Source organism: Pelophylax lessonae (genome assembly GCF_965119305.1).
Source record: "Pelophylax lessonae genome assembly, chromosome: 2".
Lineage (NCBI taxonomy): Eukaryota > Metazoa > Chordata > Amphibia > Anura > Ranidae > Pelophylax > Pelophylax lessonae.
In genome coordinates, this window is record NC_138769.1 from 40803194 (window position 1) to 40947372 (window position 144179).

General features: G+C 45.0%; 2 protein-coding genes across 2 annotated transcripts in view; both read right to left on the bottom strand.

The window, feature by feature from the left end:
• Positions 1-50224: 50224 nt before the first annotated feature.
• LOC309547940 (uncharacterized protein) lies at positions 50225-97793 on the bottom strand (the record flags this gene model as incomplete). Its single annotated transcript, XM_082247938.1, has 6 exons — positions 50225-50428; positions 67812-67846; positions 74822-74953; positions 81692-82027; positions 94635-94722; positions 97740-97793. 6 exons carry the CDS (start codon positions 97791-97793, stop codon positions 50225-50227), a joined length of 849 nt encoding a protein of 282 aa, XP_082104064.1.
• Positions 97794-141521: 43728 nt separating this feature from the next.
• The window catches only part of LOC309546611 (uncharacterized protein), a gene marked incomplete at its 3' end in the record, with an annotated part of 85479 nt that continues 82821 nt past the window's right edge, over positions 141522-144179 (bottom strand). Inside the window, exon 5 of the mRNA XM_082246350.1 lies at positions 141522-141608. Within this exon, the coding sequence (XP_082102476.1) occupies positions 141522-141608 (87 nt within the window). The remainder of the gene's footprint in view (positions 141609-144179) is intronic.

Genomic DNA, 144179 nt, shown 5'->3' on the forward strand with positions numbered 1-144179 from the left:
CATGTGGAGAAGCTGTCCAAGCAGTGGGTTGGTCCTATCTACGGCCCCCAGGGCCTCCTGACCAAAGTCAGCATCAGCAGTGCCTGTGTGAAGTCTGTGCCAGCAAGAAATCCCCACAGCTCCCAGTCTGCTGAATGAACGATCAATCTCTGGGAACACGTGAGAAATCTTTAGATCTTTATCCTATCTGTAAACTGAACTCAGAACACTATGCTGCCATCTAGTGGCCATTACTAGAACTGCAATAGAATTGTTTTCACATGTTTTAGGAATGTTTCTCCCTTCCTCATATTGCTGTTTTGTACTGCAAACCCCTGTTCACATGATCTCCTGTGTAATCTACGTTCCACATTGTTAAGTAAAGTAGAAATTGCACATCACCACTGGTCTGATCATTTGGCTGATACCGTTACATAACACTAGCACCCCTCCTTCACCAAAGTCCCAGTCTTGGCTCCAGAGCTCTTCCTCACTTGAGGCCCCCACCAGCCATACCTTATGCCTTTTTGTATATGTGTATGTTTTTATTCATATTTGTATTTCTTTTTTTTAATTTACCTTTCACAGAAGTCTTTAGGCTGGTCACGTGACACGCACTGTTATTTTTCTATTCGATCTTCTCCAGCCATTGGTCAGCATGGAGTGTCAGGTGAACATGTGGAGATGGGCGCTTTTTGCACCTGAGAATCTGCTGCTGAAATTCAATTAAATGCAGCACTACATTCCACTCCCAACCCTAGAGTACCACAATGTGCTTCCCATTCTGTAGCGATGGTGGATGGTGCAAGGCCCCAACCCCTTACCACTCCTCTCACTAATTAGCGCAAAGCAATCCTTTTTTTCCCACATCTCATTGTCTACTAGCTGGCAAACTGTCTCTAATTCCCACTACTGCTCTGATTACCCAGCAAAACCAGGGAGACAAGCTGTGTTGCAGCACAACCTGGCGGGGGCGTTGTGACCCGGGGCAGGTATGTGCCCATTGTGTGCCTGATGTCAGGATATTGCTGAGTAGACATGTGCACAACGAAAATGTTTGTTTCAGATGCACCCATTCATTGAAGAAGTTTGTTTGGTCATACTCGTTATGTTGACCCGATTTGTTTTTGGATTGCGTTTTGTATGTTCGGCATTAATTTCGTATTTTCGTTGGTCCGTGTGGATTCGAAAAATGTTGCACTTTTTCTGGAAGATTGCTATATATTCGATATAATATCGAATTGGACGTATTCGAATTGGAAGGATTTGATATTTTCGGAAGCTAGTCCGACCCAGAAAATGGCAAGAGCTGATTAGACATTATCCGAATCCAAATTATCAAACATTTGAAAATGTAAATAATTTCTGCATGGGCCAGAACAACTATAGCATCATGTGACGTCATCCGAATGAAACAAATGAAACAAACGCATTTGTTAATTTCGATATAATTTTTTTTTTTTTTATTTGATGACATTCGTTACTATGTCCATTTGGAAATTTGTGTACATCTGAATCTCTGAAAATGAAATTTTCATCCGAAAAACAAACAGAAACGAAACAAAACTCACATGTCTATTGCTGAGTGGTTTAATGTGGTAGTCTGATCACTGGGGAGTTGAGACTGAGGAAATGTTTCTTCCTGCCTTCATCAGACGTTATCTCAGCCTAGGCAAAGTCACTAGACTAGACTATAGCTCAAGGATTACAGAACTCAAAATGGGTAGAGCTCAAGGATGGCTTTTAATGCTAAAGTGGAACTTTTTGAAAAATGATACTGTTTCTATACTTTGGGACAAGCCAGGAATATATTCATGCAGGCTTTTAAAGTTTTTGAAAGCTCTATGTTAAATTATTAAGGATCTATGCCTTTGTAGCACTGCCCCCTTGAGGACTGCTGGATAACACACTCTTGGGTCCACCTGGGTACCGCTAGCAACACTGACATTCACAGATCAACACTCTACTTCTTTGACTTAGTCAACGATTAGTCCAGGGATATTTAGTTCTTTTTTTTTGTGTTTTATTTTAAATAGGGATGGGAGAAGGGAAGAGTGGGATACTCCATATTGAACTATTCACAACGGATGAGGACTCCTGTCTGAAGGTGCAGCCAGGCTGCAGATTTACCTTGCCACTAGATGAATTTAGGTAAATTCTCTATTCAGACTACTTCGTTTGGTAGATTATCTAGATTGATAGATTGTCTACTCCGCATTCACTCCACAGACTGACACCCGTCCTCTGACTATCCTACACCGGGGTGGCCCCCCTCAGGTCAGGCCCCTAGATCCCCTTTACTCACGATACTGTTTTTCGAGGGTCTCCAGTGTTTCTACCCCTCCAGTCAGTTCTCCTGGACCTCTGTGTTAAGTTCCTTTCCTCTGGTCGGCAAGCCGACTGCCTGTGACCACAGGCCACTGCTACAGAGGAGGAGGCAGCTGCCACCCTCCCTCCGGGATTCTGCTCACGCAGCACATGTGCTCCTGCCTTTTTTACAGTATCCCATAATGCACTGAGACAGCCAGTCTCTACCAATCACTGGGACTGTATCAAGGCCTATGTACTCATTGGTCAGGTTTCCTCCCACTGTCCAACATGCCTCCCTATCGGTCCAGTGTGACACTATCTAGACCCAATGAATCACACACTGAGCACAATGAGCAGACCTAACTCACAGATCCTGCTCTCTGGTAGGGAGAAATCAATATAGATTTCCCTGCTGCTCCTCTGATAGGCAGACAGAGCCAAAACTATACTCTCTCACTAGCACCTACCTAGGAGGGCGCTACACCTTTTTCCCAGTTTCAACTGCCACGTTGCAAAGTTCATTTTTAATGTAAAGCTGGTTAAGCTGTCTACGAATAGCAGCTGTAATCTGATTTACTGCCTATCAGGATTGAGAAGGAAATTCTCATGGAGAAAGAGGAAGTAATCCAATATTTTTAAACTCTGCAACCGTTTGCTGCTTGGTTGGCTATTAGCTAAAGTTCCTGTTCTACAATAGCCTACATTTTCAGTTATTGCTTGTATTCTACAAGGAAGGACAGGCAGACATAATTCCAGAGACAATTTGAACACGTCTTCTTTTTTTTTTTTTTGATTTGCCTCTCTGACCCTTATACTCAGTATGTCCCTGTTGACTACATTGTCCATGTGGGTAAGTAGAACTCTATTTACATGCAGTGCCAACCCACTGGTAGTATTGGGTCCTCTGCTCTTTCTCTGACCCTCGTTAAATCCTCATTCCCGTTGACACCACTAGAATACCTGGGCCGGGAAATCCCAGCAGTCACACAGAGATGGCACACATTGACCTTTTATGAAAAAAAAGTGCATTGTATTGGCAGATCAGACATAAAAGGTAACACAGCAGATCATTAAGGGCTCTTTCACACGGGCTTTCCGTGTGAGAGCTCCGCTGCGGGACTTTTTTTTTTCACGGAGCGGATGACATTTCTGTCATCCACTCCGTAGGTCCGCATATCATCCCATCTGTTTGCGGATGATATGCGGACCTAATGTAAGTCTATGGGGATTGCGGATGTCAGCGGATGACACCGCTGACATCCGATTTTCCTTCCTTTCCGTTTTTTGAACGGAACAAAAATAGGGTTCTGTTCCGTTCGAAAAAACGGAACAGAACTGAAAGGAAGGAAATCAGATGTCAGCGGATGGTATTCCGCTGACATCCGCAATGCCATAGACTTACATTATGTCCGCAAATCATCCGCAAAAAAATAGAATGATTTGCAGACATACGGAAAGCACATGTGAAAGGGCCCTAAGTGTTTACATATGAAAACAATGCAATAAACCCAGCTACATTGAAGGCTAGACTCAGTGGGGGAGATTTACTAAAACTGGAGTGTGCAAAATCTGGGGCATAGAAACCAATTAGCTTCCATGTTTTATTATCAAAGCTTAAAGTGCTTGTAAAGGCAGAAGGTTTCCTTTATATTAATGCATTTTATGCATTAGGATAAAAAACCATCTGTGAGTAGCAGCCCCCAATAGCCCTCCTAATACTTACCTGATCCCATCTGGATCCAGCGATGTTGCAGCAGTGTCTAAGCTTCCCATGACTCCCCTCCTCATTGGCTGAGACAGCAGCGCAGCACAATTGGCTCTCGCTGCTATCAATCAATGACAGTCAGCCAATGAGAAAAGAAATGGGGCAGGGCTGGGGCAGGGCTCCGTGCCTGAATGGACACCGGTAGCTGTGACTGGGCTAGGGTGCCCCCATAGCAAGCTGCTTGCTATGGGGGCACTCGTCAGGAAGGTGGGGCCAGGAGCTCCAGCCCGGGACCCGAGAAGAGGTGGATCTGGACTTCTTTGTGCAAAACCAACTGCACAGAGCAGGTAAGTTTAACATGTTTGTTATTTTTACAGAAGAAAAAAAAAAGATTGTAAGACTTTCCAATCACTTTAACTTAACAACTTTCAGACCAGAGGATTTTCCCCCTTAATGACCAGGCCCTATTTTGCGATTCGGGACTGCGTTACTTTAACGGATAATTGCGCCGTCGTGTTAGATGAACACAGAGACATGCGATCCTATATAGCAGGATCACATAGCCTCTGTGATCATCCAAGGGAGAAGGACGAACGGCTGTGTTTATCTCAGCCGACCGTCCTTCTCTGTCAGTGGGGAGAGATCAAGAGTGTCGGGCAGCAATCGGAGCCGCCTGAAACACGCACCAGCTTCCCCGCTGACGATCGGAGGTGGGAGCGGGCGGACGGCGCACGCTCGCCCCCCAGCTCTTCCCAGACAAATGATGTACTGATACGTGGTTTTGCCTGGGAGAGCGAGCTTGCCGATGTATATATAAAGTATACGGTCGGCAAGTGGTTAATAAGCTGAAGTTAGAAGCTGATTGGCTACCATGCAAAGCTGCAGCATATTCTGAGCGCTCCATTTTTATTAAATCTTCCCCTGTGTGTACAGCAGTACTAAGAGCATAAATGATAGCTCTCAGTCTGAGGGATTATGCCCCAAGGGACTGAGGAGGACTACTATTAGGTATAACAGGCTGGGTAAATTGTGGGCTAAGGTCTGTGAGTTTATTACACTAACAGCAACCTACATAGTTCTGCCCTCGGGTATGTAGTAATTCTGAGCAGTTCTCAAAGTAAGCTTCTGCCACCATTGTTGGGGCCCTTCAACATTGGAGTGTAAAAGCAGTGAAGTTTTCTCCAGTATTGGGGTAGGCCCCTTGGTGCAGAATGACAGGAATAAGTCAGTAATATGGCAAACTCCTCCTTCCCCCTTCGAGACTACATCCCCCAGACTGCCCTGGGCACTCGTATTCCAATTATAGTTAGGCAAACTAATGGACACTGCAGTCTTGCGGAAAAAAATTAAGTTCTGCATCGCAATAATAATGCCCAGTATTACATACTGAGAAACCAGATCTTACCAGGACGTCATAAACTGTAAAAAAACAAACTGACAGTTTTTAACCATTCTATACTCCATACAGGACTAAGGAAAAACGTTTTGGCTATCGCTAATTTTCATAGTGGAACTGTAATTTCCTCTCAGTATGATCACTTGGACTGTTTGCACCTCCTTCTCAAAGCAGCGTGTAAGAATGTAAGAGATTTGTCCCCACTTTCTCAATGCAGTTTAGAAAATAAAGTTCTGTTCTCTTATTGGTGGAAAGTTTTGCCCAATCAGGAGAATGGTTTATGGGTGAATGGTAATTTAGCATAGCAAACAAGGCTGGCCATGTAAGTTCACAGCAATATTCCCTGTTCTGGGGGAAGAGCTGAGGACCACACTCTCCTAGGCTCTTCAACAAGACTCTTGTAGAGGAAGGTTGTTAATCAGAAAAGATGAATGTGACGGCTTCCGGCTGTCAATAATTGCTAAGAAAGCACTTGCTGATTGCACCTGCTGTGTCCTTACCGACCATTGATGTCACCCAGCCCATTCATTTACATGGCCAGGAATCCCTGACCACATAAGCAAATTAGAGGGGAATGGATCGTGCTACACATGGCCATATCTAGACAATGATGTCACCAATATATAACTGTCAATGGTTGCTAAGGAAGCTGTAATTGTTTTGAGTGGGTGGGTAGGGGTGCATTTGTTCCTTTAGACTAGCAGTAATAGGGTATGTTGGCTTACTGGCCATGTGTGGATATACTTTACCCTTTAGACATCAATTAGAGTGGGACCTGCAGTTAGTGACACATGCTGGTGTAGCACCCTACAGGTAGGTGCTAGGTAAAATATAGTGGGCTTTGTCTGCCTAACAGCAGAGCCATGTTTTCTTTTGTGAGGAGGTAGGTTGTCATGGCTGCCAAGTGTGTCTGCTGTGAGGGGAGTCTCTTTACTGGCCCTGTGAGAGGCTTCTCATTGGGCAGTGAAGGAGACCCAATCAGGGGACACATCCAGGCTTATAACTACCCCAGGAGGCAGATTGTGCTGCAAAGGATTCTGGGAGTGGGTATAAGTTTGGGGGTGGCACACGACACAATGTCTTTGGCGGGAGCAGAGTCCCAGGATGGAGAGTGCAGCTGTCTTTCCTCCTGTCTGAGGAAGGTGGATATCGCAGGGTGTCGCATGAGAATCCAGAGAGTGCTGAGTTGAGCTGAGGGGATCCGGTGTGCTGAGAGCCTGCGGAGAGAGAGGGGGGTCCAGTCCAAGGAAAAGCCTACACAGGTTGTGAGTACTGTGGATTGCCCCTGGGGGTCTGCCTGGAGTCAGAGGGGACCACTCCGGAAGAGGTTCTGGGATCCAGTGCCAGCTAGCTGTAAAGGGGGTACCTAGGTTGAGGACCCTGAAGTTGTAAAGGGGGTACATAGTCAGTGAGCCCCGAAGAGTTCAAGGAGTAAAGGGGGCACCTGCAGTCTGGGCCCTAAATTGTATTGCGTGTGCCAGTTACAGTGATAGTTATTTGGAGTTCTACAAAATACTACCTCAAGCTGTGCCAGGCGGGGGAAAATATTCAGAGACTTCCACAGTGTCAGGAGTTCTACAGTTCTCAGTCTTGGATCTACTGGACTATAGGTCGGGGATTCAACACTTTTTCTGCTATACAGAGTGTTCTCAGAGTCAGTGAGCGTTGGCCAGCGCCAGCTGGCGTCAAGGAAACGCCAACAGGCATTTTCAGGATCGAAGTCCCAATTGTAATTAGGATTTAGCTCACATGGGCTGGAGAGGATTCCAGTACTAATGGCAGACTCACATCAGGCCACAGGCCTAGAAACCTTGCTACACTGGCAAATATACAACCAGGTGTTCCCTGTTCAGACCTGATGTTGAAATGGAAGCCAATGCTGAAAAATGACCAGGGGGATTACAATAAGCCATATTCTTTGGGAATTCCCACTTTTCACCATGCCTATCAATCACTGTGACACCGTGGCACACACTGTGCAGTGCACTTTCTTTAGCTCATGGGAACTTGTTCCTACCATGAAAGGGCTACTTGGTTGTGTCCCCCCCCCCCCCCCCAATATACCAAGAGTTCCCAGTCCTTCTCTGAAGTAATACTATTACTGTTAAAGTGAGTTCCTGATCTGCTGATCAAGATGTTACATGGCTTTACATATGATGAATCTTCAGTAAAAGTTCCTAAACATTTAGATAAATGAGTGCCCACTGTTTCCCACAGTGGTAGTGAAAGAATCTATGGTGTGAAAAGTAATGGTTGAGAGACAATGGAAGACTAGGTGAGGTAGAAAAATAAAAGTCTACAGATAGCTTTATGGTTCTAGGCAGGGCTTTTTTTCTCAGAAAATAGGTGCAGGAACTCAACCATGACCCCCAAAACCCCCCTCCCCCCCACGCACACCCTCTAAAACAATCAACTAGTGGGTGTGGTCGAATTTCACTAACAGTGCGAGGGTCTTTAAGGACAATAAATTCCAGGAGTGCATTATGTTCAGAGAGCAGAAATTGTGGAGGGACGGGGGAGTTACACAAGTTGCAGAGTTTGGGGGTGCGCTACGTACATAGTGTAGCGTTCAGGAGTGTGCTGCATACAGAGTGCAGAGATCAGCCCTCTACCACAGCTGCTTACGGCTCCTTTCACACGGCCGCTCCGTGTGTCCGCAAATCATCCAATCCGTTTGCGGATGATTTGCGGACATAATGTAAGTGAATGGCACTGCGGGTGTCAGCGGAATACCATCCGCTGACACCCGATTTTCCTCCATTCAGTTCTGTTCCATTTTTACAAATGGAACAGAACCCATTTTTTCTTCCGTGTAAAACACGGAAAGGAAGGAAAATCGGATGTCAGCGGTGTTATCCGCTGACATCCGCAGTGCCATAGACATACATTATGTCCGCATATCATCCGCAAACGGATGGGATGATATGCGGGCACACGGAGCGGATGACAGAAATGTCATCCGCTCCGTGGAAGAAAAAAAAAAAAGTCCCGCAGCGGACCTTTCACACGGAGCGGCCGTGTGAAAGGAGCCTACCTCTGCATCCTCCATCTAAATTTCTCACTTTCACCACTGCTCCCATCTTCTTCCCCTTCTCTAAACACTCAACCATCTTCCACATGTCTTACTTTTATTACTGTATTAAACTGAAGCACCAAGCCAGCTCCAGTACTCACCTGCACACTGTAGGTAGCTCAGACTCTCTTGCTTGAAGTTCCACCAAGTTCCAGCTGAAAAAAAGACCTGTCTAAATGAATGTAATATATTGTAGCGTATCAGCTCCCATATGTGGTAGTTGCATTAGTCACCTTTGAGGCTTTTTAAGCTGCTGATCCTGCTAGCAACGCATTTTCTATTCTTGGATGACCAAAATCGCACACTATACTACATTTTTGGAGGGAGCCATGGTTGTCATTCTTTGTTGCTCCACCCCTATTTGGACTAATAAACTGTCCTCTAAGCCTCATCCCCATTACATAAGGGAGGCAATCTTTTGTTATTTGTAGAAGGTAACTGGAAAAACTAATAACATTGATATACAGTATACGTTTAGTGTTCAGGAAGTTAAAATTACAGTGAAATTTTGGCAAAATGAATTGCCTTTGCAACCGCCTTTTCTTCTTATCAAGAAGTTTTACCATTCCCATAAAAGCATATAGGAAAGCAAAACCAGCTTGAATTAAGTCAACTGCAGGTACAATGCACCTGGTAATGAATCCTGAATGATCTCAGAAGCATCCTGCACTTATTACAAACTGATGCCATCAACAAAAGTCCAAAACCCTTCATTACAGTGCCTAAAATGATTATTATTATAATACAGGATTTATATAGTGCCAACAGTTTGCACAGCGCTTTACATTCTAAAGGGAGACAGTACAGGTACAATACAATAAAATACAAGAGGGATAAGAAGGCCCTGCTCATAAGAGCTTACAATTTAAAAGGCTGGGGCAAGTGGTACAAAGGTTAAAACTGTGGGGGGGGGGGGTGAGCTAAAGGAGGAGATTAAAGTTCAGTTAGTTGGAGGAGTGATAGGTTTCCCTAAAAAAATAAATTCTCAGGGATCGCCTAAAGGCAGCCAGAATGGGAGATAGCTGGACAGATTAAGGTAGAGAGTTCCAAAGGAAGGGAGAGGCTCTGCAGAAGTCCTGGAGACAAGCAGGAGAGGAAGAGACAAGGGAGCTTGACAGCAGAAGGTCCTGGGAGGTGCAGAGAGAGACAAGATTGATGATGTAGCTTGGGGCAGAGTTGTGGATGGTTTGTATTTTGTTGTTAGTATTTAGAATTGGTTATGTTTCTGTACTTGCAGAAAATGCTCTGAAGATAAAGTGAAAAAAAAAAAAAAGAAACGGATGAAGGACACCACATCTAAAGGCTGATAAGCTGCAATATATTATACAGCACTTTTTGTTTTTGGGTTTGGATAGCCTTTAAAAGTGCAGCTGCTAGACTGGAAAGAAAAACCTACTTTTTCTCAAAATACAAATTAACTCCATAGGTGGGGGTAAAAGAAAATTCAGGAATGGCTGAAACTTCACAAATTATTACTATTGCATGTGTGTAGGTAGGGGGCAGCACGGTTTGGCAGTAATAACATACACAGTCCAAGTGTGAACAAAGAACTTGTATTGAAATAATGCAAAGACAGTTCACAATAGTGGCAATATTGGCTCTGAGGAAGAGGGGCCTCGCTCGAAACGCGTAGCATGGCGTGGATGCCATCATGCCATCCAGCAGTATAGAAGTGTCCTGGAGGCGATTGGCCTCTATTTCCTACATGCATGTATACATCTTAAGTTTGTGAGTGTAATGCTACCTATTTAGATTTTAATAAACTTTTTTAGTGGTAATGCACAAGGTTGGTGTGCCCTTCTCTTGTTGTTGTCTTACAGTTCAAAATATACCTGGTGGGAAGACAGCCCAATCGGGAACACTCACAGGTCCAACAATGTGTAGAAAGCAGGTTTCAGCCGAACTGACAACGTCTGTTAGGAGGGGCAAAATGCGGCCTGGCCATATCTTGCCCAAGCAGAAAGATGTCCAGAGAAGTTGCAAGCCCTATGCTTTCCCTCCTGTTAGTGCTGTCCCTTCCAGACAGGGTACCTGCCCCTACTTTTCCCACTCGCAAAAGCGTGCCAAGCCTGGGAGCCATGGCCGTACATACTGTAGGCTCTGCCTGATGCAAGATGGCTGCTAGAGTGACATGGCCTGACAACATCCAACTGGCTAGCTTCCCCAGTGACACTGGAAGCTATAGAAGAGCCGTGTTCCCTTTAACTTCCTCTCCAACTGGATTGCTGTTGTAGATGAGCGCCATCTACAGTGGAGAAAGTAGACTGCACCTGCCTACACTTGCGTTCCCTTGTGGGGCCCAAAACTTGTGGGATATATCATATTTATAACATCATCTCCACTTTAAGATGCCTACAGAGATTAGAGGAGCCCTTCTCAACCTATTTAACAGAGGAGCTTTTGAAATAACATTCTGGTCTCAAAGTAACCCCTGCTAATAATTGCTATAACTATATCTGCAGCTCAGAAGTACATTAGTGCTATGGTCAATGGGAGGAATGTTCCTTGTATTGTTAGTCAGCGAGTAAGAATTCCCCTTACATTGGTGGTCATTGGGAAGAATCCTCCTTACATTGGTGGTCAGTGAGTGAAAATTACCCTTACATTGGTGGTCAGTAAGAAGAATGCTTTTTATATTGGTGGTTAGTGGGAAGAATGCTCCTTACTTTGGTGGTCAGTGGGAAGAAGGAGGAGGACACACCCAAAGAGCTCTCTGTGAGATCCAGCCCTTTTCAAGCCTGGGCCTTGCTTGCTAGCTTGGCCCAGGAACAATGCCTGATCCTGGGGGAGGCCCTGGGAGGGATCCCCCTGATGACACGGGGCCTAGTGAGGAGGAGGTGGAGGACCTGTCTGTGGGTCCAGGCCCCGATGAGAATGCGGATGTCTTCAGCCAGAAGGTTATCAATCGTTTTAGGGCGATTGGGAGAGCGGAAGAAAAACTTAAAGTTTTGAAGGCTGAACACAAATCCTTCAAAACCAAGTATTTCCAGGCCTGGAGTAAAAATCGCACAGCCATGAAGCCTGAGTTACAGGAATTGGAAGAAAGGGTAAAGGAACAAACTTTATTATTGGAAAGGCTGAAAGACAAAAGTGGAGCATTTAAAGAAAAATTTGACAATGAGAGGCGATTTACCAGCCAAGCATCAGCAAGTTCTGTGGATCAGCAGCCTCAGTTAATGGATGACCAGGCTCCATCTGCCTCTGCACCTCTCCCCCCATGCCAGAACTGGGAATCACCAGCGGCAACCAGCCAGGGGGTTGAGAGTGGACATGGATCCCTGACATTTATCCAGGAGATGGAGTCACCCCTGAAAGCAGACAGGTTTGTATTTTCTGATGATCCATCAGAAATCCCTGAGGATGGGCAGAGGAGATACAGGCCAGCAAAGCCAGTAATGGTGGAGAAATCCCAGTACACCATGCTGCCATCCAACATGTCTGCCCCATCTGCTGTAGTGGATGGTGTCCCAGGTGAGAAAGAGCTCTGCATACAGCTACCTATTGGAGTTACCGCTGTGGAGAAACCGAGTGCAGACATGCAAGCCCCGGACCATCAGACGAATGTGGATGGACCTGCATTAAACACCCCAGGCATGGATTTTGCTGGTCTGGCTGAGACCAGTAGTCCCACGGCAAGCAAAATGGCTGCCAGCTCCAAAGAGCCTGCTTCATGTTCACCTGAGCCTCCCAGTCTTCCAGTGCTGATTGCTGATGGGGGAGGGGATCAACATAGTTCTGGAAGTGGAATGGAAGTAGCAATGGAAATATCCTGCAATGCTTTACCTGCTGCTGTGTTAAAACAGAATGCTATTTCCACAGCTGAAAACCCTGTCCTAGTGGAAGAGAAGATGACAGCTGGAGTTCTTACCAATGCAGCAGCAACTATGGATTCTGCTGTGAAGACAACAGCAATAATAAGTATCCCAGCAAGTATAAAAAATGACAATGTTAAAGCAATGAATGTGGTGGGTGGTGGTGAAGGGGTTAGTAATGCTGGGAAAAATAAAAATGACATTTCTCCTCCTGCTCAGCAGAGGAAAGATTCGATTGCACAGATCAATCCCGAATCTGTGCAATCGTTATCTGCTAAGTGTGTGTCAGATAATTTAAAAAAAACTGATGGATTTTCTGCTGGGAGGAATGTTGGAAGCTATGCTTCAACTTTGGGGAGTCACACCAGGGTGGGTGGTGGGAATTCTGTTATTAGTCAAAATTCAGGGAGGTTTGGTGGGTATAGGAGGAGGAATGTGGTACAGTTGAGGTGGGTGGGGGATGGAACTCCGCCAGTAAGGGGGAGGGTGGCTGAGTTGATTTTGGAAATGGGGTTTAAAGCTTGTGATATTTTTGCTTTAATTTGCCCGGTGGGGAGTTATGAATTTGATTTGTCGTTTGTAAAACCTGAAAGTTTGGATCTCTTCTGGGAGAGATTTAGGAGGTGCAAGGGCCTTCAGCAGTGGAGTGGTTTGGTGCCAAAAGTGATCTCAAGGCAGCCTCTGATAAAATCAGTGACCATTTTGGTGCGTAACGAATCCATACCAGAGGCTGATTTATTAGTATGGCTACGCCGATATGGCGAGGTCCTCACTCCACTGCGGAAGGTCCTTGATGAGCATGGGATATGGACAGGGGCCTGGACAGTGTCGCTAAAATTGGGGGTGCTGGGCGATGTAGTTCAGCACCTTCCCTGCTCAGCTTTTCTGGGTAGGGATAGGCTGACCATTTTCTACCAAGGTCAGCCTAAGGTGTGCAATAAATGTGGTGATAAAGGCCACTTTGCATCGTCCTGCACCCACAAGAAGTGCTCACTGTGCCAGGATTTAGGCCATTTGGCCAGAGAATGCACCCAGATTCGGTGCAATTTGTGCCAGCAGCTGGGTCATCCATATAGCCAGTGCCCAGAGGCACTGCATAACTTGCCAGGATTGGAGACTGAGCTGCAGAGGCTTGATAAAGAAGATGAAGCAGCTGAAGTTAGAGAGGAAATTGTTGTTGCCCCTCCTGTGTCTGTTGTGTCAGATTCTGTTTCCCCTAGTGATGTGGTCCCTGAGTCTGTGTCTGTTGTGTCAGATTCTGTTTCCCCTAGTGATGTGGTCCCTGAGTCTGTCCCTCCTGTTGTTCCTACATCTACTGTGCGTAGATCCTCCAGACTAGCGGAAGCTGCTGGGGGGGCGGGTATAGTGGATCTTCCCCCTCGGCCTACTCCACCTCCAGTCCCTGTCTCTCGACACCGCAAACGCGGCCAAGAGGGTGCAGGGGTGCTGGATGGTGGTGGGGTCGATGGGGTTGAGGGAGGGGTGTCCATGTCCCATGTCTCACCCTCTGTTGTGGAGGATTCGGATGATGAGGGGTGGGAGAGGACAAAGAGGAAGAAAAAGAAGAAGAGGAAGACCAGTAAAGCGGTCACTTCTTCCTTACAGTTAGAGCCAGGAGGGGTTCCTCTTGGCAACACATTTTCGGTTTTATCAGGGGAGGAGTTAGTATCCGATTTATCTACTTTATCATCTATGGATGAGGGGGAGTCACATAGTGTAAAGAGAGCTGTTTCGGGTGATGAGAGTGTGGTGGAGGTTAAGAAACGACTACCCCAATCATCCTGATGGCAGTGCCCGCTCTGATAAAGGTGGCGACCATTAATGTCGCCAGCGTGAAATCTGCAAGAGCTCGTGATATTGCCTTATTTTTGCTCAGTGAGTTTGATGCTGAGATTTTATTTTTGCAAGAGACCTGGCTCAATACTTTGGCCGATGTCCATCTAGCAAAAAGGGAGTGGAGATGCGGTCCCTCCTTTTGGTCTCTTGCGGCTGAGCCTTGCAGCGGAGTTGCGGTTCTTTTTAAAACCGATATGGTAACGTGCCGGCGGATAATTGAGGTAGAAATGGGGAGATGCATGGTCTTAGACGTCTCTGTTAGGGGGCAGGACCTGCGCCTGATCAATATCTATGGACCGCAGTCAAAATGGGACAGGAAATGCCTCTTCACAAAGATCAAGCCCTTCCTTTTTACATCCCAGCAGGTTGTCTTTGGAGGTGACTTTAACACCATAATTAGGCCTGAAGACAGGAGGGTCTCCATAGACAGGCTGGGTTATGATAGCGTTTTTCTTAGAGATATGGTTAGACAAGCAGGCCTGGTAGATGTGCACATTAAGCACTGCCCTGGCAGCACGGGATTCACGTTTCAGAGAGGGAATAGTCAGAGTAGGATAGATAGGTTTTTTTTAAAGGAGAACTCTGCTTTCTCGGCTCCTGAGTTGAGGGCGGTGGAGTTCTCTGACCACTGTATGCTGTCTGTGACTCTGAATGCCTCGGACACTCCACCCAGGGGAAGGGGTACCTGGAAACTGAATTCGGCTCTCCTGGAAGATGTAGAGGTAAGACAATCCTTTGAGGATTTTTTTCAGGCACAGGTTTCTATTCTGGACTTTTGCAGCAGTAAGTCAGAGTGGTGGGAGCTTGTGAAACAAAGGGCGATTGGACTTTTCAAGGCCATAAGTAAGAAGAAGCAGCTTGGTATGTATATTGCCTACCAGCATTTGCGGAGGAAGCTTGATCGTCTTGTCTCGTATGGAGGAGATCCAGGGGAGATCTCGGAGGTAAAGCTTCTTCTTAGGAAGTGTCAATACGACCGGCATGCCTCCTTGGTTCTGGAGAGAGATTATGGGAAATATCACTCGCCTGATCCTTACCAGAACTGTAAGCAAGGCATAGCAGTTAAGACGGTCATAGGTCTGAGGGATAGTACGGGTTCCCTGGTGAAGTCCAGATCAGGGATCCTGGAGATCTTCAGGTCATATTACGCAGACCTTCTGGGAAGAAAGGACCTTAGTCGGGACAGGATGGAAAGCTTTCTGGATTCTACTCCAGGATTGGGAAATGATACATTGCCTTTGATGGATTTGACAGAACCAATTTCAGCGGATGAGGTAGTTCGTGCTATAGAGAAGCTGGCTACCAAAAAGTCGCCTGGGCCAGATGGGTTGACAGCTGAATTTTACAAGTGTTTTAAGTCCATTCTGGCTCCCTTTTTAACGGAGGTTTATAACAGCTGTTTAGATGAGGGTTCTCTCCCTCCCTCCATGAGGCAATCCGCTGTGATTCTTCTGTCAAAAGGTAAAGACCCCTCAATAATTGAGAACTGGCGCCCCATCAGTCTTCTCAATGTTGATAGAAAGATCTTGGCGAAGATTCTTTTTTGGCGCTTGTCGTCAGTAGCAGGCGATTTGTTGTCCAATCATCAGCACTGCTCGGTCCAGGGCAGAAGTACCTTTTCAGCAATTTTAGCTGTCCGGGAGGCTTTGGAGCGATGCAGGGCTGCTGGATGGAGAAAGTACTTGCTGGCATTGGATCAGGCGAAGGCTTTTGATCGAGTCAATCATGAGTACCTGTATTTGCTACTTGGTAGATACGGCCTGCAGGGGAGGTTTATTGATTGGCTGAAAACATTATATAAAGGGGCTGAGAGCTTCCCACTTGTTAATGGTTGGGTTGGACGGCCTTTTGAGGTTGGCTCTGGGGTGCGCCAGGGGTGTCCTTTGAGCCCCCTGCTATATGTATTCGCAATCGATCCCTTCATAAGAAGGTTAGAGAGTGGATCGTTGTGTGGGGTGCCTTTGGGCATTGCTGGTGTGCCGCCTTTGAAGGTCGTGGCCTATGCCGATGATGTGTCTGTTATTATCTCTGGGATGGAGGAGGCGCAGGAGGTGGTCTCTGTGATAGAGCAGTACACTGAGGCTTCTGGCTCTAAAATCAATCATGAAAAGAGTGAAGTTTTCTGGATGGGTGAGGAGGGTGAAAGCTTCGAACTTCCGGATGCCTTCCCAGAGCCCCAGCAGGAAATTAAAGTGTTGGGCATCAAATTTGGTCCTGGTGACTATGGTCATCGAAATTGGGAAAGCAGGTTGTTGAATGCCAATGCCAAGGTGGCAAGCTGGAAGAAATGGAAACTTTCCTTGAGGGAAAGGGTTGACTTGATTAAAACTTACCTGATCCCAATCTTTTTATATGTCAGCTTTGTCTGTATCTTGCCGGAATCTCTCTATGCAAGGGTGTACAGCTGCTTTTTCCAACTGTTATGGGGAAATAGGCTGAACCTGATCAAACGCAATGTAACTTACCTGTCCAGGCGGGAGGGTGGTCTAGGAATGGTCAACCCTATAGTTTTCTTTTCTCTGCTTTTTTTAAAGTATAATCTTGGTAATATGTTAGCAGAGACCCCGCCGGGATGGGTGGGTATTTTTCAATCTTGGTTTAGGCCTTTTCTGCGATGCTGGGAAGATGGCGGGCCAGTGAAAAGTCTGAGAGTCCGACATGGCAAGCTTCCGGCTTATGTTGCCCCGTGTCTGAAAATACTTAGGCAGTGGCAGGTGACAGTGGGGGATATCAAGTCCCTCCCCAGAAAGCTTCTGGAGAAGAGGATTTTGGGCTCTGCTTTCAGTGTGTCGCTGACCTTAAGGGATTGCCCAGGCCCCGTAATGAGGGAGGGGTTGCGTTTAATTAACTTAGGAAGAATCCCTTTGAAGTTTAGGGATCAAGCCTGGCTCGCTTTCCATGGAAGGCTCTATGTGAGAGGGAACCTGAAGCATCGCCCTGTGGATGATCGGGATTGTCCTAGAGCGGAGTGTGTTGGTAAAGTGGAGTCTATGGACCACTTTTTGCTCCAGTGTCCCTTTAACATAGAGGTGTATAAAAGGGTGGGGAGGGCTCTAGGCATCCCCTTTCTCTATCGCATGAGTTATGCGGAGTGGGTGTACGGGGCATTCCCGACTCGCTGGGATTTTGATTTGGATACACTTTTTCTAGTTAGTATAGTTGTCCGTTACTTCACGTGGAATGCACGGTGCCAGATTACCCTGCGGAAGAAAGTCCTCCCTGTCGAGGTGGTGGTGTACGATATTCTTGGTGAGGTTGGGAAGATTCGGGGTCTTGAGAAGGGCAGGGAGCCTCGAGCGGTCTGGATAAGGGCGTGGAGGAATATCAGACCTGCTTTTGGTGAACTGTCCATCTCTGGGTGAAAAGATTTTTTCCTATGCTATTTCTTTCACGCCCTTAGCTTTTGTTGGTTAATATCTTCATTTTTGAAGAAGGGCTGCATGCATAATGGGGGTGGTTTTGTTTCTTGACCTCGCAGGTTTGATGTCTGGTGTGGTGGTGTGAGTCTTATTAAGATTATTTTTTCCCGGTAATGATGTGTTTCATGATGTGAGTTTTGTTTTTGCTGTAAAGGCAGTCTTTATTTGAGAGCAGAATTTGCTATGTATTTTTTTTTCCCCTTTTCATGTAAATATGTATATATTTATTTATGTATATTAATTTTATGCTTATTGATTGCAAGACTTTTAATAAACAAAATTGGGAAGAATCCTCCTTACATTGGTGGTCAGTGAGTGAAAATTACCCTTACATTGGTGGTCAGTAAGAAGAATGCTTTTTATATTGGTGGTTAGTGGGAAGAATGCTCCTTACTTTGGTGGTCAGTGAGAAGAATGCCCCTTACATTGGTGGTTAGTGGGAAGAATGCTCCTTACATTGGTGCAGTAGGAAGAATGCTCCTTACTTTGTTGGTCAGTGGGAATAATGCTCCTTACATTGGTGGTCAGTGAGTGAAAATGACCCTTACATTTGTGGTCAGTGAGAAGAAGGATTTTTATATTGGGGGTCAGTGGGAAGAATGCTCCTTACATTGGTGGTTAGTGGGAAGAATCCTCCTTACATTGGTGGTCAATGGGAAGAATGCTCCTTACATTGGTGGTCAATGGGAAGAATGCTCCTTACATTGGTGGACAGTAGGAAGAATGCTCCTTACTTTGTTGGTCAGTGGGAAGAATTCTCCTTACATTGGTGGTCAGTGAGAAGAATGCTTTTTATATTGGTGGTTAGTGGGAAGAATGCTCCTTACTTTGGTGGTCAGTGAGAAGAATGCTTCTTACATTGGTGCAGTAGGAAGAATGCTCCTTACTTTGGTGGTCAGTGAGAAGAATACCCCTTACATTGGTTGTCAATAGGAATAATGCTCCTTACATTGGTGGTCGGTGGGAAGAATGTTCCTTACATTGGTGGTCGGTGGGAAGAATTCTCTTTACATTGGTGGTCAGTGAGTAAAAATGACCCTTACATTGGTGGTCAGCGAGAAGAATGCTCTTTATATTGGTGGTTAGTGGGAAGAATGCTCCTTACATTGGGGGTCAGTAGGAAGAATGCTCCTTGCTTTGGTTGTCAATGGGAATAAAGCTCCTTACATTTTTTAGGCAGTGGCAAGAATGTTTCTTACATTAGTGGTAAGTGGGAAGAATCCATGTCTTTCAGATAGCCAAAAAGATCATTGGTATCAGTAGGAACTTATCTGAGAAGCAGAAGTTTCTCCTTGCTCAAGGAGCAATTTCAGGGAGTATTGATAGGTTTAAAACACTCTTGGACATGCATCTTAGTGAACACAATATATAGGGATATGGGAAATGATTATCAACATTGACACACAAACACCTACTCTGGTTGAACTGGATGGACTATAGTCTTTTTTCAACCTTACCTACTATGAAACTATAAGAAGCCCCTAGCAACCTCTGGAGGAACTTTAGGGTTCTACAGAACCTGGGCTTAGATAGGCAGCATTAGAGAACATTATTGGCGCTTTTCCCCTGCATGGAACCAAATGGTTTGGCTGGCTTTTGTGCTTTTCCACTGCTGGTACCGCATGGTACGGTGTAGGAACGGTTCGGTACGGTACGGCGGCGCTTTTCCACTGCATGGAACCGAACGGTACGGCTCTCACCTTGATTGTGGTTCCAAAAGGTACCATACCCGGTACCATATTCCACAATCCTTTGCATGCAGTCACTACTAGCCACTGATTGGTCAGAGAATCGTTGTTATCCCACCCACTTAACTTTAGTACTACTTTAGTGGAAAAGTAAACCATACCGTACCGTACCGAACCGTTCCAACACTGTACCATGTGGTACCAGCAGTGGAAAAGCAAACCGGGCCAAGCAGGGCCAAGCAGGGCCGAGTAGAGCCGAGCCGGTACTTGCAGTGGAAAAGTGCCATTTGTAAATCCAACCATTGACAGGGTACTCCATACTCCTGAAGGCCTTTCCCGATAACTGAGGGAGGATGGAATAGAGCTTTCAGTAAATCAACCCAGCTTTGTTTTATAAAGGGACAAAGATAAAAACGAGTGGCTAAAAATACACACAACCTCTGAGCGTTTTTCATTCCCTTTGGTGAGAATAGATGATTTCATAATATTAAAATCCTCTAGTTAGAATCTAATTTGTTGATATTTTTCTGCTGTTTGTATTGGAAACGGGTTTTGGAAAATTCAACCATGAAATGAGGATATTTTAAGACTTTAGCAAATTCCCATCAAGCTGTTTGAGACAGAGGATTAACTGGGGAATCCATAGAGTAAATAAAAGATTAGAAAATTGTTTTATTTATTTTATAATAGCCTTCCCTTGAGAGAGCGTATTAATACAAAGTGACAGACAGACAAACACACACTCTTTTTTTTTAAACTGAAATATAATTAACATATATGTAAACTCAATCAATTCATTGTAATATAAGCATTGACATAGTCATGTGATTTCTCATATTCAAAAATTTGGAAATCTGCAGATTTCGTTATATTAATCCCTGGAGATTCTAACATGAAGGTCCTTGTTCAGACACTTCCTGTTACAAGGTGACAACGCTCTCCTAATTGTACTCCTGCGTTGTCACTCTGTCACACGGGCTTCTAATGGGGACAACAAATGGCTGTTTCCAAACACATTATGGAGGCATGGTCCACTGTTATCACCATCAGGACACACGCCTTGAGACATCATGGCAACCATTGGTGGAATTTATGTAGACAGGAAGTGACTACAGAAGAACAGCAGCACTGAGATGCAAAAAAAGTTAATTAGTTAGGGGTCTACATCTACTGTTGATGGATGCTGTACAGTCAGGACCGGGACATCTAGAGCCCAGGGTGAACATGCCAATCTGCACCCCAACCCCCCAAGATGTATGAGCATTATGTGTCACCAGAAATCCCCCTCCCTCCAAAAAAAATTTGAGCACGAATCTGCATGCTTAACCCCTAAGAACACATTCCCCCTCCTCCCAGTACAAATCCAACCCCATGCTGAAATCCCCCATTTCAGCACAAATCATCGCCCCCGCATCCCCCAAATCCCCCCAGCTCAAATGCTTCCCTGCCCAAAAAAATGTAAAAATATCAGCACTCCTAGCACAAATCCTCTACCTCTAAAATTGCCCCTCCTAGTACACACCCCCTCCACACTTCAAATCCCCCCCCTCCCAGTACCAATTCCCCTCAAATCCCCCCACCTAGCAAAAATGTCCCTCAAATCCCCCCACCTAGCACAAATCTTCTCTCCCCCCCCCCCCCCATTGCCCTCCCAACACAAATCTCCCTAAATCATCATTCTTAGCACCCCCCAAATTTCCTCTCCTAGATCAATACTTACCCCCTGTGGCTCCCCATATTCCCCCTTCCAACACAAACCCCCAACCTCACATGATACCACAGTGCCCAGGGCCCCTCTTGCCCACCGCTTGTCCCAACCCTGTGTATAGTAAGCAACCTAATGCACCATCACCCACCACAACCTGCTACTGTCTTTAAAGACCCCCAAATATTGTATTTTTTTTGACAAGACAATTACTGGCATTTTGAAAGTTGGTATTTGCCTTGGGCTACGCATACCTCCAGCTTCCTATGTGATAGTACTTGGCCTGTTTAGCCATTAAACACTTGTATTGTGGGAAGTCAAGGGGACTATCCAAAGGCTCTGGTTTTAAAGGGGGGTTCAAGCAACCAAATGGTGCAGTGGTAAAGAACAGTAAAAGAAAAGGAGCCTAATGGCCAACTCTGTATACTGGATATAGTTTGAAGAGTGCCCCTCTTTTTACTATTTATATGGGAAATAGAAGGTTTATTTGACTGAAAACATCCATCCAAAAAATATTTCATGATTTAGAAGAAAAAGTAATTATAAGGTGTTAGGAGGACAGCAAAACCAGCATAGGTCCCAACAGTCCCTCTTATCCTCTGTCCCTAATTCCTCCTTAGATACTTTTTTCTGTCTATCTTTCTGTGAAAATAAAATAAAACAAAATTAAATAAAATTAAATTAAGAGGCTAATGGGGGTCCTCTATTGCCTCGAAAACACATCTTTTTTACTTGAAGGTGATTCTGTAACTCTCATAAAAAAGCCAATTTCACTGTTAAAAACACCAAAAGTCACCGTAAAGTGGAACTTTACCCATAACAAATTGATAAGAAATAATGTTCTTAGAAGGAACATACATTCCAAAATTATAATTATGCTACCAAAATGAGTGTGTGTTGTAAATTGCCAGCATTGCTCCTGTTTCTTCTTGGTGGAGGCTGCCATTTTGCTGAAGCCCAGAGCCCCTGAGCAGCTGTAAATTGTTGGGCTGTCAGCAGATCAGCCTCTACTGGCTCTGATTTTCAGCTGCCAAAAGTGAAGGGCAACTGAGCATGTGCAGAGCAGGGTGAGACAGTGTATTGCTTTTTTTTTTTGTAAAGGATAGATACTTATTTTTAATGTTTTACATAACTATACCTGCAAAAGGGGCCAGCCTGATGTGAGCTAGCAGGACTTCACTTTCTGATTGAAGTTCAACTTTAATTTCACTTTCTTCGTTGACTCCAATGTATTTGCCCAAAAACAGCAAAATTCAGCTAAAAAAAAAAAAACTCCTGTTGTTTTCAAAATTTAAAGGAATCGAAGATTCTCAATTCCGCTCGCCTACTTGTCCAAATCCATGTGCAAATTTGCACATTTCTAGTAAAATTCAATATACAGGTGTATCTCATAAAATTAGAATATCATCAAACAGTTAATTTATGGGTCCGGCAGGGGGGGATATTTTGTTTGCTTGTTTGTTTCTTTTCTCCCTCTTTTGCTCTTTTTCCTTCTTTATTTCTTTACCTATTATTGTTCATATTGTTATTCTTTTCCTTTTCCTTCTTACCCTTCTACTTTTTGCTCTTTCTCTCTTTCGGGGGTCTGGATATGGGAGAGGTGATATAAGCTCTGGGCTGTAGGGCTTAGCTTTGGAACCCGGAGTATGGGTCTGTGCCTTACTGGCCACTTGAGTGGTGGCCACCAGTTTATTACCTCGTTACTGAGCAGGCCATATCTATTGGTAATGTTTTCATACTGGTTCTTTGGGTGGGGGGGGGGGGGGGCACGTAGGGTGATTGGGGCTGGAGGGAGGCTGCAACCCGCCACAGACACAGTTTGAACCCATTTGGGATGCCTGGGGTTGGGGGCGGGGCCTCTGCACACCCATCCGCTAACCGGTTTAGTTGGTCTTATGGACCCAGAACGTGCCTCCTTTGATGCAGTACAGTTACAGGACCTTATGTATTACACTGTTGCACTATTTGATACCGATGAGACAATGTTTTGTATGCTTGCACACACTGCTGTGTGGTGCTTTTCTGTATGTTACCCCCTTTCTTCTGTTTCACTGTTTTGTAAAAACTTAATAAAAAACTATTAAAAACCAAAAAGTTAATTTATTTCAGTAATTCAATTCAAAAAGTTAAACTCATATATTTTATATAGATGTATTACACACAGAGTGATATATTTCAAGCATTTCTTTGTTTCAATTTTGATGATTATGGCTTACAGCTAATGACACCCCAAAATTCAGTATCTCAGAAAATTAGAATATTACATAAGACCAATAAAAATCTTTTAAAAAAGGACTTTAAATAAAGAAATGTTGGCTTACTGAAAAGTACGTCTATGTACAGTATAGTATGCACTCAATACTTGGTTTGGGCTCCTTTTGCATAAATTACTGCATCAATGCAACTTGGCATGGAGGCGATCAGCCTGTGGCACTGCTGAGGTGTTATGGAAGCCCAGGTTGCTTTTATAGTGGCTTTCAGCTCATCTTCATTGTTGAGTCTGGTGTCTCTCATCTTCCTCTTGACAATACCCCACAATACCCTCTATGGGGTTTAGGTCAGGTGAGTTTGCTGGCCAATCAAGCACAGTGATACCATGATCATTACACCAGGTATTGTACTTTGGCAGTGTGGGGCGGTGCCAAGTCCCGCTGGAAAATGAAATCAGCATCTCCATAAAGCTGGTCAGCAGAGGGAAGCATGAAGTGCTCTAGAATTTGCTAGTAGAGGGCTGCCCTGACTTTGGACTTGATAAAACAGTGGACCAACACCAGCAGATGACACGGCTCCCCAAATCATCACTGACTGTGGAAACTTCACACTGGACCTCATGCAACTTGGATTCTGTGCCTCTCCACTCTTCCTCCAGACTCTGTGACCTTGATTTCCAAAAGAAATGCAAAATTTTCCACAGTCAGTGATGATTTGGGGAGCCCATCAGTGCTGCCTATCATTGCCCATCAGTGCCGCCTATCAGTGCCAGCAAACTCGCTGTTTGATTGATTGGTTGATTGATTGAGAATCTGTGGGGTATTGTCAAGAGGAAGATGAGAAACACCAGACCCAACAATGCAGTTGAGCTGAAGGCCGCTATCAAAGCAACCTGGGCTTCCATAACACCTCAGCAATGCCACAGGCTGATCGCCTCCATGCCACGCCGCACTGATGCAGTAATTTATGCAAAAGGTGCCCCAACCAAGTATTGAGTGCATACTATACTGTACATAGATATACTTTTCAGTAAGACAACATTTCTGTATTAAAAATCCTTTTTTTTTTTGGTCTTATGTACTATTACATTTTTTTGAGATACAGAATTTTGGGTTGTCACTCGCTGTAAGCCATACACAACAAAATTAAAAGTAAGAAATGATTGAAATATTACTCTGTGTGTAATGCAACTACCTGTATATAAAATACGAGTTTCACTTTTTGAATTGAATTAATGAAATTAACTTTTTGCTGATATTCTAATTTTATGAGAGGCACCTGTATATTGCTAGAGTCTACAAAACCTAAACATACCAGAGCAATGTAAACAATTTCCAAGACGTTTTATTTTTGCAGTATGTTTCACAGGAGGAAAGCTTGGAATTGATATCTTCTAACACAGCAAATTGGGGTTTTGCTCATGACCAGTCTTCCTACAGGAAGTGCCGCATCCCTTTGAAATACACGATTGGGGAGGGTTCCCCTGATTTGGGACTTTTTAGGCACAAAAATTAACCAAAAAATATTTAAATGTTCAATAAACTGTAACTTTTTGAACATTTAAATATTATTTGGTTAATTTTTGTGCCTAAAAAGTCCCAAATCAGGGGAACCCTCCCCAATCATGTATCTTCTAACACAGGGGTGTCAAACTCAATTTCATCATGGGCCGCATCAGCATTATGGTTGCCCTCAAAGGCCCAGTTATATCTCTAAGATTATATGTCCAGAGCACTCCTTACACCCTTAAATGAGATGTCAAATCCACCCGACCATCAGAAGTCAAGAGTCACCCATACTTCCTTACATCACAATGCACCCCCTTACCTTGTGCTGCAGCCAGGAAGTAAATACGGGTGGATCTGGGAAGAAGAAAGTGCAGGGTCTGGAGGAGAATCAGAGGAGGACTGGAGTCAGCTTCCAGAGTCTGCTGAATGCTGAGACCAGGGGAGGCAAAGGCAAGGTGGTGTTGTGGCTGCACAGAGAGGTGCAGGATCTGTAGGAGGAGTAATACCCTCCTCTCTGCTGTAGACTGCTGAGAAGGGGTGGGGGGGTCAAAGACAAGCCTTCCTGTAGCTGTACAGAGGAGTGCAGGATCTGGCAAAGGAGTTCTGTCCTCTCTGCTGCCAACTACTGAGACAAGGTGGGGGCAGAAACAAGGGGGGTGTTGCAGCTGCAGGAGAGGTGCGAGGGCCACATGGAATGGCCTGGGGGGCCGCATTTGGCCTGTGGGCCTTGTGTTTGACACCTGTGTTCTAACATCTTTAAGTCACAGTTCACACATAAGCGAAGCGCGAACCCTGCCAATCCACTGCGGGTTCCCATATCGCATTCAGCTCGCAGGCAGTTCACACTGCCATATGTGAAACACTGGGGATGTCAAAGGCAGAGTTAACGTCACCCCCAGATCAGTTCGCATATCGCAGTGCAAACTGTCAGTTTGGACAGGAATCGGATCACATAGGTGTGAACACCCATGCAATCCCATTCTAGTGCGGACCCAAAAAAGTGTCCTGTGCGAGTTGTGTCCGAATCTGATGGAAATTCCGCCATACAATCTGTATGGCTGAATTCACATTACACAGACATCGCATGTGATTTGCAGAGCAGTGCGCTCCGAATCACATGCAATGTCTGACATCGCACAGATGTGGACCGGCACTAAGAGAACAGAGAATAGAAAAGGACAATTACTGACAACTTGAAGAGTAATTCTGGAACTCAGAAAACAAAAGCAAATATTTTAACATCTGTTACATTTCGGAAGGTTGATGAAATCTAAACAGTGAATACGCAAGAAATGAAACCAATAGGTGGTAAGTAAAAAGGAAAATTATTTTTTCCCCCGATGGTCATATAAAGTGATAATCATTTTGTCCTCCTTTGAAGTAGATGCAAATCCAAACTGAGTGAACTTTGGTTTGCTAAAGCGCTCTGTGTTGTGAAAAAGTCCCTTTTTTAAATAAAATACTTGTTTTTACCATTTGTTACATCTTAGGCTCCTTTCACACTTCTGCTACTTGGGATCTGACATGAGACTCCAATGTATTTCTATGAGAGATATTCCTAATAGAACACAACTAACACAACAGAAATTGCTACAACTTCAGAAAAGTTGGTCTGACTTTTGATGCTACTTTGGTCCAAAGAATGTAATGTCAGATCAATATCAGAGATGCACGAATGTAAAAGGAGACTCAGTGATGTTGATCTTCTGCAGCCTCTTTGCAGTCACTTCCTGATTGCATACAATCCAGCGATGGTGGCATGGCATTTCTTGTGTGTTTCTTGATAATGAGTGAATTATGCCAGTTTAATGCATATTGAAACGGTTACCTAACCTCTTCTGGACTGGAAGGATTTACCACCTTAATGACCAGGCCATTTTTTGCGATTCAGCACTGCGTTAATTTAACGGACAATGGCACGGTCATGCGACACTGTACTTAAATAAAATTGATGTCCTTATTTTCCCACAAATAGAGCTTTCTTTTGGTGGTATTTGATCACCTGTGCGATTTTTATTTTTTGCGCTATAAACAAAAAAAGAGCGACAATTCTGAAAAAAAAATATATATATTTTTCACATTCTGCTAAAAAAAAAATTAAAAATCAAATTTTTTTAACATTTTAGGCCAATTTGTTTTCTGCTACATATTTTTGGTAAAAAAAATTGCAATAAGCGTATTTTGATTGGTTTGTGCAAAAGTTATAGCGTCTACTAACTAACGGGAAGATTTATGTCATTTTTATTGTTTTTTTTTTTTTTTTACTAGTAATGGTGGCATTCTGCGATTTTTAGCAGGACTGCGACATTGCAGCCGACAGATCGGATCCCTAACTGACATTTTTGACACTTTTGGGGGGACCAGTGACATTACTACAGTAATCAGTGCTAAAAATATGCATTGTTACTGTAATAATGACACTGGCAGGGAAGGGGTTAACATTGTGGGTGATTAAGGGGTTAAATGTGAGCCTAGGGGTGTGCTTCTAACTGTGGGGGGCGGGGCTTGTGAAATGACCATAGAGACATGTGATCCTATATAGAAGGATCACAGGAGCTCTATGATCATTCTAGAGAGAAGAACGGTCAGATGTGTTTACAATAGCTGACCATTCTTCTCTCTCAGCTGGGAGCGATCGCGGGTGTCAGATGGCAATCGGAACCGCCTGCCCCGTGCATCGGCTTCTCCGCTGCCGACTGGGGGGGGGGGGGAGTGTGCCGCCGCTGGAGGGCACTTGCCCCCTAGCTCCCTGCTCGCGACCAACGTAGGTCTACGTCGGTTTGCCTGGAGGAGCCACACTGCCGCAGTAAATACACAGAGTTTGGTCTGCAAACGGTTAAAGTGATATTAAAGGTATTTTTTTAAATTTTGTTTTAAAATACGAAAGAGGTAATACTTATGTTCTGCGCAACTGGTGCCCCCCTGGGAAGCCGCATGGGAAGGGGGCATCAATGCAGATGCACTTGTGAGCTGGGTTGTGTGCATCCATAGATAAACACAGTGTGGCTGATTTTCCGTGAGACCAGAAGGAGAGAGCAGCACTGCTGCAGACAAGATATCACTGGATTGTGAGAGGAGCAAGGTAAGTGTTCAGGTGGGGTTTCAGAACAAGTAGTGGGACTTTTTTTACCTTAATGCAATAAATGCATTAAAGTAAAAAAACGTTCTCACTTTAGAACCACTTTACCCTCTTCCATACCAAAGTGGATTAAGTGGTTCTAAAGTGTAGGAGCAGAGTGCCAATACTGGCATTCCGCTCCTACATTTAAAAATCGTAATTTTTTTGCTAGAAAATTACTCAGAACCCAAAACAATATATATGTATATATATATATTTTTTTTAGCAGAGACCCTAGGGAATAAAATGGCGGTCATTGCAGCTTTTTATGTCACACAGTATTTGCGCAGCAATTTTTCAAACGCATTTTTTTGGAGAAAAAAAAACAGTTTTATGAATTAAGAAAGAAAAAACAAGGCACTAAAGTTAGCCCAATTTTTTTGTATAATGTGAAAGACAATGTTACCCTGAGTAAATAAATACCTAAGATGTCACTCTTTAAAATTGTGCACACTTGTGGAATGGCGCCAAACTTCAGTATTCAAAAATCTCCGTAGGCAACACTTTTACATTTTTTACAGGTTACCAGCTTATGGTTACAGAGGCAGTCTTGGGCTAGAAATGTTGCTCTTGCTCTAACTTTGCAGCGATACCTCACATGTATAGATTGAACGCCGTTTACATATGTGACTGCAACGTATGTATGCGTTCGCTTCTGCGTGCGAGCACTTTTTTTTTTTTTACAATTTCCCTTTCATTTTTTTTTTATCACTTTTATTCCTATTACAAAGAATGTAAACATCCCTTGTAATTGGAATATTGCATGACAGGTCCTCTGGGGTCAAAAAGACCTCAGATCTGTCCTACAGGCTGAAAAGTCTGAAATAAAACAAAAAAACCATCTCAGCTATGCAGGCGAGATCACGGCAGTATTGACAACTGCCAGACAGGAGGTGATGTCGTAACGTTCATGGAATCGCATGCATCATTCAGATATCCCCTCTTAAAGCCCAGGACATCATGTGACGTCCAGCGGTAAGGAAGTGGTTAAAGCCTTAGTTTACCTGTATCACCCTCTAGTGTGCTACTAGATTAGTACAAACGACTTTATGTATGACTCATGGTTAGTTTGTGAGCCAGAAATTGGGTCACGGTTATTGCAGGTCAGGCAGGATGGCTCCACAGAGGCAGGTCTCTAGCATCTCCCCCTGGATTTGGAAGATTAGAGAAACTTCTAGAAGTTAGTGGCCCGAGGCCAGGAGGGCTGATCTGCATACTTAAAGGGAACTAGGCCAATCCCCTGGAAAAATGTCCTGAGTCAGCATTAAATATGGTGGAGCCATGCTAGCAAGGGAGTCGGGTGGAAGATGGAGTGCTGAGTAGATAGTGTCGGTGGCTTAGGAGGGGGCCCCTATGTCTGGGGGGCCTCTGCCTCCAGGCTTGGCTTGGGCTGGCTTGGGGAGATCCTATCAGCATCGTGGTTTGAGAGGAATCTTGCCTAAGGAGCAGCAGAGAACAAAGAGGACAGTGTGAGTACATCCGAAAACACCCAGGGATTCACAAGGGGATAGACTAATACATGTAGCAAGCAAAGAAGAGGGGGAGGCGCTACTAAGTGTAGTATTGAATAGAAACATTTAATGCACAGGATTAAAAACACTTACAAGAGTGAAGAATAGTATAAGCCCATAATGATAGGTGTAGTCTGATGTCTCTGGCGGTCCTGTGGGCTTCACAATCCCCAAAACGCCAAAGGAGGTAACTTCTGGGTGTCCTGCAAAGTACCTCCATGCTAACCAGCATGGAACGTGGCAGCAGATATGACGTCACCGATGCGGGGTGGAAGTCCGGATCACTGATGCACACACTGGAAAAAGTGAGGCTATGCGCTCAGAGCTCACAGCTCCGTCTACTGGCCTACTGTACCCTGGAGGGCAGTAGTTTAGATACAGAAAAAATAACATATGCTGCTGCCATGGAAATACAATGGCCAGCAGACTAGCAAGCTACATAATGCATCAAAACAAATACGGAACTCAGTAAGACTGAATAATAATGCAATAAACTGGGCATAGATATAAAAAACATCCAAAAATACCCAAAGATTTGAAGAATAAAGGAACTATAAAAAATAAATAAATGCAATATTGGGAATGCATGAAATACAGTGGGTACGGAAAGTATTCAGACCCCCTTAAATTTTTCACTCTTTGTTATATTGCAGCCATTTGCTAAAATCATTTAAGTTCATTCTTCTTCCTCATGAATGTACACACAGCTCCCCATACTGACAGAAAAACACAGAATTGTTGACATTGTTGCAGATTTATTAAAAAAGAAAAACTGAAATATCACATGGTCCTAAGTATTCAGACCATTTGCTGTGACACTCATATATTTAACTCAGGTGCTTTCCATTTCTTCTGATCATCCTTGAGATGGTTCTACACCTTCATTTGAGTCCAGCTGTGTTTGATTATACTGATTGGACTTGATTAGGAAAGCCACACACCTGTCTATATAAGACCTTCCAGATCACAATGCATGTCAGAGCAAATGAGAATCATGAGGTCAAAGGAACTGCCTGAAGAGCTCAGAGACAGAATTGTGGCAAGGCACAGATCTGGCCAAGGTTACAAAAAGATTTCTGCTGCACTTAAGGTTCCTAAGAGCACAGTGGCCTCCATAATCCTCAAATGGAAGACGTTTGGGATGACCAGAACCCTTCCTAGAGCTCTCCGTCCGGCCAAACTGAGCTATCGGGGGAGAAGAGCCTTGGTGAGAGAGGTAAAGAAGAACCCAAAGATCACTGTGGCTGAGCTCTAGAGATGCAGTCAGGAGATGGGAGAAAGTTGTAGAAAGTCAACCATCACTGCAGCCCTCCACCAGTCGGGGCTTTATGGCAGAGTGGCCCGACGGAAGCCTCTCCTCAGTGTAAGACACGTGAAAGCCCGCATGGAGTTTGCTAAAAAAACACCTGAAGGACTCCAAGATGGTGAGAAATAAGATTCTCTGGTCTGAGGAGACCAAAATAGAACTTTTTGGCCTTAATTCTAAGCGGTATGTGTGGAGAAAACCAGGCACTGCTCATCACCTGTCCAATACAGTCCCAACAGTGAAGCATGGTGGTGGCAGCATCATGCTGTGGGGGTGTTTTTCAGCTGCAGGGACAGGACGACTGGTTGCAATCGAGGGAAAGATGTATGCGGCCAAGTACAGGGATATCCTGGACAAAAACCTTCTCCAGAGTGCTCTGAACCTCAGACTGGGCCGAAGGTTTACCTTCCAACAAGACAATGACCCTAAGCACACAGCTAAAATAACGAAGGAGTGGCTTCACAAAAACTCCGTGACTGTTCTTGAATGGCCCAGCCAGAGCCCTGACTTAAACCCAATTGAGCTTCTCTGGAGAGACCTAAAAATGGCTGTCCACCAACGTTTACCATCCAACCTGACAGAACTGGAGAGGATCTGCAAGGAGGAATGGCAGAGGATCCCCAAATCCAGGTGTGAAAGACTTGTTGCATCTTTCCCAAAAAGACTCCTGGCTGTATTAGATGAAAAGGGGGCTTCTACTAAATACTGAGCAAAGGGTCTGAATACTTAGGACCATGTGATATTTCAGTTTTTCTTTTTTAATAAATCTGCAACAATGTCAACAATTCTGTGTTTTTCTGTCAGTATGGGGTGCTATGTGTACATTCATGAGGAAGAAGAATGAACCTAAATGATTTTAGCAAATGGCTGCAATATAACAAAGAGTGAAAAATTTAAGGGGGTCTGAATACTTTCCGTACCCACTGTATACAGTTATAAAAAATACATATAAAACAAGGATGAAGAGAACAACATACATAATCATATTCATCTCTGAATCCATAATATAAGACTGATAATGGTATCCGTAAGCTGGAATCACATGTTATACTAATGGCTAAGGTTACTTAATATACAGTAGAAAACAACCACCACCCCCAACCAGGAGAGGGAAACGATATCCAAAAACTGTATATATGTAAACGACTGTAAGGGTCCACTGTGAAGAAATAAAAATATATAGAATATATAAAAAATATTTATATGATTGTGTATAAAAAGCAGCTAGATTGGTATTAGTAAAAACACTTAAAATGATTGGGAAGACAAAAATATTGGAAATACAGCAAGGAGTGTACCTCCAGATTGCGAAGCCCACAGGACCACCACAGAAATCAGACCACACCTATCATTACGGGCTTATACTTTTCTTCACTTTTGTAAGTGTTTTTAATTCTGTGCATTTCTATTTAACACTACACTTAGTGCCCCCCCTCTCCCCTTCTTTGCTTTGTACTTGTTTCCAGAGCCTTCAGACACACTCGGAGGATGGCTGCCTAGCTCTAAGTGTTTATTCATATCTGCCTGGACAGCAGACTTTATTACACCTGACCTTATACAAACAGTCCATTTTCACTAGAGACTTTTGAACTTTTGGAGCGCCAGACTCTGACTTTATTTCATTAATCTTAACACATGTAGCAAGCTTTCAGGAGGACAGCACTGTGCTTATCCCTTCCTATTTCTTGCCCTGGGAGATCTATGGAGCAGCGAATAGGGCTGGGAGCAGTTTCTGCAGTGGAGTTGGAGATAGGAAGGCGGCAGCTATCCTCAGAGTCTAGCCAGCTCTGTATCTGAGAATGAAGAAGGGGGGGGGGTGGGCAAAGGGAAGCGTCACCTAAGTGTAGTAATAAGCAATTTATTGTCGCACAATAAAAACTCACAGAATGTAAGTGTAAAATGGGCTCATAGCGGTGGCGGCTGGTGCTCCATTGGTCGGGGGGGGGGCAGCAGACGGACCTGAACACGGACCACACCAGCTCCAGCCCGCACCACACCGCACACCCTGCCCCCCAGTTGCCAGCTCACTCACCCCGTGCTGCCCCTGGACTGACATGTGGAGGCGGCGGCTTCCCCTCAGTCTCCTCTGTGTCCCCCTTCGTTGGTCAGGCTTCCCCTGCATCTCCTCCCTCCTCCTCCTCCAATAGGATGGCTTCTGCTTTCGGCCAATCGGGAAATGTGTCTCAGGAGCCGCTTCCTGATTGGACAGGAGGGGAATCCATGTGACAATAGTGAATATTCATTCGCTATTGTCACACAACTGGGTGGGTTCAGGGCGAAGTGCTCTGTGCCCCGAGCCCACCCTTTTTTGATGCCTATAAGAGCCTCTGGCTCTAATCACATGCTTCAAAAAAGAAAAAAACCCCATTGGAATCCATGCATTTGGCACCCTGCATGTAGATTAGGGGGCCGGACGCCTGAATGGGGAGGATGGCACCCCTGCGCCCCTAATGGACGGGCCACCACTGGCTCATAGGATGGGATGAGCAGGAGAAGCCGTTCCAATCCATCTCTCTCTCTAATCACGCTGTCCACGGAGCTGCATGATGCTGAATCCAGCTCCTTCGGTTGTCCCGTGGCCACCAGGAAGCAAACCAGCGTGGACCGCAGGTAGATGTGACGTCACCGGAAGACGAAGTGCGGAAACAGCCAGCCATGCAAACAAGAGCAGGCTACGCACTCGGAGCTACAGCTCCTTATACAAGCCTGGCGTGAAACAGTTCTAACACTGGTATATATATTTACCCAAGATCCACAAGAGTCTTGTTAATCCCCCTGGTCGTCCCATAGCGGCGGCTATGGATAGTGTCACTAGTGGGTTCTTCAAATATGTTGACTTTTTTGTCTACAGCCCCTAGCCCGAAATCTCCCATCATACATCCGTGATGGAGTACACCTGCTAGATATGTTGGCACCCTACACTTGGGAACCCACATACTGGTGGTTGTCGCTTGATGTCACCTCACTTTATTTTGGAAGCTCTTTTATTTTGTTTGAAACATAACTATTTTGAATTTAATGGGACTTTCTATCTACAGACCAATGGCACAGCTATGGGGGCCAATTTTGCCCCTAGCTATGCAAATCTTTCTATGGGTTTTTGGGAGTTGCTGTACATCACCCACAACAACCCCTTTGCCACTAATGTGGTCTACTATGGTAGGTACTTATATAGATGACATAGTGATCATTTGGGATGGCCCACCAAAGACCATAGATAATTTTGTACATCATTGCAGTAACAACACATTAGGTCTATCTTTCACGCATGTCCTGGCCAAAGATTCTTTGGCCTTTTTAGATCTTGAATTATGCCATGATGATAATAAAATCTTTGCCAAGAATTATGTGAACCTACAGCGGGTATTTCTTAAATTCATTTTTGGAGTTGTCACCATCCAAGGTGATTATAGAATATTCCCCGCAGCCAGTAGTGTCGTTTGCACTTATGACGATGACTACAATACTCAGGGACTACTGCTTGCCAAAAAATTTCAAGAAAAAGGTTTCCCTTCTCCTCTCGTCAAGGAGGCTTTTGCATACCATCAGGATTTGAAAATCAGTCGTCCTAAACCAAGGATCAGGATCCATTTCAGCCTATGAGGTTCACTACCCAATTCCATGCCCAAAAAAAGAAAATGGAGGCCATTTTGTCCAAACATTGGCCCATATTGCTGGAAGATCCCTCCCTACAACCTACCCTTACTAGGAAGCCTAAAGTATCCTATAGGAGAGCTAGGAACATAAAAAGCAAAATAGCCCGGAGTAGTATAAAATCCAAAAGTACACATTGCTCCTTAACTTTGATACCTCTGATTGGCATGTATAAATACAAAAAGCCCCTTTGCTTGACCTGTAAATTTGCTGAACATGGTAAAAAAATGTTTGTACATAATGGGAAAACTTATCAGAATAACGATTTCCTTAATTGTTCAACCAACTATGTGGTATACTGTTTGTCTTGATTGTTTAGGAAATGGTTTGACAGCACTCCAGTGTCAGAGGATAAAAAGTCTTTATTTCTCCAAAAACATGACAGCACATGATTGCAATGAATAAGCGAACCTGATTCGTGAAATGCGTCTGCTGTTTGAGGCATCTGTTCATTGTGCTGTCATGTTTTTGGAGAAATAAAGACTTTTTATCCGCTGACACTGGAGTGCTGTCAAACCATTTCCTATACAATCGCTACTTCCATGGTTAATGGACTAGACGTGCACCCAGCACAGATTGGATACTTATCTCTCAACTGGAGCAGCATCAACCCATTTGTGATAATACACTGTTTGTCTTGCCCATGTGGGTTGCTCTATATAGGTAGAACTATATATACCAGTGTTAGAACTGTTTCATGCTAGGCCTGTAGAAGGAGCTGTAGCTCCGAGCACGTAGCCTGCTCTTGTTTGCCTGCCCAACTGTTTCCTCTCTTCGTCTTCCAGTGACGTCACATCCGCCTGCAGTCCACGCTGGTTTGCTTCCTGGTGGCCACGGGACAACCGAAGGAGCTGGATTCAGCATCATGCAGCTCTGTGGACAGTGTGAATAGAGGGATGGATCGGAACGACTTCTCCTGCTCATCCCATCCTATGAGCCTATTTTACACTTACATTATGTGAGTTTTTATTATTGTGCGACAATAAATTGCTTTGTATTACTACACTTAGGTGGCGCTTCCTTTTGCCCCGCTCTTCTTTATTTTTTAAAAGAGACTGAGAGTTTCTAGTCCCTAAAGTAGAACTTCCCCTTCCCAGTCAACATTGATTATTTTTATTCCTCATTCTGCTAGCATTCGTAAAAAAGATAGGAAAGTATATCATATTTACTCGTTTTAAGTATTTTTTTTTTACATTTCTTTAGTTACTTCCTGGTTTTCTGCCTAGGAAAATTATATCATACATCCCAGGAGTCTTCAGGAGGGAGGAGAGGAGGAGGGATTTTGTCAGCTAAGCCCACTCTCCTGCATTCATACTTGAGCTAAGGGCAGGAAGTAAATGCTAGATGAATCATCTGCCCTTACTCAAGATGGCCACAGCCAGAAATCCCTGGGGGTGTTTTTCAAAGTGATTTTTTCAACAAAATAAAGCATGGAGACACGGGTGGATGGGGGAGTTTACTTTGAATAATAAAAAAGAATAAATAGCGTTTTTGGTTTGTGGTGCTCAGATGCAGTGAAGGTCCGCTTTAAGGGGCTTTTTCTTTTGATCACCAAAGACTGTCTGTGTCCAGGAAGGAAGACAGCGCAGGATCTTGTACACAGGGAGGAAGTTGTCCCCGTTTATTGTTTCAGTCAAGCTGGGCATCCCATAACCACTATTCAAGTTATCACCCTTAATAAAATAATAAAACCAAAATCAGAGACTGTTCCTTGTGTCAAACCAGTTATCAGCAGCCCCTGCGGGGGTAGTGCTGCATAAAAAAATCAGCACAATGGACAGGGAGATGTGTCCCTTGTGCTGCTGTGTTCTCTTTTCCATGAAATCTCCCTCCTCCGATGCTCCTCCACCCTTGCCTTCTTAATCTTTCAGTGTGGCTGGGTTAATAGAATGTAGGGGGTAAAGGTAGTAAAGTCCCTTGTGCTCATGTTTTATTTATTTGTTTTAGGTTTTAGACTTTAACCAATTGCAGGGCACTTTCTCCACCTTCCTGCCCAAGCCAATTTTCAGCTTTCAGCGATGTCACACTTTCAATAACAATTGCGCGGTCATGCAATGCTGTACCCAAATTAATTTCTTATCGTTTTTCCCACACAAATAGAGCTTTCTTTTGGTGGTGATTAATCACCACTGGGTTTTTAGTTTTTGCTAAAAAAATGAAAAAAGACCAAAAATGTTGAAAAAAAAAAAAAATAACAAGTTTTTCTTAGTTTCTGTCAGAAAATTTTGCAAACAGGTAATTTTTCTCCAGCACTGAGGGGCACTGATGGGCACTGATAGGCTACACTGATGGGCACTGATGAGGCAGCACTGAACGGCACAGATGAGGTTGCACTGATGGAGAGGAACTAATATGTAGCACTGATGGGCACTGATAGGTGGCACCGATATGCAGCACTGATGAGCACTAATAGGGGGTACTGATAGGAATTAATAGGTGTCACTGATGGGCACCAAATGGCAGCACTAACTGGCATCACTAATGGGCACAGAATGGCCTCACTGATGGGCACAAATCGGCATCACTGATGGGCACAGATTGGTGTCACTGATGGACACAGACTGCCATCACTGCTGGACACTGTTGGGGCTGCACTGATCATCGGGTCTCCTCTGTGAGGAGATGCCATTGATCGGCTCTCCTCTCCCCACACTCCGTCAGTGTGAGGTGAGGAGAGCAGATGAATGGCACTTTATTGTTTAAATGTGATCGGCGGTGATTGGACACAGCCGATCACGTGGGTAAAGAGCCACGTCATCAGCTCTTTTCCGAGAACAGGGTCGCGCTGTATCATAGGGACATAGCACACCCACAATCGCGGTAAGACTGGGCAATGTCATATGGCGTTGGCCCAGAACAAGAGGGGATCCCGCCCGCCGTCATTTGTCTATACAGCGGGCGGAAGGCAGTTAAAGTCTTCATCATAAGGTTGTGTAACAGGATCAAAATATAGTAGAACTGAAAGACAGGAACAGAGCATGACATCCTTATAGCTAAAAGTGCCTGAACGGGGGCCTTCATGGCAGAATCACTAGGTATTATTTTAATAATGACTTTTGGAATAACGTTGACATGTTAAACCCACATGTGATTTAAGTGAATGGGATTAGGTGTAGTTAAACACGTTACTCATTTTTATCGAAAAATGTCTATTCAACACAAGTATAGAGATAAAAAGGGCAGGGCGGAAATGCTATTATATTTTATTGCAGCACCTCCCTGCTTCTTCTTTTTTGCAATCAAAATTTCACATGTCATATATTCTTCTTTTTTTATTGCTATACTATATATAATATTAACCCCTTAAGGACCAACCAGTGCAGCTCTACACCCATATCTGTATCTACATAGCTACAAGAGCATAGATAAATGCAAGTTTATCTGTTTTTATAGTACATGTATATACTATATACATCAAGTGAACACCCTTCCAAATTCTGAGTTCAAGTGTCTCCTTCGAAGGGTAATGTTAATACTACTGCATACAAAGAAACATTAAACTAACCATTCTCAACTAGGGTTCCTCCAGAGGTTGCTAGTAGTTCCTTGAGCTGTGGCTGGTTGACCTCTAATTTGATGGTGCCTACATAGTTCTTGGGCCATCATCAATGACAGTAGAGTCAGTAGAATTCCTCCAATAATCTTTCTAGTGAGGGGCATTCTGACCCTGACTACAAAGGGGCTTTCTTACCCCTGATCACCAATAAAGTGCATTTTTAACAGTGACCCCTGTAACTTGGTTTAGCAGGGGTTCTCTGAAACCTGAAAATTATTTTAAGGGTTCCTCTGGGGAAAAAAAGTTGAGAAAGACTGTGTTAAACAATTGTGCACTTCCAACCTTGTGGTAACAGTCTGGAGAAGGTCCTTTTCTGTTCCAATATGACTGTTCCCCTCTGTACAAAGCCAACTTCAAAAAGACATGGGTTGATGGGTTTGGTGTGGAGGAACTCAAGTGGCCTACACAGAGTCCTACTCAACCTTACTGATCACCTTTGGGATCAGTTGGAATGGTGATTGTGAGCCAGGTCTCCTCATTCAACATCAGTACCTGAATTCACAAATGCTCTTTTTACTGAATGGGCTCAATTCCCACTGACACATCTTGTGCAAAGCCTTCCCAGAAGAGGCTGTAATAGACTTCAGAAGCCAGTAGCTGGCAACAAAGAACATGGAGTCTCCATCTCTCAAATAAGGAAACAGTATTTAGCAGTGTTTGTATTATACAGTATAGGGATATGCTCCTACTGACACCAGCTACTGGGGACTTCTTCATCCCACTGACACAAATGCTGGGGTTCTCCATCCCACTGAGCACCAGTGTTGAGCAGATTCTTTACACCACTGACACAAATGATAGTATATTCTTGCGAAGGGAGTCACTTTGGCCAGGGGGTTTGTGGAACCCAGCTTACCTTAGAGAGGGTGGGAAACTCCTGTTTCAGCTCCCCAGGCCCCTCTTATGTTTATGTCACCCTGTGTCTATTAGGGGCACAGGGTGACCAAGAAAGTGATGGACAATTAATGGACGCTGAGAGCGTAGTTTGGATTACTTCAAATGGGACAGAGATATTTATGATCAATATTAAGGAATCTATGGGCCCTGGGTTTTAAGAGAATTCTACTCTTTGGGAGGTGGTCTCCTGCTATAGTCTGTTTATTAAGGTGTTATTCTGTTAAGTATGCCTCTCTCATTGCTATTTGTGTTCATTAGGACCAATTGTCTCTGTCTGCTAACACACTATTGTGGCATGTACTTTGTTGTGACCTTCAGGCTGGGAAGTCTGACCTAGAGATCTCTGTTTAATCACAACATTGTCTGGGTGGCTAGTTGCTTAATGCTTATAGTAAATGTTGGTCGTTCCTTAATGATGTTAATTATCCTGTAAACAATGTCCTTTGCATATGATAATGTTATTAGGCTCATCTGACCTGGTGCACTATATATTCTGTGTGAGTTGTCAATAAAGTGTTCCAATTCTCATACAAGCTATTTGTCAGCTGGTCTTGTATGGTCCGCTAAAATATCTGGTTCCTATGTCCAGACTGGAGGAAGCTGTATACTGACGGAAGTACCGAAGCTAGGTGCTAGACCAATCTGTTACATTTGGTGGCAGCAGTGGGATGCTTTCTGTAGTCTGGGACATCCAAATTTCGACCGCGATCCATGATCAGGATAGCAGACTTCCATTGTCCCAGCGGAGATATGGACCTGGCATCAGAGTTCAAGAGGGTGCTGTGGATCGCCCTTTCAGCATACTCCAGGACTTTGTCTGCGGATCAATACCTGGTGCTCAGGCAGCAGATTCGGGCGGAGCTGTGGACTGGAGCCCTCCAGGTTGCTGGTATATACCAGGGCAAGTGCTTTCCAACCCCAGGGCAATGGGCCAGTGACCAACGGGAGTTACGGATGGCATTCCTAGGAGAGCAGCCCTAGGAGAAATGGGTGTCCAAGTTGGACATGCTGGTCAAGCAGGAGATAGAGCTGGACAATCATTATAGGGCTCTGTAATGGCACACAGAGCAGGAATATTTAGGGGAGACAACAGAATGCTCTCCAGAGGGATATGACTTTGACGGCCCTGGATTGCTGTGGGAGAGCCTTACAGATGTTTTTGTGTTTGGCGATGAAGGGGAACCTACTCTTGAGGACCTGCGAGAATACAGAGAGGCTATGCTCTGTCTTGCAGGGGTCTCAGAGTTTAAAACCTGATCTGGAATATTTGCTAAGGAAAGAACAGCACCTGGAAAGGGTATACAGGAAACTGCTAGAACACATTCAGCAGCATGCCCCAGAATAGGCAGCGGAAGCTCCAGGGATTTCCCTCCACAAAGCTCAAGCATTGACAACCGGAAAGAGGGTTCAAGACCTCTACCCTACACTCGCAGAAGTTCCTGAGGCCCAGCGTAAGAAGCTGGCGGTCACTCCCCAGCAGCAGTTCAAAGACGTGGGAAAAGAGGTGGTTTTCTTCCCTCAAGCAAAAAGAACAAAAAAAGGGCGCACCGACCTAGCGCATTATCCTCAATAAAAGGCTTTATTTATGTAACATTAAAAAATGGCTACTCACAGACGTAGATAAACATAAGGCGTGTCAAGCTGATTTGCTCAATTGTCCGTGTTTAGTCCATATAATCGTCCATGACCGATGAGATGACTGACGCGTTTCGAGGCATAGCCTCTTCCTCAGAGCCCATGGAATTAATTGATTTTTCATTGGTGGTTGTAACATTTACTGAACTTTAAACTGAAGTGCTGACAAGGGGAGCTCTGCTAGAATCTGCCCTGCACCGGTAACATCTTCTGCGTTCTAGGGACAAGGGAAGGTGAACCTCTATCCCCAGACACCAGTTCCATAGACTAGGGATCTAAAAGACTTTTCTACAGAGGAGGAACAACCCAGCGAACCTTCAGCAGAAGCACTGGCAGCAGGGCAGAGAACTACAGACCTCTGCCCACCACCCGTGGCAGTTCAGGAGGCCCAGGGTGAGAAGGTGATTCTTCTTCCCCAGTGGAAGTCAGAGCTGCAAGGAGGGGAGGAAGCCATTCCCCCCCCCCCCAGCGGCAGATCCACAGTTTAGGAGAAGAGGTGGTTGTCCTCCCTCCCCAACAGTTGGCCAGAGCAGAGGAAACCGTCTTCCCTCGGCAGCAAGGATCCGTGCACCTGGGAGACAGTGACAGAGAAATGTAGTCCCAGCAGCCAGATATGGAGCAACCAGCTCATCTCCCCAACGACAGCGACACAGTTTGGGAGAGAAGCTGGTGGTCACTCCCCAACAGCAGAGTAGGGACTCAGGAGCGAAGGAAGTCATCCTCACTCCACAGCGGGAGTCCGGGAGTCTTGAAGATGGAGCAACCAGCTCCTCTCCCCAGTGGCAGATACACAGTTTGGGAGAGATTGTGGTCGTAATTCCTCCCCAGTGGCAGATCCACAGTCTGGGAGTGGAGGAACCCGGCCCCCCTCTCCAACAATTAGCCGGAGCGGATGATGCAAGGTCCCCAGCCGAAGTGCTAATAGGCAGAGCAACGCTGGCCTCTGCCCTCAACTAACAAAAGATGGATTTACTGTGGTAGTGGTTGGGACTGCCGTCTCCCCTGACAAAACCCCAGAAAAAACACTGGGGGATTTTCATCTAGCAAAAGTGGACGGGACTACGGTCTCCAACTTTATACCCCAGGGATGCTTGGCAGTTAAGCCTAGGTCCCCAACAGCATGACAGAGTGAGTCTATGAGAGAGGCAGTGGTTGGCTGGGTGAGTAATGCTCTGTTCGGGACAATTGGTTTGAGGTACTGTGTGGGTACTGGCATTGGGGAACTGGAACTACAGACTAACTTCAAAGTCAACCCGTCTTGGGTCTCCTGTGTTAGTCTCCTGCCGAAAGGTGTGATTTGTGCGGGGGGCTCGTGGAACCAAGCTTACCTTAGAGAGGTCAGGAAAATCCTGTTTTAGCTCCCCAGGCCCCTCTTATGTGTAAGTCACCCTGTGTCTAGTAGGAAAGTGATAGACAATTATTGGACGCTTAGAGCGTGGTTTGGATTACTTCAAATGGGACAGAAATATTTTTGATCAATATCCCTTAGGAAAACTATGGGCCCTGGGTTTTAAGAGAACATTACTCTTTGGGAGGTGGTCTTTTGCTATAGTCTGTTTATTAAGGTGTTATGTGGTATTCTGTTAAGTATGCCTCGCCCAATGTTAATTGTGTTATTATTAATAAAATAATTATTTTATTAATGACTTTTGGAACAACGTTTGTAATGTTAAACCCACATGGGATTTAAGTGAATGGGATTAGGTGTAATTTAACAAGTTACCCAATTGTATTGAAAAATGTGTATTCAACACAAGTATAGAGATAAAATGGGCAGGGCGGAATTGCTATCATTTTTTATTGCAGCACCTCACCACTTCTTCTTTTTTTGCAATCAAAATTTCACATGTCATATATTCTTCTTTTTTTATTGCTATGTTACATACAATATTAACCCCTTATCTGTGTCTACAAAAGCATAGATAAATGCAAGTTTTTCTGTTTATAGTACATGTGTATACTATATACGTTATGTGAACACCCTTCCAAATTCTGAGTTCAAGTGTCTCCTTTTAAGGGTAATGGTAATACTACCACACATACATACAAGGAAACATTAAACCAACCATCCTCAACTAGGGTTCCTCCAGAGGTTGCTAATGGTTCCTTGAGATGTGGTTGGTTGACCTCCAATTTGACGGTGTCTACATAATTCTAGCAACGGCACCAATGGTAGTAGATTTAGTAGAATGCCCCCAATAATCTTTCTAATGAGGGGCATTTTGACTCCAACTATAAAGGGGCTTTTTTACCCCTGATCACCAATATAGGGTGTATTTTTAACAATGACCCCTGTGACCTGGTTTAGCAGGGGTTCCCCGAAATCTGAAAATTATTTCAAGAGTTCCTTGGGGAGTTTCCTGGGGAAAAAAGTTGAGAAAGACTTTGTTAATCAATTGTGTACTTCCAACCTTGTGGTAAGAGTCTGGAGAAGGCCTTTTCTGTTCCAGTATGACTGTGCCCCTCTGTACAAATCCAACTTCAAAAAGACATGGGTTGATGGGTTCGGTAAGAAGGAACTCAAGAAGCCTATACAGAGTCCTCCTTAACCTTACTGATCACCTTTGGGATCAATTGGAACGGTGATTGTGAGCAAGGTCTCCACATCCATCAGTAAAACTATCAAAAACACATTTTTTATCGATTTAGGCCTTAATTATCTACCGTGGCAGGTTTGCTTCAAAGCAAACTAGCTACTTCTGTTTACAACAGTTCCCTGTCATCCTCACTAGACAAGCTCCCCCCCTCACTACACACAGAAACAGACCCTGACTCCTATAACCTTGGCAAACAGATGACACTAGAAGTCTCAAAAACGTAGGCATGCTCTTGAGCGCCTGTGGCAAAAGAGTAAGTCTCAGAAAGACTTCGACCAATATAAAGCTGCCCTCCAAAAATACAATTCCTGCCTTCTCACTACCAAGCAGACCTATTTTTTTTTTTTTTTTTTTTTAAGAGAGCTATTTTATCACTTTCATTAACACCTTCTCATTCATCCAAAACAACTATTCTCTACTTTCAACTCTCTACTTCGTCCTTCATTGTCTTCACGCACTAACTCACTCACTGCCCAGGAGATGGCCAATCACTTCAAAAATAAGATTGATACAATTCCTGATGGGCTCCATTCTGTACACATATCTCCACCTAACATCCTATGTCCACAGTTACACTCAACACTTCTCTCATTCAAACCCATTACTATAGATGAGGTTGCTGTACCTTTTCTCGTAAGCCCACCTAACCACCTGCCCCCTGGACCCTGTTCCCTCTCAAATGCTACGGTTACCCTCTGTCTCTATGCTACACTCTCTAATTCACATCTTCAATATCTCACTCTCTCTTCTGTCATCTTCCCTCTCTAAAACATGCACTAGTCCTTGGACCCCACTAATCTTAACCACCTACGCCCCATCTCTTTGCTCTTTTCCTCCAAACTTCTTGAATGTCTGGTCTTCAACTGATTGACTAACCACCATATTGAGAACAACCTTCTTGATCCTTCTCTGTATTTTGCCCTCAACACTCCACAGAAACTGCTCTCCTAAAACTCACAAGCAATCTACCAAAGGCTAAAACCAATGGACACTATTCTGGACTCCTACTCCTGGACCTCTCTGCTGCCTTTGACATGGTGGACCACTCTCTCCTCCTCATAAAACTCCACCAATTTAGTCTCCGTGACTTGTACTCTTCACTGGTTCTCATCCTACCTATCAAACACCTTCAGTGTCACTTCACTTCAATTCTACTTCCTCCTCTCCCCTTCCTTTATCTGTCAGGGTTCCCCAAGGTTCTGCTCTTGGTCCTCTCCTATTCTTGATCTATACCTTCTCCCTGGGTCAGTGGAACGCCTCTGATGGCTTCCAGTACCATTTCTACACTCACGACACCCAAATCTATCTCTCTACTCCTTAGCTCACTCCATCAGTCTCCACACGCATCACCAACATACTAACAGACATATTAATCTGGATGTCACACCACTTCCTCAAACTCAATCTACCCAAAACCGAGCGCATAATATTTCCTCCCCCATCTGCCGCTTCCCCAGACTTGTCTGTCAAGATCAACAGTTCAACTCTCCGCCTGTCCCCGCATACCATGGTACTAGGTGCAATCCTGGACTCTGAACTATCCTTTTCAGCCCTAAATCCAATCAATGTCAAAAGTCTGCTGCCTCAACCTCCCCAACACCTCTAAAGTACACCCCTTCTTAACCAATGACACCACAAAGCTCCTAATTCACTCCCTGGTTATCTTTCGCCTGGACTACTGCAATCTCCTCCTCATTGGCTTACCTTTACATAGGCTTTATCCCCTTTAGTCCATCATGAATTCTGCTGCCAGACTCACCATCTTACCCACCGCTCAGTGTCTGCTACCCCACTCTGTCGATCCCTCCACTGGCTTCTGCTCACCCAACAAATTAAATTCAAAATACTAATAACTTACAAAGCCATCCACAACCCCAGCTACATCACCAACCTAGTCTCAAAATATCAACCAAATCATTATTTTCGTTCCTCCCAAGACCTCCTGCTCTCTAGCTCCCTTGTTACCTCCTCCCATGCTTGCCTCTAGGACTTCTCCCGAAACTCTCCCATCCTCTGGAACTCTCTACCCCAATCTGTATGACTATCTACTGCTCTATACCTAGACAATCCCTGAAAACCTTTCTTTTCAGAGAGGAGCACCCTGCCCCCATCTAACAACTATATTTTAACCACTTTACCACTAGAGGATTTTGCTGTCTTACGTCTGAGCCACTTTTTGTGATTCGGCACTGTGCGACTTTAACTGACAATTGCGCGGTCGTGCGACGCCATACCCAAACGAAATTTACGTCCTTTTTTTCCCACAAACAGAGCTTTCATTTGGTGGTATTTGATCACCTGTGCGATTTTTACTTTTTGCGCTATAAACAAAAAAAGAGCGTCAATTTTGAAAAAACAACAATATTTTTCACATTTTTTTATATGAAATTCCCCCCCCCCCCCCAAAAAATGTAAAAATCAAAATTTTTTTAACATTTTTGGCCAATTTGTTTTCTGCTACCTATGTTTGGTAAAAAAAATCACAATAAGCATATTTTGATTGGTTTGCGCAAAAGTTATTGCGTTTACTAACTAAGGGAAAGATTTCTGTCATTTTTGGTGTTTTTTTTTTTTTTTTTAACGAGTAATGGCGGCGATCTGCGATTTTTTTTGCGGGACTGCGACATTGTGGCGGACAGATCGGACCCCTGACTGACATTTTTGACACTTTTGGGGGTACCAGTGACATTACTACAGTAATCAGTGCTATACATATGCACTGTTACTGTAAAAATGACACTGGCAGGGAAGGGGTTAATTTTATTGGAGAGGGAGGGGTTAATGTATGCCTGGTGCTTACTAACGTGTGTGGGGGGAGGTGACTGTGTGACACAAGGACAGATCACATGTTCAGCTATGCTGAACCCTGCAATCTGGCCCTGCCTGTCACATAGGAGATCCGCCCGCTTGTGTTTACACAAGCAGGCGGATCTCCACACTCGATTCCCCGACGATCGGGGAAGATCCTCCCCTGGCCCGACTCCCGCTGTGACTGAACACAGCGGGAGCGAGCCTCCTGCGGCGCGCGCGCGCCGCAGAGAAAGGGGAGTGTCTGGCGACGTAGGTCTACGTCGCCAGACGATAACCAACCACTTTGCCGCAGTAGTGCTCGAGTGAGCAGACGGCAAGTGGTTAACTTTCTCCATCAGCTCACCCCTCATAGTTGTTACCTTTTGTATCTCTTAATCCTCCCTCTTAGATTGTAACCTCCTACAAGCAGGGCCCTCTGAATCCTGCTGTAATAAATTGTATTGTACATTGTAAAGCGCTTTGTAAACTGTTTGCGCTCTAAAAATCCTGTATGGTAATAATAAAATCAATAAAGGAGTGGACATTCTGTAGCTGAGTGATCTGTCTTAGACAGTTGATGAGTCTATGGTGGAATATATGAATCTTGGTCAAAGTAAAGGTCTTTGGTTATGGTTAGAAGCAATAACTAATGACAAACTTTGTGTGCTTGCTGGCTTTGGTTTATCAATGGGCCTCAGTCTCTTTCTTTAGCTTCTGAGAACAAAAAGGCATCTAAACAGAACTCATTTGTGGCTTTTTAGGTATTTTTTTTCCACGTCAGAGTCAAAAATAGATTTTCTTTTTTCAGGTGTAATCAAAAGAGGAAGCTGAACAAACAAAAGCTATCACTCAAGGGGCGTAGAAGTGCTATGTGTTAGAGAAGAGACGCTGTGTGTGAGAAGATTGTGACCACTTCAGCTTTCAGCGTAATTTTTTTTTTTTTAGAATGGCCTTGTATGCACACAAAAATACAAACAAGATATAGACAACCATGGAGATACATACAAGCCACCCTAGAATTCAAGGAATACATATTGTATTGAGCATAGAGAAGAGGAAATGCATGATTGCAATAAACAAAGGCCAATTACCAGCTAATTTTTTTAAGTGAAAAAAAAAAAAGAAACATATCTTGCTTCCGTAAAGCAGAGTTTCACCCAAAAGTGGAAGTTCCTGCTTTAAGAACTCCTCACCCCCTTACATGCCATATTTGGCATGTCATTTTTTTTTTTTGGGGGGGGGGGGGGAGTGGGTACCTAGTTTTGACAGGTACCCAGATCCCACTTCCGCCCGGGATGCCTAGGCCACTTTAGCGGAAGTTCTCCTTTCCCCCTCCTTCCCTGCAATCTTCTGGGTCACGTCACCGGTCTCAGAAGATTTCCCAGCCATTAAGGAGGAGCAGCACAATTCACGCATGCGCAGTTCTCACCCAGCTGTGCAGCCGCAAGCTGTCACAGCCGGGTGCCCACACTTGTGATGCATGCACCGTAGAGAGGCGAGGGAGAGAACCTAGGGTTCGGGCGGACGCATTGCTGGATCGTGGGACAGGTGAATGTGTGTTTAATATAAGTCATCAGCTACACTTTTTGTAGCTGCTGACTTTTAATAAACATAAAAACGACTGAAACTCTGCTATAAGTGTTGTGTAATGAGCTTTTGTTTAAGTCAGAACTGCTTCTCTTCCCATAGAAGTCTACAGGATTCCATCAATGTTTTAGCTATTGAAAAGAATTATAAAGTGTTAGTGTGGTGGTATTTGATACCTTATCGTCTCTCTCGTGCGATCTTGGGATATCCTACAGCTTGCTTTAGGGCTGCCTTTCTCAACATTCTTACCCCAGAGGAACTCTTTAAATAATTTTCAGATCGCTACATGCTAAAACAGAAGCGATTTTGTTGGACAAACTGACCCCATACGAACGGCTCTGGAGGCCCTGGATTGACAATTGCCTGCCGCCAGGCCTTGACGATAGCCTTGTACTCACTTGATTTAGCGTCCTTATTACCGGCCCTATATTCCCACCTGGGCCCCAATGGGGGTTCGAGACTCTCTCCGGGCACCTGCTATTACCTCCCCCCCCCGACCCTCTCCTACTCACCCTGATTTCCTCCCAGCCCCGCCAGCCCCCCCCCCACCCGGCCTCTGGCACAACTACTCTGGATATGTATCTTTGTTGTGGCTGAGACCCCTTCTTCAGGTCTGGTTGGGGGTCAATCCATGCATTGTGACCTAGGCCACACCTACATTTAGTGCTTGCCCTCTATTCTCAGACGGGGCGCCGGGACGACCCCCTATACGTATCACATTGTTACCTGTTACTTGTTTGTTATATGCTGCCGTTATGTATTTCTATGCGACTTGTACTATCACGGCATGTACCTAATCTTAAAAAAAAAAAAAAACAAATAATTTTCAGATCTCAGGGAACCCCTGGTAAGATTAGTCCATCACGGGTCATTTAGAAAATGTCCCTTACATTGGCGTTGGTAAGTCTGAATAATGCTACCCTTGCCAGAATGACACCCTTGCAGTAATGCCGCTGGCTCTTCCAAGCGACTTTGGACCTGAAACTATGCAGGCCCCATCAGATGTAAAGACAGTTAGCCACAGTTCAAGAAGCCTCTGGCCAACCCTGGAGGAACCTTAGGGTTTCACGGAACCCTAGTTGAGAAAGGCTGCTTTAGGGATTGCTCGGTGGCTGGCATGTTTAGACATATCTGATGGGACTGCCCATAAAGTCACTGTTTCTGGTCTTGCACTTACCAACCTATTTACACTGTCTTGGTCAAACCCCTATGTAAACACCTGGTAGAAGCAATTTTAGATAAAACAACAGGTGAATGTTCCAGGTCAGAATTCTGTCCACTTTCTTATATTTTCACTACAGCAAAACAGACCATCGTAGTTCTTAGAGAAAGCTGACTTTTGGGAAGCTTAAATCCTGTATTAACTTGTGCATGAGAAATGGCAGCCATATTAGATGATAAAAATTTGGGAGCCCTGGATCTCACACTATATGTTGGCGGACATTGACCACACTCTACTATCTATTGTCCCAAACAACAGACCTCACTAGTTCTGAATATTAGGTCTTACCTGAACCTGGGAATCTGCCTAGATGAGCATTGCTCCCCCCCGTGCCCCCCCTTTCAAATTCTTCCTACATCATACCCCATCCTTTTTTCCCCTCTTTTTTCTCTCTTAAACATAGTTTTGGGGGTCCTCAGACTTCTTTATCTTCACAACCTCAAGTAACATTAAAGTACACCCAAAACATGCTTTGGGAAATTTAACTTTTCATTTGGTTGACAAAATCCCTCAAAGGACCAAACGTGACCTTCATGAATGGTCCATTTTGACTCCAATGCAATTTTAATTTTTAAAAATCTAATGGAATTTGAACTCCTTATATGTGGGTCAGATCAGAAGTCAGCACAAATTTGAATCTCAACACTAAAAGAAAGCCATTATTGCCATAGGTATTCCTTCATCCCTATGGTATATTAACGCAAACTAATATCTTTACATCAAAGTAATACATTTCTCTTGTGAAAAAAAAAAAGTTTGATAAACAATCTTTTTAAAGTAAAATAATACATAAATTACTTCAAAATGACCTTGAAGATTACAATGTATAGGGGGGAGGTTTGGGACTTTGAATGAGGCGCACAGTGGGAGTGCTGTGCGACTCCAACCAGGTTCAATAGATAAAAAGAAGAGAAGGTTGGGACTTAGAGTGAAAGAAGTGACCAGGCTGGCAGGAAACAATTGGCATATTTATTAGTACATACAGTTCAATATGACATATACAATGTTGACAAAAAATTACATAGTAGGAGAGCTAATAAGTGATCCCACAGTCCAATTGCATAGAGATCAACAGAGTGGGATTCCATACATGATAGAGTATTGGGAAGTATACACAGCATCACAGACTGGAATTCCAAGTAGTAATAAAATAGTAGTAGGATTTAAAACATCATGATCTCAACGCGTTTCGTGGCCCAAATCGCCACTTCATCAGGAGCAGATGTAAAAATCTAAAAAGAAACATATAAGGAAATTGGCACAGTGCTGATAATATGAATTGGAGAAAGGGGGAGAGGGAGAAGGGGCAGAACCCCATACATACCCACACTTGTAACAGGCTCAGATGGTAATTGGAAAGGAGAGTGGATATGACCCCATGACCTACTACTATTTTATTACTACTTGGAATTCCAGTCTGTGATGCTGTGTATACTCCCCAATACTATATCATGTATGGAATCCCACTCTGTTGATCTCTATGCAATTGGACTGGGGGATCACTTATTAGCTCTCCTAATATCAACTTTTTGAAGATTACAAATACGCTGTCAACAATAAAGAATAGTAAAAGAAGTAAAATATACAAGAGGTGCAAGAGGCTAGATCACATGTTCTGGTGAACTCAAGAAATACATGTCTATAAGTTTGTCTATCTTATTTGAAGTGATTTTCTGAAAAAAAAAAAAAAACAGAACTTTAGATTAGGACTAATCTTCAGTCACCTCCTTGCTGTTCTGCAATGTTCCATTGGTCAAAGTTTCTTCTTTGGGAGAGAACACAGTAGTCAATTCATCTTCACAAGTGTTTAGATCATCACAGATCATCTCAAAGGATTCTGTAGGTGGATCAATGTCTAGGTGTCTTTTGTTGGAGATCTTACAAGTGGTCCTTGAGGCAGGTACAAATTTAGTCTGAAATACAAATATTTTGTTTAGTTTTAGCAAATTTTTATTCACTGGAATTACTGAACATTGCAAAATGTGTCCTTTGTATTCACCATTCTCATGAATATGAGATTCTACAAGATAATTTTACTTTGAACACAATATAGCCCATTATATGCCATCACAGGCCCAGGACAGTGTGAACTTTGCTTTGTGTAAACCCAAGTCTGCATGAATTCTTCTCACTGAATGAAAAAAATACTCAGATATCGCCATACTAACACAAGCAATGTTAGTGCGGTGCAGGGGAGGACTGGGCCAGGGGGCAGGGGGGCAATTTCCCCATGGGCCACTCTGATGCCCCATAAAAAGGCTGCACTGCTTCTACCAAGGACATGCCTAAAGGATTCCTGGTGAAGAGAAGTTAAGTCTTTGCCGCTGACCTACTTAGTGTAGGTTGAAGACAAGGACAGAGTGCAAGCCTCCCCCCAGCATAGATGTTGTAAACTGTGTCTGAGCAGAGGTCAGTTCCATGCCCTACTGGAGACTCTCCTCCCCCAGCCAACCCCAACCAAGCTGTCCCAGCTCCCCCCAACTGCCTCCTGCTGGCCAGGCTGGGAACCCAAAATCGGTCGGTGAGTAGAGAGTACCTGAAGCGGAGCTTCACCCTGAAACGGGGGTCAGGAGGAGGCCGGGAAGAGGGGAAGCGGGAGGGGGGGTCAAGTCACTGCACCATGGCCTCTGGTTTGTACTTGCTATTGTGCTATTACTAGCTGTGCTATTGTATTCTCACAGGTGGGATCCCCCCCCCCCCCCCAGAACATACTCATTGGCACTGGCAGTCCATGCTGGTCTGATGGTGGTTTTCCAGTATTCCCATTAAACAGAAGCCGGTCGTGAGACCAGCTTCTATAGAACAGACAGCTGTACACACTGGCCGAAAGTTGACCAGTTCTTGCTGAAACAACCGATTTCAATCTTGGGGCCATGTGTACAAACCTCAACCACTTAAGCCCCGGAAGATTTTACCCCCTTCCTGACCAGGGCCTATTTTGCGATTCGGCACTGCGTGAATTTAACGGACAATTGCGCGGTCGTGCGACGCTGTACCCAAATGAAATTGATGTCCTTTTTTTCCCACAAACAGAGCTTTCTTTTGGTGGTATTTGATCACCTGTGCGATTTTTTTGATCATGCGCTATAAACAAAAAAAGAGCGACAATTTTGCAAAAATAACAATATTTTTCACAGTTTTTTATATGAAATCCCCCCCCCCCCCCAAAAAAAAATGTAAAAATCAAAATGTTTTAACATTTTAGGCCAATTTGTTTTATGCTACATATGTTTGGTAAAAAAAATTGCAATAAGCGTATTTTGATTGGTTTGCGCAAAAGTTATTGCGTTTACTAAGGGAAAGATTTTTGTCATTTTTATTGTTTTTTTTTTAACGAGTAATGGCGGCGATTTGCGTTTTTTTTGCGGGACTGCAACATTGCGGCGGACAGATCGGACCCCTGACTGACATTTTTGACACTTTTGGGGTTACCAGTGACATTACTACAGTAATCAGTGCTATATATATGCACTGTTACTGTAAAAATGACACTGGCAGGGAAGGGGCTAACTTTATTAGAGCAGGAGGGGCTAAGTGTGTCCCTAGGGGCGTGCTTCTAACTGTACAGGGATGTGGCTGTTTGTGTAACAACAGAGATATATGATCCTGCATAGCAGGACCGTATGATCTCTGTTCTTACACAGGGGAATGGGGAATGACAGGCAGCTTTGTTTATATTAGCCACCTGCCTTTCTCCCTTTACAGTGGACGATCGCGAGTGACCGGCGGACATCGGGTCCACCGGTCACATGCGCGGGGGGGTCCGTGAACGAGCGGGGGCGGGAGCGTGCCTAAGGCGGCGCGCGCTCACCCCCTAGAGCCTCACAGGCTAGCGACGTATCCCTACGTCACTTTGCCTGTGAGGGGCTGACTGCCGCAGTAAATATACTGTGGGCGGTCGGCAAGTGGTTAATGCCTTAAAATGGATGTAAACCTAATTCATGAAATTTGACCTGGGCACATGTATCTGTAGTGTTTACCTATCTCTCTTCAAAGCCCTAAGTCCTGTGGCTTTCTCCTGCTCTGTTCTTTTGTTATCATCATGACAACTGCTAACAAGTTCTCCTTCAACTGAGATAAAACCAGGTTGAATTTTGTGTCGGGGTGGGTGGTATAAATAGATTAGCAGAGAGCTGGTCTATTGACAGCACAGCTCTTCCTATGTGTAGGGGGGGGGGGGGGGTTAGGCCATTCCTCCAATCAGTGGTCTCACAGTATATGGACAAACTTCCGTCTCACAGGTGAATCAGAAAGAGAAAATTCTTAACAGGTGGTGCCCTTTCTAAACTGTCTAGAAAGCTGAAGACAGCTGTCAGGGAATTGCTGTGAGACACCTGGTGCATAGATATGCGCATGCGCAGGGTATTATCCTGAAGAATGGCTAACAGGAGCACGCATGCATGAGAGAATTTGCGAACGTGCACAAGCACAATTATTCTTGGCACCAGACGGGCTATTTAAAGGCAGTCCATTCCCATTTTCTTTGCTGACAGATCTTCAGCTGTGCCCTGTATCCTGATTGTTCCTGCATGTTCTCCCCGTTGCTGACCTGGGATCTTCTTGACCTGACTTTGGATTCCGCTTCTGCCTTTCTGCCTACCTTTCACCAGGCTCCATTTCTGACTTTGACTCTGCACATGACTTGGTACCTCCCTGCCCGCCTGTTGACGACCCCGGCTATTCCTGAGACTCCGTTCCTGCCTCTGATCTTGGCCCTTGGTACTACTCCAGTGCTTGCCTGGCCGTCTGCTGCACTAGCTCTGTATACCGCTATGTGCCAGCCTCTGGAATCCTGACAAGCTGCCTATCCAGAACTATCAGCATAAGCAGAGTGCCCCTTTGGTCTGGACCAGTCCTCCAAACATAACTGCTGTTCCTGCTTCTCTGGTTCCATGGTCTCCTTGGAGTCGCATTCACTGCTGCAGGTTCTTCCCCCTGTCCCTCGGCACCCTCTGTCTCATCCTCAGTGGGGCCAAGGCAGGAGATATAAGAGAGGCCGACCTCATCAATTCTCCTATCAGGTACGTGACAAAAGCACATATACAGTACAAGTAAAACTTATGTAGGAGGATTTGCTTCATCTCTGTGTATCATCTGAGGCTGCTCACTTCACTGGGTATATGTGAGGGTTTACAACCACTTTAAGTAAGGCATATGGTTTCCCATACCTGTTCAATTCAGAGCTAGGAGGCATACATACTGATTCTGTGCTGCACTGCACTGCACTGCACTGCACTTATGTAATCACTGGAGTTCACAGCAGGCAGCCAATTCACACACTATATTGTCAAAAGTATTGGGATGCCTGCCTTTACACGCATATGAACATTAATGGCATCCCAGTCTTAGTCAATAGGGTTCAATGTTGAGTTGGCCCACCCTTTGCAGCTTTAACAGCTTCAACACTTCTGGGAGGTTTAGGAGTGTGTCTATGGGAATGTTTGACCATTCGTCTAAAAACACATTTGTAAGGTCAGGCACTGATGTTGGACAAGAAGGCCTGGCTCACAGTCTCTGCTCTAATTTGTCCAAAAGGTTCTATCGGATTGAGGTCAGGACTCTGTGCAGGCCAGTCAAGTTCCTCCACCCCAAACTCGCTCAGCCATGTCTTTTTTGACTTCCCTTTGTGCACTGGTCCAAATCATTTGGTGGAGAGGGGATTATGGTGTGGGGTTATTTTTCAGGGGTTGGACTTGGCCCCTTAGTTCCAGTGAAGGGAACTCTTAAGGTGTCAGCATACCAAGACGTTTTGAACAATTTCATGCTCCCAACTTTGTGGGAAGAGTTTGGGGATGGCCCCTTCCTGTTCCAACATGACTGCACACCAGTGCACAAAGCAAGGTCCATAAAGACATGGATGAGTGAGTTTGGGGTGGAGGAACTTGTTTGGCTTGCACACAGGGCCAGATTAACGTAGGGGCTATTGGAGCTGCAGCTTCAGGCCCCTACCTTTTATATAGGCCCCGGGTTGGCCATATTCACTGTTACCGCTCTTCTGTCACTTGTAAACACAGAAGTCTGGCTTCTATGCTCGCTTCCCCAGGCAGCTCCCTCAGAACCTCCCCACACAGCGCGAATGCCGAACAAGGAGGGACAGTTGCCGATGCATGGATGTGTTTATGGGCTTCAGAGACAGCATCCCATGTTGAATTAGGCATGCATGGCTGCACCCTTCCTTCTCTGGGTGCATGGCAAGGCACGGCCCTTAAGGCCCTTCAAAATCCTCAGCACCAAGCCCATGATGCTCTTAATCCGGCCCTGCTTGCACAGAGTCCTGACCTCAACCTGACAGAACACCTTTGGGATGAATTAGAGCTGTGACTGCGAGCCAGAACTTCTCGCCCGACATCAGTGCCTGACCTCATAAATGCGCTCCTGGAAGAATGGTCAAACATTTCCATAGACACACTCCTAAACCTTGTGGACAGCCTTCCCAGAAGAGCTGAAGCTGTTATAGCTGCAAAGGGTGGGCCAACTCAATATTGAATCCTACGGACTAAGACTGGGATGCCATTAAAGTTCATGTGCGTGTAAAGGCAGGCGTCCCAATACTTTTGACAATATAGTGTATGTTTCGCTAAGCCATGCAATGCCAGGCAGCCAATTGCAGGGAGCAGAGCAGACATCTACTGTGCAGATCTGGAGACTTGTGAACTATGCTCTGTAGTTAAATGTAGCTGAACTAAAACCCTGCAATCAGAAATATAGAAAAATGAATAAACTAAACTAATAATATACTAAAACCAGAGTTGAATAAAAGTCTGCGACGGAAGCTCGTGGCAGGAAAAGGTTTCCTAAGAACCAATAAAAAAACACATCAAGAGCATTGCTCAGGAGGGGACAGTGGCTACCCACAAAGTAAAAATAAAAGGCAGCACTACTAGTAAGCATTTTCTTTTTAACCACTAGATAACGATAGATTACGTGTAATTGATGAAGAGCTGCGTTTGTTTTAGGTCAAACGTATAACAATCATGTGTATCTCAGCTGATGTAAGTGTTCCATCTACTGCTAATAGCTTTGCATATTACTACCATTCTACTGTAGTGATGAAGAGGTTAGCAAGAGGAACTACAGCACCCATTAGTGTACCCTCCATCTGATACACCCAAATGTGTCAATGTAATGGTGCCCACCTACTAGAAAGGTAAGTATCCATCTTTCTCTTTTGCAGGAGGCTCCAAGTTTCAGTAACTAAAGTTAGTGACAAATACAAAAAGGGTACCCCCAATGGTTTGGGACTATGTATGCCACTAAAACACTGAAAAAAAGATACAAGCGTATATAAGTTACAATTTTTATTACATAAGAAATCAAAAAATTACATACACATACATGTATATATCCAGCAGACAACTGGATATATGTGGAATTTAAAGCTTGCATGCAAGGACAGACCAGTATCCGTACAGAAGACTCCTAGGCACCATTGGTGGAAAGAACCGGACAGGACCCTACGCGTTTCGGGTATGGAAATCCTTCTTCAGGGGTCAACCAGAGTTCAATGCACTAACTGTACCAAGAGGAGTCTTTTTGTGAGGGTAATTGGGCTGTCAATTAAAACGGTGTTTAGCCGAAAAAGAGGTGTCTGGTCTCACTTAGACATAGTTCACTGAGAAGGAGAACAGTATGAACAATGGCTGGTGAATGGCAGGACCGTGGGCACCACAATGATCCACTGTTGGTCCTAAACAGTCCCTGTGGGTATATGGGCCGATATGGTATCCCTGTTGTAGGTGAGTATTGCTCGTGGCTAGAGGTAAACGAAGTATATAGGAGTATCAGTCCAAGGACGTGGAATGTTCCTGCGTCCTGTCTGTGTGGGAGAAGACAGCCTCTGCTATCTAACAAAGTTAGTGACAAGGTCACTTTAGGACCACAAAACATACACTAATCTGTTTATTTTAAACAACATGTGTCAAACACAAGGCCCGCGGGCCGAATCTGGCCCTCCATGCTATTTCATGTGGCCTTCGCACAGTTTTCGATTTGACCAATTCAAAATTTATCATTTTGAATCGAAAAAAATCAATAAATTGGAAGAGAATTCGATATAGACATAAAACGAATTCCGAATATGAATCCCGAATAGGAATTGAACGAATCAACAGATTTTACCGAAACAAAATAACTAGATTAAGGCCCCGTTCACATAGGGGCGATCCGACTTGGGGGGGCGACCTCCGAGGTCGCGGTGCGAGCAGCGCGCACCGACCTCAGAGCGGCCGCCACGGACTTCATAACATTGAAGTCTATGGCGGTCGCCTCCGGGTCGCCCCAAAGAAGCTCCGGACCCTTTTTCTAAGTCGGAGCGACTTGTGTCGCTCCTATTAGAGCGGGTCCGCAGCTTCCCTATGGAAGGCGACCTACGGCGACCTGTGAGGCGACCAGGTCGCCTCACAGGTCGCCTTAGTGTGAACGGGGACTAAGAAATCTAAACGAAAAAAAAAACAACATTTTTCGTTATGCACATATCTATTGATAACTGCTCTGAGTCCACATGGAAAAAGGCGCTATAACAACATGCAAAATAATGCACAGCGCAGCGCAATAAATAGGATAAAAAATAAGAATACTTTTGTATAAAACTATTATGGAGCGTCTCAGACACCAATAGAAGCAAAGCCCGAAAGTTTCTTGTTGAACAGATACAGTTCCATATAATAAGTGAGGGAAGAAACTAGAAAAAAAATCCACTTCAGGTGATGATCCCTTCACCCACAGGACAATTATTGCGCTCGCCTCACTCCAGTGACCCCTGTATTACCAGCAGGTCATAAACTCTTTTGTCCCAGGATAGGGAAATTTATGAGGTGTAGCAGTGGAAAGCTGTCAAACCCTCAACTCAATCTCAGCCTCTTTGAAAAGTAACTCCCTGTGTGACCGGACAAACAGTACCTCCTGTCCTCTCAGCAAGATATTGTAAGAGATACACACCACTGCTGAAAGTCAGCTCAATTCCATTTGCATAGAAACAAAAAGGATCTAAGTGCTCACTGTTAGTTAAAGATTATGAGGTTTAATAAAATATGCACTCACAAAGCGATCCTCTTGAATGACAGCAACACAAACAATCCATACACTGCAGCGCCAATCCTCTGTCAGATAGCAGTTGGTGACATCATCTACTGTGGCTCCTCCACCCGTACGTGTTACGTCCTACGGGACTTTGTCAGCGGGGTGGAGCCATATCATCACCCCTTCACTGATATACGCTACAGGCTGCCATGGAAACTACTCAAAACACTGTGGCGAGTTCCTGCGGCAGGCACAGATATCACTACAGCCAAAAGAGACCTCTAGTGGCCGAATGCAAAATAAAAACATACTAGTACACCCAGGGACACCCGAGGCAACAATTAGAGATGTCCCTAACTATTCGCCGGCGAACAGTTCCCGGCGAACATCGCTTGTTCGCGTTCGCCGCGGTGTGCGAACATTTGCGATGTTCGGTCCGCCCCCTATACATCATCATTGAGCAAACTTTGACCCTGTACCTCACAGTCAGCAGACACATTACAGCCAATCAGCATACCCTCCCTCCCAGACCCTCCCACCTCCTATAAAAAAGCAAGGACAGCATCCATCTTAGATTCATTCTGAAGCTGCAGTGTTAGTTAGAGCAGGGAGAGTGCTGCTGCTGCTGAATTAATAGGGAGATCATTAGCTAGGCCAGTGTTCTGTGTCCACTCCTGCTGTAAGGACAGCGTCCTGACAGCACCCCAAAAAAGCCCTTTTTAGGGCTGGTACATCAGTCTGCTTTTATTTATTTTTTTATATATATATATACAGACTGTACTGTGTGCAAACCACTCATATCGGGTGGCACAGTACCTTGCAGATAAAAAAGTCATTTTATTTTTACCCTTTAATATAATTGCAGTTGCATGCCAGTGTGTGTCAGGCCCACTGACTGAACTGTGCCCACTGCCAGTGCCCACCACTCATATAGGGTGGCACAGCACCTTGCAGATAAAAAAATAATTTAATTTTTCCTCTGTAATATAATTACAGTTGCCTGCCAGTGAGTGTCAGGCCCACAGACCGTACTGTGCCCACTGCCCACCACTCATATAGGGTGGCACAGCACCTTACAGATAAAAAATTAATTTAATTTTTCCTCTGTAATATAATTGCAGTTGCCTGCCAGTGAGTGTCAGGTCCACAGACTGTACTGTGCTCACTGCCCACCACTCATATAGGGTGGCACTGCACTTTGCAGATAAAAAATGTATTTAACTTTTCCTCTGTAATATAATTGCAGTTACCTGCCAGTGAGTGTCAGGCCCACAGACTGCACTGTGCCCACTGCCCACAACTCATATAGGGTGGCACAGCACCTTGCAGATAAAAAAGTAATTTCATTTTTTCTCTGTAATATAATTGTAGTTGCCTGCCAGCGAGTGTCAGGTCCACAGGCAAATGTATAGTGCACTATAAATTTACCAGGAAATCTTCCAGAGGAGTCTTTGCAGCACAAATCAGAGATCTGGAGGAAACCTGATTACACTATATGCTGTTGTTGCCCAGTCCATGAAAGTGGTTAGGCATAGGCGTCTGGTGAGTCTGAATTTCAGATACTTCTCCCGGCACTGTGTGGTGGTGGCAAGCAAGGGTGGTCCCCATAAGTCGCACCTGTGCTCCTTCATGTTTGCACTTTCATTGCTCTATGCACTTTATACCTATGGACCTTATGGACTCCTATTGATGTGATTTCATGCTTTTATGTATTTATGATTTTATGCTAATATTTATCACATCTGATTCATATATTTTGGTATATGTTATCATCCTATTTATTTGGTAAGAGGTTATCACCATCCTTGCGCTACTGAAATTCAAATGAAAAAGCCAGTTCCTGTTTTTTCTGGATGAATTTTATTTTTTATTATATTTACTCATTTAAGTAGCAGCAATTTGTGTTATTTGTGTTATTCTGTCAGGTTTGTGTTACCTGTATTTCCTAAAGCGCAGTGGATTACAACATCGTCTATTAATTTAGTACAAGTAGTGATATTTATATATTTAATTTTTCCTCTGTAATATAATTGCAGTTGCCTGCCAGTGAGTGTCAGGTCCACAGACTGTACTGTGCCCACTGCCCACCACTCATATAGGATGGCACAGCACCTTGCAGATAAAAAAAGTCATTTCATTTTTTCTCTGTAATATAATTGCAGTTGCCTGCCAGTGAGTGTCAGGCCCACAGACTGTACTGTGCCCACAGCAAATGGACTGTTTGCGGTTGTTTGCGGTGCGTTAAACGGGGAGTTTGGTCTGTCAGAGTTTGGTCTGTCACTGTGAAGCGGGCGTAACCCTTACACTACCTGATCGATACAACATCATACCTGATCGTATTCACACACTGGATGTTTTAAAGCACGTTATTCCAAACAATTTAGGAATGTTAGGTGATTTATGCCCTTTATGGATTAAAACCCGACTCTGCGTCATCTACGTCATTTTCCATGGGAGTTTTGCCATGGTTCCCCCCCTGGCATGCCACAGTCCAGGTGTTAGTCCCCTTGAAACAACTTTTCCATCACTATTGTGGCCAGAAAGAATCGCTGTGGGTTTTAAAATTTGCCTGCCTATTGAAATCTATGGCGGTTCGCCCGTTCGCGAACATTTGCGGAAGTTCGCCGTTCGCGAACATCTCTAGCAACAATGCCTTATACCAGTACTACCAGCGTATATACCCACTATACAAATCTTTATTGTAATAAAAAAAAAAACACTCCTGAGAACTTGCTCAAAGGGCAAACATATCATTAAGATATATAAAATATATACATGTAATCCATAAGTATGTACACCCACGGCTATCCCTTACATAATACATTGTTCATTTCATATCTAGAAAACATCTTTATAGGGCTCAGTCTCCCAGCAAAATATATAATCCCTATTGCAGAATTCTTAAAGAAATTTCTAAAAAAAAATTCTGAATAAAGAATTAAGAGACAAATCATATGCACAATCATCTATCAGATATGAAACAAATAAGATCAAATTCAACATTTAATCCCGAGGGTGCAAGCACCCCAGTCTCATAGACCCAAAAGGACTCTCTTTGACTGAGCTGTCTCATGAAATTGCCCCTTCTCCAGTGTCTATTAACTCTCTCAATCTCCCAGAATCTTAGACCTCTGGGGTCCCTGTTGTGATGATACCTAAAGTGTTTCGAAGCACTATGAGTTTTGAGATCTTTTTTGATGTTATGAACATGTTCCCCTATACGTATATGAAGTGCCCTGGAGGTCCTGCCCACATATTGGAGGCCACAGTCACACTCCAACATGTAGCCCACTCCCTGGGTGCTACAAGTAATGAGATCTTTAATCTGATCATTTTTATTAGTTACAGAAGCAGAAAATTCTTTATGTTTTTTAAGTTCGCATTTAGAATGTTTACAGGCTGCGCAATGTCCACATGCGTAGAATCCTGATAGAAAGGAAAACAGCCTGTTTTCCCTCTGCACAGGGGGATCTACGACACCTGGGGCAATCCTTTCTCTTAAAGTAGGGGCCTTTCTATATATACACTGAGGATGGGCAGGTAGAACAGAGCCCAAAACCCCATTCCTCAGCAGAATTCTCCAGTATTTTGAAATGATTCCCTCGATCTTCTTATGCTGGATGTTATAATCTATTCTATTCTATTGATATGAAATTTTCCCCACATGTCAGTAACAACCCATGCAATCCATACATACAAAGAGACTGAAACAAATACATTCAGAAATTAATTTATGTGTAATAAAATGGAATGACACAGGGAAAAAGTATTAAACACATGAAGAAAGGGAGGCACAAAAAGGCAAGGAAAGCCAAGACACCAGTTGAAATCTATCAGTAATCAGAAAGCAACCCTGTCCCTTGTCAGTGCATACTAATATCAGCTGGTTCAGTCTCAACTGATTGCCTGTATGAGAAGCCTGTGGTGAAATCAAAAAAAACATTTTTTTTGTACCAGCATCCCTTTGAGATCAAAGAGTAAGAGGGGGACAATACCCAAGACCAACCTCCCAGTATGGTCAATGGGGATGGGGGAAGGGAATGGACTAAAGTGGGGACTTTCTCGGTACTGTATTGATCAAGTAGTCAAAGAGTAAAATACAAGTTTTTATTTAAATATAAGATTTAAAAACAATGAAAAAACATATAATACATAAAGGTACTGTATCAGAGCTTATTGAACGATCATATGAGCACGAATGCGGTTTTGTTAATCGAAAAGTGGATTTTCAAACTTCCAGATGTGTGTACTTCGACATGTTTCGTGGTGAACCACTTCTTCAGGAGTATTTTTACACACTATGCTCTTTCTGGCAATGATAAACAATCAATGAATACAAGTATATATAGTACAATATACAGGATGGTAAAGTATATGAACATAATAAATGCAAAGATATGGGAGGGCTATCTTACCTAAAGTTCAAGGCTCGAATGGATCACAGACCTGCATGCACAACCACTAAATCCTCTCACCGGCGGACAAGGGAGACACTAAATTTAAACCGGTTGAATATATATTCTTGTTATTATTATATCAGAGTTTGGTTAGTGTTGGTAAGTTCAATTCAATAAGAGTGCTATCAAATCAGTAGGAAAAAAGTATAGTAAACAGCCGCTTCCAAAAAGGCTGGCTGGAGATGGAAACAGGATGGTGAAAAGGTGAATGACATGAAGGGCTGGGAGGGATGAAAAGGGATGGAGTGAGGGTGAGTGAGGGTGGGAAACAGGGATGGGATGAGAGTGGGGAACAAGGGGGGAGACCATACTGGGAGGTTGGTCTTGGGTATTGCCCCCCTCTTACTCAACTGATTGCCTATAAAAAGGTGTCTCATTACCAAGGTGTCACACAAGAAACATCTTATAATGGTGAAAGCAAAGAGCTCTCTCAAGACTTTCGTAACCTTATTGTTGCAAAACATACTGATGGCATTGGTTACAGAAAGATTTCTAAACTTCTAAATGCTCAAGTGAGCTCTGTCGGGGCCATAATCTGGAAGTGAAATCATCATTTTATTATACACCTGACCACGACCAGGTGCTCCTCAGAAGATTTCTGACAGAGGAGTGAAAAGAATTATCAGAAGAGTTGTCCAAGAGCCAAGGACCACTTGTGGCAAGTTTCCGAAAGACCTGGAAATAGCAAGTACAATTGTTTCAAAGAAAACAAAAGTAACTCACTCAACCGCCCTGACCTGAATACACGCTCACCATGCAAGACTCTATTGCTGAAGAAAAGCACGTTGAAGCTCATTTAAAGTTTGCTGCACAGCAATTGGATAAGCCTGTGAAATACTGGGAGAATATAGTCTGGTCAGATGAGACCAAAATTTAACTCTTTTGATGCCATAATACACACCATGTTTGGAGGTCAAATGGCACGGCACATCACCCCAAAAACACCCCCATACCAACAGTGAAGTTTGGTGGTGAGAACATCATGGTGTGGGGCTGTTTTTCAGCACACGATACTGGCAAACTTCATATCACTGAAGGGAGGATGAATGAATGGAAAAATGTACCAAGACATTCGTGATCAAAATCTGCTGCCATCTTCGAGAATGATGGAGATGAAACGAGGGTGGATATTTCAACAAGGCATCTCAAAGATCCCAAACACAAAGATTAAGGGAACTTTCAAATGGTTTCCAAGAAAGAAAATAAAGCTGCTAGAATGTCCCAGCCAATCACCTGACTTTAATCTGATAGAAAATCTATGGAAAGAACTAAAGTTCATAGAAGAGGCCCACGAACCTTCAAGAATTGAAGACTGTTTGTGTGTAAGAATGGGCCAAATTTCTAAGAAGAATTAAATACATTTCAGTTAGAGTGTTCAATACTTTTTCCCTGGGTCATTCCATTCTTTACACATAACTTCATTACTGAACTTATTTGTTTTGGATTCTTTGTATGTATAAGTTGTAGGGTTGTAACCGACATGTGGTTAAAAATATATAATTTCAAAAGCACCTTTGGAAATATATTTACCCAGAAAAATGGTGATGTGCTGAATACTTTTTTTACCCGCTATATATATATATATATATATATATATATATATATATATATATATATATATACACTGTATATATACAGTATCTCACAAAAGTGAGTACACCCCTCACATTTTTTGTAAATTTTTTCTTATGTCTTTTCATTAGACAACACTGAAGAAATGACACTTTGCTACAATGTAAAGTAGTGAGTGTACAGCTTGTATAACAGTGTAAATTTGCTGTCTCCTCAAAATAACTCAACACATAGCCATTAATGTCTAAACTGCAGGCAACAAAAGAGAGTACACCCATAAGTGAAAATGTCCAAATTAGGCCCAAAGTGTCAATATTTTGTGTGGCCACCATTATTTTCCAGCACTGCTTTAACCCTCTTGGGCATGGAGTTCACCAGAGCTTCACAGGTTGCCACTGCAGTGCTCTTCCACTCCTCCATGATGACAACCACAGAGCTGGTGGATGTTAAAGACCTTGCACTTCTTCAACTTCCGTTTGAGGATGCCCGACAGATGCTCGGCTAGGGTTGCTAGGATTTAGGTCTGGAGACATGCTTGGCCAGTCTTTAGCAAGGCAGTGGTCGTCTTGGAGGTGTGTTTGGGGTCATTACCATGTTGGAATACTGTCCTGCAGCCCAGTCTCCGAAGGGAGGGGATCATTCTCTGCTTCAATATGTCACAGTACATGTTGGACTTCAATGTTCCCTCAATGAACTGTAGCTCCCCAGTTCCAGCAGCACTCATGCAGCCCCAGACCATGACACTCCCGCCACCATGCTTGACTGTAGACAAGGCACACTTGTCTTTGTACTCCTCACCTGGTTGCCGCTACACACGCTTGACACCATCTGAACCAAATAAGTCTATCCTGGTCTCATCAGACCACAGGACATGGTTCCAGTAATCCATGTCCTTAGTCTGTTTGTCTTCGGCAAACTGTTTGCGGGCTTTCTTGTGCATCATCTTTAGAAGAGGCTTCCTTCTGGGACGACAACCATGCAGACCAAATTTTGATGTAGTGTGCAGCGTATGGTCTGAGCACTGACATGCTGAACCCCCCACCCCTTCATCGTCTGCAGCAATATTGGCAGTGCTCATACGTCTATTTCCCAAAGACAACCTATGGATATAATACTGAGCACGTGCACTCACCTTATTTGGTCGACCACGGTGAGGCCTGTTCTGAGTGGAACCTGTCCTGTTAAACCGCTGCATGGTCTTCGCCACTGTGCTGCAGCTCAGTTTCAGGGTCTTGGCAATCTTCTTATAGCCTAGGCCAAATTTATGTAGAGCAACAATTCTTTTTTTCAGATCCTCAGAGAGTTCTTTGCCATGAGGTGCCATGTTGAACTTCCAGTGATCAGTATGAGAGAGTGAGAGTGATAACACCAAATTTAACACCTGATCCCCATTCACACCTGAGACCTTGTAACACTAACTAGTCACATGACACCGGGGAGAGAAAATGGCTAATTGGGCCCAATTTGGACATTTTCGGTTAAGGGTGTACTCATTTTTGTTGCCAGCGGTTAAGATATGAATGGCTGTGTGTCGAGTTATTTTAAGGGGACAGCAAATTTACACTGTTATACAAGCTGTACACTCACTACTTTACATTGTAACAAGGTGTCATTTCTTCAGTGTTGTTCAGTTATAATAAAATATTTACAAAAATGTAAGGGCTGTACTCACATTTGTGAGATACAGTATATATATATATATATATATATATATATATACACAGTAAAACCTGGGATTTAGAGTAACTTGGTTTGAGAGCGTTTTGCAGGACAAGCAACATTTTTGTTATAAATTTTGACTTGATAAATAAGAGAGAGGTGACTCTAAGTGTAGCAATATGGTTATATTTAATGAAGGTACGATATTTAGTAACTCATATGGTTGATGAATAAAACAGGCACATCTAAGTACAGTATGTAGGCATAGGGGGTAAAGATGTCCACATAGACCATCCTCTGCACAGCCATCAATGTCATCCCTTCCACACTGTGCTCCACGAGCGCTTCAAGCCTCGCTTTCAGTTCACTCTACTGCAGAGTAGTCTTCCTGGTAATGAGTGCAGGCTGATGGCGGTGCGGAGGACAGTCTATGTGGGCAGCTCTCAGTGTTGCCAACCGTCCGTATATTTACGGACAGCCCGTAAAATCAGGGCACTTTTCTCCTGCCCGTAAATGCCCGTAGCAGGAGAAAAGTGCCCGTGACAAATGGCTGCGATCGGCTGGGTTCGGAACTGCGCATGTGCAGTTCCGGAAATGCCCGAGATGATCCGATCTGACATTTCCTGGAATCTGGATTCAGCCGAGCGAGCGGGCGGGCGGGCGGTACCCTGGCCAGGGGGGTGGGTCTGGCTGCTGTGAGAAGCTCTGCGGCACGCCTACTCGTGATAAGGCGCGCCGGATTCAGCCGAGCAAGCGAGCGAGCGGGCGGTACCCTGGCCAGGGGGGTGGGTCTGGCTCCTGTCAGAAGCTCCTGTGCACGCCTACTTGTGATAAGGCGCACCGCCGCCACGGCTCGAGTTGACTGCGGATTACTGATGATGTCATGGCGCATTTCCCGCCCGCCACACCACCGCCAGGCGCCAGAATTTAAAAAAGCAGGAGCCCCAAGTTGCAGAGTTGAGCAGAAAGCAGAATATGGAGCCTTGTGTCGTGGTGCCGGAGTGTTGACTGTGCTGCAGGACGGAGTCGACGGACAGCATCACATCCATCCACAGTCACAGAGGGAGTCATCATGGACACCAGCTCAGGCAGGCACAGGTCGGTCAGATAAAGTCTTCGCTGTTCAGCCAGGTCCATCCCATCTACACAAACTAAATCTATCTGCTGCATTATGTGTTAACACAGGCAGCTGAACTTCAACTGCCTGTGTTAACACATAATGCAGCAGATAGATTTAGTTTGTGTAGATGGGATGGACCTGGGTTAATGTATATTTCAGTCATTTATTTTACTAAAAAGAATGTTTGCTCTGCCTCTGGCAATGTCAGAGCTGAAGACAATGTATTGTATTAGAAAGGAGCTTTTAAGCTACAATGTAAAACCATTTTCCAGCAATCATTAGGCTTTTAAATTGGGAAAGTGGTTTAACAATGCCCAGAGAATAACTTTAATTTAAAAGCCTAATGCTTGCTGAAAAATTATTTTACATTGTAGCTTAAAGAGGAAGTAAAGTCCCCCAAAAAAACGAGGAAAAAAAAAGCCCTGTAAAGAGAAAGGCATAATGAGCTATTATGCATCGCATACTAGCTCATTATGAAGTACTTACCTTAAAACGAAGCCCCCACCGTGCCGCCACCTCAGCAACAGGACGGCAACATGTCCGGCCATCCTGCTTCCGGGTTAGCGTCCTCTGGCCATCTGATTGGCCGGAGGTGCGATTACATCACTCCCGCGCCTGCGCGCGGGAGCCGCCATTCACGGCACTGAGCTCTGAAGGAACGGCATGGGTGGCCATTCCTTGAGAGCGCCTGCGCCGATGATGTCATCGGCAGTTTGCACTGTAAATATCTCCTAAATGGTGCACCCGCTTACATCAGAGTTCCCCCCTTAAATCAACTTAACTTAAACACAGTGCTAATAGCACTATCTACATGTTTATAGTTTAATTATTCATATTTGCACGGTTTAGCACTGAAAATGGCTATTTTATGTACATTTTTGCAGTGCCAGTAAAAAATTGGTGCCGTCCGTAAAAATTTGGCGTTCTGCCAGTAAATTTCACTCCGGGGGGTTGGCAACACTGGCAGCTCTTCCCCCAATGCCTGCATCCTTAGATGTGGCTCTTTCAATCATCAATCATGTAAGTTGCTAAATGTTGAACCTTCATTAAATGTAACAATATTGCTACACTTAGAGGCGCCTCTCTTCTCTTCTATACACTGTAACTCCTGCTGGATTTTGCTTCTAATCCCCTTGTGGAGGCACCATTTGTGGATGGAAATTTTATGGTAACACAACCTATCACATTGCTATAATCTTTTTATATGGACTTTAAACTGAAGGACTTATGAATGAATGGTTGCAGAATGAATCATTTGAGTGGGGAAATTATCTGTTATAATATATATATATATTGTATATATATATATATATATATATATATATATATATATATATATATATATATATATATATATATATAGATTTTATTTTTAATTGATTGAGAATTGAATTGGCCTAATTCAATTCTCATATCTTACATTTTTAATCTCTTGATTTAACTAATAAGTGCAAAGTAATTACCACTTACCTTGCCTAATGTCCTCTTGCATAGTGTGTGATTTGCTGCAAAATAATACAACATGTAAGGATCAGCTTTCGAGAGCTCTCAAAGAAATCAGTCAACTTGTTAAAGTATTGTTTAGGGCAGTGATGGCGAACCTTTTTGAGCCCGAGTGCCCAAACTGCAACAGGTACAAGAGGAGGGGGAGGACAGAACTCCACTCACCCCACCATATATCTGATCTTTGGGAGGAGATCACATATGGCTTGCTACAATAATGGCCCCTTTAGGAGTCCCCACCTTCCCTGGCAGGTGCAGCACCTGCTCCCCTCTCACCTGTGCACTTCACAATCCCCATCCTCCAGGGGCAGGAGTGACATCCAGCACTGCTCAGACTGCTCAGGGGTTGTGAGAGAGAAGGGGGACTGAGAGAAAGAGGGGTGTAAGAGAGAGCGGGGGAATCAGAGAGAGAGGGGTGTAAGAGAGAGGGGGGGATCAGAGAGAGAGGGGTGTAAGAGAGAGGGGGGGGATCAGAGAGAGAGGGGTGTAAGAGAGAGAGGGGGGACTGAGAGAGAGAGGGGTGTAAGAGAGAGGGGGGAATCAGAGAGAGAGGGGTGTAAGAGAGAGAGGGGGGACTGAGAGAGAGAGGGGTGTAAGAGAGAGGGGTGTAAGAGAGAGAAGGGGACTGAGAGATGGGGGGGTTGAGAGAGAGAAGGGGGCTGAGAGAGATGGAGGGGCTGAGAGAGAGAGGAGAGTGAGAAGGGACATGAGAGAGAAAGACCCTTAGATCTGTCCCTATTTGCAGTAGCTGCTCTGCCCCCCCCCCTCCCCCCCCAGTCTCTGTCTGCAAGTAGGTCTGTGTATGATCATGTCTGGTACCTTCCATGCCAGTCTCCATGTGCTCTCTGCCCTGTTCCTTCTGACTGCTCCCTTGTAGCCTGTGCCTCGTGCCCTTCCTCGTCTTCCAGGCCCCAAGTCAGCCTGTTCTCCTGGCCTCACTGTTGGTGTTTTAGCAGAAGGGAGGTTTGAGGAGTTCAAGCTCTGGAGAGCACAGGGGATGCTGAACCCCGCTGCTCGCCTCTATGGTTGTCAAGGAGGTAGTGAAGCTTTTTTTCTCCCTCACGGGCTCTCCAGCCTAGCTCTTCATCTACCCCGTGGAGGCTGCGGGACCGCTCACTCACCCGCCTTGGGCAGATAGATTCCCACACCTCGCCCTCACCGCTGTTTGCTGTCACTCTTCCACCGCCACGAACCTGGACTCTCCATGGATCTCCCACTACCTGTGTTTACCAGACTGCTCCTGTGCCCACAGAGAGGGCTCTGCATGCCAGCTGTGGCACGCGTGCCATAGGTTCGACATCTCTGGTTTAGGGCTTCCTGCCTACTTTCCTTTATTCATAGAACGGAACAAACTTAAAAGCACAGCCGGCCCTTTATGGGTTTTATAATGCTGGGAAACGGGGCGTATGGTCACGTGACCGCCATGATTGGCTTTCACAGCGGTCACATGATCAGAAAGCTCCCTATTACATGCAGCGAACGGGAGCTTTCAGTTAGCCGCTAGTAACGGTGTCAGGAGCACGCAGGGCACACACACTCAGCACAGCTCTATTGGCACTATTGCACGCAAATTTACAGCTGTTTGGCGCCAAGGCACGGCTGTTGAGAGGCCACATATTTACGTGCGTTTGGCCCAAAGAGGTAAATCAATACAAGCTTTCCAGTCTCTGGGCTACCTTATCTCACTTCCTGGTCTAGTCAACTACAAGTATTGGTACAGACTCACTTTCTTTCAAATGTTCCTCAAGTTTGGGTTCCTGTCTTCTGCAGGCCTGAAAACAACCTCCCTCTTAGGACCGCCATCAAAAATCATGGGGCCCCATACAGCCTACCTGACAGCCCCACCTGTAAGGGCCCTCAAATGGACAGTGGTTTCTCCAAGCTGTTCCAGGTCCTGCCCTGCTTCTTCCCCAGATAGGATAGTCACATATCTGTATTTTGGAGATACTCCGCCATCTTGTATCTCTCACTCTCCTAGCCTAAGACCCACCTTCCCAAATATTCCCAACCTGAGGCCTGTTTTCTGGCTTAAAATATGTCCAGTTCAGATTCTTTTAAACTATTTATTGCATCACCTTAAGCACTCACAGCAATGCATCTTCTTAGTACGTAGTCTCTGTGCAGAACACTTCGTGCAAGTTCACAGTATTATCCCATTCATCCATCTTCCTTATTGTTACCAATCAGTTCTCACAGATGTAGGCAGATGGAGTCTGTTTTTTTACACTGTAGGTGGCGCTCGACCACAGCAGCATTGCAGTTGGAGAGGAAGCCAAGAGGAACATGGTTTCTCTTTGATTTCCTGGGTCACTGGGGAAGCGATCTGGTTGGATGTAGCCGCCCCATGTGACTTAAGCAGCCATATTGGTTCATTCAGATCCTATTTAAGGCCCTGGCTTCTAAGCTTAGCACGCATTTTCACATGTGGGTAGTTTAGGCACATGTTACTGGTATGGCAGGGACAGTGATTAGAGACAGGAAGAGGTTCCAGACAATTAAGGTAAGGATAGGGACACGCCTTCCTTCCTGGAAACCTTGAAAAAGCATTGAACACATGAAGAAAGGGAGGCGCAAAAAGGCAAGGAAAGCCAATACACCAGCTGAAATCTATCAGTAATTAAAAGCAACACTGTCCCTTGTCAGTACAAATTAATATCAGCTGGTTCAGTCTCAACTGATTGCCTATAAAAAGGTGTCTCATTTACCAGGGTGTCACACAAGAAACATCCCATGATGGATAAAAGCATAGAGCTCTCTCAAGACCTTTGCAACCTTATTGTTGCGAAACATACTGATGGCATTGGTTACAGAAGGATTTCTAAACTTCGAATGTTCCAGTGAGCAATGTTGGGGGCCATAATCCGAAAGTGGAAATAACGTCATTTCATTATAAACCGGCCACTACCGAGTGCTCCTAGCACAGAGGAGTGAAACGAATTATCAGAAGAGTTGTCCAAAAGCCAAGGACCACTTGTGGTGAGTTTCAGAAAGACCTGGAATTAGCAGGTACAATTGTTTCAAAGAAAACAACAGTAATGCACTCAACCTCCATGGCCTGTATGCACGCTCACCACGCAAGACTCCATTGCTGTAAAAAAAGCATGTTGAAGCATGTTTAAAGTTTGCTGCACAACATTTAGACTGTGAAATACTGGGAGAATATAGTCTGGTCAGATGAGACGAAAATTGAACTGTTTGAATGCCAAAATACACCCCATGTTTGGAGGTACAAATGGCACTGAAAACTAGCCCCAAAACACCCCTATACCAATTTTAGCACCCTCCTAGGTAGGTGCTAGAGAGTGAGTATAGTTTTGGCTCTGTCTGCCTATCAGAGGAGCAGCAGACAAATTCTATATTGCTTTCTGCTTAACAGAGAGCAGGATCTTTGAGTTAGGTCTGCTCAATGTGATCAGTGTGTAATTCATCTGGTCTAGGGAAGTGTTTCACACTGGTCAAATAGGGAGGCATATTGGACAGTGGAGAAAACCTGACCAATGGGTACACAGGCTTTGATACAGCCCCAGTGATTGGCACAAAATGCTGTCTCGGTGCTTTGTGGGGTGGGGTATAAAAGCCAGAAGCACATGTGCTCTGGGTCTTTGGCTGGTGAGCAGAGTCCTAGAAGGAGGGTGGTGGCTGCCTCCTCTTCTGCAGCAGTTGGTGTATGGTCACAGGCAGTCAGCCTGGTGAGCCAGAAGGAAGGAACCTCAGAGGTCCAGAAAAGCTGACTAGATGGGTTGAGACACTGGAAAAACTGGAAAAAACAGTATCGTGAGTACAGGGGATCATGTCTAAGGGCCTGACCAGGGGGTCACCCCAAAGTAGAGTAGTCAGAGGACGGGTGTCAGCTGGTGGAGTGAAAGGGGGTGCTAGGCGAGTACCCTGAAGATAAGTGCTAAGCAAGTGTCTATTCAGGAACTTTACCTCAGATTCATCTAGTGGCAAAGCGAAACTGTGGCCTAGTCGCATCCTCAGATAGAAGTCCTCAGCATTGAGTAAAAACAAGGTGGTTAATGCATTTCAGCGATGAGCCTTGATCACAGCTGAGGGGTGACAGTAAAGAATTGGAAGATTTAGGCTACGTTTCCACTAGTGCGACGCCAAAGTCGTGTGATTTACAGTGCAACTTTGATGCAACTTTTTTGATCTGACTTGAAGTTCTGGAGTATCCCACTCTTCCCTTCTCCAAACCCCATATAAAATAAAAAAACAAGAACAACAACCCCTAGACTGTTCATTGTCTGATCCGGAAAGTAAAGTGTTAGTTTCTGCATTCAGTTGCTACCGGTAACCCAGAGGGACCCGAAAAGGTGAGAAATCCAGCAGCCCTCAAGGGGGCAGTGCTGTAGTGAAGTTTGGAGGTGGGAATATCATGGTATAGGGCTGTTTTTCAGCATACGGTACTGGCAAACTTCAGATCATTCACTGACAGAAGGATGAATGGAAAAATGTACCAAGACATTCTTGATAAAAATCTGCTGCCATCTACCAGGATGATGAAGATAAAACAATGGGGGACATTTCATCAGGACAATGATCCCAAACACAAAGCCAAGGAAACTCTCAATTGGTTTCAAAGAAAGAAAATAAAGCTGCTAGAATGACCCAGCCAATCACCTGACTTAAATCCAATAGAAAATTTATGGAAAGAACTAAAGATCAGAGTTCATAGAAGAGGCCCACGGAAAGGAACAGGAAAGGGGCTCCTACAGACTGCTCATGCTAGGAGTGCAGTGCACATAGTGGAGTGGTTGGTTGACAGTGACGTCACAAACGGGAGAGTCACCAAGGCTATGCTTGGTAAAAGCAAAGTGATAGCTGACAAACAGAGTGTGGGGAGTACATGGGAGTCTGCTTGAAAGTACAGCCTACACATAGTCCCTCTAGGCTTGGGGCCTTCTGCTGACCTGATGGGGCCTGGGCTCAGTATGGGAGTACTTCCCGTACCCCTTTCTCCTATGGTATCAGTGGCCCTGTCCCTGCGTGTCTGCCTCAGCAGCTATTACCTCCACAGGAGCCCATTCTTATTGAAAATTCTTCCCATTTGTGAGCAAAACCCAACTGTCTCCGATCAGACTCCTCCGATGGGATTCCTGTTCTAACTGGTCATTCACCTTTTAAGTGCCCAAAGTGACTTTCCCCCAAAACCCAACATGCATTTGACAGTGTCAGATTGTGTTTATGACACAATCATTTTTTAGGTGTTTCACAATATTATTTCATTACTCTGAGTACTCAAGTCAAGAAGCACTCTGGTGTTTGGAGAGCATCTGTAAGGACAGCAGATCTCATTGTAAAACCTTTTTTATGTCTCGTGCCTGGTGCTGTCAGCATACCCAGTGAATATAGCTGCTTTAATGCTGACTTCCCATGACCATGGCCCCCATGTCCATGTTCCCATGGCATTAGTGAACACGTTCCCTGTGTTAGAGTCCTTGTATCAGACACTAAGCCCTGCCCACATCTAGATTTGGTATACTTCCACTTCCTTTAACATGGTGACAACCAGGGTTGCCAACTGTCTGTAAAGTCACACAGACTCCATTTCCGTAATAGACATCCAGACCATGGACAAATGTAAAAATCATGAATTTTACAAACTGTTTGTGAATTTACTGACAGTTGGCAACCCTGGTGACAACACCCATTGTTCTGCAGTGAAATAGTGCAGCAATGTTGTCACCCTGTGGATGGGGTAGTCTTAGATGGAAGCATAGTTTCAAATGATCTTTTAGTGGGCAACAAAGGAATTGAAGGCTAACCCCAGCTAATTATTTATTTTTTAACCACTTTGCCGCTGCTCACTAGAGCTCTACTGCGGCAAAGTGGCTCGATAACGTCTGGCGACGTAGACCTACGTCACCAGACATTCCCCTCTCCCGGCGGCGCACGCGAGCAGCCGGAGGCTCGCTCCCGCTGTATTCAGTCACAGCGGGAGTCGGGCCAGGGGAGGAGCGGCGGCGATCGCTGCTGCTCTTCCCCGATCGTCAGGGAATCGAGTGTGGAGATCCGCCCGCTTTTGTAAACACAAGCGGACGGATCTCCTAAGTGACAGGCAGGGTCAGATTGCCGGGTTCAGCATAGCTGAACCTGCAATCTGTCCTTGTGTCACATAGTCCCCTCCCCCCACACACGTCAGTAAGCACCAGGCATACATTAACCCCTTGATCACCAATAAAAATTAACCCCTTCCCTGCCAGTGTAATTTTTACAGTAACAGTGCATATGTATAGCACTGATTACTGTAGTAATGTCACTGGTACCCCCAAAAGTGTCAAAAATGTCAGTCAAGGGTCCGATCTGTCCGCCACAATGTCGCAAGTCCCGCAAAAAAAAATTGCAGATCGCCGCCATTACTCGTTAAAAAAAAAACACCAAAAACGACAGAAATCTTTCCCTTAGTTAGTAAACGCAATAACTTTTGCGCAAACCAATCAAAATACGCTTATTGCGATTTTTTTTTACCGAAAATATGTAGCAGAAAACAAATTGGCCTAAAATGATAAAAAATTTGGATTTTTACATTTTTTTGGGGGGGAATTTCATATAAAAAAATATGAAAAATATTGTTATTTTTTCAAAATTGTCGCTCTTTTTTTGTTTATAGCGCAAAAAGTAAAAACCGCACAGGTGATCAAATACCACCAAAAGAAAGCTCTGTTTGTGGGAAAAAAAGGACTTTGATTTTGTTTGGGTACGGCATTGCATAACTGCGCAATTGTCAGTTAAAGTCGCACAGTGCCGAATCGCAAAAAGTGGCCCAGATGTAAGACAGCAAAATCCTCCGGCGGTAAAGTGGTTAAGCAGTTACAGCAACTGTTTTTTTTTTTTTTCTTTAAAAAAAAAAATGGAAAAAAAAAAAAAAGGTGTAAACCATATATAAATAAAAGCGGATTGTTTTTGGCACCCCTAGAAAACATTTATCTCTCATGCGCCCCCATTTACTTTTATTATGCATTTTTCTTTTTTTTTACCTTTGACCTCCCGTAGGTAACGGTATAATAAAGCATAAATCACTATGACAAGGATCATCCGTACTGCTATGAAAAAGTATGTAGTCCAGGTTTTGCTGGTATCTAGAATGAAGGGTTTTGGCCTGGGATCATCTAAAAAGAAGTAAGAAAAATACATTTTATTATGTAGCATAATACTTTTTTTTTTTTTTATTCATATGTTGTTGTTTAGCTATTTAAAGACAATTATTTTTGCAGGAATGAGTGCTTGATATGCCATAGTCCTCTAGTAAATTGTTCCCACTACCACTGCCTATATCAATAATAATTTTACTATGTAGCACTACAACCATTGGAGTCCTGAAGTTAGGGTTCACCACTGCTGCATTGCCAGTCACATAGCATTTCCTGCATTTACTCCAACTCAGAAAACAGTCCTTGGCTTGTTTTTGTTGTTTTTATTAGGGGATGATAAGTTCAATAGGATAGTGGAATTATGGGATGCCTAACTTGGAAATGTTCAAACGCAGAACAAAGGGACAATTTCCTCGCTATTTACACAAAGTCCTCTTCTTCCTTCCACCTGCACAAATTTGGTTCCTTTATATAGTACCTGCTACTCAGTATTGCTGGAGCTAGCAGTACTATTGCTAGTTCAACAAAGGCCCATTACAGGCAGGAACTCTCAGTCTCTTGACAAAATAGCACAGATGAAGTGAACAGCATGACATCTCTCCACTTTCCTGTGGCCAATGATCCCAGCTCCACTTGCCTGCAGAATGCTAGCCTAGCTGGCTGCCACCAACCATGCCTGGCTGCTCTTTCTCTCAGTCCTCCCAACTGACTTTCTGACCCAGTCCTGCCCAACAGGCACACACACATTGAGATCTCCCCAGGCAAGGTTACATGAAGTCTTGGCACAGTGTGGTCTTCAAGAAAGCACTGCTACAGCTGACAGTCTTTCCCCTTGTTTTATCCCTGTACTGTGCTGATCTACTCACTACTGTCTTTGCTTGTTCCTTCTCACTGCCTCCTGTGTTGCGATCCTTCCAGGCCAGGCTCCCCACATCCAGCCTGAGGTAACCCCCCCCCCCCCCCGGAAAGGGGTCACTCAAGGGCCACCTACAGCCTTCTCCAGCACTGCTTCTCCATCTTCCACCCGACTCCCTCTGCTGGCATGGCTCAGGTCTGATTATGGGTTATCCCAGTTCCCTGCCAGCCCCCTTCTGAGGATTGGCTGATAGCCCATAAGTATTCGAAGCAGCTTCTCCTCACCTCCGCCCACTAGTTTTAGAATGTTCTCCAACTTTCCAGATACTAGGGAGAGGCACTAGAGAGCTGCCAGGATGAGTCATCCAGCCCTGGCCTCTAAAAACCCTGACCCAGATCCAGTGACTCAGCTTTATCCCAGAGCTAGAAAATGCTTTTATCTGTATTACACTTCTAGTAGCACACACTAGAGGGTGCTACACCTATATCATTAAAATTTCACTCTAAGGCCATTTTAAATAATTATCTGCAATGTCCTGGCTCAAATCAGAGCCGAAAGCTACTGATTACATGCAGGTTCCTACTACAATATCCTAATATCCTAAAAGTAAAAAAAAAAAAAGTTCCAAAATTACAAAAATTTAAAAAAAAAAAAGTATTTTTATCTTTTCCTTCCACATTACTGGTTACCCAACATGAACATAACTTCACTCTATTATACTAAGCTAAGCAAAAATTCATTTTACAAAGGGAAAGTGGTTGTAAAGGCACAAGGTTTTTTACCTTCTGTGTTCAGCAGCCCCCCTAATACTTACCGCAGCCCCCTCTCAATCCAGCGACGTCCACGAGAGCCTTGCCTCTTCGGGGACTCAAACTCCTGACTGGCTTTTGGCAGCAGTAGGAGACATTGGCTCCAGCTGCTGTCAATCACAGCTAGTGAGCCAATCAGACGAAGGGGGCGGGACCAAGCTATGGCTACATGTCTGAATGAACACACAGAGCCGCAGGTTGGGAGCGAGCCTCCTTGGCACCCAGAGTAAGCTGCTTGCTGTGGGGGCACCCGGCAGTAGGGAGGAGCCAGGAGCGCTGGTGAGGGACCCAAGAAGAAGAAGATCTGGGCTGTTCTGTAAAAAGCAATCACACAGAGCAGGTAAGGGTTTGTTATTTAAAAAAAATAAAAAGGCTTTAATTTCGCTTGAACAAGCTCTGCTCCTTTAGTATATCAACCCCACTGGAGTCATTGCACTGTCTGTGTGGCTGATATCTCTACAATGTTTACAAGGGAGGACACTGCAGTAAGAACATGCCCACTTTGTAAAGCAGGCATGCTATTCCTGCTTTTTTATTTGTGGCCCTCAGTAGTTTAACTAGTGGTGGACTTTGAGGTGTGCTACTTACATCCAAAATAAAATGTATTTAAATACACAGGGAAGGGCTGGCCCAAGACGTTGTGCTGCCTGGGTCCAAGAATGAAATGCGGCCCCCACCCCAAAAAAAAATCACCCCCACCAAAAGGCCCCAACATCAATTATTTTAAATAAATATAAATTTAGAAAATATTATATATACTGTTATCTTCTTCCATAACTCACCACTGGACCGGTCCACCAAACACTCACTGTCTGTCCTCAGTCCTCCTATCACTCCTGTGTCTGCAGTGCCCACCGCCCTAGAAGATCCAGCCTGCCCTGCGTGAGATGGAGTGCACTGATGTCTGACGTCATTGCGCACACCACGATCATGTGAGGGACGTTCCCCGGAGGAGACACTTTGCCTCTTCATACTCATCAGTTTCCACTACGGGCAGCAGTATGAAATGGGGAAATACCACCTGTAACGCGCGGCAAACTGATGACACACAAAACTGCTGGAAAAAAAAATTTGGGAGTCAGTTTGTCTCCCCCCTCCAAGTTCTGCCTGGGTCCAATGGATTCAGCAGGACCCATGGTGGGGCCGGCCCTGACACAGGGCATACATAGCATGCCCTGTACTTCTCCCCTACTGTTACTTCCCCTCACCACACTTACTGGCAATTCTCGGCTGTCAAAATTACAGCCAGGACTTGCTGTGTAATCAACAGTTTCTGAATCGGAATGCTTTAGAGAAAAAAAAAAAAATCAAGTGTGTTACAAGCTGTTTTTCAGTTCATAGGTTAAACCTTTTCAATATAAGTTATCTACATCATTTTGCATTTAGTCCACCTTTCATTATTTGTGAACAGGTGAACTAACCCTTTAACCGCTTGCCGACTGCGCACAGTATATTTACTGCGGCAGTCAGCCCCAGCCAGGCAGAGTGACGTAGGTCTACGTCGCTAGCCTGTCACCGGGTTTTGAGCCAATAGCGGGCGAGCGCCCGCCCGCTGAGGCGCGCACCCGCCCTGGCTCGTTCACTAAGGAGTCTGTGCGTGTGACCGGCGGACCCAATGTCCGCCGGTCACACTACGATCGTCGGTAGAGCGGGAGAAAGGCGGGCGGCTTATGTAAACAAGCCGCCTGTCATTCTCCCTTGTGTAAAAATGGAGATCAGACGGTTCTACTATGTAGAACCGTTGATCTCTGTTTTTACAATAGGTGAGATGTCCCATCACAGTTAGAAACACGCCCCTAGGACACACTTAACCCCTCCCTCTCCAATACAGTTAACCCCTTCCCTGCCAGTGTCATTTTTACAGTAACAGTGCATATGTATAGCACTGATTACTGCAGTAATGTCACTGGTAACCCCAAAAGTGTCAAAAATGTCAGTCAAGGGTCCGATCTGTCCGCCGCAATGTTGCAGTACCGCAAAAAAAAATCGCAGATCGCCGCCATTACTCGTTAAAAAAAAAAACACCAAAAATGACAAAAATCTTTCCCTTAGTTAGTAAACGCGATAACTTTTGCGCAAACCAATCAAAATACGCTTTTTGCGATTTTTTTTACCAAACATATGTAGCATAAAACAAATTGGCCAAAAATTTTAAAAAATTTTGATTTTTACATTTTTTTGGGGGGGAATTTCATATAAAAAAAAGTAAAAAATATTGTTATTTTTGCAAAATTTACGCTCTTTTTTTGTTTATAGCGCATGATCAAAAAATCGCACAGGTGATCAAATACCACCAAAAGAAAGATCTGTTTGTGGGAAAAAAAGGACGTAAAATTTGTTTAGGTACAGCGTCGCACGACCGCGTAATTGTCCGTTAAAATCACGCAGTAAAAAATCGCAAAAAAAAACCCTGGTCAGGAAGGGGGTAAAATCTTCCGGGGCTTAAGTGGTTAAAATGACCAGAGTTTCACCCTATTTTCTAAGTTAAGTGAACATACATTTTGCAAAATACACAATTATTTCACAATAAACAGCCGCTGCTGCTTTAGTAACTCAATCTAAAAAAAAAGCCTATAGCATTCTGAGAAGGAGTAGTAAAGCTGAACCATAGCACACCACTGCAAAGGAGGAAGCAGGTAAAAAAAAAAATTGAGCCATAATTTTACGTCAATCACATTTATTTAGTAAGTAAACTGAAGTTCTAGTTCCCTTTTTATTTTCAGCTTAAAATTTTGATTGCTTGCTCAAAATATTAATGTACAAGGTTCAAGAAATGAGTTGATTAATTTGGTAGAGTTAAATAGTGATGAAGCGTATTATTAAAAATGTTTAGCTAGTAGAAGAAATTGGGTTTGATTTACTAAAGCTGGAGTGAGCAAAATCTTTTGCAGCTGTGCATTATAGCCTATCACCATTTACCTTCAGCTTGTTCAGTTGGGCTTTAACTAAAAAGCTGATTGGTTTCTATGCAGAGCTGCACCAGATTTTGCACTCTCCAGTTTTAGTAAATCCCCCCCCAATGTGTTTACTTTTTTAGATTGGACTTTTTAAGACGCAGCTGGGTTTTTGTAGAAATGGCAGCTGATATAGACGCGGACATCAAAACTCAGTGCCACCTGCATCTCGGGACAGTGTCCATCCCTCCTCTACCAGAGAATGCCTTCAGTGCAGGCTCTTCTGCTTGCCCTTCTCCCATCTCTTCTTTTTTTTTTTTTTCCATCTCTTCTTAATCTGTAGTTCCTTCACTATAGAATGACTAGGAAGTGAGGCTGGGCATGGTATCACTGAACAGATGCACACTCCCCGGCAGTGCACTCCCCAGCACTGCACCAATGTGCACTCCCCACCACTGTACTCATGTGTACTCCCTACCATTCCACTGATATCCACTCCCCACCACTGCATCCATATGCACTTCCCACCACAGCACCAATGTGCACTCCCCACCACTGCACTCATGTGTACTCCCCACCATTCCACTGTTGTGAACTCCTCACCATTGCACCCATTTGCACTTCCCATCACGGCACCAATGTGCACTCCCCACCACTGCACTCATGTGTACTCCCCACCATTCCACTGTTGTGAACTCCTCACCATTGCACCCATTTGCACTTCCCATCACGGCACCAATGTGCACTCCCCACCACTGCACTCATGTGTTCTCCCCACCATTCCACTGTTGTGCACTCCCCACCACTGTACCCATACGCACTTCCCACCACGGCACCAATGCACACTCCCCAACACTGCACTCATGTGTTCTCCCCACCATTCCACTGTTGTTCACTTCTCACCACTGCACCCATATGCACTTCCCACCACGGCACCAATGCGCACTCCCAACCACTGCACTCATGTGTTCTCCCCACCATTCCACTGTTGTGAACTCCCCACCACTGCACTCATGTGCACTCCCAACTATTCCACTGTTGTGCACTCCCCACCACTGTACCCATACGCACTTCCCACTACGGCACCAATGTGCACTCCCCACCACTTCACTCATGTGTTCTCCCCATCATTCCACTGTTGTGAACTCCTCACCATTGCACCCATATGCACTTCCCATCACGGCACCAATGCGCACTCCCCACCACTGCACTCATGTGTTCTCCCCACCATTCCACTGTTGTGAACTCCCCACCACTGCACTCATGTGTTCTCCCCACCATTCCACTGTTGTGAACTCCCCACCACTGCACTCATGTGTACTCCCAACCATTCCACTGTTGTGCACTCCCCACCACTGTACCCATACGCACTTCCCACCACGGCACCAATGTGCACTCCCCAACACTTCACTTATGTGTTCTCCCCACCATTCCACTGTTGTGTACTTCCCACCACTGCACCCATATGCACTTCCCACCACGGCACCAATGCGCACTCCCCACCACTGCACTCATGTGTTCTCCCCACCATTCCACTGTTGTGAACTCCCCACCACTGCACCCATATGCACTTCCCATCACGGCACCAATGCGAACTCCCCTCCATGGCACCAATGTGCACTCCCACCACTCCACCAATGTGCACTCACCACCACTGCACCCATGTGTACTCCCCACCATTCCACTGATGTGTACTCCCGACCACTGCATCAATGCGCACTCCCCATCACTCCATCAATGTGCACTCCCCACCACTAATCCAATGTGCGCTCCCCATCATTGCACCAGTGCGCAATCCCATCCCCACCACTGCACCCATGTGTACTCCCCAACACTCCACTGATGTGCACCCCCCCCCCTCCACCTCTGCACCCCTGTGCACTCCCCACTATGCCACTGATGTGCCCTCCCCACCACTCCACTGATGTGCCCTCCCCATCACTGCATCCATGTGCACTCTCCACCACTGCACCCATTTGCACTCCCCACCAATGTACCTATGCATACTTCCTCACTAACCATCACTACACCGTCATGCATTTTGCACTCCCTGCCTCTATCTGTATTCTTCCTTACAATAAATGGCCACACTTTTGCTGATGTATATTAAAAAAAAAAAAAAAAATGAATTGAAAAAGAATGTAAATTTACTTCGAAGAAACTCTGTTGAAACTTTTTGTTACGATACTTAACTTACCAAATACCCTGACCTCGATCACTCTCACAATTTGTTGCTCCTGGTCAGCCACCGAACATTTGTACAATCCAGAGTCATGTATCTCTGCAGAGTGAAACTTCAGAATGTGAAGAGTGTAGTTTTCTTTTTCCCGATGTTCTTGGTCTGGGGAGATCCTTAGCCCCAGAGTCACAGGGACACAGATATCTTCATCTATGACCTTACACCAGGTGATATTGGGGGTTGTCTGGGTGCAAAGTTGTATTGGACATCTCAGTATAAATGGCTGTGTAGCTGTAGTATTATATTGTACTGTTGTTGAGCTGTTTACAGCAGACATACAAGAGGTTCCATTGCCTGGAAATAAAAGCAGTGCATAGAGATTAAGAGAAGCTGAGCAAACCGACATTGTAAAACTGTTGGATTATGCATACAGGTCCAACTATAAATGCATGCCTAGGGCCACCATACAGTGTCAGGCCGTCATGATAAAAAAAAAAGCCCCTACTCGCTGATACTTACCTTTATTGCACTTCCTTACCACTTTATTGCTCCATCTGAACCTTTGGGAAATTTCCAGTGGTTCTGGTTATAGAGGGGCATGTGACCCCCCCCCCCCCCCCCCTCTAGAATGCAGTGCTCATGCCTGAACGCTGTAATGTGTCTTCAACTCATCTTGATGACCATTGTCGCCAAGACCAAAAGTGATAAATATTCCAAAACTATGAGTTTTTACTGTAACAGAAATACAGGGAAATCTTTTTTCAGTGGGGGAGACTTGTTCCAGTAGCAAATGGCAAAGAGGATTTCTTTGACTTTGGAGAGATTTCCTGTTGTATGTGCAAGGGAAACTTTCTCAATGGGACATGCATTGACAGAGGTTTTAACTGTTCCTTGCTCCTATACCTCTGCAAAACTTTCTAAAAGCCGTAAACAAAGTTTGCTGCCCAAGATATGGCGAAGTATCTGCAAACCAAATATATTTTGGACATTTCCACGTATTTTGTCCCTTTGGGCTGACTTCCACGCCCTACTAGAAGCCAATCTGGACTTCATTGCACCAAGAGTATGCCTCGTCTGAATTTTTAACAACTTTGTTTCCCATACATACAGCTGCTCCTTGTTCCATTTACTTTCCTTTTATGCCCAGAAAGCTATTGTATTGTACTGGAGGGCAGCAGTTGGGGGGGGGGGGGGGGGGCACCAGTCCTCCTGTAGGGGGCCCAGGCACACAGGGGGGGGCCCAACAGCACAGGAATTTGGTGCGGTTGGACAGGGTGGCAATTACAGAATGAAGCCCTGTGCGGCTCTCTGCAGCAGCTGAATGTCAGATTCTCCCCCTCCTGCCAGCTTTCAGCTGCTGCAGGGAGAGACACAGACACAGAGCATCGTTCCTGTAATTCCCTCTCTGTTCTGCTTGCTTCTGATCCCCCTCTCCCCATGTGCCCCCCTTTCACTGACTCCCCCCCCCCCCCACAGCACTGCAGGCTTTCCTGTCCTGTAAGAAAATAAGAAATTGTAAAAAAAGACATTTAAATTAAACATTACAATAAATAATTAAAACAAATTGTAAAATAAAATAATAATAAAAATGTTTTAACATTTAAAAAAAAAATGTAAAACACAATTTAAAAAGGGCTAATTCACACAGGTTCTCTGTTATGTTTGTGTCCACTAATAATGGTTTTAGTGTATTTTTAGTGAAAATATTGTCTTAATATATTCGGGGGGGGGGGGGGTGAGGCTGCCAGGTAGGCTATGTGGGGCCCCATGATCAGGGCCGACCTTTGGGGTGTGCGAGTTGTGCGGCCGCACAGGGCGCCATGGGCAACAGGGGCGTCGTGCGGCCATCACAGCTCGCAGACGATCAGGCCGCACAGCGGGAGGTAAGTGGCGACCGCGGCTTGGAGAGGGATAACACAGGCCGCGGCTGCCGCTTACTTCCTGCTGTACGGCTGTGCCTCGGCCTCCTAGCTGCAGGGCTGAGCTGTGTATCTCACACAGCTCAGCCTCCGATCTGCCGCCACTGACAGATTCCTCCTCTCCAGGGATGCCAGAGGAGAGATTGTCAGCTCCTCCTCTTCCCGCCCCTTCTCCTCCTGGGTCTGCCCCGCCCACACTCCCCGGGGATGTGTGGGTTTGGAAGTTTAAAGAAAAAAAGAAAAGCTGCGGACAGCGTGAGCCTCCATACTGAGGTAAGTAAGGTCTCTCTCCTGCAACAAATGTAAGGAGGGGCACTGTGTGGGGGGGTCTCTGTTGTAAGGGGGGCTCTGTGTGGGGGTCTCTAATGTAAGGGAGGCTAAGTTATTAGTGATCATAAATAAGAATAGTCAAATACAGTGCACGAAAGGTGCAAGAAAATGTGCGAGGGGCTCTGTGTGTGTGTGGGGGGGGGGTCTCTGATGTAAGGGGGGCTCTGTGTGGGTGGGGGCTCTGATTTTGTTTTTTGTTTCGTGTTTTTGCTTCTATGCAACAGGGATGGAGACTCAGTTGGTCATGAGTCTCATATAAAGTCCCACTATTCTTCCCCTTCCTACATTGATCACTGTATTGGTGTCACTGGTTCCCAAAAAGTTTCCGAAGTGTCAGTTAGTGTCAAAATGTCCCCCGCAATATCGCAGTCCTGCTATAAGGTGCTGATCGACGCCATTACTAGTAAAACAAATAAATAAAAATATCCCATAGTTTGTAGATGTTTTAGCGTTTGCGCAAACCAATCAATATACAGTACGCTTATTGAAATTTATTTTGACCAAAAATATGTAGCAGAATACATTTTGGTCTAAATTGATGATGAAATAATATTTTTTAAATGTTTTTATTGAATATGTTACATAGCAGAAAGCTCTATTTGTGGGGAAAAAAGGGCACAAACTTTATTTGGGTACAGTGTCGCACAACCGCGTGACGTTAAAGTAATGCCGTGCTGTATCGCAAAAAACGGCCTGGTCATGAAGGGAGGTATATCTTCTGGAGGTCAAGTGGTTAAATAATAACAGATAAAGATAACAAAATGTAATAATATTGGAAAATGTAACAAGAATACTTAGCTATAGATGCCTTTTCTCCAAGGAGTCCCCCGTCTCTTTGCGGCTTGGCACGATGATCAAACCAGGCACGTGCTTCAAGCAGCCCTGGGACGAGACTACCTAATTCTAGTTTTGGCTGTAGTATATACAGAACTAGTGGGTAAGTAATGACCAAATATAACTAAGAAAGAGTAGTATTACTTTTTTAAGGAAGATAGCACACATCCCTAAAGGGGCTTTGTGATGACATTCTTATAGTATAAAATCAGCTAAGGTAACCGGGCTTTGGATTCATCCTTAGATGATTGGATTCATCCTTTCTTCATAAACAACATTGAGGTCGGGATCAGTAGTTCGATATCAGTTTTTGCAGATGACACAAAATTGGGCAGGGCAATAACTGCACAGCATGAAGCAGATATCCTACAGAATGACCTGGACAAAATAACGGAATGGGCAACGACATGGCAAATGAGGTTTAATGTGGAGAAGTGTAAGGTTTTGCACTTGGGGACTAATAACATAAAAGCATAATACACATTAGGGGGGGAACCCTTGGGGGAATCAAAAATGGAGAAAGATCTGGGAGTCTTGGTAGATGATAGACTAGGCAATAGCATGCAATGTCAAGCTACAGCTGCCAAAGCCAGCAGAATATTAGCATGCATAAAGAAAGGGATGTATTCCAGAGATAAGTCTATAACAGTGTTGCCAACCGCCCGTAGATTTACGGACAGCCCGTAAAATCAGGGCACTTTTCTCCTGCCCGTAAATGCCCGTAGCAGGAGAAAAGTGCCAGTAAATCTACGGCGGCGGCGGCAAGGTTAGAACTGCGCGTGCGCGGACCGCAGTTCCGGAGATCCCCGAAGAGCCGAGTTCTCTTCTCTCGCAGAGACCTGTGACGTCAGCCCCAGCTTCCCCCCTCCCTCTCTCGCACACCAAGCGCTGCTGCGCGTCTCGGCCAATCACAGCCTCCCCTGACTCTGCACCTGACACATGCCCAATGGACGGAGCTGTGTCAGATGATCATGACCACGGCCCGCCCCTGCCTCCGCCCCCGCCATCATTTAAGTTTTCCCGCCGGGCCGGTGTACTGCCGATTTTTTCAACTACACCGGCCGCCGGCTAGCGACAGTGTGGTCACTGTGGTGGTGGATGTCATGGCGCATTTCCCGCCACACCACCGCCAGGGCCAGGGGCCAGAATTTAAAAATCAGGAGCCAGCGGCCAGCCATCCGAGACAAGCTGAGCTTGAAGTTCAGCAGGCGGCGGCAGGGGAATATGGACACTCATGTGAGAAGGGGACACAGTGACAGGACAGTACTATGGGGGCTGAAGGGGGCACAGTGACAGTACTATGGGGGCTGAAGGGGGCATAGGACAGTGACAGGACAGTACTATGGGGGCTGAAGGGGGCACAGGACAGTGACAGGACAGTACTATGGGGGCTGAAGTGGGCACAGGACAGAGACAGGACAGTACTATGGGGGCTGAAGTGGGCACAGGACAGAGACAGGACAGTACTATGGGGGCTGAAGGGGGCACAGTGACAGTACTATGGGGGCTGAAGGGGGCATAGGACAGTGACAGGACAGTACTATGGGGGCTGAAGTGGGCACAGGACAGTGACAGGACAGTACTATGGGGGCTGAAGGGGCACAGTGACAGGACTATGGGGGCTGAAGGGGGCATAGGACAGTGACAGGACAGTACTATGGGGGCTGAAGGGGGCACAGGACAGTGACAGGACAGTACTATGGGGGCTGAAGTGGGCACAGGACAGAGACAGGACAGTACTATGGGGGCTGAAGGGGGCACAGTGACAGTACTATGGGGGCTGAAGGGGGCATAGGACAGTGACAGGACAGTACTATGGGGGCTGAAGTGGGCACAGGACAGTGACAGGACAGTACTATGGGGGCTGAAGGGGCACAGTGACAGGACTATGGGGGCTGAAGTGGGCACAGGACAGTGACAGGACAGTACTATGGGGGCTGAAGGGGGCATAGGACAGTGACAGGACAGTACTATGGGGGCTAAAGGGGGCACAGGACAGTGACAGGACAGTACTATGGGGGCTAAACGGGGGACATGACAGTGACAGGACAGTACTATGGGGGCTGAAGGGGGGACAGGACAGTGACAGGACAGTACTATGGGGGCTAAAGGGGGCACAGGACAGTACTATGGGGGCTGAAGGGGAGACATGACAGTACTATGGGGGCTGAAGGGGGCACAGGACAGTGACAGGACAGTACTATGGGGGCTAAAGGGGACACAGGACAGTACTATGGGGGCTGAAGGGGAGACATGACAGTACTATGGGGGCTGAAGGGGGCACAGGACAGTACTATGGGGGCTGAAGGGGAGACATGACAGTACTATGGGGGCTAAAGGGGACACAGTGACAGGACAGTACTATGGGGTCTGAAGGGGACACAGGACAGTACTATGGGGGCTAAAGGGGACACAGGACAGTACTATGGGGGCTGAAGGGGAGACATGACAGTACTATGGGGGCTAAAGGGGACACAGTGACAGGACAGTACTATGGGGTCTGAAGGGGACACAGGACAGTACTATGGGGGCTGAAGGGGACACAGTGACAGGACAGTACTATGGGGTCTGAAGGGGACACAGGACAGTACTATGGGGGCTAAAGGGGACACAGGACAGTACTATGGGGCTGAAGGGGACACAGGACAGTGACAGGACAGTACTATGGGGGCTAAAGGGGACACAGGACAGTGACAGGACAGTACTATGGGGTCTGAAGGGGACACAGGACAGTACTATGGGGTCTGAAGGGGACACAGGACAGTACTATGGGGCTGAAGGGGACACAGGACAGTACTATGGGGGCTGAAGGGGACACAGTGACAGGACAGTACTATGGGGGCTGAAGGGGACACAGGACAGTACTATGGGGGCACAGAAGTACAGTACTATGGGGTCTGAAGGGGGCACAGAAGTACAGTACTATGGGGTCTGAAGGGGGCACAGAAGGACAGTGCTATAGAGGGTATATGAAGGTGGGCAGAGGAGGACTCTGCTGTGGGAGGGTGATGTAAAAGGTGGCAGAGGTGGACACTGATGTGGAGGGTGAAGGGGGGCAGATTAGGACACTACTGTTGGGGGGGAATGGGGGGTGTCTGCAGCCTCTCAATACCTCCTGTACCATGTCCGCGCAGCCTCTGACCATCTCCTGTAGAACGTCCGCAGTCTCTGACCTCCTCCTGTATGATGTCCACAGCATCTGACCACCCTCAGGTAAGTGACAGCGCTGCCAGGCCAGTCTAAGGGGGGTCACTGATGTAAGGGCTGGGTGAATACAATAATGTAAGGGGGGAACTGATATAAAGGTTTCCCCCTTATAGCAGGGAACCCCCCCCCCCTTACCTTAGTGTAATTAATCTGTGGAAGGTGGTCTCTGGTCACCAGAGTCCCCCCACCCCCCTATCAGAGTTCCTGGTATTCCTCTCTACATCAGAGTCTGCAGGATTCTCCCCTTACAGTGCAAAGGGGGAACTCTGCAGACCCTGATGTAAAAGAGAACGCTGATGTAAAGGGGAATGCAGTGGACTCTGATATAAGGCGGTTTCTGGTCACCAGAGCACCCACTTAAATCAGAGTTCCCGCTTAAATCAAGATATGCAGCATTCCTCTTTACGTCAGTTACACTGTAAGGGGGAATCCTGCACACTCTGATATATGGGGGAACGCTGTGCTGGCTGGGTTATATTAATCTGACCTTCATGTAAATGGAGAAATATGGTTTTGGCTTTTGTTTAACCTAAACACATTGCTAATAGCACTATCTACATGTTTATAGTTTAAGTATTGATATTTGCACGGTTTAGCACTGAAAACAGCCTGTTTATGTACATTTTTGCAATGCCAGTAAAAAATTTGTGCCGTCCGTAAATTTTGGACGTTCTGCCAGTAAATTTCCCTCCGGGGGGTTGGCAACACTGGTCTATAATCCTTCCACTTTATAAAACTCTGGTCCGACCGCATCTGGAGTATTCTGTCCAGTTCTGGTCACCAGTCCTCAGGAGGGATGTGTTGGAGCTGGAGAGAGTCCAGAGAAGGGCAACTAAACTAATTAGGGGATTGGAGGACCTTAATTATGAAGAGCGTCTAAAATCGCTTGATTTATTCTCCCTGGAGAAGAGACGCCTGAGAGGGGACATGATAGCAATTTATCAATATCTCAATGGTGATCTCGGCATAGAAAAACAGCTATTCAGTCGAAGGGATTGCATGAGGACTCGAGGGCATACAATGCGATTAGAGGAGAAGCGTTTTAACCTCAGGCAACGTGGGGGGCACTTAACTGTTAGGGCTACAAGATTGTGGAATTCTCTACCACAAGAGGTGGTTTCTGCGGGAAGTATGGTTGCTTTCAAAAGACTCTTAGATGTACATCTCAAGGATCAGAACATTCAGGGGTATGTGAGATGATTACAGCCACACACACCTACACAGGTTGAACTGGATGGACTATTGTCTTTATTCAACCTCACCTACTATGTAACTATGTACGTAAGATATTGGTGAGCCATACTGGGAGCTGAACCATGGAAGGATTTGTATTAGCCGGAAGCCTGGTGTCCTGTGAAATGCTGGCATTGTTCTCACATAGGAGTTCCTAGCTGGAATTACTGCTTGGTGTGACCCCCTATAATTAAGGGGTCTGAACTTTCTGGTAAGCGGACTCTGTGTGTTTTTAGTGGAAGTCCCACGGTGGAGGTTACACAATGACCTGCATGAACACCAGCTTTTCCTTTAAGGAATCACTTATCATCTACAGACTGTTATATCCTCGGGGGCGTTCTCACATTGAGATTCACATCAACAATTATGGTTTAGATCTAATTTATTATGTCATTTTTTCATACACTGATTTCACAATATATTTGTATTGTTTTGATTCAATATAATCATATACACTGTTCTCACAATTTATATGAATTTGTTGTGTGCTGCTTGGTTTTCAGCGTGGTTATTCACCCCTTGCTCAGGGCCGTATCTATATAGGTGGTAATCTGTATCTTGCTTATGGAGGAAGAGAGAAAGGGATGTGAGATTGTTTGCATCTGTGATCTGTTTTTTTTTTGTCTCTATTACCACATTTATTTACAGGGAACAGACGTTAACCTTTAACCACTTAAGCCCCGGAGGATTTTCCTGCTAAACGACCAGGGGGTATTTTGCGATTCGGAACTGCGTGACTTTAACGGACAATTGCGCGGTCGTGCAACGCTGTACCTAAACGAATTTGACGTCCTTTTTTTCCCACAAACAGAGCTTTCTTTTGGTGGTATTTGATCACCTGTGCGATTTTTACTTTTTGCGCTATAAACAAAAAAAGAGCGTAAATTTTGCAAAAATAACAATATTTTTCACATTTTTTTATATGAAATTCCCCCAAAAAAAATGTAAAAATCTAAATTTTTTAACATTTTCGGCCAATTTGTTTTATCCTACCTATGTTTGGTAAAAAAAATCGCAAAAAGCGTATTTTTATTGGTTTGCGCAAAAGTTATCGCGTTTACTAACAAAGGGAAAGATTTTTGTCATTTTTGTTGGTTTTTTTTTTAACGCGTAATGGCGGCGATCTGCGATTTTTTTTGCGGTACTGCGACATTGCGGCGGACAGATCGGACCCTTGACTGAAATTTTTGACACTTTTGGGGTTACCAGTGACATTTCTACAGTAATCGGTGCTATATATATGCACTGTTACTGTAAAAATACACTGGTAGTGAAGGGGTTAACTTTATTTGGGAGGGAGGGGCTGTGTGTGTGCCTAGGGGCGTGCTTTCTACTGTGATTGGCTGTGGCTTGAGGTGAAAGGACACTGATCAACAGATCTGCATAGTAGATCTGTCTGATCAGTGTTTTAACACCGAGGAGAATGACAGGCTGCTTGTTTACATAGCTGCCTGACTTTCTCCCTCTCCCCCGACGATCGCCGAGTGAGCGGCGGACATCGGGTCCGCTGGTCACACGCGCGGGGGGGTCCGTGACCGCGCGGGAGCGGGAGCGCGGCTCCGGCGGCGCACGCTCGCTCCCCAGACCCTCCCAGGCTAGTGACGTTAATTAACGTTAATTGCCTGGCAGGGGCTGACCGCCGCAGTAAATTTACTTGCGGCGGTCGGCAAGCGGTTAATATAATCCAATTGGCAGTTGACCCATGTGGGCTCTCTGTAGCCATTCGGACTGGTATTGCATATCTGTACTTCACGTGGTCATATGTTTTGTATATAATGTTTTAAAAAAAATGTAAATAAATAAATAAATTTAAAAAAAGGAAAAAATAAAATTGTTCTATGCTCTGTCTAAAACGAAAAAAAAAAAGGGGGGGGGGCTTTAGGATATGCTAGAAGCACCTACATTTTGCATGTTCTTTTTGACTTCTTGTTTCTTTAACCACTTGCCGACTGCCTAATGACGATTTACGTCGGCGTTCAGCCCCTCACAGGCAAAGTGAGGTAGGTCTACGTCGCTAGCCTGTGAGGGTCTAGGGAGGGAGCGCGCGCCGCCGGAGGCGCGCTCCCACTCCCGCTCGCTCACGGACCCCCCCGCGCGTGTACCCGGCGGACGCGATGTCCGCCGGGCACTCGCGATTGCCCGTTACAGCGGAAGAAAGGCAGGCGGCTAATGTAAACAAAGCCGCCTGTCATTCTTCCCCGTGTAAGAATTGAGATCATACTGTTCTGCTATGTAGGACTGTTGATCTCTGTTCTTACACCTCAAGCCACATCCAATCACAGTTAGAATCACGCCCCTAGGGACACACTTAACCCCTCCTTCTCAAATAAAGTTAACTCCTTCCCTGCCAGTGTCATTTTTACAGTAACAGTGCATATGTATAGCACTGATTACTGTAGTAATGTCACTGGTAACCCCAAAAGTGTCAAAAATGTCAGTCAAGGGTCCGATCTGTCCGCCGCAATGTCGCAGTCCCACATAAAAAAATCGCAGATCGCCGCCATTACTCGTTAAAAAAAAAAAACAACAAAAATGACAAAAATCTTTCCCTTAGTTAGTAAACGCAATAACTTTTGCGCAAACCAATCAAAATACGCTTTTTGCGATTTTTTTTTTTTTACCAAACATATGTAGCATAAAACAAATTGGCCTAAAATGTTAAAAAATTTTGATTTTTACATTTTTTTTTTGGGGAATTTCATATAAAAAAATGTGAAAAATATTGTTATTTTTGCAAAATTGTCACTCTTTTTTTGTTTATAGCGCATGATCAAAAAATCGCACAGGTGATCAAATACCACCAAAAGAAAGCTCTGTTTGTGGGGAAAAAAGGACGTCAAATTCGTTTAGGTGCAGCGTCGCACGACCTAGCAATTGTCCGTTAAAGTCACGCAGTGCCGAGTCGCAAAATAGGCCCTGGTCAGGAAGGGGGTAAAATCTTCAGGGGCTTAGGTGGTTAATACATTATACTGTAGATAGTGCAGAGTACATCAGACTATGCAAGACCTGCTTTGTGGTCACGTCACTACACATCAATGTAGGTTACTTACGATAATCAGAAGTTCTCATATGTATTTCTTAACAGGAACACCTTTCATATATGACCTATTTGGGGCAATACTTCTTACCATGTAGGTGTTTTTCGAAATTTGCAATGCTACTCACATCAACCACAATACAGAGCTTGCCATCTCTTATGAGGGAAAGTGATTGAAAATAGAAGCTAAATAGATAAACAGCTAATGAAAATAGAACATGCTCTCCATTTAAAGTGTACCTGTCACCAAAATACACACTGGAATAACCTCTTTTGGGCAGATATACCGCCCACATTACTGAGATAGTAATGTTATTAGCACAAAGTATGTAGACAAAGGGCAAACTCTTACCATGCCCCCAATTCTATGGACTATGAAAAATTATTTAGCAAAAAATGATTGGTGAAACCCACAATTTTTTTCACCTTACTTTTCATTATATTGACAATTGTTAACCACTTGCCGACTGCCTAACGCAGATCTACGTCGGCAGTCAGCCCCTCACAGGCAAATCGACGTAGGTCTACGTCGCTAGCCTGTGAGGGTCTAGGGAGCGAGCACGCGCCCCCGGAGGCGCGCTCCCGCTCGGTCACGCACCCCCCCCGCGCGTGTGACCGGCGGACCCGATGTCCGCCGGTCACTCTGCGATCGGCGGGGGAGAGGGAGAAAGTCAGGCGGCTTGTGTAAACAAGCTGCCTGTCATTCTCCCCGGTGTATGAAGGATGATCATACGGTTCTGCTATGTAGAACCGTTGATCACTCTTCATACATCTGAAGCCACAGCCAATCACAGTAGAAAGCACGCCCCTAGGGACACACACAGCCCCTCCCTCTCAAATAAAGTTAACCCCTTCACTACCAGTGTATTTTTACAGTAACAGTGCATATGTATAGCACTGATTACTGTAGTAATGTCACTGGTAACCCCAAAAGTGTCAAAAATGTCAGTCAGGGGTCCGTTCTGTCCGCCGCAATGTCGCAGTACCGCAAAAAAAATCGCAGATCGCCGCCATTACGCGTTAAAAAAAAAACAACAAAAATTACAAAAATCTTTCCCTTTGTTAGTAAACGCGATAACTTTTGCGCAAACCAATCAAAATACCCTTTTTGCGATTTTTTTTACCAAACATAGGTAGCATAAAACAAATTGGCCGAAAATGTTAAAAAATTTTGATTTTTACATTTTTTTGGGGGGGAATTTCATATAAAAAAATGTGAAAAATATTGCTATTTTTGCAAAATTGACGCTCTTTTTTTGTTTATAGCGCGTGATCAAAAAATCGCACAGGTGATCAAATACCACCAAAAGAAAGGTCTGTTTGTGGGAAAAAAAGGACGCCAAATTCGTTTAGATACAGCGTCGCACGACCGCGCAATTGTCCGTTAAAGTCACGCAGTGCCGAATCGCAAAATACCCCCTGGTCGGAATGGGGGGTAAAATCTTCCGGGGCTTAAGTGGTTAAAATAACAAATACAGTCATTTAGATGTTCGAGGAAACACGTAACGGTATGATTATCAGTTTCACCCAACATTCACACACTTTCACCCAAAATGTACACTTTTTCTGATTGAATCTTTTGGGAATAAATTTATGAATCTTGGATGAAAGTCAGATGAAAACATTGATACCTTAAAGTGAAAGTATAGCGAAATACAAAAAAAAAAACTAACCCTAAACCAACTTCCACCGCCATTCTAAGACTATTCTAACTACCATGTAAAATAAAGGAGTCAATACTTCCCTATACAGAGGGCGATCCCGTACAGTCACATGATCTCATCAGCAGCTGGATTCAGTGTAGAGAAGAGATCGCAGGCAACGGCTGCAAAGCCTGGGTGATGACATTACCCATAGGCTTACTATGGGACATCTGTTGTTAGCTGTTCCTCCCCTACACTGAAGTCAGCGTTGAGACTTGATTTTGGGACTGGACTAGAGCGGCCTCAGAATAGGTAAGTATACAGATTTTTCCTTTCACAGGGTAGATATTACAAAAAGTACTGGGGCGCCTGCCTTTACACACACACATGAACTTCAATGGCATCCCATGGTTCAATATTAAGTTTGCCCACCCTTTGCAGCTATAAGAGCTTCAACTCCTCTGGAAAGGCTGTTCACAAGGTTTAGGAGTGCGTCTATGGGAATGATTGATCATTCTTCTAGAAACACATTTGTGAGGTCAGGCACTGATGTTGGACAAGAAGGCCTGGCTCACAGTCTCCACTCTAATTCATCCCAAAGGTGTTCTGTCGGGTTGAGGCCTGTCAAGTTAAACCAACCTCAAACTTCACCAACCAACCTTCATTTGCCTGGTGAATTTTTTTTACTAGCCCGCTAATATAGTTTGCTGGTCTTTTAAAAGTGCCAGTGAACACAAGGTTAACAAATGTATACTTACTGATTCCATGGCTGATGGCGAAGGTCAAAGCTGATAAAGTGATATCAGTTAAGTGACACGTTATGACAAATATATAACAACCAATATACTCCCACACAAAGTGAAATTGAATGTGAGATCCCCAACAAAGAAAGGGGAAGAGAACAAATTAAATAAAAGCGTCCACAGTGGCGTACCTAGAGCATTTGGCACCCGGGGCGGATCCTATATCTGGCACCCCCCCCCCCCCCCCCACCAACTTTAAAATGTAAAAACACCCACAAAAAATTGTAATGTGTTCAAGAATATTTTTTGCACAAATTTCACAGCCCCCTCATCACAGTGCCCCTTGCAGTCTGCCCTCCGTCTCTCTCTAATCACAGTTCCCCCTTTTGCACTCTCTGCCTCCCCTGCACAGTCCTACCTATAGCATAAACAGATAGCTAATATTATTAGCAATGTGTTTAAGTTTGAGTAAGAGATTGGAGACTTGCTAAAGGAGATATTCAGAGACTACAGACATGATACAGGAGATGGTCAGAGACTGCAGACACGATACAGAAGATGGTCAGAGACTGCAGACATGATACAGTAGATGATCAGAGACTGCAGACATGATACAGGAGATGCTCAGAAACTGCAGACATGATACAGTAGATGGTCAGAGACTGCAGACATGATACAGTAGATGGTCAGAGACTGCAGATGTGATACAGGAGATGGCCAGAGACTGCAGACATTAGTACAGTAGATGGTCAGAGACGCAGACATGATACAGGAGATGCTCAGAGACTGCAGACATAATACAACAGATGGTCAGAGACTGCAGGCATGATACAGGAGATGCTCAGAGACTGCAGACATGATACAGTAGATGGTCAGAGACTGCAGACGTGATACAGGAGATGGTCAGAGACTTCAGACATGATACAGAATATGGCCAGAGACTGCATACATGATACAGGAGATGGTCAGAGACTGCATACATGATACAGGAGATGGTCAGAGACTGAGGACATGATACAGTAGATTATCAGAGACTGAAGACATGATACAGTAGATGGTCAGAGACTGCAGACATGATACAGGAGATGGTCAGAGACTGAGGACATGATACAGTAGATGGTAAGAGACTGAGGACATGATACAAGAGATGGTCAGAGACTGCGGACATGATACAGGAGATGGCCAGAGACTGAGGACATGATACAGGAGATGGTCAGAGACTGCAGACATGATACAGTAGATGGTCAGAGACTGCAGACATGATACAGTAGATGGTCAGACACTGCAGACATGATACAGTAGATGGTCAGAGACTACAGACATGATACAAGAGATGCTCAGAGACTGAGGACATGATAGAAGATAGAAGAGAACTAGGGGGGCCGGAGAGCACAGACGAAGCAGAGAGCACTGGAGGAGCTGAAGGGCACGGTGGGGGGGGGGGGGCTGGAGAGAATTAAGAGGGGGTTTGGAAAGCATTGTAGGGGGGTTGGAAGGTGCAGGGGGTGGAGAGCACTGGGGGGGACAGGGAGCACTTGGGGGGGACAGGGAAAACCAGGGGGTGGAGAGCACTGGGGGGGGCAGGGAGCACTTGGGGGTGGGCAGGGAAAATCAGGAGGGTGGAGAGCACTGGGGGGGGACAGGGAGCACTTGGGGGGCAAGCAGGGAAAATCAGGGGGGTGGAGAGCACTGGGGGGGGGGGGTCAGGGAGAACATGGGGGGGTGGGCAGGGAAAATCAGGGAGGTAGAGAGCACTGGGGGGACAGGGAGCACTTGGGGGGCGGGCAAGGAAAACCAGGGAGGTGGAGAGCACTGGGGGGGGACAGGGAGCACTTGGGGGGCGGGCAAGGAAAACCAGGGGGGTGGAGAGCACTGGGGGGGACAGGGAGTACTTGGGGGGCAAGCAGGGAAAATCAGGGGGGTGGAGAGCACTGGGGGGGACAGGGAGAACTTGGGGGGGTGGTGGGCAGGGAAAATCAGGGGGGTGGAGAGCACTGGGGGGACAGGGAGCACTTGGGGGCCGGGCAGGGAAAACCAGGGGGGTGGAGAGCACTGGGGGGGGACAGGGAGCACTTGGGGGGCGGGCAAGGAAAACCAGGGGGGTGGAGAGCACTGAGGGGGACAGGGAGCACTTGGGGGGCGGGAGAAAGCACTGTGGGGAGCTGAAGAGCATTGGGAGGCTAAAGAACAGGGGGGGTCTAGTGCACTGGGGGGGGGGCTAAGAGCACCGAGGGGGGGGGGATTAGGAGCACTTGAGGGGGGCCAGCAAAATAAGTTGTATAGGAGGGGGATGGGGCAGCTGCATATAGATGAATTGATCTTTCCCTATTTTTCCTGCAGGAGGGAGAGGAGGAGAATCAGTTATTCAGCAGGCAGCTGCAGGAAGAATAGAGAAAGATGAATTCCTCTATATGCAGCAGCCCCATCCCCCTCCTATCCAGCACACACACCTGGGCCATGGGCACTCACCTTCTTCCCGCCGAGGCTCCGCCCCCTTATTCCCACGGAGGCTCCGCCCCTTATTCCCGCCTAGGCTCCGCCCCCGTATTCCCGCCGTGGCTCCGCCCCCCCCTAGCAGCACGGACTGAATGAGCTGCCACGGCAGCTGCCTTCACACTGCTGGATTTGTCTGAACACACACCGGGCAGGACACCGGCTGACACCCCCCAGAGCGTGGCACCCGGGGCGGGCCGCCCCCCCCCCCCCCCATTGGTACGCCACTGAGCATCCAAATAATAATCTCCAGATTGAACTTCTAAAACCTTTCAAGCTCCGGACCAACCAAAATGCATTAGTGATCTCCACGTGAAGAATTCTAGTCAAAACGGTGTAGAGAAGGGATCCTCAAACTACGGCCCTCCAGCTGTTGCTGAACTACACATCGCATGAGGCATTGTAAAACTCTGACATTCATAGACATGACAAGGCAGGATGGGAATTGTAGTTCCTGAACAACTGGAGGGCCATAGTTTGAAGACCCCTGAAGCTTCAACCTCCGTGTGTTAAAAGTAGCGTACAAGGGCGAGGTAGTCTTCCCAAGAAGATAGTTCCCTGTGCTGGAAAGGGGAGAGTGCACTTCACTACCCTTCTTGGAAGTGATTGGCAAAAAAAGCCTCTTACCAGATGGATGTCTTGTAGCGTGTGTATCTGTCCCTTTAAGGGGCTTCTCCCCATCCGCCCCAGTGGATCCACACTTGGGTCTCTTATGAATGGATGAATGGTACTTGTTTAGGCTCTTAGAACTCCTGCTCAACTCTCAACCATTCTTATGGGTAATTTGAGCAACTATGTATAAAGACAATGTATTAATTCTGCTTGCACTGATCCCTTCCCTTTAGGTAAGTGCTGAAAATGCCAAATATGTGTAGAAGTACCGTGCATACAAGTACTATTATGAAGAAATAAATTGGTGATATTGTAACCAATATATAAATGTGAAACCAATAAAAATGTGTAAAATATCCATGTTTGTGTGCTGAATTGTATTGATATATCATGAACCGTTTAATTATCTTTGTGAAATAAATAGAAAATAAATGCTCAAATGAATATAAAATTATAAAGTTTTAGAAATATACTGCATAACAGATTCACTATATCAACCTCACAAATACAGTGGTGCACTAATATCAAAATATAAGGCAGAGAAATTCCAAAAATGTGTATCTGAGTCGGTAATTATGGTGAATTCCAATCACCAGTGTTCTATTTACACTTTGCTTGATGATCCGTGGCAGGGCTGCTGTTAGAAGTCACGGGGCCCCATACAGTCTACTTGACCGGGCCCCTTGGCCCGAAAGTAACTGATTTATCAGTCCCTTTCTCTACAGCCTCAGTAGAAGCGACTCAGCCATCCAGCACTCCCCGGCTCCCGGCAGAAGGAAGGAGGTGAGGAGGTCTATCTGTTTGTTGCTGACTGGTGAAGATCTATAGAGGGGGAGTACTTTTAACTGGCACTGATCACCATTGGAGATTGTGAGGAGTTGGAGGATCGCTACACACGCTATGACACCTATACCCAGGGCTGCTGTTAGAAATCACGGATCCCCGTACAGACTACCTGGCAGGGCCCCCCACGAAAATATTAAAGATATATTTAGCTAAAATTACAACAAAATCACTATTATCAGACACAAATGTAACATAACTCGCATAATTCCTGCTAAATCTAAAAAAAACTATGTTAACCACTTAAGCCCCGGAGGATTTGGCTGTTAAACGACCAGGGGGTATTTTGCTATTCGGCACTGCGTGACTTTAACGGACAATTGCGTGGTGGTGCGACGCTGTACATAAACGAATTTGGCGTCCTTTTTTTCCCACAAACAGAGCTTTCTTTTGGCGGTATTTGATCACCTGTGCGATTTTTTGATCACGCGCTATAAACAAAAAAAGAGCGTCAATTTTGCAAAAATAGCAATATTTTTCCCTTTTTTTATATGAAATTCCCCAAAAAAAATGTAAAAATCAAAATTTTTTAACATTTTCGGCCAATTTGTTTTATGCTACCTATGTTTGGTAAAAAAAAATCGCAAAAAGCGTATTTTGATTGGTTTGCGCAAAAGTTATTGCGTTTACTGACTAAAGGAAAGATTTTTGTCATTTTTGTTGTTTTTTTTTTTAACGCATAATGGCGGCGATCTGCGATTTTTTTTGCGGTACTGCGACATTGGGGCGGACAGATCGGACCCTTGACTGACATTTTTGACACTTTTGGGGTTACCAGTGACATTTCTACAGTAATCAGTGCTATATATATGCACTGTTACTGTAAAAATACACTGGTAGTGAAGGGGTTAACTTTATTTGAGAGGGAGGGGCTGTGTGTGTCCCTAGGGGCGTGATTCTTACTGTGATTGGCTGTGGCTTCAGCTGTATGCAGAGTGATCAACGGATCTACATAGTAGATCCATATGATCAGCTCTCATACAGAGGGGAGAATGACAGGCAGCTTGTTTACACAAGCTGCCTGACTTTCTCCCTCTCCCCGTGACCACGCGGGAGCGGGAGCGCGCCTCCGGCGGCGCGCGCTCGCTCCCTAGACCCTCACAAGCTAGTGACGTAGCCCTACGTCACTTTGCCTGTGAGGGGCTGACCGCCGACGTAGATCGGCGTGCGGCGGTCGGCAAGTGGTTAAATAAAAAAGATGAGATGAGAAAAGTGATCAGAGAGACAGAGAGAGAGAAACAAAGTTACAATTTACAAATAAACTCCTGAGCAGAGATAAGTGCTGGGAGGGGGGCCCACACAAGGGAGGGGGATTAGTGAGGGACGACTGTCTCTTTCTCAACAGATAAAAGCTGATAGCAGGGAGAGGGACAGATCAGATTCAGGTGCTGGAGGAAGATTTCTGTATTTGTTGTCCATCACTAATCCCCCTCTCTGTGTGGGCCCCCCTGTGTGCTCAGGCCCCCTACAAGAGGGCTGGTGGTCCCCCCTAGCGTGGTAGCATTCACCAGCCTGATGCAGTCAGAAGTAAGTGCAGTTTCCCCACTAGGGACAGACACTTATATATATTTACTGGCCAACATAAGATATAGCGGACAATGACATCTTTTTTGATTACTCTCAAACAGATTTATTCGTATACTCCTGATGAGTGGGCGCAAGGACCCACGAAACGCGTAGAGTTTCCAATACAGAATATTTATTGTCATGCATTATTAATGTTGATATGCTTTTATTATGTTCAATATGCTGCCATGCTGTCACTTCGCTACTGTATTTGACATGCCCTATATGTCTTGTAACTATGTTTGTGGTTATGTGTGTATACTTTTTATACAATTCAATTTGATAATAAAACTTACTCTTTTACTCCCAGTGACTATTGCATTCACTTCATACAAAGTCCAGCTAGGGCTATATTTCTTCTTTTTCGCAACCAATAGGGATGGAGGTGTTTACAATTGCTAGTGTTGGACCCCCCCCTTTGACACACAAGGGAGGGGGATTAGTGAGGGACAACTGTGTCTTTCTCAACAGATAAAAGCTGATAGCAGGGAGAGGGACAGATCAGATTCAGGTACTGGAGGAAGATTTCTGTATTTGTTGTCCATCACTAATCCCCCTCTCTGTGTGGGTCCCCCTGTGTGCTCGGGCCCCCTACAAGAGGGCTGGTGGTCCCCCCCTATCAGCGGCCCTGCCTATGCCATAGGCTTGTTTGACCACTCATTCCATTTGAGGGTCCACATGTTCCGGTAAGCGCTTTGTCTGTGTGGAGCGCGGCGGTGGAGTTACCACGGGGTTCAGATCCAACTCTGGGAGCGGGACCTCTCCTCAATCTTCTACCTTTCTTTTTGTCATCTGTCTACGGAAAGAACTTCTGTCTGGCTGTACTTTTGGTTTGGGGACTGGTTCAATTCAGGGGCGTAACTACAGGGGTTGCAGGGGTTGCAATTGCTACCGGGCCCCATGCTCCAGGGGGCCCGGTAGCAAACCAGTGGGTGAACTTCCAGGATCTCAAAGGTCACATTTGCGACCGGGCCCTGGCATTGAACCACTGTGGGGAGGCCCCAAGATTGCAGGAAGGGGGCCCACTGCAGAACTTGTGAAAGGATCCTGCTGCGGGACCGTAATAAAAGGCCATGCAACGAGAGTAAAGAGCCCCAGGATTAGTGGGAAGAGCCCCGGGCTTGAAGGGAAGGGCCCCGGCTAGGGGTCTGGGGGGCCCTTCATGGTTTCTTGCATCGGGGCCCTGAAGGTTCTAGCTACGCCTCTGGTTCAATTTATCTCCTTTCAAACTGATATACATCTCTGAATGTTCAATTTATATGCATTGACTGTGAGCTACATTGTGATGATGCAACTTTTTTAATGTTGATGTGTAATTTTGTATTATTACTACACATAGTGTTATGCATTAGTGGCGCTGCACCCTTCTGTTTATTACATTTTTTGTATTAATCATATCTTTGGTACTGGCAGCCTAGTAGGTCTAGTATCTCAGCTCTGTTTAATTAGGGGCTGATAGCCTGATTGGCACATTCTATCGTCAGTGGTTGATTAAGCGCGGCTTTTTTTTTTTTTGTTTCAGCTGCACAGATGAATGTATAGGAAGCGCTCTGAGGCTTCCTGCCCATTCACAAACTGAAGCGTAGTAAACACAGTTTACTATGTTTCGGTGCTGAATGGACACAGGAGAGATTGGTACTGGTCACTCACTGTGTTCATTTAGGAAGGGAAGGGGCCAGGACATGACATCCCCCTGTGTGCTGGCGGGAGAGGAGGGAAGCCGGAAGAGCTGCAGGGGAATAGGGGCACACAGGGGGGCCCAGACAGCAGATGGAAGGGGCACATGTGCTAGAAACGATCCCCTTGCAGTGAAGCCGGAGGGAGGTAGAGGAATAGAAAGCTGGCAGAGCAGCAGGGGGAGACAGAAGAGGACTGGTGTCCGCAATAGGACACTACAGCTGGCCCTCCTGGTCAGCAGGTGCCTGGGCCCCCCTTTTGAACTGATGAGGCCCGGGCCCAGTACAGAAGGGCTGGCTGTACTGCCTTATCAGCGGCCCTGATCCGTGACTGCAATACTGTGAAAACGCTTTGTCTGATGTTATTGCCCTCCCTCTTGTAACTCCCCTTAAGTGTATGTGCTTACCTTATGGGATATGATCTCGTGCTCAGATTTAATCAACACCAGCCTGGATTACCACTGTGAAGCACTGGAAGATTTTCTTCCGGAGTGTGAGTTCCCAATCAGCAAGTGATGTGCTCAGCCATTCACATGGGGAAAGAAATTGAAAGATCCATGGTGCAAATAACGTTTATATAAAAAATAATTTCTTTAACCACTTTACGACCGCCCGCCGCAGTTATACTGTGGCAGACAGCCGTTCCTGCGCAAACCACCGTAAGTATACGTCGGTCGCCCGCAGGCAGCTAGGGGGCGCTAGGGAAGCCCATGCAGTGGGCAGGTGGCTCTGATTGCCGCCTGACACCCGCAATCGGTCCCTGCTGAGAGAGAAGGCCGGTCAGCTGTTGTAAACACAGCTGACCATTCTTCTCCCTGGAATGATCACAGAGCTCCTGTGATCCTTCTATATAGGAACACATGTCTCTGTGATAATTTCACAAGCCAGCCCCCCCCCCCCCCTCACAGTTAGAAACACGCCCCCTAGATACACATTTAACTCCTTTACCACCCACAATGTTAACCCCTTCCCTGCCAGTGTCAATATTACAGTAACAGTGCATATTTTTAGCACTGATTACTGTAGTAATGTCACTGGTCCCCCCAAAAGTGTCAAAAATGTCAGTCAGGGGTCCGATCTGTCCGCCGCAATGTCGCAGTCCCACTAGAAATCACAGATCGCCGCGATTACTAGTAAAAAAAAAAAAAAAAACAATATAAATGACATAAATCTTTCCCGTACTTAGTAGACGCAATAACTTTTGCTCAAACCAATCAAAATACGCTTATTGCAATTTTTTTTACCAAAAATATGTAGCAGAATACAAATTGGATTAAAATGTTAAAAAATTTAGATTTTTAATTTTTTTCTTTTGGGAATATTATATAGCAGAATGTGAAAAATATTGTTTTTTTTTTCAGAATAGTTTTTTGTTTATAACGCAAAAAATAAAAAGCGCACAGGTGATCAAATACCACCAAAAGAAACCTCTATTTGTGGTGGAAAAAGGACATCAATTTTATTTGGGTACAGCGTCGCACGACCGCGCAATTGTCAGTTAAACTAACGCAGTGCCGAATCGCAAAATATGGCCTGGTCATTAAGGGGGAAAATCCTTCCGGTCCAGAAGTGGTTAAAAGGCTAAAACACTCACATAGTACTGGGGCTACAGCGCACCAGTCTATACAGACGAATTCCATGGGGGGGGGAGGGTTCGTGAACAATCGGTTCAAAGATGCCGCTGTTGCTACATGTATCAATTGTTGCCTCACTGAATGATACTAGGTATGTTCACCGACAATAGCCTGGCCTCTCCTTGTTATGCAGTATATTTCTAAAACGTTATAATTTTATATCCCTTTAACCACTTCAATACCGGGCACTTTCACCCCCTTGCTGCCCAGGCCAATTTTCAGCTTTTAGCACGGTTGCATTTTGAATAGTGTTGAGCGAACACGGACTGTATTATTCGTGTTCGTACCGAATAATTGGATTTTTTGTACCCGAACACGGACACGGACACTTTACTGTATGTTCGGGTAAAAATCCGTGTTCGGTCGTTTTATTTCCGGGTTTTGCATGCTTTGGCGCTCTTTTCATGGCGGGCTTTCAACAGCCAATCAACAATCGTTTAACTGGTGTGCCTTAAGCCATCCCAGCCATGCCTGCAAATGTCTCAGTAGCTGTGATTGGCCGTCTGAAGCATGTGACCAAGTCTTTATAAGTTCGAGGCAGCCGCAGCGGCGTCATTATGCTGCTTAGATTCAGGGACAGAGCACACATCAACGTGCTGGCTGCTGATTAGGGAAAGATAGGCAGGAAAAAACCATTTGTGTCCGGATAGAATTGAGGGACAGGTCGGAGTGTTTAGGCAGGGCGAGTTGTAGGCATTTTAGGGATAGAGTCTGCTGAATTATATAGGGTCAGTGTCTTCTACAAACTACAATCGATATTGCTGTGTGGGGGGTGGGGTGAATCTGCACTCAATCCTGATCTACGATCTCTTCTCAATCCTGTTAGGGACAGAGTCTGCTGAATTTTAGGGAAACTGTGTTCTACAAACTACAATCGATATTGCTGTGTGGGGGGTGGGGTGAATCTGCACTCAATCCTGATCTACGATCTCTTCTCAATCCTGTTAGGGACAGAGTCTGCTGAATTTTAGGGAAACTGTGTTCTACAAACTACAATCGATATTGCTGTGTGGGGGGTGGGGTGAATCTGCACTCAATCCTGATCTACGATCTCTTCTCAATCCTGTTAGGGACAGAGTCTGCTGAATTTTAGGGAAACTGTGTTCTACAAACTACAATCGATATTGCTGTGTGGTGTGGGATTGGAGATAGGCAGGTGTCAGTGATCCACATCCATTTTTCTGTGTGTGAGCTGCAGTGAACACAATCTTTTTGGGCTGCAGTGAACACAATCTTTTTGGGCTGCAGTGAACACAATCTTTTTGGGCTGCAGTGAACACAATCTTTTTGGGCTGCAGTGAACACAATCTTTTTGGGGTGCAGTGAACAAAATCTTTTTGGGGTGCAGTGAACACAATCCTTTTTGGTGTGCAGTGAACACAATCTTTGTGGGGTGCAGTGAACAAAATCCTTTGTGGGGTGCAGTGAACACAATCTTTTTGGGGTGCAGTGAACAAAATCCTTTTTGGGGTGCAGTGAACAACATCCTTTTTGGGGTGCAGTGAACACAATCTTTTTGGGGTGCAGTGAACAAAATCCTTTGTGGGGTGCAGTGAACACAATCTTTTTGGGGTGCAGTGAACACAATCTTTTTGGGGTGGAGTGAACAACATCCTTTTTGGGGTGCAGTGAACAAAATCCTTTTTGGGGTGCAGTGAACAAAATCATTTTTGGGGTGCAGTGAACACAATCTTTTTGGGGTGCAGTGAACACAATCTTTGTGGGGTGCAGTGAACACAATCTTTTTGGGGTGGAGTGAACAACATCCTTTTTGGGGTGCAGTGAACAAAATCCTTTTTGGGGTGCAGTGAACAACATCCTTTTTGGGGTGCAGTGAACACAATCTTTTTGGGGTGCAGTGAACACAATCTTTGTGGGGTACAGTGAACAGAATCTTTGTGGGGTGCAGTGAACACAATCTTTGGGGGGTACAGTGAACACAATCTTTGTGAGGTGCAGTGAACACAATCTTTGTGGGGTGCAGTGAACACAATCATTGTGGGGTGCAGTGAACTCAATCTTTGTGGGGTACAGTGAACACAATCTCATACTGAAGGTTTGAGGGTGCTGCCTGTTCCATACTCCCCCTACTCCTCATCTAGCCTTTTAGGGGTACAAACAATAGTAATTGGGGCCTAGTGTGGTTGTGTACGTGTGATATACATACACTTTTTTGGGATCATATTTTCTATTCCGCTATTTAATCAAAAACCTTTGGGGATCAGTTAAATTGGGGGATAGTCTGTGTTGGTACGTGTGAGAGAGATCCACCTTTCCAAGTTGTTGGGGTTCATCTCATACTTCTGAAGGTTTGAGGGTGCTGCCTGTTCCATACTCCCCCCTACTCCTAGCCTTTTAGGGGTACAAACAATAGTAATTGGGGCCTAGTGTGGTTGTGTACGTGTGATATACATACACTTTTTTGGGATCATATTTTCTATTCCGCTATTTAATCAAAAACCTCTGGGGATCAGTTAAATTGGGGGATAGTCTGTGTTGGTACGTGTGAGAGAGATCCACCTTTCCAAGTTGTTGGGGTTCATCTCATACTTCTGAAGGTTTGAGGGTGCTGCCTGTTCCATACTCCCCCTACTCCTAGCCTTTTAGGGGTACAAACAATAGTAATTGGGGCCTAGTGTGGTTGTGTACGTGTGATATACATACACTTTTTTGGGATCATATTTTCTATTCCGCTATTTAATCAAAAACCTCTGGGGATCAGTTAAATTGGGGGATAGTCTGTGTTGGTACGTGTGAGAGAGATCCACCTTTCCAAGTTGTTGGGGTTCATCTCATACTTCTGAAGGTTTGAGGGTGCTGCCTGTTCCATACTCCCCCTACTCCTAGCCTTTTAGGGGTACAAACAATAGTAATTGGGGCCTAGTGTGGTTGTGTACGTGTGATATACATACACTTTTTTGGGATCATATTTTCTATTCCGCTATTTAATCAAAAACCTCTGGGGATCAGTTAAATTGGGGGATAGTCTGTGTTGGTACGTGTGAGAGAGATCCACCTTTCCAAGTTGTTGGGGTTCATCTCATACTTCTGAAGGTTTGAGGGTGCTGCCTGTTCCATACTCCCCCTACTCCTAGCCTTTTAGGGGTACAAACAATAGTAATTGGGGCCTAGTGTGGTTGTGTACGTGTGATATACATACACTTTTTTGGGATCATATTTTCTATTCCGCTATTTAATCAAAAACCTTTGGGGATCAGTTAAATTGGGGGATAGTCTGTGTTGGTACGTGTGAGAGAGATCCACCTTTCCAAGTTGTTGGGGTTCATCTCATACTTCTGAAGGTTTGAGGGTGCTGCCTGTTCCATACTCCCCCTACTCCTAGCCTTTTAGGGGTACAAACAATAGTAATTGGGGCCTAGTGTGGTTGTGTACGTGTGATATACATACACTTTTTTGGGATCATATTTTCTATTCCGCTATTTAATCAAAAACCTCTGGGGATCAGTTAAATTGGGGGATAGTCTGTGTTGGTACGTGTGAGAGAGATCCACCTTTCCAAGTTGTTGGGGTTCATCTCATACTTCTGAAGGTTTGAGGGTGCTGCCTGTTCCATACTCCCCCCTACTCCTAGCCTTTTAGGGGTACAAACAATAGTAATTGGGGCCTAGTGTGGTTGTGTACGTGTGATATACATACACTTTTTTGGGATCATATTTTCTATTCCGCTATTTAATCAAAAACCTCTGGGGATCAGTTAAATTGGGGGATAGTCTGTGTTGGTACGTGTGAGAGAGATCCACCTTTCCAAGTTGTTGGGGTTCATCTCATACTTCTGAAGGTTTGAGGGTGCTGCCTGTTCCATACTCCCCCTACTCCTAGCCTTTTAGGGGTACAAACAATAGTAATTGGGGCCTAGTGTGGTTGTGTACGTGTGATATACATACACTTTTTTGGGATCATATTTTCTATTCCGCTATTTAATCAAAAACCTCTGGGGATCAGTTAAATTGGGGGATAGTCTGTGTTGGTACGTGTGAGAGAGATCCACCTTTCCAAGTTGTTGGGGTTCATCTCATACTTCTGAAGGTTTGAGGGTGCTGCCTGTTCCATACTCCCCCTACTCCTAGCCTTTTAGGGGTACAAACAATAGTAATTGGGGCCTAGTGTGGTTGTGTACGTGTGATATACATACACTTTTTTGGGATCATATTTTCTATTCCGCTATTTAATCAAAAACCTCTGGGGATCAGTTAAATTGGGGGATAGTCTGTGTTGGTACGTGTGAGAGAGATCCACCTTTCCAAGTTGTTGGGGTTCATCTCATACTTCTGAAGGTTTGAGGGTGCTGCCTGTTCCATACTCCCCCTACTCCTAGCCTTTTAGGGGTACAAACAATAGTAATTGGGGCCTAGTGTGGTTGTGTACGTGTGATATACATACACTTTTTTGGGATCATATTTTCTATTCCGCTATTTAATCAAAAACCTTTGGGGATCAGTTAAATTGGGGGATAGTCTGTGTTGGTACGTGTGAGAGAGATCCACCTTTCCAAGTTGTTGGGGTTCATCTCATACTTCTGAAGGTTTGAGGGTGCTGCCTGTTCCATACTCCCCCTACTCCTCATCTAGCCTTTTAGGGGTACAAACAATAGTAATTGGGGCCTAGTGTGGTTGTGTACGTGCGAGATACATACACTTTTTTTGATCATATTTCCTATTCCGCTATTCAATAAAAACCTTTGGGGATCAATTAAATTGCGGGATAGTCTGTGTCGGTACGTGTGAGATCCACCTTTCCAAGTTTTTGGGGTTCATCTCATACTTCTGAAGCTTTGAGGGTGCTGCCTGTTCCATACTCCTCCTCCTCCTCATCCATCCTTTTAGGTGTACAAACAATAGTAATTGGGGCCTAGTGTGCTTCTGTACGTGTGAGATACATACACATTTTTTGATCATATTTCCTATTCCGCTATTCAATAAAAACCTTTGGGGATCAATTAAATTGCGGAATAGTCTGTGTCGGTACGTGTGAGATCCACCTTTCCAAGTTTTTGGGGTTCATCTCATACTTCTGAAGCTTTGAGGGTGCTGCCTGTTCCATACTCCTCCTCCTCCTCATCCATCCTTTTAGGTGTACAAACAATAGTAATTGGGGCCTAGTGTGTTTCTGTACGTGTGAGATACATACACTTTTTTTGATCATATTTCCTATTCCGCTATTCAATAAAAACCTTTGGGGATCAATTGAATTGCGGGATAGTCTGTGTCGGTACGTGTGAGAGAGATCCACCTTTCCAAGTTGTTGGGGTTCATCTCATACTTCTGAAGGTTTGAGGGTGCTGCCTGTTCCATACCCCCCCTACTCCTCATCTAGCCTTTTAGGGGTACAAACAATAGTAATTGGGGCCTAGTGTGGTTGTGTACGTGCGAGATACATACACTTTTTTTGATCATATTTCCTATTCCGCTATTCAATAAAAACCTTTGAGGATCAATTGAATTGCGGGATAGTCTGTGTCGGTACGTGTGAGAGAGATCCACCTTTCCAAGTTGTTGGGGTTCATCTCATACTTCTGAAGGTTTGAGGGTGCTGCCTGTTCCATACTCCCCCTACTCCTCATCTAGCCTTTTAGGGGTACAAACAATAGTAATTGGGGCCTAGTGTGGTTGTGTACGTGTGATATACATACACTTTTTTTGGATCATATTTTCTATTCCGCTATTCAATAAAAACCTTTCTAGGGCAAGATCTTAAATTACAGAAATATGAGGAGACCGTCAAATAAGGGCCGTGGCCTGGGTCGTGGTGCTGCTGGTAGAGCTCCTGTTGCAAGGAGAGGACATGGTCGATCTGTGCCAGCTACACGCACAAGTGAAACACCTTCCTCAAGTGTGAGTAGGCGACAGAACCTGCATCAGTATTTGGTAGGGCATCAAACGCCCCTAGAAGTGATGAGGCCAGAACAAGTTGAGGCGATAGTAGATTGGTTTGCTGCTGACAGTGCCTCCAGTTCCTTCACATTGTCTCCCACCCAGTCTACTGCAGAAAGGTCAGAGTTGGCACCTGCAGCCAATGTCCAACCGTCTTTCACCTCACCCCCTTGCAAATCAGGCCAGCAGTCTGAGCCCCAAGCCATACAGCAGTCTCTTATTCTTTTTGAGGACTCTGTCAGCAGGGTTTCCCAGGGCCATCCACCTAGCCCTGCCCCAGAAGTGGAAGAGATTGAGTGCAGCGATGCCCAACCACTTATTCCTCAAGATGAGTACATGCAAGGATCATCGCAGCACGTCTCCGATGATGACGAAACGCAGGTGCCAACTGCTGCGGCGTTCAGCATTGTGGAGACCGACAAGGAGGGCAGGGGTGAAGACTGGGTGGAAGATGATGTGGAGGACGATGAGGTCCTCGACCCCACATGGAATGAACGTCATGCAGGTGAACTGAGTAGTTTGGAGGAAGAGGCGGTGGTCGCACAGAGCCACCAGCACAGCAGAAGAGGGAGCAGGGTGCAGAAGCGGAGCGGCCGTGCCCTAGACACTACGCCCGCTACTGCCCAACGCAGCAAGGGAACGAGCGCACCAAAGTCAGCTCAAAGGAGTTCTCTAGCGTGGAAGTTCTTTAGAAAATGTGCTGATGACAGGACACGAGTGGTTTGCACCCTGTGCAATCAGAGCTTGAAGCGAGGCATGAACCTTCTCAACCTGAGCACAACCTGCATGATCAGGCATCTAAGTGCAAAGCACGAGCTGCAGTGGAGTACACACCTTCAAAACCAAGAAACGTCTCTGGCTCATCCTGCTTCCTCTTCTGCTGCAGTCTCGGCCGCTCCAGCCACATCTGTAGTGATACCGGCACCTGCCACCCCGCAAACAGACGATCTGTCAGCAACACCACCACCTGGGTCACCAACAACCATCTCCACAATGTCCCGTGGAAGCGTTCAGCTTTCCATCTCCCAAACACTTGAGAGGAAGAGGAAGTACCCCCCTACCCACCCGCGATCCCTGGCCCTGAATGCCAGCATTTCAAAATTATTGGCCTTTGAAATGCTGTCATTCCGTCTGGTGGAGACGCACAGTTTTAAAAACCTTATGTCGGTGGCTGTCCCACAGTACGTCGTGCCCAGCCGCCACTACTTTTCCAGGCAAGCCATCCCTTCCCTGCACAACCAAGTGGGGGAAAAAATCAGGTGTGCACTGCGCAACGCCATCTGTGCCAAGGTCCACCTAACTACGGATACGTGGACCAGTAAGCACGGTCAGGGGCGTTATATCTCCCTAACGGCACACTGGGTAAATGCAGTGGCGGATGGGCCTGAGGCGGATAGCAATTTGGCGCATGTCCTTCCACCACCGAGGATTGCAGGGCGCTTCAGTTTGCCTCCTGTTCCTAACTCCTCCTACTCCGCTTCCTCATCCTCTACCGCCTCCTCATCCGGACAGCGTAACACCTTCACCACCAACTTCAGCACGGCCAGGGGTAAACGACAGCAGGCAGTTTTACAACTTGCCTGTTTGGGGGACAAACCACACACCGCGCAGGAGTTGTGGAGGAGCATGGAACAGCAGACAAATGAGTGGTTGCTGCCAGCGAGCCTCAAGCCCGGCCTGGTGGTGTGCGATAACGGGCGAAATCTCATAGCAGCTCTGGGCCTAGCCGGTTTGACGCACATCCCTTGCCTGGCGCATGTGCTGAATTTGGTGGTGCAGAGGTTCCTTAAAAACTACCCCGATATGTCAGAGCTGCTGCAGAAAGTGCGGGCCGTTTGTGCGCACTTTCGGCGTTCTCACCCTGCTGCTGCTCGCCTGGCAGCGCTGCAGCGTAACTTCGGCCTTCCCGCTCACCGCCTCATATGTGACGTGCCCACAAGGTGGAACTCCACCTTGCACATGCTGGAAAGACTGTGCGAGCAGCAGCAGGCCATAGTGGAGTTTCAGCTGCAGCACGCACGCGTGAGTCGCTCTGCGGAACAGCACCACTTCACCACCAATAACTGGGCCTCCATGCGAGACCTGTGTGCCTTGTTGCGCTGTTTTGAGTACTCCACCAACATGGCCAGTGGCAATGACGCCGTTCTCAGCTTAACTATCCCACTTCTATGCCTCCTTGAAAAAACAATTCGGGCGATGATGGAAGAGGATGTGGCACAGGATGAGGAGGAGGAGGAGGATGAAGAGGTAACATTTCCAAGGCTTTCAGGGCAGTCATTCGCAAGGGGCTCCGAGGGTGGGTTCCTGCACACGCAAACGCCAGGGACGCAATTGTCCAGCAGGGGCACAGTTCTGGAGGATGAGGAGGATGAGGAGGAGGAGGAGCTGGAGGAGGAGATGGAACCATGTTCACAGCAGGGTGGCACCCAGGCCAGCTCATGGCCATCACTGGTGCGTGGCTGGGGGGATACAGAGGACACGGACCATACACCTCCCACAGAGGACAGCCTTTCGTCGCCTCTGGGCAGCCTGGCACACATGAGCGATTACATGCTGCAGTGTCTCCACAACGACCGCCGAGTTGCCCACATTCTAACTTGTGCTGATTACTGGGTGGCCACGCTGCTGGATCCCCGTTACAAGGACAACGTACCGTCCTTAATTCACTCACTGGAGCGCGATCGCAAGATGCGCGAGTACAAGCGCACGCTGGTAGACGCCATGCTGCTGGCATTCCCATCTGACAGCGGGGCCACAGTGGAAGCACAAGGCAGAGGAGGAGGAGGAGGAGGTCGCCAACGCAACCAGGGCACCGCCAGCACCTCAGAAGGCAGGGTTAGCATGGCCGAAATGTGGAAAAGCTTTGTCAGCACGCCACAACAAACAGCAGCACCAGCAGCTCAGATGGAACGTCTTAGCAGGAGGCAGCATTTTACCAACATGGTGGAGCAGTATGTGTGCACACGCCTACATGTAGTGAATGACGGGTCTGCCCCCTTCAACTTCTGGGTCTCCAAATTGGGCACATGGCCTGAGCTTGCCCTTTACGCCTTGGAGGTGCTGGCGTGCCCTGCAGCCAGTGTATTATCTGAACGGGTATTTAGCACGGCTGGGGGCGTTATAACAGACAAGCGCAGCCGCCTGTCCAGAGACAATGTGGACAAGCTCACGTTCATTAAAATGAACCAGGCATGGATCCCACGGGACTTTTCCGTACCTTATGCAGAATAGCAATGGATACCGACCTTACCCACCCATTGTTCCATTTTTGCTCTTTCTCACTCTTTTGGGGTGTACCCTCATTTAAAATTTGTGAAAAGAAGCAGTGTTGGCTACCTCGTCCTCCTCCTCAGGGCCAGATTAATGTAGGGTCTATTGGAGCTGCAGCTCCAGGCCCCTACCTTTTATATAGGCCCCGGGTTGGCCATATTCACTGTTACCGCTCTTCTGTCACTTGTAAACACAGAAGTCTGGCTTCTATGCTCGCTTCCCCAGGCAGCACCCTCAGAACCTCCCCACACAGCGTGAAGGCCGGACAAGGAGGGACAGTTGGCGATGCATGGATGTGTTTATGGGCTTCAGAGACAGCATCCCATGTTGAATTAGGCATGCATGGCTGCACCCTTCCTCCTCTGGGTGCATGGCAAGGCACGGCCCTAAGGCCCTTCAAAATCCTCAGCACCAAGCCCATGATGCTGTTAATCCGGCCCTGGTCCTCCTCCACCGCCGCTTCCACCTACACCGCCCATAGGTGTGCGCAGCCTATTGCATTAAGGTGTGCACCCCAAAGTTGAAATACACATGCATGTGTTTGCCAGCAGGGAGAGTAATGTATCGGGGCCATGTACCTGTAGGCAAGGAGAAATAGAGCAGAGCAGGTCCCAGGGAGATCTTTCCCATCTCCTCACTGGCAATGCTATGTGCCCTAGGTGATTAGGGTGTGCCCAGGCACACCCAGCACACCCTGTGCGCACGCCTATGTCACCGCCACATCCACCACCACCTCAACCTCCCTCCTACTCCATATGGGCCTCGTCCTTCAGAGATGAAGAAGAACATTGTTTTATTTTTCTGTTTTTTTTTGTTGTTTTAAGTTATTTCCCTATCCACATTTGTTTGCAGAGCACTTGCCATGCTCTTAATTACGTTTTGCTGCCATTTGCAGCACTCTAGCCCTTTCCTTTGGTGTTTTAGAGCCATTTTAGTGCCTTAAAGTTCGGGTCCCCATTGACTTCAATGGGGTTCGGTGTCCGGGAAAAGTTCGGTAAAAGTCCGGGACACGGACCCGGACTTTTTTTTAAAGTTCGGCCGAACCCGTCGAACACGGACATCTAGGTGTCCGCTCAACCCTAATTTTGAATGACAATTGCCCGGTCATGCAACACTGTACCTAAACCAAATTTATGTCATTTTTTTCCCACAAATAGAGCTTTCTTTCGGTGGTATTTGATCACCGCAAGTTTATTCTTTTTTGCTAAACAAATAAAAACAGCCCGAAAAGGTTGAAAAAAAAAAACGTTTTTTTGTTTATGTTATACAATTTTATAAATAGATACGTTTTTTCCTGCACTGATGAGCACTGATGAGGCCGCACTGACAGGCACTGATGAGGAGGCTCTGATGGGGTGGCACTGATGAGGTGGCACTGATGGGGTGGCACTAATATGCAGCACTGATAGGCAGCACTGATAGGCACTGATATGCGGCACTGATAGGTAGCACTGATATGCAGCATTGGTGGGCACTGATAGGTGGCACTGCTGGGCACTGATATGCGACATTGATGGGCACTGATAGGCGGCACTGATGAGCACTGATAGGTGGCACTGATAGGCGGCACTGATCGTCACTGATGGGTGGCACTGATGGTCACTAATGGGCACTGGTGGGCGGCACTGATAGATGGCAATGATAGGCACTGGTGGGCACTGGGCAGCACTGATGGGGAAGGCACTGGCAGGCAGCACAGATGGGGAGGGAACTGGTGGGCTCCCTGAGCCCTGATTGCCATCCCTGGTGGCCATGGTGGGCATCCCTGGGGTCATGGGTGGGCATCCCTGGTGGTTGTAGTGGCATTCCCCCCAAAGGTCTGCACTGGTAATCAATGCTCTGATTACCAGTGCAGACCCCCCCCCCCCCCCTGTCAGGAGAGCCGCAGATCGGCTCTCCTCTACTCCTGCCTGTCAGGCACAAACTGAGGAAAGCTGATCAACGGCTCTTCCTGTGATTAGACACAGCTGGTCACATGGTAAAGAGCCTACGTCAGATCGGAGATGCGATGTGTCAGAGTGACACGCCGCATCACCGATCGCCGCTCTGCGTACCTCCCCAGGGGGCGCGCAGAGAGCGAATTATCCTGCCACCGTCTTTTTTGAAAAAAAAAAAATCCTGCCACCGTCATATGATGTCCGGTCAGGATAATGTAAACTCCTTCCTGCCGTCATTTGCCTATAGGGCGGGCGGGAAGTGGTTAAGCATTTATTTTGTATTTATTTCACAAAGATAATTGAACGGTTTATTATATATCAATGCAATTCAGCACACAAACACAAATATTTTACACACTCTTTTTTGGTTTCAAATTTATATTTTGGTTACAATATCACCAATTTATTTCTTCATAATAGTACTTATTCTGATGGGTGCTACAACAAGTGAACCCAAAGCTTCTGAAGCAGTGTTAATTTTGGCAGCAAATTTCGATTTAGTTATAGTCTTTTGACTAAAATGCTATTTTAGTTTTAGTCGTATTTTCGTCATCTGAATTGTTTTAGTTTTAGCCATATTTTAGTCGACTTAAATCTCCAGTGCATTTTACTCGACTAAAATCTAATTTATTTATTATTATTCTCAAATACATTTTAGGCAACTACAAATGGGTTTAGGTAAATTGTAATGCTTTTTTTAAACATTTCTCTAGGATTTCCAAACTAATTCTATACTCCGAGAGTAAAAATCGAATATGTTATTGTTTCTGGTATTAGGGTTTAAATTTGCACTACAGACACAGATTTAGCCATTGATATATAACATCTTTATAAATAAAACAATTTCATAAACAAACAAAAATATTGCTTTTTGACAGACAGAAGCACAACTTTAAAATTTAAAATAAAAACAAAAAACTGTAAACTCCATTGGCTGTAATGTCATTGCACATATTACCTGAATATATTACCAACATTAAATATTAAGAAATTTTTTTTAGAATAGCCTTTTTCTTAATTTCTTTCTCTTTCAGCAGTTTAGTAGATGCCTCTTATTTATTCTAATGCGGGTGTACAATACATGTTTAAACTTTATTGTGCTATTATTACAGGCTCTGGATGGAATTGTGTTGCCGATTTAGAAATGGCCAGCAGAGGAGTGTTCATTCTGATGTCAATTTTCAATTTAATTTTAGTTATAGTCTTTTGACAAAAATGCAATTTTAGTAATATTTTAGTTGACTAAAATAGTGTTCATTTAGTAGATGAAAATATTATAGTAGTGGAAATTAACACTCTTCCGAAGCACCCATGCTGGTGGGTGCTACCACGTGTAAACCCAAACCTTCTGAAGCACCCATACTGGTGGGTGCTACCACGTGTGAACCCAAAACTTCTGATGAGGCTGTGACTGAAATGCTGAATTTATATAGGAAGGCTCAGGGATTATTTGATTTAGCAAAAAAAAAAAGAATGTGAGAAGTTAACATTGACCACCAAGCTAATGGGTTCACATCTACATTAACCACCAATGTAAGGGGTCACATTCACATTGACCACCAACGTAAGGGGGCACTTCTATGATGACCACCAATGTAAGAGTCATGTCTATATTGACCAGCAATGTAAGGGGTCAATTCTACAATGACCACCAATGTTAGGGGCCACCTCTAGAATGACCACCATTTTAAGGAGTTACTTCTACGCTGACCATCAATGTAAGGAGGCACTTCTATAAAGACCACCAATGTGAGGGGTTCACGTCTACATTGACCACCAGTGTAAGGGGGCACTTCTACAAGGGGGCAGGACTAGAACATATCTACTGTATACATTTCAAAAGTGGAGTATGCCTGTACACTACACTGACTGCACCAAACTAACTTAACACACTATCCACTAACTACCTGCCTAATCTCTATTGTAGCACACTATGCATGGCTGTCGTGTAAGCAGCGTTATATAGTATGGGGTGTGGACTTTGCCCCTGAGCCATGATTAGCTAAAGGCACCCTGCCTTTGGCCAATCATGGCTCTGACAGGACATTGTGCTGTGATTGGCCAAAGCATACAGGTCAAGTGCATGCTTTAGCCAATCACAAGCACTTAATGCACTGCAATTGCGCAGTGCATTATGGGGCACTCTTCGGCGGGTGAACTTCCCGCCGATTCCCCCCGGATATTCATGTGTTCGGCAAACTCATCCCTAGTGACCACCAATGTAAGTGGTCACTTCTGCATTGACACCAATGTAAAGGGTCAATCTATAGTGACCACCAATGTATGGAGTCATATCTACAATGACCACCAATGTAAGGATACACTCCTACGTGGACCACCAATAAACGGGTTCACTTCTACAGTGATCACCAATGTAAGGGGGCGCTTCTATATTGACTACCAATGTAAGGGGTTCACGTCTACATTGACCACCAGTGTATGGAGTCATTTCTACAATGACTCCCAATGTAAGGGACCACTTCTAAACTGACAACTAATGTAAGGATTCACTTCTACACTGACCACCAATATAAGAGCTCACTTCTACATTAACCATCAGTGGAGGGGGTCACTTCTACAACGATCTTCAATATAAGGAGTCTCTTCTCCACTGACTGCCAATTTAGGAGTCATTTATACATTGACCCACAATGTAAGCAGTCACTTAAGCACTGTCCACCAATGTAAGGGTTCACTTCTACAATGACCACCAATGCAATGTGTCACTTCTACACTGACCACCAATGTAATGGTTCACTTCTACACTGACCACCAATGTAAGGGTTCACTTCTACACTGACCACCAATGTAAGGGGCCACTACAATTTTTACTGTCTGTGTTTCATCTCTGGCCATTATTATTATTGTTTTATTTCATGGTTGTTAAATAAACCCAATTCTTTGTTCTTTTACTTAATGTAAAACTATAGGCATTTTTTTTCATTTTGGATAAAGTAATGGCAGGTTATACTTTTTTTTGCCATCTGTGTCCCATTGGGGAGATTTCCCTTCACTTCATGTATCATAACCAAAATGAGGCAACCAGAACTAGTGTCCCCATTGGAAGATTTCCTCTCTACTACTTTTCTGTAGACAACCCAAAATTTGGGATTTTTTTTTTACTTTCACTTTCAATAATAAAAGTAAACAGGAAAAATAGAGAGGGTAAATCTCCCTAACAGGGGCATAGACTGCAATAAATCCTAATAGGTGTTGTAATTCATCTACACTCTATCCAAACAAAATAAGTTTAGTTATACTTTAAAACTATGTACAGCTAACTGATCACACTAACGTACCATGAGCTATCGGTATTATAATTTTATTGGAGGATGCCCAATATCCAAAACATTTTCAAAGGTCCTCCGTGGTATAAAGCAGCCTTTTTCAACTAGGATGCCCAGTCACCCTGATGTGCCTTGAAGTTTCTTCAGGGGTGCCTTGAAAAAAATGCCTAGAAAAAATGTTAAACATTGTGTACAAACAGGTGGATCAAGCCTTCCTTTTAGTTGAACAAAGCCACGGGTTTTTATTATGCACCATTACGACTTTCAAGCAGGGGCAGACTGGCAACTTTCAGCCCAGGTGGCAAGTACAAACCAGAGGACCATGGTGTAGCGACTCGGCCCCCCTCCCACTCTCCCTGTTCCAGTCCTCCTCCTGACCCCCATTCCAAGCTGAAGCCATGCTCCAGATACTCTCCACTTACCACCTGAATCCAAGTTCCTGACCTGACCAGCAGGGGGCAGTTGGGGGGAGTTGGGACAGCTCGGTCGGGGCTGGTCAGGGGAGAAGAGTCTCCAGTGGGGCATGGGACCGGCCTCTGCTCAGGCACAGTTTACACCATCCATGCTGGGGGGGGGGGGGGGTCTGCTGTATGTCCTTGTCTTCAAACCGCACTCAGTAGGTCAGTGGCAGAGACTCTTTACTTCTCTTCACCAGGAATCCTTTAGGCATGTCTGTGGCAGAAGCTGACTGATGAGAGAAATTGAGGGAGAAGAGAAACATTGGAATACTAGTCAGCACCAGTCTGCAAGTGCGTATTTGCTTTGGAAGAATAAGTAATCTCTAACGTAGGATGTCCTATGTGTGGATGTTGCTGCATCTTGTACAGCTATTAGAATAGTTTTTTACATTTTAGAATGTGGCGCCTCAAGAACGTCCATAATTTTAAAGGGTGCCTTGAGCTTGTCTATAATTTTAAAGGGTGCCTCAATTGAAAAAAGGTTGGGAAACACTGGTATAAAGAATGGGAAAAGCTGCCAGAGTGCAGCACAATTCTTCAGGAGATGCTATATTTATCAAACATTTTTAAACTGTGGTATCTAAGAACAGGGGTGGTTTTCTACTGACCTCTGCTGGTCATCAGTGATAATGAAAAAGCTAATTTGCTTCCATCAAATTCCAGTTAATGAGCAATTTCTCACTGAAATAGATGTAATGTTCATATAGAGGTGTCCCAAAGATGAATTGCTCATAGTAACGTTGCAACAAGCAAATGTCACCTTTTCATCTAGTAGAAAACCACTGTTCACTATCTGTAACAAAAATGTCAGTGTAACAAAATATCTATAAATAAAATCCACAAACCTTTATATTAAAAGAAGAAAAAAAAACTGAGAACAATTCTCTGCTGACATTTTCTAGATTACAGCACTCCTTGAGATGTGGATGAGCTGTAAGAAGTTTTAAAGGAATTTGTCAGGATAGGAAAGGCATTGTATATTGGAGTTCCCACTGCTGACTTGTCACATTCACACCATTCCATTGCCATGCATTGCAGGAATGCAGGAATGAATGCGTGCATTACTGCAATGCATGTTAATGCATGGGTTGTTCATTGGCTTGTTGTCAATGGGGCCTCAACCCATTACACCAGTACTTCTCAACCAGAATGCCAGATGGGGTGCCCTCATGGGATCTAGTTTGCCCTGGAGCATTATGATTTGCAACGATTGGGGCAGGTACCGGCACCATAATATCCAATGACGCTCTAGAGCCAGGGGGGCATGCGTCATTTATTGTTAAGAAGATGATGACTGGCTCACCCATACCATAGCAATACATGACATTCACAGCGGGTGATATGCAAGGCTGCCCCCAGCAGTCAGGAGAAGATTTAACCTCCTCCAGATGTCCTCCACCTCCTAACCTCTGCTCTGCTGCTGGAGCCAAAAGATGTTAAGAGGGGACTGTATGATTGGGGGCTCTGTGATGGGGGAAATTGTGTGATTGGGGGGCTCTGTTATTGGGGGCTTGGGTGATAAGGGGACTCTGATGTATAGGGACAACTGGATGTGATGGGGGCTTTCATGTATAGGAGGACCTCTGAACTGATGGGGGACCTATGACATGAAGAGGTGACTCTCATTAAGGGGGGGGGTCTCTGATTTGAAGAGGGTTATAGGGGGACTCTAATGAGTTCTGATGTTATGGGGTACTCTAATGTAAAGGGGGGCTTTGATGTGGAACCTCTGTCATAAAAGGGTGCTACTGACCTGAAGGGAGGATGTAAAGAAGGGCTCTGATGTGATGGGGAACATCTGATGTGATGGGGGGAGGGGGGAGGGACCTCTGGCGTGAACAGAGGCTTCTGATGTAAAGTTAATTTCATCAAGGTGTCTGTGTGCGTCTTTCCAGGCTTAAGTTTCCTATTGTGAAAGCGCTCCTTAGGATCTGCAATCTGGAGGTCACAACTAAATGAGGTCGAGAGATTGATGGGAATGAGGATTCCCTTCTGTTTAGTTGAGGCATTTGCAGTGAATACTTGTGAATAGCTGGCATTGAAATGTCTGGGGCAGGAGGTCCCAGAAAAGTGTTGTTCCTGGAGATACAAAATGGGGGTTATTTACTAAAAATGTAAAATAGTGTTGCGCAGAATAAAAATCGATTGGGATAGGGATGTATAAATGATATGATCAAATATTGCACTTCTTCAATAGTTTAACAAACATATGTGTGTCCAAAAAATATATAAAACTTAATATAAAATATTATATTAAAATTAAATAAGATAAAATAAATCCCCTCACCGGTGTTAAATCAATCCATATAAATAACCATCAGTGATAAAAATCTATGTGAATAAAACTTAATCTAGTGTGTAAAGTTTTCTCTCAATCAAACTACATAAATCCTCATCAAAGTGCGTGGTACAAAAAATATATATAATGTCCAATGTAATCTTCAAAATACAAATCACAGTGATAAGGAATCAAAATACAGTCCACCGTATATCAATTCAAAAATAAATAGAAATTGGCAATCAGATCCCCCTGAGGAAGACACAAGGTCCCTGGTGTCATCACGCGTAGGGGAGGGGCAAGGACGGACAGAGCGCTTCACTGTCTGTGAGACTGTCGGGCTGCATCAGCACAGAGGAAGGTATACGGCCACCGGGTCTCTCGCTTTACCACCGAATCTTGTTTGGATGTACTGTGGTTTGCAAAAGGTGTATGGATGCACTTTAAAATGTGAGTTTGATTGATCTTTTTTAATAAATAAACAATTTTAAAGTATAAGCACTATTGGAGGCTTCTTATTTTGCATCCACGTTGTGGATGGATCTTTGTTTCCTGATTTCCTGCATGTGTGCCAGTTTAAACCGTGTTTAAGATACAGATTACCGGAGGAATAGGATTTGGATGGGTCATCCCTGAGAAGGAGCCCCTGCATATGTGCCCATTTTGATCGTATATAAGGTGAGCACCCACTCACAAGGGGGTGCACAGTGATTTTATGATCTGTGACACTCTGGTCACTCACTTCTGTTGGGAACACTTATCACCTTAGGTGATTTGAGCACTTTATAGAGGACTCTAATTGTTATTTGCACTCATTCACAAAGACTTGGAGCTATTCATTTATCTATTTCTCACAATATTTCTATTTATTTTTGACAGTCTCACAGACAGTGAAGCGCTCTGTCCGTCCTTGCACCTCCCCTACGCCTGACGACACCAGGGACCTCGTGTCTTCCTCAGGGGGATCTGATTGCCAATTTCTATTTATTTTTGAATTGATATACGGTGGACTGTATTTTGATTCCTTATCACTGTGATTTGTATTTTGAAGATTACATTGGACATTATATATATTTTTTGTATCACGCACTTTGATGAGGATTTATGTAGTTTGATTGAGAGAAAATTTTACACACTAGATTAAGTTTTATTCACATAGATTTTTATTACTGATGGTTATTTATATGGATTGATTTAACACCGGTGAGGGGATTTATTTTATCTTATTTAATTTTAATATAATATTTTATATTAAGTTTTATATATTTTTTGGACGCACATATGTTTGTTAAACTATTGAAGAAGTGCAATATTTGATCATATCATTTATACATCCCTATCCCAATTGATTTTTATTCTGCGCAACACTATTTTCAGTGTTGGGGTAGTTACTCAAAAAATGTAACTAGTTACTAGTTACTTCTGTAAATTGTAATGAGATTACTTTACTAGTTACTGCATTTGAAAAGTAACTTCACTACTTATTACTTTACTTTCCTCTTTCATAATTGACCGTGTAGAAGAAGATACATGACACTCTTTCTGCATAGAGTTTATTGTATAAACACAGGCTTTGGGAAACATGAGAACAAAACCTGAAAAAACAGAATAAAACATAAAGTGCAACAAAAAGTCATAAACTTCATCCCTCTCTATTCTTCGAAATAACGATTGTATCGCACGGCTTGGGTAACGCAGGAAAGCGCGTTCCTATAGTCTAGTAAAGTAGTGTAGTTACCTCCTATAGCCTAGTAAAGTAGTGTAGTTACCAATATTAGTATTGTAACTAGTTACTTTACTTAGTTACCAAAAAAAGTAATGTAGTTACTGTAACTAGTTACTTTGTAACTAGTTACCCCCAACACTGACTATTTTACATTTTTAGTTTGCATACACTTTTTATGAGAAGTGAAGTGATTGCGGCATTTTAAAAATCTGGTATTGTAAGGTAGCTCGCAGGAACACTTTTTTATCTTTTGGTTATTTACTAAAATGTGAGTGTGCAAAATCTGGTGCAACTCTGCATAGAAAACAATCAGCTTGCAGGTTTTATTGCCAAAGCTTAACTGAACAAGCTGAAGTTAGATGCTGATTGGCTACCATGCACAGCTGCACCAGATTCTGAGTGCACCAGTTTTAGTACATCTCCTCAAATGTCTATGTGTTTGGAGCAGAAAGCTTTAGTATGCTTACTGGGGGTGTTAAAATCAGGGTTGCCATCTTTTCTTTAAGCCAAACCTGAACACTTTAGCGGCCTGGGCACCTTTGGGTGCGCCAAGGAGAGTAGTAATGCTGTACACATAGCGTGCCACAGCTCTTGCTGACATCTCCCTGCCCCCCAGTGTTGCTTAACCTGCCCCCCTACAGCCGGACGCAGCTCCCGAATGGCAACAGATTTATGTGTGACTATATTGGTTACTTGGGGAGCCACAGCCTGGTCTGAATATTGTGTCTGGGTTTCAGTCCGCCTGAAACACGGACACATGATTTGAAATCTGGACTGTCCTGGTGATTTACGAACAGGTGACAACCCTAGTTTAAACCCTGTACATCGTAAATATACCAGATGAGTCTTCAAGAGGTCGACCCAAGGGCCATACCCCCCCCCCCCCCCCCATCACCTTCAATGCAAGGGTACAAGCTTGGGAAAGGGAAGGGGGCAAAATGGGCTCAATGGGCACTAGAGTAACTGCGCAATCACACTAATGTATTATGAGCTGCAGATCTAATGATTTTAATGGGGATCTGAAAACTATTTCAAAGGTTCCTCCATAATACAAAATAAACAAAAGGCTGCCTTAGACTGCAAGATGATTTGGACAGGGGATGCAATATTTCAATGATGTCAGAAAGCAAACTGTAGGATCAATGAAAAAGAGCAGTGTACTACTGACCCCTGCTGGTCACTGGTGATAATGAAAAAGCTTATTTGCTTCCATCAAAGCCCAGTTTATGAGCAGTTTCCTAATCAGATAGCATTTTCATATAGAAGTGTCCCAAAGAAGAACTGCTTGTATTAACATTACAACAAACAAATGTAACCTTTTCATTTCAGAAGAACACCACTGTTCACTATCTGTAACAAAAATGTCAGTGTAGCAAACTATATTTGAAGAAAATCCACAAACCTTTTTATTAACTACTTAAGGACCAGGCCTATTTCTGACTCTTGTTGTTTACAAGATAAAATCTGTATTTTTTGCTAGAAAATGACTTAGAACCCCCAAACATTATATATATATATATATATATATATACGTATATATATATATACATATATATATATATATACGTATATATATATATATATATATGTGTGTGTGTATATATATATATATATATATATGTATATATATATATATATATATATATATATATATATATATATATATATATATATAAAGACTCTGGTGAATAAATTGGCGGTTGTTGCAATATTTGTCACGCAGTATTTTTTGGAAAAAATACATTTCACTTCATTTAAAAAACTAAACAGTAATGTTTGCCCAATTTTAATCTATAATGTGAAAGATAATGTTACGCCGAGTAAATAGATACCCAACATGTCATGCTTCAAAATTGCGCACGCTCATGGAATGGTGACAAACATTGGTACTTAAAAATCCCATAGGCAACGCTTTAAAAATTTCTACTGGTTACCAGCTTAGAGTTACAGAGGAGGTCTAGGGCTAGAATTATTGCCCTCGCTCTAACATTCACGACGATACCTCACAAGTGTGATTTGAACACTGCTTACATATGTGGGCTCAACTTGCATTGCGTTCGCTTCTGCGCGCGAGCTCGGAGGGATGGGGTGCTTTAAAAAAATGTTTTCTCTTTTATTTTACCTTTTATTTTTAAACTGTCCTTTTAAAAAAAAAATTTTGATCACTTTTTTTCCTAGTACAAGAAATGTAAACATCCCTTGTAATAGAAATAAGCAGGATAGGACCTCGTTAATGTGAGATCTGGGGTCAAAAAGACCTCACACCTCACATCTACACTAAAAAGCAAAAAAAAAAAAAAAAAAGTCATTTTTTGAAAAAACAAAAATGGATCCTTGAAGGCCGTTGGGAGATGTTGCTCTCATCCGCCAAGGCCATAGAGTCTAGCAGGGGCCAGCTTACCCTCAATTGGCTTCCTGCCTAGGACTCCATCGGACTGCATTATTTTCCCCGCTACTGATGGTTCCGGTAAGCGGGGAAAACGACCAGAAAGCGGTGGGATGGGGGGGCACCGCTCCCGCCGCCCATAAAAGTGATCCCATGGTGAATCCGGGACCACCTGTGAAAGGGGACCGCCTGTCTAGTAAAAAAATATAGGGGTTATGGCAGCTATCTTCTGCCAAAATCCTGGTATTTAACGTACCGACGTATAACTGCGGCGGGCAGTCTGGAAGTGTTTAAAGAGGAAGGAAAGGTGAGAAACGTTCTCTGCTGGTGTTTTCTGGATTACAGCATCCTCAGCACTCCTCAAGATATGGATGAGTTTATAATAAGTTTAAAGGAAACTAATCAGGATAAGCATATCGAAATTCCCACTGCTGACTCCTCACATCCACACCTTTCCAGGGCCATGTGTTTCAAGAATGCATGAGTTAACATTGCTGCAATGCATAATAGTGCATGTTATTCATTGTCAATAGCATGCCAGCCCATCAACCTAGTATTTCTCAACCAAGGTGTCACAGCACACTGGGGCAGTGCCGGAACAAGATCATCCAGTGCCAAGGGCGAAGATTCCAAACTGCGCCCCCCTCCCTTCCCTTTGGGTTTGGGTCAAGGCGCCCCCATCCCTGCAATAAACCATTGCGCTCAGGGCAGCCGTCCCTCCTGCCCACCCCTTGTCCCGGCCCTGCACTTGGGCACCATTTAAGTTTCTCCCGGGTGCCCCGAGCACAGGACTTAGTTTGCCCTGGATCAGCATTACGGGTTGCCATGATCTGTGCGGGCCGGTCACGAGCACCATAACAACCAATGACACTATAGGGCCAGGAGACATGGCATCTTTAATTGATATGATACATACAGTATGTGTAGCGCTACCACCGTAGGAGCCGCTGATGAATGCGGTCATCTGCCACCCTGCACAGCCAGGCACCATGGGCGTCCGCCCATCTTAATTTCCCCTTCAAAGTGGTTGTTAAGCCACTTTATACTATCCTGTCTGGTCTGTTTAATAATTCTTTGTGCTCCTGCACCTGTTCTTTACCAGTTTTCAGAGCGCTGATCGCCGCTCATGTGACCTGCCAGCTCTCTGCTCTCCCTGTCTGACAGCTGCCTGCAGCAGGCGGGGCCAAGGATTCCCCACTGACGTCAGTCAAAAGGAGGAGAGGCCAAGAGGAGGAGAGAGGATTTTTGATCAGCGCTCTGAAAACTGGTAAAGAGCGGCTTATTTTTCCCCTTTAGAAAGAAATATTCGCGAGTCGCAGCTTGCGTGGTGACTGACATCAGCAGCCATGCGGACCGCTGTTTTCAGCCCCAGTGCTATCATTCCAGGAAAGGGGGAGCCCGGGGAAAGCAAATTGAGGAGATTTGTAGCCCCGTGCACAGAGGCACAGCACGTGACGTCACAGCATGTACTGACGTCACGTGCATGCATGCGCCGCCTGCTTGAATCCAAAACAGAAGGTCAGCTTTGCTTTTGCATCAGGTTTCTCAAACCTTTGAATGCCTGTGCTTTATATGATAATGACTAAGCCCCCAAGCAGGGCATGGCTGACCTTAAACTGATGCCCCCCCCCCCCCTGGAAAAAGTTCTGCGGATGCCCATGCCAGGCACATGGATTTTTCACTCACTTCAATGTCAAGAAACAGTCCTTGCAGCTTTGTTTGTTGTTTTTTTTTTATTAGGGGAATTGAACTTGGATAGGGAAGGAATGATATGGGGTGCCCATTTGATCAGCAGAACTTGTGAGGAACTAGAACTATATACACCCTAGTATATACACACACACTTTCCTCTTCTCCCTTCGGCACAACCTTGATTTCAGAAAAGCACAGGTTTCAGATCCAGCACAATATCAGTTGAATCTAGACGAAGGCTCTTTGCAGGCAGGGACCGTGGGTCCCTATGGTGTAGCAAAAAAGATAGAAGTCTTTGGTGCTAGCTGTCCTATCTGTGGCTACTGCTCCTAGTACCACTTCTTCAGGCACTTCCAGCCCTCCTGGCTGCAGCTACCCTCTTCTCCTGCCGGTGGTGCCACCACAGTCCACCTGACTGGCTCTACATCCAACCCAGACTGCTCCATCCCAGTACTCTCAGGCATGCCTCCCAGTCCTCTTCACTGTGTGTCACTCACCAGCCATCTTGGCTGGTCCTTGTCCTCCTGGAGACTTGCTGTCCTTGCCTTGCTCCCATGCCTCCTGACCAGAACACCTTTGTGTGTCTTGAAGAGGGACCTATCGCCCCCCCTCCCCCCAGACTGGGGAGCTCCCTCAAAGGCCATGACAGCCTAACACTCCATCTCTAGCTTCCACCTGAACATACCCCCCCCCAGTTGGGATGACCCAGAGTATTTGAGGGGGCCTGCCCCAGCCAACCCAGGTTGGGGATTGGTCAGGGCCTTCACTACTCCAGGAAGCTCCACCTTACCTCCCTTCCCATTCTTTTGGAAGTGTCCAGCAAATTCGAGAAGTAGGGGGGAGCTTTTAGTGATGCTGCCTGTGAGTCATCCAGCTCTACCTGGATATCTGCCCAACCCAGGAAAAACAAATGACTAAGGCACCCCAGATGTAATTATGACACTTATCATAACCGTTATCCCAACCCCTTAATTAAACTTCCTGCAATAGATACGCGGACACCGTTATTGGAGTAAAATTGGCCAACGTGGCCATTTATTAACCAGTAACAAAAATATATATATAACACGTTCCTTAGAACAGGAACCAAAATAGTATAATAAAAGAGAACATAAGGTTGCTGATCTTTGGAGGCCCCAAATCTCAAGTACCATTTTTGTATCTGTGTAACTCTTAACTGTCCCCAGCCGCACCACCGGCTCGGGGACGACCTCAACACACAGCAGATACCTCCCAATTTAAACTACCAGTTAACCCATCTATTAACTGGCATTCCCCAGGTGACTCCATACCTTAGATGGGTCCCTCAGCTGCTAAGTACAGCAGGTTTTACCAGAAACACCTCCAAAGACCCCCAACCATAAAATCAGCAAACAAGCACATTAAACAGACATTCAAATGTAGGGGCGGGCGGGAATGCTCCTCCACCCACGCTGAACTGATGCCCGGGAAAAAAATGCAGTGAGCTAACTCCCCCCTCTACAGCCCCTCCCCTTACTTACATTGGCCAATAGAAGAGAAACCCCACGAACTTCCTGACTTTGTTAACCCTTACTAGGACAATTCCACTGCTGGCCCAGTCATGCTAGCCCTGCGCCTATCTCTTTGATATTTTGCTCTGGGCTGTACTGACAGGCTTGGCTGCCAGCCAAGCCTGCACAAATTCACCTACACTAAACAACAACAAAAAAATCTATCCACAGAAGACATCCCAACCTGCAAAAACTCATTTCAGGGAGGTATCACTCCACGCCGCGCTTTCCCCCCGCGCGCCGCCGCTCCCCCCCCCCCCCCCCCGGCGCCGCTGCGCCCTTTCCGCGCCGCCCACCCTTCAAGGATATTACATATTATGACAAAACACAACTAGTTATTAAAAAATATATAGCAACAATTTACACACGCTAATGCACATGCCTTTTCTACTTATTTTGCAGACTACTGGTGGTTACTGCTGGCGGGTACTGCTGGTGCGGGTAATGCTGGTGGTTACTGCTGGCGGATAATGCTGGCACTGCTGGCAGCTAATACTGGTCATGCGGGCACTGCTGGAGGAAGCAGCGGTTGCAGTAGAGAGCAGAGCCGCTGCTTCCTGTATCTAAAACCCAAAAAAAGAGACTAAGCGCCAAGAAGTGTAGTGACAGTTTCTTGTGATAATCATGTGCCTATAGCTGCCAGAGAGGATCAACCTCGGGACCGAGGATGCTAGGAAAAAACACACAACAGAGAGTCTCTCACCTGGAGGCGCTTGGGGCTGTGATAAAAAAAATACTAATGCCATTGCAAATAAAGTCAAAAAATGAACAGTTTATTAAGATGAACAAGTGAAACAGTTAAAATAATAATACTGTAATGTGCTTTCTGCTTCACTGACCCTTTAAGACAATCCGAGTGTTCTGGTCAGTGGATAGAGCCGAATAGGAGCCAATCCTGTAGCTGTCTCAAAAAGGCTGGGAGTGCTGGGGGAAAAAGGACAACTTGTTCCTTGTAATGCTAACCCCAGTGGACTGTGTAACATACCGTGGGGGACTTCCAGCGATCATCTTGTAGAAACACAAAGGGCTCTGTCCAGGCAAAGAGGCGGAGGGGAGTCAGACGGTGATGGAGCCGAGCACTGCAGCTGGAGGATGACGTCACTGCTGTGAGCTGACCGACAATCCGATGGTATGGGACAGACCACACTCGGCTACTGAAGGCACTGTGTGATGCTTGGACCAAGCCATCCCATACCATCAGAGAGTCGGTCGGCTCACAGCAGTGACGTCATCGTCCGGCTGCAGCGTTCGGCTCCATCGCCGTCGTCTCTCCTTTGGCACACATCCGAAGTCTCCTGCGGCAGCCGGGAGATCGCACGGCACTTGCGGGTGTCCGTGGGCCGCCAGCCAAAAGCGGGAGACTCCCGCAAGTCGCGGGAGACTTGGGATGTCTGCCACAGTTCTATCACACTAGAGGGTGCTACATATGACTATGGCTACATAAGACTATGGCTATGATATATACAGTATATGGCTATACACGAGCCAGCAGCTTGCCTAGAAGTCCTATCTGTGTTGCATTTTACCTGTGCTGAACACAAGCCATGTGTAGGTACTTTCTATTACTTTAACCACTTTACCACCGGAGGATTTTGCTGTCTTCCGTCCAGGCCACTTTTTGCGATTCGGCGCTGTGCGACTTCAACTGACAATTGCGCGGTCGTGCGACGCCGTACCCAAACAAAATTTACGTCCTTTTTTTTCCACAAACAGAACTTTCTTTTGGTGGTATTTGATCACCTGTGCGATTTTTACTTTTTGCGCTATAAACAAAAAAAGAGCGTTTATTTTGAAAAAATAACAATATTTTTAAAAAATTTTTATATGAAATTCCCCCCAAAAAAGATGTAAAAACCAATTTTTTTTAAAATTTTTGGCCAATTTGTTTTCTGCTACCTATGTTTGGTAAAAAAAATCGCAATAAGCGTATTTTGATTGGTTTGCGCAAAAGTTATTGCGTTTACTAACAAAGGGAAAGATTTCTGTCATTTTTGGTGTTTTTTTTTTAACGCGTAATGGCGGCGATCTGCGATTTTTTTTGCGGGACTGCGACATTGCGGCGGACAGATCGGACCCTTGACTGACATTTTTGACACTTTTGGGGGTACCAGTGACATTACTGCAGTAATCAGTGCTATATATATGCACTGTTACTGTAAAAATGACACTGGCAGGGAAGGGGTTAATTTTATTGGAGAGGGAGGGGTTAATGTATGCCTGGTGCTTACTGACGTGTGGGGGGGGAGGTGACTGAGTGACAGAAGGACAGATCGGATGTCCAGCTATGCTGAACAGTCCGATCTGTCACTCCCTGTCACTTGGGAGATCCGCCCGCTGTGTTTACACACAGCGGGCGGATCTCCAGACTCGATCCCCGACGATCGGGTAAGAGCAGCGGCAATCGCCGCTGCTCCTCCCCTGGCCCGACTCCCGCTGTGAATGAAAACAGCGGGAGCGAGCCTCCGGCGGCGCGCAAGCGCCGCCCAGAAGGGGGAGTGTCTGACGACGTAGTACTACGTCGTCAGACTATAACGAGCCACTCTGCCGCAGTAATATTACTGTGAGCAGTCGTAAAGTGGTTAATAAAAGTTAGAATTTTGCATTTCATTTGGAAATCAAGGTCCCAGAGCCTAGAGGAAGAGCGGAGAGAATCCAAGTTTCATGAGGTCCAGTTTGAAGTTTCCACAGTGATGATTTGGGGAGCCGTGTCATCTGCTGGTGTTGGTCCACTGCGTTTTATCAAGTCCAAAGTCAACACAGCCCTCTAGCAGGAAATTCTAGAGCACTTCATGCTTCCCTCTGCTGACCAGCTTTATGGAGATGCTGATTTCATTTTCCAGCAGGACTTGGCACCGCCCTCACTGCCAAAACTACCAATACCTGGTCACATGATCATGGTATCACTGTGCTTGATTGGCCAGCAAACTCACCTTACCAAAACCCCATAGAAAGTCGTTGGGATATTGTCAGGAGGAAGATGAGAGACATCAGACCCAACAATGCAGGTGAGCTGAAGGACATCATCAAAGCAACCTGGGCTTCCATAACACCTCAGCAGTGCCACAGGCTGATCGCCTCCATGCCACGCCGCATTGATGCAGTAATTCATGCAAAAGGAGCCCCGACCAAGTATTGAGTGCATACTATACTGTACATGGACATACTTTTTAGTAAGCCAACATTTCTGTAATAAAAATCATTTTTTTTATTGGTCTTATTGAAAGAGTGTGTTTGTTTTATAGAATGATAAACAAAAGGTACCACATCCCTAATCTGTATAGGATCTATACTGGGAAAGGTATCCCAAAGAGTGAAACCCACAGCTGGAACCCGAGGTGTACAGGTAGGTGCTGGGGTAAGAAGACATGGGAAAGAAGAAAGACATATAAGTGAAGGGGAGGGGAGAGAAGGAGGGAAAAGAAAGAGGGGAAGGGAAAAGGGGGGAAAAAAGGGGGGGGGAGAAAGGAGGGGAGGGGAAAAAACAAAAGTGAGGAGAGGAAAGGGATGGGGGAAGGGGAACAAAAAAAGGGGGGAAAAAAGAAAAAGGGTGGGGAGCTGGGAAAAATGGGGAAAGAAAGAGGAAAGGGAAAACAAATGGAGATGAGAAGAAAAATAGGAGGGCTAGTGGGACTTTAAAGGTACCAGGTAGTTCAAAATAATAAGTACATAGTTTAAAAACTAGAAATATTTATTGACATAACATCTTTAAAATCCAAGACAAACAATACAACATAGATATAAGTATTTTGACATATACAAAAAGGACAATGTATTAGACATAAGGCAGTAATAATAATGAAGATGAGTAGGTCCAATGATGAACATCAAACCAATCCCGACATGTTTCGCGGGCAGTGATGCACCGCTTCTTCAGGGGAATAAGAATGTGTCAATGTACAGTGCCTGTATGATACAGCGACAACAAACATTTGTTATTAATTCAAATGCATATATGTATAACGTCAAAAACATAAAGTGCATGCCAATATGGAACACCAAAGGGCATCCAGGGCCGTCACCACAGAGAGATCCACCACCAAAACAATTGGATAGAAAGCTCCCCAGAAAAAACGTCTCACCCGCGGATGTGGAGGGGCATAGGGGGTGGGATAAGAATGTAAGTGTGATGAGCTAAGAAAGCCTCCACCGCCAGGTAAAAAAGAAAGAAAAGCCTATATATAGGCCTAACATATATACCTTATTCAGTGTCTGAGATAGACACGTTTATATAGTCAAAATGAACAAGGTTAAAGGCAGGAGGTGTCAAACATGGCGGCCAAGTTGGAAAATACCCAGCGGAGTAATGATCTGTTGGGATGGAAATCAAACAGTGCATCTGTGATCCAAAATGCTGTATATTATATCTCCGTTAAATGATTGAAAAATGAGCGAAAGGGGGGCTTTACCTGCAAAAATGGAGGATAAGTCCTTCCTGGTAAGGATAGGTAATTAGAGATCTAAATAGAGCCCGGATATGAGCTATTGTACTTGTATTACTTAGTCAAAGGGGTAAGGCCAGCCGTCACAGACATCTAAATAGCATTATTGGAGAGATAGACATATTACAAGGTGAAAAAAGAACCCATCTATCATCTGATAACAGGTACGCCAATGTGGTTCTAAGTATCTTACCCGCGTGGGACCGCCATGTCCGCACACACCAGTTCCTGAGTGACTGAATGAGACGCTTAATCCCCCTAATATGGCCCTCAACCCGGCACCACGCCGCGCATGACGTCACGCGTAACGTGGGTGGGTCAGGTCCTCAACTGCGCGCGCATCCGAAGAGGCGCATGCGCAGTGTCGCTCAGACCGGGCCGCAAAGGACAGCCCGGAAAGCGGCCACAGCAACGCCGGACGGACAAAAACATCCGGCCAGCGATGTGTGAGAGGACCACACATCCGCTGAGACGTCTGGAGAGCACGCCACCCAGTGGCAGGAGGAAAAACCACACACATGGATAGTGCCCCGGATGCACTTCGATCGCCAAAAGAATCATAGCATGCATGTAAACAAATATGACAATGGACATGATAAGGAAAATAAGTAATGGTAAAAAAAACACCTATTGATTATTGTGTGAAGTATGAAGTTGCAATCCTCAATGTAAATGATTGTTATAGAAGAAACTTATAGGAAACAATAGGTTCCCCATAGTTTCTACAAAAGGATACCATGTTATGGAGTACTGAGATCCTCCAACACACGGGAAATTTAACATCACAAAATATAGGACATATCATAGTATTGAGTATTAACTACTACAGCAATTGGAGATATAAAATCCCAGAGAGACATCAGCTCGAAAGTTGAGTACAGAAAGGGGGTAAAGTTTTCGATAATGAGAGTAATTGGCAAACTCACCATTCTCCAGAGTCACATCTGCGGTGCCACAGGGGGTGGATGGTCCAGAGATGAATCGTGGGCAAATAAAGGGCATGAACGTCCAGCAACTTACATCGACCGGGCTCAAGGGCAATCCAGAAATGTATATAAAAAGGGGAGAAAAAATGGAGGAATAGACCATTGGGGAAAAGACCTTTTTAACCCAAGAAAGGTTTGTAAGTCAGAACCTCATTGATCCCAGGGGGTATGATAGCCTCTAGGGATTCTATCCAATAAGATTCCCTTTGTAGAATCCGTTTGTCCCAGTTTCCCCCACGGGGATCCTGGGGGATCACTTCCAAAGCAAAAAACGAGACCATGGAGTTATCATACTTGTGGCAAAAAGCTATGTGACGTGTGACACTCGTTTGTATTGTACCTCCCTCAGAGTGATAGATATGATCACCTATACGCTTGCTCAATTTCCGAATGGTCTTGCCGATATAAAATGCCCCACAGCGACAACTCATGAGGTAAATGACCCCCTGAGTGTTGCAGTCGGCATAATGTCTGGACTGAAACCACTTCCCACTGGGCAAGCGAATACCAGTACCGACTCTTATCCAAGGACATTTGTCACAAGACCCACAGTGGTATGTACCTTTTGGGAGACCTACCTTGGTAGATTCTTTGGTATAATGACTTTTAGTTAAACAGTCTCTAAGGGACATTGATCGTCTAAACACCAGATTGGGTCTGGCACTTAGATATTTGTGAAGGGTAAAGTCTTGAGTAAGAATCGGCCAATGGCGCTTCAGGAGCCACACAGGAGAGGCAGAAGGAGATTAGGGAACTTAACAAGTGGCTAAGGAATTGGTGTAGGAAGGAGGGGTTTGGGTTCCTGGAGAACTGGGCTGACTTCTCAGTCGGCTACCGGCTCTTTAGTAAGGATGGGCTGCACCTTAATGGGGACGGTACAGCTCTTTTGGGGAGAAAGATGGCCACCAAGTTGGAGGAGCTTTTAAACTAGGAGACGGGGGGGAGGGCTCAGAAGTAGAGTCAGTCAGGAGGGAGCAGAGGACTGAAGGCAGCTGTAGGGTCAGCAGCGACAGTAGGTCCACAATGTCAATTGACAGGTCTGTGCGGGAAAATCTCAGACCAAACAGGAATAAACATAACCGCCAATTGCGCTTAACTTCCGTAAAACTAAGAGGGGTATATGCTAATGCCAGGAGCCTAGCTAATAAAATGGATGAGTTGGAAATATTGGTACATGAGGAGGACATAGACCTTGTGGGAATAACAGAGACTTGGTTCGACCCCTCACATGACTGGCTGGCCAATATCCAAGGGTATTCGGTGTACCGGAAGGACAGGGTAGGAAAAAGAGGGGGAGGGGTATGTCTCTATGTCAAGAACAATATAAAGGTGATAGAAAGGAGTGACATTACGGATGGGATGAGCATAGATTTAGAATCTGTGTGGGTTGAACTCCATAGGGAAGGAGAAAAGGGGAAAGTAATTGTGGGGGTTTGCTATAGGCCACCTAACCAAGGGGAGGAGGTAGAGCTGGAATTCTTAGCACTAATGAGTAAAGTGGCAAAATTGGGATCAGTCGTCATATTGGGGGACTTAAATTATCCCGACATTGACTGGGACGAGGGGACTGCACACTCACAGAAGGCCCGCCTATTCACGGAAACCTTACAGGATAATTACATGTCACAGTTGGTGGATTCTCCGACTAGAGAAAATGCAGTCCTGGATCTATTGATCACTAATGACCCAGACCTAATCTCGCAGGTAGGAATCCAGGACAATCTGGGCTCTAGCGATCACAGGATGATCACATTTAGTATAAATAACAATATAACAAGGCAAGTGGGGAACATAAGAACCCTAAACTTCAGAAGGGCAAACTTTCCAAAATTGTACTCATTGATGGAAAGGGTAAACTGGGACCAAACCCTGGTATCCCTGACCACAGAGGAAAAATGGGAATGCTTTAGGAACATATTAGGCAAAGGCATCTTGCAGTGCATTCCTATGGGAAATAAATTTAGAAGAGACAAAGCCAAACCTGGCTGGCTAAACCGTAGCGTCAAAAAACTTATTAGGGGAAAAAAATTGGCCTTCAAGAAGTATAAATCAGAGGGCACAGTATCGGCTTTCGAGCAATACAAGGAGGCAAATAAGAAAAGTAAACAAGAAATCAAGATGGCTAAAATCAACTTTGAGAGACAAATAGCGGAGGATAGTAAAAAAAACCCAAATAAATTCTTTAAATATATCAACAGCAAAAAAACTAGGGCAGAGCATATTGCACACATAATTAACAATGATGGGAGGATGGTTACAGAGGACACTGAAAAAGCAACCGTGCTGAATTCTTTTTTCTCGTCAGTCTTTACACAGGAAACGGAGGGGTACACTGACCATGACTGTATGGTTAGTAGTAATGCACAGGACTTGCCACTATGGCTAACAGAGGGTGAAATCAGGGAAAGGCTGGATAAACTCAACACAAACAAATCACCAGGCCCGGATGGCGTACATCCGAGAGTACTCAAGGAACTCAGTAAGGTTATATCCAGACCACTGTTCCTGATCTTTGCTGACAGTATTAGGACAGGAGATGTACCAGGGGATTGGAAGAAAGCTAACGTGATTCCGATATTCAAAAAGGGCCAGAGGCATATCCCGGGAAATTATAGGCCTGTCAGTTTGACATCAATAGTATGTAAACTTCTGGAGGGGATGATAAGGGACTATATCGTAGAGTTTGCTAAAGACAACAACATCATCAGCAGTAATCAGCACGGGTTTACAAATGGGCGTTCTTGTCAAACCAATCTATTAACATTTTACGAGGAGGTGAGCTGTGAGCTAGATAGGGGGAGACCAGTGGATGTGGTGTACTTGGATTTCGCTAAGGCGTTTGATACAGTTCCCCACAAGCGCTTAATTTATAAAATAAGATCTGCAGGTAACGACAGCAGGGTTTGCTCTTGGATACGGAATTGGCTTAAAGGGCGTGTCCAAAGAGTGGTAATAAACAGCGCATACTCAGACTGGTCTGAGGTAGTAAGCGGGGTGCCCCAGGGCTCAGTCCTGGGACCAACCTTGTTCAATTTATTCATAAACAACATTGAGGTCGGGATCAGTAGTTCGATATCAGTTTTTGCAGATGACACAAAATTGGCCAGAGCAATAACTGCACAGCATGAAGCAGATATCCTACAGAATGACCTGGACAAAATTACAGAGTGGGCACGGACATGGCAAATGAGGTTTAACGTGGAGAAGTGTAAGGTTTTGCACTTGGGGACTAAAAACATAAAAGCACAATACACGTTAGGAGGGGAACCCTTGGGGGAATCAAAAATGGAGAAGGATCTGGGAGTCTTGGTTGATGATAGATTAGGCAACAGCATGCAATGTCAAGCGGCAGCTGCCAAAGCCAGCAGAATATTGGCATGCATAAAGAAAGGGATGTATTCCAGAGATAAGACTATAATCCTTCCACTTTATAAAACTCTGGTCCGACCGCATCTGGAGTATTCTGTCCAGTTCTGGTCGCCAGTCCTCAGGAGGGATGTGTTGGAGCTGGAGAGAGTCCAGAGAAGGGCAACTAAACTAATTAGGGGATTGGAGGACCTTGACTATGAAGAGCGTCTACAATCGCTCGATTTATTCTCCCTGGAGAAGAGACGTCTGAGGGGGGACATGATAGCAATTTATAAATATCTTAATGGGGATCCCAGCTTAGAAAAAAAGCTGTTCATTCGAAGGGATTGCATGAGGACTCGAGGGCATACAATGCGATTAGAGGAGAAGCGTTTTAACCTCAGGCAACGTGGGGGGTTCTTTACTGTTAGGGCTACAAGATTGTGGAATTCTCTACCACAAGAGGTGGTTTCTGCGGGTAGTATGGTGGCTTTCAAAAGACTCTTAGACTTACATCTCAAGGATCAGAACATTCAGGGGTATGTGAGATGATTACAGCCACACACACCTACACAGGTTGAACTGGATGGAGTATGTGGTAATAAATCTGACACTTTTATCATCTTTTTTGGAGGTGGTTTTGTAGAGCAAATCAGCTCTCGAATAGGTAATGGCTCTATTGTAAGCCTTCCTGAGCAACGTCTTAGAATATCCTCTGGCAAGGAGTCGCCCACGGAGCAGGCCAGCCTGGACATAAAACTTGGCTTCCATGGAACAATTTCTACGGAGCCTTAAATATTGGGCATAAGGGATACTTGCAATCAAGGGGGCGGGATGGGCACTAGCTGCGCTAAGAATGGTATTACCCGCACTAGGTTTGCGGTAAAGGTCCGTGTCAATGAGGCCATCCGGGGAGAGGCTGATGTTCAGATCAAGGAATGAAATCACGTGCCTGTCAAACGTATAAGTAAATTTGAGATTTAGATTGTTATGATCAATGGCTTTCAAAAATAGTGAAAGTTCATCTACTGTACCTGTCCATATGATCAACAGATCATCAATGAACCTGTACCAAATTAAAATGTGAGACATCCACTGTTCCATTCTCTCGTCCGAAAAAAAAAGCCTCTCCCAGGCACCCAGATATAAATTCGCATAAGAGGGAGCGCAGCAAGTGCCCATAGCTACCCCCTGGACCTGCAAGTATGTTTGTTCCAAAAAGGTAAAATAATTTCTCGTGAGAATGAATCTTAATAACCGGAGGACAAAGTCCATCAAGGGCCAGGTCTTGTAATCCTGTTCCTTGAGGAAAGATTCGGCCATCCGGATGCCCTGGTCGTGCGGGATACTGGAGTATAATGCCTCAATATCAATTGCTACAAGCAGGGCATCCGGAGGGACCTGAATCTCCTCAAGGTGTTTAAGAAGATCAGTAGTGTCCCTGATATAGGACGGGAGTGCAAGGACATGAGGAAGTAAAAATGAGTCCACAAATTTGCTGGCGTGCTCCGTGAGCGACTCGTTGCCAGAGACGATAGGTCTGCCAGGAGGGTGCACAAGACTCTTGTGCACCTTAGGCAAAGTATAAAAGGTGGGAGTTTTGGGATATTTGTTGGACAGAAAGTTATACGTATCCCTGTCTATGAGGCCCTGGGAAAGGGCCTCAAAACACAGGGATCCGTATTCACAAATGAAATCTTCAATGCAACCAGGCTCGATGGGCAGGTACCATTCCTGGTTACACAAGACTTCTAGACACATGGTTTCATACTGGGGAGGAGTCATAACAACTATGTTACCCCCCTTGTCTGATTGTTTTATAAGGATATCTTTATTGTTTTGAAGTGAGGATAAAGCCAGGGCCTGATCTCTAGTGAGGTTTCTAGGGATGGGGGGGCAAAGAAGTAGTTTTTAAGTCTCTGGACACCCGTTGAACGAACGTCCAGATGTTAGCATTGTTAGATAGATCAGGAAATTTTTCTGATTTCGGTTTGAAAACCTTTTTTGAAATAATTTGAGAAGTAGGAGGAGGAGGGATTTCATCAGGTGAATCCCCCAAGTCAATCATGGACACAACTTCCGTGTTGCCCTCTTCATATAACAGAACTAGGTCCTTGATGGCCCGGCTCTCAGCCATGGTAAAGTGCCTGGTCTGTTCGGCCAGTTGTTTTTCTAAAATTTTTTGTTTCCTATCTTTGTCAAACATAAACTTAAAAGTAAGATTTCTTGCAAACAGGTGCAGGTCTTTTATAGTTTCAGAAGTATCAATAGCCCTGGAAGGGCAAAAGCCTAAACCCAGGCCAAGCACTTGTTCTTGGACAGGAGTCAAGTCAAACGGGGTTAAGTTGATAATATTAAGTTTATTTGAGGAATTGGTGTGTGTGTTGGAATTATTTAGGTTGTTTTGGGTTTCACATACATGTTTAAATTGCCCTGTTTGGTGTTCCTGGGTGTTTGGGGATTGGGTAGCTCTAAAAAACCGTCGTCCGATATAGCGGAAGCGGAATCACTAGTGTTAGAGGGTAGTGAAGTGTTTCTGGCTAGTACTTTCTGTAGTGTAGGAGCTATGTTTGGTAGGCTCGTGGACGTGTTTAAATTAGCGAGTGTATCAGGTTTTTTCTTATTTTGACTCGAGGGTAAAGTGGGTGAAGGACCAGCACTGCCTCGTCCTCGTTTCTGGGCCTTGGTGCGTTTGTTAAGAGCAGGAGGGCCTGATCGTGGTGCTCGTGATTGGTGCGAAAGGGAACTGGCCAAGCTAGAATCAGATTCTACATTATCATCCGTGATATCTGCGTGATTGATAGTGCGTGTGCGGTGTGTACATATGGGGCGGGTTTTGAGATTCCATTTATAGGCATAGCCTTCATTGAAGGCTTGTTTGTCTTTTTGGAATTTAACTTGTTTTTTATGAATAATTTCTTTGTTCATAACCTCTAGTTTAGCCTTCACCTCTGTCCAAGCTGGAGCAAAATTAGGGGCCTCGAAGACCTGTTTGTGTTTGGTATTCATTTGATCTATTTCAATGTCTAACGCTGTCATGTCCACCCTATACTGGGTCACGAGTGATTTCATCAAATCTTGACTACATGTATTAAGTATACTCTCCCATTCTTTTTTGAAAGTCTCAGATGGATCTCTCAAAGTAGGGAGAGTGTGTATCCTCAGCCCTTGTGGACTGATGTTCTCATCAATGTACTTGAGGAAATACTCGATATGCCAGTAAAGGTGTGATTTGCGTTTTAATAAGTTATACATTTTGCCTAGATAGGTCCTAAGGTCTTCCTCTATTTTGGTATGAGATCCACACGTGGATTGTATACCTGTCATGAAGCCGGTCCATGCTGTGCCTAGCAAGTCCATGCCTATGCCCACAATTTCAGACCAAACGACCACCAACGACCTCACAGGATGCGGAGCTGGAGAAAAAAGCACAACTACTCCGAACCAGAGTGTGTGCCAAGGGAAACAAAAACAAAACTAGAATTACTGTCTCTCTGAGATATCAATAAAAGGCTGAGCATATAATCCAAATGATAAGTTCATATAGAAAATGCTATAAAGCAATGCAGTTTTACAAACACTTGGCGTAAAGCCAAAAAAGGAAGGCGCCCTCAGGTGTGTTATCCACCTAGAATTTATTGAAAGAGTGTGTTTGTTTTATAGAATGATAAACAAAAGGTACCACATCCCTAATCTGTATAGGATCTATACTGGGAAAGGTATCCCAAAGAGTGAAACCCACAGCTGGAACCCGAGGTGTACAGGTAGGTGCTGGGGTAAGAAGACATGGGAAAGAAGAAAGACATATAAGTGAAGGGGAGGGGAGAGAAGGAGGGAAAATAAAGAGGGGAAGGGAAAAGGGGGGAAAAAAGGGGGGGGGGAAAGAAAGGAGGGGAGGGGAAAAAACAAAAGTGAGGAGAGGAAAGGGATGGGGGAAGGGGAACAAAAAAAGGGGGGAAAAAAGAAAAAGGGTGGGGAGCTGGGAAAAATGGGGAAAGAAAGAGGAAAGGGAAAACAAATTGAGATGAGAAGAAAAATAGGAGGGCTAGTGGGACTTTAAAGGTACCAGGTAGTTCAAAATAATAAGTACATAGTTTAAAAACTAGAAATATTTATTGACATAACATCTTTAAAATCCAAGACAAACAATACAACATAGATATAAGTATTTTGACATATACAAAAAGGACAATGTATTAGACATAAGGCAGTAATAATAATGAAGATGAGTAGGTCCAATGATGAACATCAAACCAATCCCGACATGTTTCGCGGGCAGTGATGCACCGCTTCTTCAGGGGAATAAGAATGTGTCAATGTACAGTGCCTGTATGATACAGCGACAACAAACATTTGTTATTAATTCAAATGCATATATGTATAACGTCAAAAACATAAAGTGCATGCCAATATGGAACATCAAAGGGCATCCAGGGCCGTCACCACAGAGAGATCCACCACCAAAACAATTGGATAGAAAGCTCCCCAGAAAAAACGTCTCACCCGCGGATGTGGAGGGGCATAGGGGGTGGGATAAGAATGTAAGTGTGATGAGCTAAGAAAGCCTCCACCGCCAGGTAAAATTTTCTGAGATACTGATTTTTGGGTTTTCACTAGCTGTAAGCCATAATCATCAAAATTAAAAGAAATAAATGCTTGAACTATATCACTGTGTGTAACGCATCTATATAAAATATATGAGTTTCACTTTTTGAATTGAATTGCTGAAATAAATTAACTATATATATATATATATATACAGTGGCGTAGCATGGGTTGTCAGCGCCCGGGGCAAGGCAAGTAATATGCGCCCGTCTAACCTATGAATTTTAACACTCCCTTCTGAAATTATTTCAGCTGGGTTTGCAACTCCTTGCATTGTCCCTGCAAATTCTGGATCTCAAGAGAGAGAATTTCTATTTCACATAACTGGGTCTAAAACATAACAGAAAAGTCAGTTATTATTACAGGATTCTGTTAAATATATATATATATATATATATATATATATATATATATATATGTACATTATATTGTCAAAAGTATTGGGACACCTGCCTTTACATGCACATGCATTTTAATGGCATCCCAGTCTTAGTCCGTAGGGTTCAATATTGAGTTGGCCCCCCCTTTGCAGCTATAACAGCTTCAACTCTTCTGGGAAGGCTGTCCACAAGGTTTAGGAGAGTGTCTATGGGAATGTTTGACCATTCTTCCAGAAGAATCAGTCAGACACTGATGTTGGATGAGAAGGTCTGACTCGCAGTCTCTGCTCTAATTCATCCCAAAGGTGTTTCTATCAGGTTGAGATCAGGACTCTGTGCAGGACAGTCAAGTTCCTCCACCCCAAACTCTCTCATCCATGTCTTTACAATCCTTGTACATCTATATTACATATCTACAGTGCCCATGTAAACAGCTGTCTTTTAACCATCACTTCATTAATACTTCAGAACATATAGACCCAGGAAATACCCAATTACAGATGGCATCACAATACCGATCTAAGTCGAATATTATGGGCTCCTCCTTATTCACAGCCTAAGTCTCTAATTGGCTGCCCCCAGCCTTTTATTATTGGTTAAATCTGAGATAGCTATTTGACTACGGTAGTAGATCTGAAGATTATATCGTTTTTGAAAGGGGAGCGCCTGTAGAAAATAAACTGTGGCCGTTGCCAATTTCTTTAGATTTGCGCTGCTGTTTGTCAAACCTGTATTTTCTGTAAAAAAAAATTGGTGCTACACATGTGATCAGCCAAGACCTTTTAAGCCTTGATAAATCGGTTAAGAGTTAAACTGCACAAAATAGTAATTAAAAGTTATCATGCATGACATGCCTTGAACGTAACTGTTTTGGGAAAAGGCCAAATCAATGGGTTTTCCAGTGGCATCTTAAGAGCATTGAAGGGCCCGGGCAATGCAGTGCACTGGGGTCCCGCCTGCACAATCACCTCTGATAATAAATATGCAAATTATGCAAAAGGCCATATTTATTGGTACAGCACTGCAAGGCTAATGACAGCTTCCAAGTTCGGCGGCTGGGTCCGGGGTGAACACACACAAACGGGAGTCAGACTCGACTGTCCTGTGTGTGCCTGTTCCTGTGGAGGCGGACAGGCATTCCTGCAGTTGTGGGCTCCCCCTCCATGGCCCAAGTGGCCTGACAGCAGCGCAGGGTGGACAGGTGCTTGCTACCTGCTAAGTTCTGCGGCTGGATGTACACAGGAATCGGGACTAATGCTTGGCTGGGGCCGGGTCGCTGGGTAGGTGGGGCCCCCGGGCAACTGCCTAGTGTGCCCATTTGGTAAGATGGCCCTGGGGTTTACTTCTGCTTTAAGAATTGTAAAAAAAAAGCTGCAATATATTACTTTTTTGTTCTGACTTTCATAAGAAATCAAATAGGAGAGTAAAGTACGGGGCTTTAGGGATGCTTACACTTTGCACGAAAGAATCAAAAAGCGCAATACAGTAAACCCCCCTCCATTGCAGGAGTTATGTTCCGGACCCACCCACGAAAAGTGAAAATCCGCGAATAGAAATACCCTATTAAAATACACTGTAGGCATGTTTTTTTTACTGTCACTGTACTTTTAAAAGCATTTTAAGGTCTTTAAACACACTTTTAAAACAATAGAAACTCATTTAAACACATAAAAGATACTGAGAGACGGAGCAAGAGCTATGGAAAACACAAAAATATTTCATTTTCAATGATTTAATTAGTAAAATAACATTACAGAAAAAAAACGCAATATACCGGGACCGCAAAAACGGAACCGCGATGGAGCGGGGGTTTACTGTATACATATAAAAACACAGTAGTTTATTGTACATTAATATAAAAGTAATAGGAAGCACTTCATCATCAAGTGCATAATTTAGTCACATACAGCATCCATGGTCAATACCATATACTCAAATGAAAACACCCTACAGGATACATCGCTCCTACACGCCTTAGAGTCGGTTCACACTAGCACGACTTGTCCGGCGACTTGTCAGCCTGACAAGTCGCGCTCCCTTGCGGTCCATTGACCGCTACAGGACCCGTTCTAATAGGAGCGACACAAGTCGCTCCGACTTAGAAATAGGGTCCTGTACTACTTCGGGGCGACCTCGGAGCGACTTGCATAGACTTCCATTATGTGAAGTCCATGCAAGTCGCTCCGAAGTCGTCGTGCATGGGAATGCACAAGTTGCCCCCAAAGTAGTAAGGAGTCGTGTTGCCTCAGTGTGAACCGGCCCTTAATGTTATACTAATGTACAGCTATTGTGTTTGTGTATTTTTTTCTTTTTTTTTTTTTTTGTTTCCTTCCTGCAAAGTGAAAGCACTATTAAAACCCCATATTTACTATTTGGTTTCTTATATACATTTGGGGGTGTGCTGCTGTAAATACCCCATAACACCACCGGTTACCTAATATTGTTCATACCGCTGAGCTCCCATTCACCTCTATAACCTTGGCACTCTCCTAAAACACCCGCACTTCCACCCATGGGACAA